Here is a 135,057-nt window from a genome sequence, read left to right as displayed (position 1 = left end):
CCCCTAATTCTTTTGAGCAGTGTATATAGTGTGTGTGTGCGCGTGCGCGATTTGTAATTAATTAATACACTTACAAGGGAGATCTAAGTCTCCCCCTCCGATTTCCATGAAACTTGGCAGGTGTATAGTGGGGCCCAAAGGAAGAAATACGTCTTTTTGTGTTTCAGCTAAAAAAAAAACTTTTAGGGGGCAAAACCCCCTCAAAGGTCAAGATGAAGACAAATTGACGCGGGGATCTGACCCCAGTGTGCCACTCCGATTTCCATGAAACTTGACAGGTGTATGGAGGGGCCCAAAGAAGAAGTACGTGTTTTTGTGTTTCAGCTAAAAAAACTGTTTTAGTGGGCAACCCCCCCCCCCTCAAATGTCAAGATAAGGGGAAATTGAAGTGGGGATCTGACCCCAAAACCACGTAAATATGTCATAGGAAGAAACAAGGGGCATGGGGCCTCTCTATACACCTGCCAAATTTCATGGAAATATGAGGGGAATACAGGGGTCAGATGATCCCTACGTCAATTTGTCCTCATCTTGACATTTGAGGAGATTTTGCACCCTAAAACAGTTTTTAGCTGAAACAGAAAAACACGTATTTCTTCCTTTGGGCCCCTCTATACACCTGCCACCTTTCATGGAAATCGGAGGGGAATACAGGGGTCAGATCCCCACTTTAACCCTCGAGTACTCGCGTGGCATCCCGTAACACGGATACTCGCGCGGGTGACAGTTGTCACCCATAAGGTATTTTATTTATTTCGAAAAGGCTAATTATAGTATGGTGAATTTTTTTTGTTTTGTTATATTTACAATCTATTTTAGTGACACTTAAAGTGTTTTTTGTATTATTTTTGTATCAAACAGGTGTTGTAAAGAAAAAATTACCAAATCGTTCTTTAACAAAATTTTAGATGGAAAAAATATCTTAAACTTTTGGCTACCATAACTTTTTTTTAATGCAGCGTAACATTGTAAATTTCCTTGCTCATCTGAAAGACAGCTTTATTGAGAATCCATAAACATATATATTAACATATTTTGGCCATTTTTACAAGGCAAAAGAAATCGCTAAATCTTACCCTGCATTTTACATATAGAAAGAGCACAGTCACAACAATGTTTGTTGCTCGTAATATTTTTTTACGCATATTGTAGGTTGAAAATTTCAATGTAATGACTAGGCCCATAATGTCCTTATTTTGTTTCACATTTTGGATATCAAGATTAAAATGAATGTTAAACTACAGAAATACATTTGAACATAAGAATACTAAGAAGTGAGCAATATTTTACAGTTGCAATGTTTGTATTACCTTAGTCCCATTCCAAGCATTGAGTACAAACAATTGATGAATGATCATTACAGATATGACGGTCACATTTTTCACAATGTTTTCTGGTCGTTTTGTCTCTCGCCCTCCCACACAGATAGCAGCGACCTCTACTGTTACCTTGTTGTCTGCGCTCAGGCTGAAGAGGTTCTTCGATTACAAGAAGGGTCTTTCCTCTTCTCTTCAGATGTGCAGGGATGAAAGGAAGCTGGATGAGACTCTCAATCAGAGGTTTTATGAGTTCCAACGCCAAACTTTTCAGGAATTCTCGTCTTGCAGGTGGTTTAGCTGCATCATTGTTGAACTTGTAAATGATTGAGGCCTTGGCCACAAAGTTTTGCCCCACAAAGTTCTAGGACTTCTCTGATAGGCGCAAGCCGATCTCTCGGCTAAAATGCTTCTTTACATGGTCAATATAAATGTTGGTTGATGTAGCTATAGTTCCAATAACTTTTAAAAGTACAAAGCAATCAAGTGCACTGCGTGCTTCCCTACCCTGTCCAGTTGGTCCTGGGAGCCGCAAAATAATGTTGTCAGCTCTGGTTCGTACATTTCTGGGCTGAGGGGATAGTTCTTCCACTTCATTACATTTTTAAACTGGTCTCTTACCATGCATAAATTTGCAAATGGGATGTCCTTTTTCATCACTGGATTTTTCTTCCGCATTTGGTGTCAGGTCATTTTTCGACATTTTTCACTTGGTCCTTGAAATAAAACAAAAGCAATACAAATACAAAACACAAATAATGGAACGATTATGCTGTTACGTTTTCCTGTATTTTAGGCACGTCGCATTTATCAGCCAACAGTCAGATATTGCTTTTCGGTCGAATGATACTTCTAATAATCGGAGGTAAATGCAAGCTGAGAATTATAATTTGGTCTCTTATGCACCTGAGTTGAGGATCTAAATTTTTAGATTTTATTTGTAACAATATTTACTACTGCGAGGAATTAAAAAGAAACTTACCGCTAATTTCGGCACTGACTTCCTATTCTGTAATAGTTAAAATTTGTTGTAAGAACATAATACATTAATTTACTTTGTATAAATATTACATTATCCATCGCTTTTCCTAATTAAATCTCATACCATATCCAACACACATATAAAATGTGTTTTACTAATAATACAGTGCGCAATTAGAAAATAAGTCTTGTGAAGGAACACAAATATGGCTTCCCCGATGGCCTAGTGGGGCGGCCCCTGTGGCGGAGTGGTTAGCACATAGCGCTACGACGCCAGGGGTCCCGGGTTCGATTCCCGGCTCGGCCATGGATGTTTGTGATTGTCTGTCCTGAAAAGTCCTGAAATTGAAATATGAATGAAATGATATGAGTGAATGAAGTGTGATGGGGGAAGCTTCCGCATAGGGGCTTTCCTTTTAAAAAAGAAAAAAAAAAAAGTGACAGCGCCGTCGCCTTGTAGTCAAGGGGTCCCGGGTTCGATACCCGGTGTAGGCACATAGTGGTTCGGATCCAACTTTAAACTGTAGGTCCAGTCCCAATTAGCCTTTCTGTGCAAAAAGCGGACTTAAAACGCCAATTCAATCAAGCAACACAAATATGAAATATTAAATCTAGTTTTTTTTATTTGGTTTATTTTACTTCACTTTTCTGCCACTTTTGGCTAATTGCGAAGATGGGGATGAGTCATGATGATGGAATTGATGAATGGACACTCACAAACATCCATACCCAGGCCTGGATTCGAACCTGGGATCCTTGGCGTCGTAGCGCGATGTGCTAACCACTCTGCCACGGATGCCGGCGATTAAATCTCCATGGAAGGAGTTTCTGCAGTATGTTTGAGTTGAGTCAAACAAATTTCATAATGTGTATTCTCGCGGGATGTATTCCAATATCTACTAATACAGGGTTAAGGCCTACCTACCGACTGCCGGCCTCACTTCCACCTGCCGAGGCGGGAGATCATCCAACCTGTTACGAGGTGGCGTGTGGTCAGCACGACGACCTCCCAGTCGTTTTTGTAAGTTTCCATGGCCGGATTACGCTACTCATTCGTAGCTCTCCAATTTCCTCACAATGGTGGGTGGCCACCGGTCCCATACACAGTCCGAAACCTCAGAAGGAAAGTTGTTTCCTTTCCTTTCCCTAGGAGACTCGAACCTGAGCGTTCCGTAGACAGAGCCCAAAGCATGACGTCTTAGACCGAACGGCCAAGGTGTGTGACTAAATATGCACTAAGTTTTAAAAGCAAAGGTACCTTCTCTGCGTTGTAACATGCCGTGAATGTATTGGGATTATGATTCACAATCCCGGCCATTTATGAAGGTAGTGTTAGCATCACGTTCCGGCCCCCAAAATACTATTTTTTTAGACCTCTGGTGAACCTCAAAACAGTTTTCATCCAAGGACGTTGCTGACAAAATCCCCCTCGAGACCAACCACCCTGGGAACAGAAGCCTCGTCTTCAGCGTGACAGTCAGATTATTTACCAACTGAACCAACGAGGCTTTTTAAAGGACATATAAAATAAATTAAAGCCAGCAAAATAGTATTATTTGTACGATATCTTTAAATTATAATATAATAGACGTGCATACAACACATTATATTGATAATACAAAAATCATTGATAAATTTTTCCTTGCTTTGATAAGTATGCTTTATATTGAATAGCTTCTTTGGGCATTATTTACATGACAGCTCTTCTCATTGATTGACGAGAAGATTGAAAGGATGTGCAGGGGAGAAACATCTGTCCTGTAAGTCGTACATTATATTTTCAGAACAATTTCTCAACAAACGCACATAAAGTAAAGTAACACAGTGTAATTGTTAATTAGTGTTGGCTACCTACGAGATGTTCAAAGTATTATTTTCGGGGGTGATGTTTCAACTTCAAAGCTAATAAATCTTATCTTGCACTCAATATTCAATGAAGCAATACTTAGAAACTGAGTTAGGATTGTGTAAAGGTTTTTGAAAGTTGCATACGTGATGATATGGAAGGCGAGTGTGGAAGTAAGGCCAGAGGCGCAACCACGAATTTTGGTCTGGAGGGGGCAAGTGCCAGGATAAACGTACCAATAATAATAATAGTAATAATAAGAACATTAATAATGGCATTATTATTACTAGTGGTAGTGTAGTAGTAGTATCAAAGACGTTATTATCCTCATAAATTACGCAAAAGGGAGGTAGATGTCTGTGCTAAAGCATTTATTTGGAACAAACGATTTGAAATATTTTTCAACACCAGAAATTTTACATTAGCTAATAATTGAAAACAAGCACTCAAACTGTATTTTTGAATGGCAGAAAATGAATGTTAAATGCATGCCGAAGATATTTTTTTTGTACATATAACATGTATAACTTTCATATGTTTTACACCCTACGCAACATGGAGCGACATAAAATAAGAAAATACATATGCAAGATGCTAACACTAAATTATGTACGTATTTAAAGTTTATTCATTACATATATACAAAACATATTATTTAAATACATCACATCAGAGAAAACAATTATATTGCGAGCGAAGCGAGAAAGAAAATTTTTAGATCCAATTTTTGCAATTTAAAACAATATTGATTTTATAGGGAACAAATAATATCACATGGCGCCAAGGCATTCTCTCTTTCACAACTTTTTTTTAAAAATTTAGATTATTTGGCGCCCATGGCCGACTCCCGCCGCCCATTAGCTACGGCTCTGAACTTGACGAGACTGAGAAAAGCAGGCACTGCAAGCCAAGCGAGCAAGAAAATTTTACGAAATATATTTATATTTGTATAAAATTTGAAATAGAAGGGGGCAATTGCTCCTCTGTGCCCCCTGCAGGTGCCTTTGGCCATCAATGTTTGCCCCTCCTAGAATTGACTTCCGTCGAAGGTTGGGGGGCACACCCTGTGGTTGCACCACTGAGTAAGTCCGAAATTTTTAGGAACAAATTGAATCAATTATTATTGCACGTGCCAAGAGCACAAACAGGGTGATTTGTTCTCATTCTACCGGCATTCAAGAAAAGGTGTGTGTAAGTAAATAATCGACCCATTTATCTCAAGCTTCCGTATACGCTAACGAAGTAAGTTCCATTCTGTCCTCTTAATGACGTCATAGCACGCACAGAATCACGGGAAAAAATCTCGAAAGCTCGGGAATGGCATACCTAATAAAGGTACCTTGTGCTGTACCTATAGTACATTAACTTGAAGACAAAGAAACAAAATACGAGTAGCTAAACCTCGTGATTGCGTTCAATGTGATCTAATATCGCATAGTCAAGTTATTACTTACTACATCTTCCAAGTTATAGGTGTTTATTTCTCTAGTAGATGTTATGATAGCTCATAATTTGTACTTTACAACAATAAACTTAGTTTAGACTTTAATCTCAAGTCCTGTTTATAACGAAGGAAAAAATTACACTATGTAATGTGTACTCAATATGGCCTATATAGAAATATATCGTGAAAGACAGGTGCAAATGTGACATTTGTTACTCTTTTGTTTACTTAGTGTGTGCTGAACTCACTAAGGACGTTAAAGAACCTTTAATTTGGTCAAACTGTGATGTGTAATCCATGGTCTTCTGACAACAAATTATAACATGTCACTCCCTTATTTATTGCTTTGTAAACAATGTTATTTCTTTGTGCAAATCTCATATGTCATTATGTAAATAAGATGTTATAATTGATGTACCAATTATTATTTAATATTGTTTTTTTATGTGTTTTTTCCAAAATTTTATTTTTTTGTTTTTTGAGAGAAGACGGCTGTTTCAAAAAACCAGTGTTTTTTTATGAAGCTTTGTATATATTACCGCTTTTACTTCAAGGTGAAAAAACCAGTGTGTTTTATAATAAATTTTTATATTTGTTTTGTCCAAATTTATTTAAATTTGGTTTATATCAATATAAATTCAAGTCTAGATGGAGTTTATTGCGGAATTTTGGGTATTTTAAAATTTAAAAAAAATTCTAATAATACATGTAAATATTATTTACATAAATAAACATACATACCCTAATTAACAAAACTTAGTTCAAACCATAAAACACCCCCTTTTAATTCTTAATCATTGTTATAATGTAAGTGTATCAGTATACTTATCTACCTATAAAAACAACATAATTGTACTTGTAATTGTACAAAATTGTCCAATTTTGATGTGAAAGAACAAAATATATGACTAAGCCATATTGGATATGTACCCAATATGGCCTAAACGTAACTTTTTAATAAAATCTTCCATGCACCCATGTTATTATTTGGAATTGGCTCCAATTTTCAGTAAACGTCCAGAAATGTTCCCTTTCTTTTAATCTTGCCACTAGTTTCAGCATTCCGACATTGTACACCGCTAGAAACAATCGCAAACCTTAGGTAGGCCATATTGGGTTCAGGTGCCTTGTATTTTCATCAATTCACCATTCATCCTCATGAACGCCATTAAATTTCAGAAACAAGAAAGCAAAAACTGCAATACATTAACTTTCGGAGTCTGATAAATTTATATGGTTCTTGAAATGGACGGGAGAATAAAAATCAGAATGAATTCGATTCGATTTATCGATTACTTTCAAGTATTTCTGTTCCGATTTTGCCACAGCCATGGTGAAGTCGTTAGCGTCACAAGCTCCAACGCCATGGGCCAAGGTTCAAATTCTGAATGAAGCTTGGATGACTGGTCGATCATCGTATACGTATGAATGTTCCAGTACTATGGAAGCAGCACGCCTTTAGATGTTGAACGAAATTCATCATGTAGTACCCAGAGTTTCTGTACAGAGTGCGCAACCATCGTTTTGCCATGGCGTAAGCTGTGCTGGCATCTAGTGAGAGTAGCCTAAACTTCTACAGCAATCGGATCAACGCCGACAAATACTTCTACACTCGTAGCCACGATAGGATGATTATTTAGTTTATATCAAGTCGTTTTTCTTCCACTTTTGGGTAATCGTGACGATGGGGATGAATGATGACAGGATGCATCAGTAAGACGCGATAAGAGTGTGTTGACATTTAGGAAAGACCCATACTTTCCCCACAACATGTTAATTAAGTATAGAAATGTGAACTGGTAGTAGGGTAGGTCATTAGCCAAACCGCAGCCTAGTGCAATTAAAGCAAAGACAGAAGACCAACAAATTCAAATTTTCCGTTATATTTTTCATAATATCTCCCTTTTTACCTAAAATTGGACCTGGATTTCTCTGTACGAAGAGAATTTCCCTTCATGTAGAAACATTACCTCTGCCAAGCGCGCTACAGAAAGCAGGAAAGAACAAGCAGAAAGGTGCGATGGAGAACGTAAACCAGCTTATAATTTACTTAAATTCTGGTTTAGAAGCTTGTTATAATACACTAGTGTCCAAAATTAAAGCAACAAACAGAAATCCTTTCCTCGTGTGATTTTTTTTTGTTGATAAATCCTGGCAGGGGTGGCCAGAGGTTTTTTTTTTGTGGGGGATTTTTTTCCCTTCAAATAATATAAAATTCAGCATTTATATCTTTTCCAAAATATATGTAAAAATTTTACACCTCAAATGCTCCCTCCATATTTAATCCATTAGATGAAGAAATAAAAGTGTTTAGGGCATTATCGAAGGGGGAGGTGGTATCAAATTCCTATATATTAGGCCTTAATTTACACATGGGGGTTCTGAGGGGATTCTGAATTAAACTTTGGGGGGGGGGGGGCAGTATCCAACTCTAGGTCTTAGATTATGGCGAGTACTTTAGTTAGAGGGGGATTGAGCATTACATTGAAGGGGATATCCAATTCTTGTGTATTACTATTGTCTTAGACTGTTCCGGAAATTCTGGCGTGGAGACTGAGAATTAATTTTTTGGAGGAGGCAATATCTACTCTTCAATATTAACAGGAAGTCTAAAATTGGCATGGAAATTTTGGTGGTAGGATTGAGTATGAAATTTAAAGGGGGGAGATAGAAAACTCTTGATAAAGTGTTAAATCTTAGATTGTCAAGGGATTTCTGTAGTGGAGAGAGAGTTCGAACACGTTTTCGACCCCGAATGTGCCAAAGGAAAAGCTGGAAAAGGAAAAGACTAAATATCTCGGAATCTTAAGAAAGTATTGACACCCCATTAAATTAATATTCTTCAAAGCCTGCAAAGAAATGGATGTAACAATTTTCTTGCTCGCTTCGCTCGCAATATTTTGTTGCTACGATGTGCATTTGGCGCTTTAATGAGATGCCTATGAAGTTTTTATACTAAAGCTACATTACAAGACAAGCGATATTCTCGATTGATTGATTTGGTTTTTTAAGTCCACTTTATGCACTATAAGGCTAATCGGGACTGAACCTACAGTTTAAAGTGGGATTCATGCGATATTTTTGATTATCATTAACGATTTTAGGGGTGGTCTTGAGTGATGGCACCCCTGTTTAGGGAGGAGGGGCAGATCAAGTATAATGTTTAGTAAAGCTAAGAAAAAAGTTACTTTCGGTAGACACGCTGTCGTAATTAAATATTTTGTGGGTATTACGATATGGTTTAAAGACGCGAATGATATGATTTGGGGGAAACGCATGACATGATTTTGGGGGGGATGGGCACATTAAGGTTAGTTTATTTTCTATCTTAAACCAGTTGTCTATGACATCATAAATATTACTATCATCTGATCGTATTATGTGGTCAAAAGGACACACGGGAAAGAATTTCCATTTGTTGCTTTAATTTTGGACATTAGTATAGTTTGCATAATATATATTGAACAATTACCCAAATGTTAAAGCTAAATGTGAAAAAATATATGAAAAATATGAATAATACGTCACTAATATTTACTGGCGCCAGGCGTCAGAGCCTAGTTGTAGATTTATCGTCGCTCTTCTGCCACATTTGGCTAATCACGACGAACAATGGCGAGGAAATGAAATTGATGAAGAAACAATGTACGTAGCACACAACACAAGACAAAACTCCTGCAGAAGATTGTTCCCGAGTTCGATACCCGGTGGAGGCACATAGTGGTTCGGATCCCACTTTAAACTGCAGGTCCAGTTCCGATCAGCCTTACTGTGCACAAAGTGGACTCAAAACACCAACTCAATCCTGCAGAAGATTATACTGACTAAGTCCAAACGCCAGAGCCTTGTCAGCATGCAAAAATGCAGCCTAGGGTGTAAACACGTGCAAGGCAAGTTGACTTTTTGGGTGCCTTCGCAAAATGGTCACCGCTTACGCCGCTTATATCTCTATATTCAATTTCCTTTCGAGTTCCGGTTAGAGTTAATACTTGGTCGACTATCGATTACGTCACCGAAGTTCACGGTTTCGAGCCTCTTCATAACTTCATCCAATCCTTACAGTCGCGATTAGCCAAAAGTTACACAAAAGTGACGGAACACAACAAAAATACAAACACTTTAATCATAGGCATACACACGCGGGGTGCCAGGGGTGCCTGAGCACCCCCTAATGTATCCTCAAAATACAGGGTGAGCATAAAGTCTTTCCCTGATTACAAACTTTTATTGCTAAAGAACTAGGCTAGATACAGATATGCGGTTTGTTGGAAAAGGTAGCTTAACTCATAATGTTTTGTTATCAGTACACTTCAGTACACTTCGACATGTGCTCCCTTTGTTGCCCTTAGAACGTCTAGGCGATACTCAATTTCTCTCCACGTCTTTGCCAACATCTCTTCCGTCACCGTCTCTGTAGCATCCCGTATTCGTGTCTGAAGAGTTTGCATATCAGGAACTGGTAAACTAAGCACTGTGTCCTTAACGTAACCCCATAAAAAAGGTCAAGAGGGGTTATGTCCGGCGAACGCGGTGGCGCCTCCTATTTTCCACCTATCCTGACTCCCCACCCCCCTAACTTTCTACCCTGGTATCCCTTCTTTTCTCCAATAAAACATGATCATGTTACACATTTACGGTTTCAATGATCAGAAACAGTAGCGGCGAGGGGGCCAGTTCCCCCCCCCCCTCAGTTTTGCTCCCGCACTATTTACTAGGCTGAGCCGATACCCAGTAGCGTACGCAGGATTTCATCAAGGGGGGGGGGTTATATCTAAAACTTTCTCCAAATTCACATTACCATTGTTTTATTATACTTTAATTCAATAATAATTCTCATAATTAATTAATAATACTTATAATTAATTAATTAGTTGAATTACTACTAATAATACTACTAATACCACTACTACTATTAAGTAGTAGAGATCTACATAAATATAGTATTTATGAAAGCAATAAAACGAAATTAATTTCTAGTAATTCGATTTTTAACAAATTCTAGAGCATTTTTTCTTTCTTACGAGATAATTGTGTAACCTTCTCCACTCGCCTGTCTCCTCATCCCTTTTAGGTCCAAATATTTTCCGAAGGATCTTATTTTCAAATACTCTGTGTTTCCTGTTGTGGTGAGTACTGAATGGGGCATGTCGCGAGTGAAACCGGACATGAAACGGGACATCGTGCACAGTTGGTGTACTGAAAAGGGCATTACATACAACCAGCTAGGCAAACGGTATGGAGTTCATCATGCAACTGTGAAATCTCTCATTGAAAAATTTGGTGAACATTATACGTTTGCAGACATGCCGCGAGCAGGGCGAAAAAGGGGGGGCCCAGTAACCCGATATTGGACCACAAAGTGGTGAAGTTGATCGCAGCAAATCCATCGATGTCTGTTTGCAATTTGGCAAAAAAAAAAAAAAAAAAAAAAAAAAAAGCTGGGACGACAATCGGAACGTGTCAAAGCCAGACACAATTTGAAAACCTATAAAAAGCAAAAAGTGCCCAAACAAACGCCGGAGCAGAAGACGAGAGCCAAAACAAGGGTTCGCAAGCTGTATGACCACATTGTGAAGACGCCAGTGCAATGCATTTTGATGGACGATGAAACCTACGTCAAAGAGGACTCGAAAACACTGCCAGGGCCGCAGTATTACTATACAACAGGCAGTGCTGCGACTGTGGGTGACTCCGACAAGTATGTGGAAGTGGACAAATTCGGACATAAGGTGCTGGTATGGCAAGCTATTTGTTCTTGTGGCTTGCGTTCTCCTACGTTTTATACAAAAGGAACCATTAATGCGGAAACGTACAGAAAGGAATGTCTGCAGAAACGCATGCTTCCCTTGTATAAAAGGCATGTTCTCCCCCCACTGTTTTGGCCAGATTTGGCATCTGCCCACTATGCTCGATCCACAGTACAGTGGCTCACTGAACGGAACATCAATATTGTTGGCAAACACATCAACCCACCCAACTGCCCACAGTTCCGTCCCATTGAACGATATTGGGGAATTGTGAAACGAATCTTCTGTCAGAAAGGTCAACCTATTCGCAACATGGCTGAATTCAAGAAATACTGGTCTGCTGCATGTGAACACTGCACCACCGATAGTGTGCGGAAATTGATGGGTGGGGTCCAACGAAAACTGCGTTCATATGTCCGTAATGGATTATAACTGTATTTGCTTCTGTACGTTGTACTCCACACGAGGTGTAGTTTCATAAATACTGCTTTCTCTCATTGTTGTCTTCTTTTTTTTGAGTGTGTTTGCCGTCTCCTTGTTGATAACTACTTTTCGATACACTCCTTATTTAATTTTCTCTTTGTTAACTTCCAAACCTATCTCTTTAGCAGTTTTGAAAAATATTTTAGCATTATTCTTAATTATATTTATATCATCCCCTAATAAGTCTACGTCATCTGCATAAGCTAACAACTGAGTCACACCATTTAAATTTTAGTACTTCTTTAGTTTCTTTTACCTTCCTAACAGCACATTCTAAGGCAAAATTAAAGAGCAATGGAGATAATGCATCTCCTTGTTTTAACCCATCATGAATTGTAAATTTGTCAGACACATTAATACCCACACGAATTTTAATTTCTGTTTCACTGGTGCATACTTTTATCATACTAACAAGCTTCTTAGGTATTCCAAACTCGACTAATATATTATATATAGTGTTGCCCACGGCACGAGACGGGACAGGCTTTTAAAAATTCGAGACGAGACGAGATTGATAATGTGTCCCGAGACAATCGGATATTTTCGAGACGAGACAGCATTTCACAGCATTTCCACGAGACGAGACAGGCCAAAGTCTCGTCTCGTGGGCAACACTAATTATATAATTTATCTCTTTTGGCCGATTCCGCGCTTGCGGAGTTGATTTTCGGTTGGAGAAGCTCTTTACTTGAGTTCCTGGGGTTTGCTGGAGCACCTAGACGTTTACAATATCATGGACTGTGGAAGCGGTGGTAAAAATAGTGAATTTGCTGGTAAGAAAACATATATATATTCAGCAGAAACATATTAAAAGGGAAGAAGAAGAAAATAGCTACATATACTTTCATTTCATGTCATTTATTTTCTGGCAGATTTTTTTTCAAATCAGGGAAGAAAAGAAAATACAAGACAATAAGCAGTATAAGGTGTATTTTCGTACTTTCAAATACATATCGTTGCTTCTATAGTTTTTTGGATTACTCTGACCCAGGTTTCTTACGTTTCATAATGTGTCTATTATAGAAACAGGGCACATAACATGTTTCTTCCAGCACGTAATTATGAACTCGATTTCTAACGTACCGTACCAAGTAAATATACATATACCGTGCGTCCATTTCGATCTGCAGCCGAGAGATCGGGAGAAACGTGGCGGGCGGCGCTGACGGAGGTGCCGACATTTGCGGCCTGTAATGCCCGCATATTTTTATGGACATATGCAGACATTTATATAAATATTGCAAAACGAGCACTAACCTGTGTTATAAGAGTTGTTCAAAGTGATGTCCACCTACACGCCTGGGAATTTCTGTACAAATTGCCTACACACGTCTCGACACGAGTCTGTTTTCACGTAAGTGTCATACATAAAAATTCTTTGTTCTAACGTGAACCTTGCGGCTGGCATTCCAATCGTCTGACTGACACAACACACATACACACTGCAATAACACAAACAAGTAACGGCAAGTAACCAAGAATAACACTCTTACGCACAGTACGAAATTAACACGCTCTTGGTTTACATCTGCCTGCCACTATATTCACAGCTCTGTAGTCGCGAAGGAACAAAAAACTTGAGCTAGGAGATTTCGGATTGCAAGGAAGCTCACGAACACCATTAGCTTTTAACGGTTCGTCTGCAGCGTAATCTTGATACAGTGTTGCACATTCGAAACCTCCAAACGATCCCCATCGACACGAAACTCTTTCAAGGATATAAACTTAAGCAGGACGTTACTGGTCAAAACTATGATTAAAATGTTTTACAGAGTATTATCTGTGGCTCTTAATATAATTTCTAAAGCGTATTTATTTGTGTATATAAGGGTGGAACTTGGAAGAATTACAGAAGAACTTTTGCGTGTTATAACACAGGTTAGTGCTCGTTTTGCAAGATGTCCACAAAAATAAGCGGGCATTACAGGCCTCAAATGTCGGCATCTCCGTCAGCGCCGCCCGCCACGTTTCTCCCGATCTCTCGGCTGCAGATCGAAATGGACGCACTGTATATTCCTTTAGAAGAGACCAAATTTATTTGTCAATTAATTGTTTCCTTCTACTATGCTTGAGTCTCTTTCAGTTCAACAATGAAAATTTTCTCGGCGATTTTCTGAAAATGCCATTTTCTCGTATATACCCTTTTTCCATAGAACGCATCAATTATCGGTATCGATGAGAATCGGTAAGGGCATGGGTATGGGTTGAAAGTGGTATCGGATCAGCCCTAGTATTTACAATGAAGCAGGAAACGTTTCCGATCTGGGGGAATACAAAGTTCAATCTCCATACAAACACATATACACATGAATTATAAGGGCCTCCCCGATGGCGCAGTGTAATCAAGGGGTCCCGGGTTCGATACCCGGTGGGGCACATGATGGTTCGGATCCCACTTTAAACTGTAGGTCCAGTCCCGATCTGCCTTACTGTGCATAAAGTGGACTTAAAACACCAGATCAATCAATCAACATATGAATTATTTGTGCTTTGCGTGCGTGTTTTCTATTGTAAATATATATTCCATTTTACAACATGCTACATATCTTTTAATTTTTGAAGTAAGATTTCAACAATCCGGTACTGCAAATGAAAACAACATTTACAAAATTATTTTGAATTTTGATAATTTTGTAAAAACTTTTATGGCTATTATCAATACTATTTTTGACCAGCTTTTTTTTAGCATCTACAATTTCCGAACAGGTGAGAGTTCTAGGCTTCATTCCATCGTTTTGCACTCATTTCAGACATTCTTCACTTCCTTACAATATTTTTCGAGAGCACAGATCAAGTGAGATAAATAGTATCTCACAGAGTTTACATTTAAGCCCACTTTATGCAGAGAAATGCTAATAGGGACTGGACCTACAGTTTAAAGTGAAATCTGAACCACTACGTACCTGCACTGGGTATCGAACCAGAGATCCCTTGGTTACAAGGCAAAGACATTACCACTACAAGTCATTCGGGAGTTCCCATGCAGCATGAATTTTAAATAAATTCAATTCCGGTCCACGATAGAAAATCAGCAAGCGTAAATGGGTTCTGGACCGTAAGGAACCATTTTTATCTGTAAAGTGTTTAAATACGGTCCAGGGACCTTTTTCGGATAATTTTAAATCCGGTCCAAGTTCCGTATTAAAATGAAGCAATACGCAACTTGGACCGAATTTAAATTGTGCGAGAAAATAAAAGGTTCCGGTTCTATTGCGCAACCCAACAGAACCCATTAGAATTGTATGAGTTATTTGACCTTTAACAACCCTACCTTGTACAGTCAACGGCAAAGATAATGGTAGGTCAATTGTCCACCACTATCTTCACTACTTTTATGTTCTGCATTATGTGTTGTTTTAAGGAATGAAATTATGTTGATTCCAAGCACGTATAGCTTATTGACTTCTTTATTTCAATTCATTATAATCACATTCTGTAATACAGACAGGATGAAAAATTGTGATGGACATTTCGCCTACTCTTACTTTTGCCCTTGGGTGTACGTACCTCACAGATTCACAGTCATAGGCGTGCGCACGGGGGCAAGGAGGGGCAATCTCTCCCCCTAACCAAGGACGTCCGCAGATTTTTTCCACGAAGGGACAAACAGGGTATTTTTCCATGGAGCATATTACACCGATAATAGTGTTGCTCCATCAAAGAACACCACTTGAATTTAAAATTATCGCATTTATATAAATTAAATTATACGTGCGAAATATATACTTTTAGTTTGACATTGCTCCCTCTCCCCTTGCAGACGTCCATGTCCCTCACACATTATTGTATTTTCACCTAGAAATTTAGTGGAGAGGAATCTTATTCCCGTTATTAAACGATTAAGTATTTTCAAGCCGATTAAAGTTCAAGGCAACTACGGCGGAATGGGGTGCAATAGTGCAACCATAGGGAGCAATGGGCATTGCCCCTCCCCAACCTTGGACGGAAATCAATTCTAGGGGGGCAAACATTGAGGTAAAAGAAAGCAAGACTAGTAGAATCTAAGAGTAGCAGGACAAAAGTATGCTTAAGATGGAATTAGTTTTCACTTCTTTGTTGCAGTATTCCTTCCAGACGGCCAAGAGCACCTGCAGGGGGATACAGAGGAGAATTGCCCCTCTCGATATAATTATGCAAATAAAAATTCGGCCCTGGGCGCCGAACGATCTAAATTAAAGAAAATGTAAAAGAGAATGCCATGTCGCCCAATGAAAATTTTTGTGCCATATTAAATCAATATTGTTTTCAGTTTGCAAAAATTTGAATCTAAAAATGTTCTTGCTTTTTTCGCTCGCAATTTTATTGTTTTCTGTAATGCATTTTATATTACCAGAGAGGATGTTATAACTACTAAGTACTTTAGACTCTTGCTGCTAAACAGTTTTGTATAAATGTATGAACACAATTATTGTTTGGAGGAAAAGGAGCGCGGCATATTTCAGAGACAATTTATTTATTCGTTATGCTGTCTATATGTTGCTGCATTATATATATTGCATTATATATATATATATATATATATATATATATATATATATATATATATATATATATATATATATACACACACTAGTACATATACCCATCAATGCACTGAAACTAAAGCGGTGATAAAATTAGGTTTTTCTTTCCCGACTGAAATTTCATCGAGTCTATTGCCACCCTTAATCAGAGGGCCTGCGCGCGCCTATGTTCACAGTGGTTTGAATTATTTTTGATATAGAGAAAATGTACACAAAATAACTTTCTCCGGTTAGCTGCGATATTATATATCATATTATTTGAGAGAGGTACAAGGGGTATAATTCGGATCAAAGGATTTATGGGGGTATTTTGTATCGCTATACTCCTTGTTCCTGTACCATTGTGTATTCAACTTGGAAACGTTGTAGAAATAGGTGTGAAAGTCGAATCACAAGGGGGCGAAGGAAAGAAAGAGTATAAAATTGGCTTGTGCAACCCTTTCCTTGGCCAGACGTAGTTCTTTAGCTTGAAGCTATCGCCGTCGCGGTCAAGGTCAGGTAAAAACTGTTTTACATTTTCCACACGATTCAGATAGCCGCTAAGTGACTGCAGGACATTTTCGGGTATCCTTTTTTTTTTTAACCCGTCTCACAGCCCAAAAACCATCTGTCCGCTTCTTCCTCTTCTTTTAATCTGGAGTGAAGGAGGCCTGGTTGAATCTGGAAAGACCAAAGCGTGGCGCATTAGCTGGAATCGACGAGGTGGTTCTTCGTACGTCGTAGGCTTCCTGGAAGTTGGGAGTCGTGAGGCGATGCAAGGTATGAAGGTCGTTTTCAGGGAAGTCCGTTGTGCACTGTGATCGAAGACTGGTGAGGAAGAGTTGGCTGCTAAAAGTCAATGCACTTCGGGTGAATCATTAACACGCTGCTGCCTGCAGTGATAGCTACTCCCAAGATCTCGAGGTAAGTGAGTACGTTGGTTAGGTTCATTTACCTCATGCGCACGAATGTCAGTTTAAATGTTCCTAAATATCTTGACAGTGTTCTTTTCGCATTACATTTTTTTTGTATGTGTTGCTGTAATAGACGTCAATCTTGTGAATCTTTACCATTTTGATACTTGCCTTCCCACCATATCAGAACTCCGTATCCGTACGAACTGTTTGACAATCGTAGTTTCACTTGAAGTTCGTTTTATCAATTTTGGACGTAGATTAAAGTTTTGTACATGTTGCTCTAATCTTGTGAAACTTAACCAGAACTCCGTAACAATACGAACTGTTTGGCAATCGTAGTTCGTTTTGTCAATTTTGGTCGTAGATAACTTCCGAGAAACTAGTATTTGATGTCTGCAAACTACACCCTTGCCCCACAAGACGAGTAGACTAGGAAGATTGTGCAATCTCCAAGCTGCCAGTGTGGTGCAACCTGATCATATTACTATATTTCAATGTATTTTCAATGCATCTACGCGTGATTATTTCTTAAGAGAATTTAAAAAGCACGATATTATGGGGCATATGCGTTGTCAACACTTCCGAGGAATCCAAGAAAATAATACATACACTTACCAATTATATTAGAAGAGAAAATATTGTATCATAAAATTATGCAATTGTAAAATTATGTAATGTAAAAACAGATTTAACTTATGTATATCTGAAAAGCTAAAACCAAATAAATAACATTTGTACATGTTGCTGTAATAGACGTCAATCTCCTGAATGCTATCATCTTGACCATTTTGAACTTGCCTTCGCTCCGATATAACCATTAGAACTGTTTGGCAATCGTGGTTTCACTACTATTAGTTCATTGTGTCAATTTTGTCCTTGCGCGTAAAAGACGACAGCAAATTGTAGTCAAGGAATGTTTAGGATTACACAAGAATCCGCAATAATCAATAAAAGTAATTATACATTACTAAATGATGAATTACAAATGTACATTGTCAAATATTTTATTTTGACGAGGTTTTAAGTTTGTGATTTTAAATAAAACATTATTGAAACAACTTATATAAATTAGCCTTAACGCAAATTCCCACCTATGTCGAAAAAAAAAGCGATAATCTAATTTACTTTCAATCATTATAAAAGGTTTACTTTTAGTTTCGTTATTGTACTGAACCTTATTTAATTACGTGAACTTGAAAGGAAAAATATTAGTAAAAAACAATATTGTGTAAATACTTAAATGTGCCAAGAGTAGATATATTTAGAAACATTTTTAGGGATATAAAAAGTTTTTTTTAATTTATTTTTTTAGCGTTACCTGCACACTGCTGTGTATATTTTGTAGAAATCTTTTAAGATCTCACGTTGAAAATGTACAATCAACAGTTAACAGTAGGCAAATTATCATTCGCTAATTTCCTTCCGCCAACTTCCGTAACGGAGTGGTTAGCACAGCACGCTACGACGCCAAGGGTCCCGGGTTCGAATCCCGGACTTGGCATGAGTCTTCCTTGTGAATATCCCTTCATCAATTTCATCATATCATCACTCATCCGCTTCGTCGCCTTGCAATCAAATAGATCGCGGGTTCGATACTCGGTGGAGGAACATAGTGATTCGGATCCCGCTTAAGCTGTGTCTGTACCCAAGTATATCGTCGCCGCATACCCTCTGTTTAACCTTGCTACAGTGCGTATACCTTCTGTCGTTTATTTATGTAATTTAACGATTACTCCAGAGAGATTATTGCGGTCAAATACTTATGATTTCACTTGATTGGAAACATAAAATTGAGAAAGCCCCACCCAGTTGATCAGTCTGTTTAAAATTTTAAGTCCACTTTATGCACAGATAGGCTAATCGGGAATGGACCTATAGTTTAAATGGCATCCGAAATACTATGTGTCTCCACCGGGTATCGACCCCGGGATCCCTTGATTACAAGGCGATGACGTTATACCACTACAGCCTCGGGGAAGCCCTAAGTGTCAAAAGAGGTACTTTGTTTACGAGTACCGAAGCCTTTACGTTTATATGCAATGATTAAAATATGCGATTCATATTTTTACTATTTTAAAAATGTCTTCTCTATTGTAATATAACACTTTATGTCAGTTAGGAGTAAATGTTAAACATTAGGGAAAGAAAGGGGAAAAAAGGTTCTGAAAATGTTTTCAGTAAGGTGAAAAAAATATGCTGATAAAATGCCTTTATTCAATGCTCTCTTATTCTGTACCTCCTGTATATAATGCGCGCGGACCGCAGAGAGAACAGTTGTTCTGCCGAATAGGTTTTCTTGAAGTTTGTGTTTTCTTTCGCGAGTTTTGCTACATTATCTTGGGAACTACTGGGGCTGCAATGATTATATTATACCACTTTATAGCTCTCGTTCTGCTCTACAAAATGAGACTATAGGATTTTATGTAGCTGGATAAGAAGAGTGAAAATAATTTATTTTTCTGTCCAATTTTTTTACAAAACATGACAGAAAAGGAAGGAAAAAGTTGCTGAAGCATCAAAGAGGGGTTAAAAAAGGGGGGAAATGTCCTAATCTCACGAAAAGGTGCAACAAAGTGTATTAATTTTACTTGATTCCATGTCCTAAAATACATGTCTCAAACGATCGGTGTGAAAACAGCTATATTTTTGGGAAGGTATTGCACCTTAAAATACGTTCCCTATTAATCATCAATATCCTATAAAGAATTGCAAATTTTTGTACAAATTACATGATATCACCCCTATAAAATGAAAACATGATCCAAAGTTAATGAAAACATGGTCTGCACTTAACATTTCACGAAACTTAGCGTATACCCTACGGAAATTTTGGGACTACGCCACTGGAGATAATAAACATGTTTTATTAGTATATGGAATTACACTAATGATGGCGAAATTGTGGTTAGTAGATTAGTTTCAGGTTTTATGCATCGCGTTGTGTAAAAAAGCGTGAACGAACATTGGGTAACATCGCACCCCCTAGTGTTATATTTTCCATGGTTTATGAAGAGCTTGTACTTTATGAACGTTTTCAGTTATTTTCGGGTCACGGAACCGTGAAGCAGAACAGCTCAAAGGCTTCGCGCAAGTGAATATAGCACCCGACACGACATACGAGGGTAGTTTGAAAAGTAAGGTAAACTAAGCGGAGAGGGCATCACCACAATCGAAATCTATGATCCTTCAAACTTGCCTTGCACAGTTTCAGCGCAGTGTGTTGGGAGGTTGTTTATAAAATGATTTATCCTGGTCTGCAAAATAGCCGTTCACAGCATGAATCACTTCATTATCATCGGAAAATCATTGTCCTCAGAGCCATCTTTGAGGCTAGGGAAGAAAGGAGAAGTCGGAGGGAGCTAGATCGGGCTAATAGTGAGGATAATCCAACAATTCGAACGTAAGTTAATGGAATTTAGCCATAGAAACCATTGACGTGTGAGCAGGTGCATTGTCCTGGTGGTTTTGTCCATTTTTGACAACGCTTGCTCGTTCACCTACTTCGCGTGATCAAACAATAACCTCACAACGCACTGGACTGGAACTCTGCGAGAGCTCGTTTGAAGGATCGAACTTATCGATCGTGCATAGATTTCGATTATGGTGCTGCCATGTCTGCTTCGTTTACCTTAATTTTCGAACTACCCTCGTATCACAACAGCAGATAATATTTTACGTCGTTAGGTTAGTAGTGTTAGGTTTGGGACCGATGATTATTTTCGACGTGTTCTTTCGCAATTTGAGTGTGCATACAGACGCTTTTCACTAATAAAAAGCGGCGAAAGTACTCCGAAATTATAGGTTTTTACTTACACAGACCATACTTTGGGATCAAATATCTCCGTTGTTTGTGTTTTCCGCGCACTGGAACCAATTTTATAATACGTAATACATCGAAATCTGTCTATTAATAAAAATTCAGGTCAACAGCCCTGAACATTGCCTAATAACTAGAGCCCGGAAGTTTGGCAAAATGCCTCTTTTTATCTACTGCATATATTGATAAAATTTTTCCGGATGTATGTTTCTTATGTTGTTTCGAATGTTTTAGAAGCCTTTTCATTTTGCCTATTTGGGACCCCACTGCCTATTTTTAATTATAATGCCTTTTTTAATTAAATTTGACCATTTTTTTAAAAAAAATGTGTATACAAATTATTTTTCTCCCAAAAAACGTTGTTGGCATTTATTTTTCTTCCGTTTATTATGTGAATAATTTTCGCCTTATTTAAGTAATATTGAACTCGTGCATGTTTCAACATTGCTGAAGGAGAAAAGTGTGAGAAAAATGTATTTCATGCTCAGTTAGGATATTGCCTTTCGGTTAACATTTCCTTGTGCATGATTGACTGCTGAAGTGGATAGGTTGATTTCGAACACAAAGAAGACATTTCTCCCTCTCGAACCCGAAAATTTAAGGAAGTTGCATCTGAGCTTTTTTTTATCTCCGCAACCAGTCTTGACCAGATAGGGAACTTGGATATCAGCAGCTATATATTATACTAACAACCTTGAAAAAATTAGTGAGGTGATCGATGCTCTTCCAGAAAATGAAGCTGCTTCAATTCGTGAAGTGAAAAAACTCCTGTGCTATTCAAGTTTATTTTTGCACATTATAGTGCATTGCCAGAGCCAATTACAATTATAGCATCCATGAAAATCTTCGAGGAATCTATGCAGCAGATGATGGAAGTGCCAGGAGAAAAGGAGTCAGCTGTTGCGGAAAAGTGCAGACGGGTAGTAATTGCAAATGAAGACTTGAAACAATTGAAAACAATTTGTGATATTCTAAAAGGTGAAAATGCTGTTACCAAGATGAGTCCAGCTACATTAGCTTGTTTTATGTATGCTCCAATAACTTCTGTCGAAGTAGAAAGATCATTTTCTATTATGAATAACATTCTCTCTCTGACAGACGACTATCAATGAATGTTGAGAACTTAAAAAACACCTTGTAGTTATGTGCAATCAAGACGGAGAAAATTGAAATGCTCTTCCCAATGTAGATTTTAACATGTTGCCAGAAATTATAGATAAAAGTAAGCGACTTCCAAATGTGTCTTTTTTCGGTTTATTTTGCCTTTTTTTCATTTTTAGTGCCTATTTTCCACATTATAAATGCCTTTTTTGCCGATTTTAACGAAAATAAATGCCTGAACTTCCGGGCTCTACTAATAACATTTCTGCATCTACAATAAACATTATAAATTCACAAATAAATGCAAGTGCTCGCCGCAGTGGATAAGAATTTAAAATTCCTTGCTTCCATTACACTTTCTTCTTTTTCTTCGAGTACCGTTTTCTGTGATGTCCCCATGCAGCTGCCTGCGGAATAAATAACGCTGTCCCGAGATCAGAATTAAGATTCAGAAGAGGTATTCTGACACTTCCTGTTTAACGGCAGAAAACGGCTACTCAAACATAGATCTTTTAGCCATGTCATCACCTCGTGGAACTGTCCTCTAGTGTCACAATGCTCCTATTCGAAAGGAAAGGTGATAGTTCCGTGTCGCTGTGCTTTATATTCACCCTTAACGGTGCTCCAATGGGGATGAATAAATGGTAAAAGCAAAATGTCCATCAGAATGTTCACGGATTCATTTTACTTCGCTTTCCTACCACGTTTGGCTAACCGCGAAGATGAGGATGAGTGATGTCCTGATGAGGAAGCACGTGTTCATTCATATTCAATTAAGGCGAGGTTCAAGAATTGAAACTAGATGGCCGAAAAGGCAGTCGATAACTTTATGCCAGAACCAGTAGACTTGTTTTCCTTAAAAACGCTAAATATGTGTAAGAGAAATGAATAAAAATAGAAGACAATCTCCCTGGTACACTCAACGGCAAAAGTAACAGTAGACGAACTGTTCATTCTGATTCAGTGTGTTGTCCACGATGCGATGCTCTTGAAATGAAAATATCAATAAACAGAGCGCATTCGCTTCCCATTACCGGGCATTACCATAGCACCCTTATTGAAACACTGTATGTGTAGACTGGTTTGATTGATTGATTGATTTGGTGTTTGAAGTCCACTTTATGCACAGTAAGGGACTGGACCTACAGTTTAAAGTGGGATCCGAGTCACTGTCCTCCACTGGGTATAGTATGTAGACTGGAAAAGAATGCAAAAACCGATGGACAATTTGACTAGTATTATATTTGCCGTTGGCTGTACAGCAGCTACGATAGTATAAGGCAAATTGTCCATTTCAATTGTCCATGGGCAATAAAATTAAAACATTCTGTCTTTATCTGGCTTTAAATTCAAGTTAAACGTTATATTTTGAATGAATGTCAAATCAGGGGCGTAACATACAGGCCTAAGGGGCTCCAAAAATATTAAAAATTATTTAACGTATTTCTCATGTGAAACATTTACTCAAAAATTCACGGTAACTTGCTTGGACATTTTTACCCATTCATTCTTTTCTTGAATGAAAAGCACTTTGTCTTGTATTGTCATCTTTCTGTTGACCTTGCACGCTCGATTTTAATGTTTTTTCAACTCAAGGAAGGCATAGCTCGTATTAGTGGCTCCTCCTTCCTTTTTATACAACTTCAGATTTCAGCTCCCAGAAAACAGTGAAAAACATGTTGTTGTTGAGTTGGTGTTTTAAGTCCACTTTCTGCACAGTAAGGCTAATCGGGACTGGACCAGAACCACTATGAGCCTCCACCGGGTATCGAACCCAGGACCCCTTGATAACAAGGCGACGACGCTACCATTGCGCCATCTCGGAACCCCACGAGGAAAGATATGTTTAGTGTAAATTAAATTATTATAATAATTTTCTTCAGTAATTTTAATTAGTATTTATTTAAATATGAAAATGTGCTGTCATATCCCTGAAGGAGATTTCAAATTTTAAAAAAAAAAAACTGATGGGGGACCTCGCATTCTAATCTCGCCCAGGGCCTCGCGATATGTTGCTACGCCACTGATCATACCAATCATCCTCATCTTCGTGATTAGCCAAAAGTGGCAGAAATGCGAAGTAAAATAAACCAAATCATTCAATCGAAGTCTGTCCTCTACTTACTACTGTCTTTATTACATTTCTTGAACTTCGCATTGCAGAAAACAAATTGATTAATCATAGTGGTGGACAATTTGCTCATTATGCTAGACATATGTTGCGGCTACCGCTGACATGAAACTGTTCCGAAAGCAACAAAGATTCAGTGACCAGCGATTTTTGGAAAATTGAAACTTGTGGGTATCATCCACATTAGTAGTACCACTGTACCTCCCCAAATCCTTTGGTTCGAATTGTATCCCTTATACTTCCATCTCCTCCGCATAACCACTCAAATTCCAGCAGTTCCGATATCGGTTCATAAGACTCCCCGAACCGCTCCAATCCGCAAAGGAAAATTTCCGTTGTCTGCTTCCTATGAATTCAAATCCTAGTGCTCCATACAGAGCACCTCGCCGAATGACACTGAAGCGGCGTGTGGAATTTCCATGACAGAAGTCCCGAGGTTTGTAGAAAACTTTGTAGTCGTTCGTAAAGTCTCCGAATGTAGTACTCGTGTCGTCGTCTGCCTTCGGGTAGTTTCGCATACCTTCGGGTAGTTTCGCATACCTTCGGGTATTTTCGCATACCTTCGGGTAGTTTCGCATACCTTCGGGTAGTTTCGCATACCTTCGGGTAGTTTCGCATACCTTCGGGTAGTTTCGCATACCTTCGGGTAGTTCCGCATACCTTCGGGTAATTACGTTTACTTTCGTGTCGTTCCGCCTGCGATGGCGAGAGGAACATTTCCGTTGTATGCTTCCTATGACAATGATTTGGTTTATTTTACTTCGCTTGTCTCCCACTTTTGGCAAATCGCGTACATTCGCGTCGTTCCGCCTGCCTTCATGTAATTCCACCATTTATTGCAGAGATAAAAGACGGCCGTTTGGAGCGTCGCGCTATACCTATGTCTATGGCCATACACAAAGTTTCACACATCATTTCGGATCTCCATAGAAGGCGACAAGCTTGCTTGCTCTTCTGATAGTGTCGTAACCTCGTTTTTTGGTGTGCCCACGTGTTACGTCATAGTATTCCGCATAGAATTAGGCCTTACTTATTCGGTTTCACATCGCCACGAAAAGCAAGATTGAGAAGTGCCTTGGGGATACATTTCATACAAATTTGAAATCTAGAAAGAGGTTTTGTAGGTCAACTTTGAAGGTGTCGAAATAGTACACACAAAAAAAGGAAAAAGTGCGAAGCCCACTTTCGTCTAAGATGAGCGTGGCACCAATGATTAAAATGGACAGCTGTGTTTGTGGTTCTTTTGTGTTTTGACGATCCTACTACGCTGATATCCAAGTGTTCAAACACAGGTCGTAAGTAATATTTTAGACTGGGCAAACCCTATTAAGTTAGTACAATTTGTTTTGTGAATTCGAGTTCTTGAAAGGGGTCCCGGGTTCGAATCCTGGCCTGGGCATGGATGTTTGCGAGTGTCCATTTGTCATTTCATCATATCATCACTCATCATCTTCGCAAATTAGCCAAAAGTGGCACAAGAAGCGAAGCAAAATAAAGCAATTCAATCAATTGAGTTCTTGTTTCTCGGCACATTTGTCCTTAAAATCTAGCAATAAATAGCATTTATTATTATTTATATTTACAAATATCAAAGTTTATCAACGTGGCACATTGAAATCGTATTTAATACACACATTAGTTCTCATGTGTTCAAGGGGAATTACGACACAATGTTTAATTCATTAATCTTTATGGCACGTATTAACTCATTTTGATCAATATAATATTTTGATTCATTTAGAATAATTGGACCTAGCCACCGAATTTAACAGGCTCGGCTGTTCTTTCTCTCATTGCCTTCTTTCCCTCCGGCTCTGATGCGGGTCACACCCAGCTTCCACCAAACGCTAAAACTAAATGCTAAGAAGTCTAAACATAGCCCAGGGATGTTACGAGTAATTGATATTGTGCACTCCAATCATGGGAGCACTTATTTAATTCTGACCAGGCCACATTTGCATCATTAGACCTAAGCGGGATTGTACGTTAGGAATTGTTAGTTTTGGAGCGCCAGGTTTAAGGCTCCTTCATACATTGACGAAAACGCGCAGTGCAGACGTTCCGTTTTAAACAGATTTTTCAGTTACGAGCAAAGATAGGATCTCGGGGTTTGTTTTCTATCCTTCAGAAAATATGGCTGCGTAATTCCTACAAAGCAGAAATTTTAAAAAAGACCCTGCTTAATAAGTAAATTGGGCATAAAAATGGGGAAAACCGTAATTTTCACATGCAATTATCTCGTTAACCACACAAGCTTATGGAAAACTGTTTTGTTGGGGCCATGCAATGTTCATTGTACTTGACATTAACATCATCACTCCAGAAGTCAGTTTTCCTATTTTGAGACTGTTTGAGGAAAACGAAACCCTTGCAATACGTAAAAGTGTCCCTGCACTGTGGCGACATCTCGTGCAGATAGTTAGAAGCGTTCTAAACTCCACCCACAGTAGAACGCGGAGGGATACAACAAAATAGCTCGAAGACAAAACACGATCGCGAGAGACAGGGGGAAGTGTGCGTGCGTCAACTGGACGTGTTCAATTGCAAAATATGGGTGACGGCAGCAAGTGTGTTTGACGTAAGATGTGGGCTCCGAGAACAATGAAGTTTCAAGCGCTACAAAATCGCCGGCAAAATAACTACACAGACGTTCACGTATTGTGGAAGGGTTCAGAATGAAATATAAATAATACCTATCCGTTTACTACATCATCAAATGGGGAAGTATTTATCGGTTTCCATTAGACGTTTACATTGTACGTACGTAAACCAGTAACGTTATTTTGAGTAATTCAATTAAACCGGTGTCCTTGGCAAATATTACGCTATAATACGTAGAACAAGTTTGCTGGGGGTCCGGACCCCCCCGAAAGGATTATGAAGTACTAAAATTAAATAATGTAAATATACTCCTTTAGCAATTTTTGCATATTCGATGGATAATTTCCTCTGAACGCGTATTGGAGGGAAGGATTATAGCTATAAATATAATACGGCTTTGAAGTATAGCACCCGAAATACTTATCAAGTACTACTATTTTTACTCTGAATATTTTGGAAGGCAATGATTAGGATTGAGATCATAAGGCTTTGAAAGACATAAAGGATTTATTTAGGGCGTCTGGACCCCCTCCCCCAAACGAAAAGATTACCAAGTAATAAAATAATAACAATACTAGTTTAGCATTTGTTGTATATGATGGTTGTTAGCTTTATCTGAAGAGACTGAACTTATTGGAAAGCAAGGATTATATTGGGATAGCACGGCTTTGAATGATATTACAAAGAAGGTTTATGCATACTACAACTCATAACAATATGTATACAATATCTATCTGAAACTTCACTGTATCTAACATTTATTTCGTTATGCAATTATCGAAATTAAGTGTCCCTTTTCTGTCAAACATGTAACACCTGCACATGCCATCAAGACGAAGAAAGTAACTTTCTGGAAATTTGACGAAGAGCTTAACGCCAAGATCGTGAACACCACACATAATTACTATTACCACGTGTAGGGTAATAGTAATTATTACGCGGAGAAGGTACTGTATCTTTGGTCTGTGGACACAGAAAGGTGTTAAAATAGAATACATCCAGAGAGATGATCAGTTCTGGAAGAAGAATATGGAAACGCAGCTACAACAATTCTATGTTGAGTGTCTACTACCAAAACTTGTCTATCCACGGCACACATGTTCAATGCAGATCCGAAATCCCACGAGAATAATCCAAGCCCAAAATAGAAGGGAAGAAAAAAACACCGGCAAACTGATCAAGAAGAAGAATCTTTCTAAACGAGGTAACCTTTGTAGGTAACGTATGCACTGTTTGTGGCATAGTTGGAAGTAGACATATATTTAGACAGCCCCCCCCACCTTCTCCGATTTGCACCAAAATGGTGCCAAACGTTAGCGCATCGTTTGTGCACGAATGTGCACGCAAAAATTTCGTTTGTGCACAAACGGAAAACACCAAAATTAGCAAGTCAATTTGGGGGGGCTGTCTAAATGTCAGCCCCCCCACCGTCTCTGATTTTCACTAAAATGGTGCCAAACGTTAGTGCATCGTTTGTGCACGAATGTGCATGCAAAAATTTCGTTTGTGCACAAGGGGAAATCCGAGATATTAACACCTTAACTTTTGGGGTCAGCCCCCACACCTTCTCCGATTTGCACCAAAATGGTGCCAAACGTTAGTGCATCGTTTGTGCACGAATGTGCACGCAAAAATTTCGTTTGTGCACAAGGGGAAATCCGAGATATTAACACCTTAACTTTTGGGGTCAGCCCCCACACCTTCTCCGATTTGCACCAAAATGGTGCCAAACGTTAGTGCATCGTTTGTGCACGAATGTGCACGCAAAAATTTCGTTTGTGCACAAGGGGAAATCCGAGATATTAACACCTTAACTTTTGGGGTCAGCCCCCCCACCTTCTCCGATTTGCACCAAAATGGTGCCAAACGTTAGTGCATCGTTTGTGCACGAATGTGCACGCAAAAATTTCGTTTGTGCACAAGGGGAAATCCGAGATATTAACACCTTAACTTTTGGGGTCAGCCCCCCCACCTTCTCCGATTTGCACCAAAATGGTGCCAAACGTTAGTGCATCGTTTGTGCACGAATGTGCACGCAAAAATTTCGTTTGTGCACAAGGGGAAATCCGAGATATTAACACCTTAACTTTTGGGGTCAGCCCCCCCACCTTCTCCGATTTGCACCAAAATAGTGCCAAACGTTAGTGCATCGTTTGTGCACGAATGTGCACGCAAAAATGTCGTTTGTGCACAAGGGGAAATCCGAGATATTAACACCTTAACTTTTGGGGTCAGCCCCCACACCTTCTCCGATTTGCACCAAAATGGTGCCAAACGTTAGTGCATAGTTTGTGCACGAATGTGCACGCAAAAATTTCGTTTGTGCACAAGGGGAAATCCGAGATATTAACACCTTAACTTTTGGGGTCAGCCCCCCCACCTTCTCCGATTTGCACCAAAATGGTGCCAAACGTTAGTGCATCGTTTGTGCACGAATGTGCACGCAAAAATGTCGTTTGTGCACAAGGGGAAATCCGAGATATTAACACCTTAACTTTTGGGGTCAGCCCCCCCACCTTCTCCGATTTGCACCAAAATGGTGCCAAACGTTAGTGCATCGTTTGTGCACGAATGTGCACGCAAAAATTTCGTTTGTGCACAAGGGGAAATCCGAGATATTAACACCTTAACTTTTGGGGTCAGCCCCCCCACCTTCTCCGATTTGCACCAAAAATTGTGCCAAAAGCTAGTGCATCGTTTGTGACTTTGCGTACATCTAATTCTATCTCATGTGTGCGATATGGAATACATGTGCAATGGGATTCATATGTATTACCGTGAAAATTGTCCATCACCATTTTGGTGCAATTTATTCGAGGCAATAAAAGCTTCAAGAAGTTTTAAAAAAAAAAGTCCAAACAAACTGTTGACAACTTCTGCACGAGCACACACAATAATTCATTGCTTAAAATCACATAAGATATAAGATAAAAATTAATGAAGATGTTTATGGACAATTTGCACGGTTATATTCTTGGTACACTGTACCACGATATCTTTTCTCTTACGCCGGGCCCTTTTCCACCTGTTCAAGGGGCTCCGGTGCCCACCCAGCGTCGTGTAAAGTGGAGGGAACTCTGTAGGGTAAAGGAAGCTAGGGGCGTGGTGCTGATGACATCACCCCCACGTTCGACCGTGATCCACACCCCCTATACGTCTTCACGGCGTCGTGAAAAACACAGGAGGGGCACTTTACTTTTATTTCACTTTTTTGCCACGTGCTTTGTCCAGAATATCATATTTATTGCAATATACTGTACTGGCTAAATTAATAATTATTGACAATAAGCACAGGCACTGTAAAAAGTGAGAAATAAACATGTGACACGTGCATCCCCCTCCACTTCCCTCGTACACTAGAAAAGACTAAACACGCACAAGTGATAATATGGGTACACCCGTGATAAATGGCTGACTCCATAAGTGTCTGCTTAATCGCAGAGAAAGACAGACGACAGACAGACGACTAAAAGTTGACGCCACAGACATTCGTAAAATTACAACATGAAACACACTCCACCTTTTCTAATAGCGGTGGTGCAGGGAGGAGGGGTGCAGGATCTGCGCGTGTAACAGTTCAAGTAATCACGTTGTTTAATTTTTAACTTTGCCCATAATAATCGTCACCAATTCTTAATTTATCCAGTACGCTACTGCGACGATGCACGGTATTTCGAACGAAGCATGTGGCAACATGGCATTTTCTGCTTCCATTAAAACTCGTACAAATATACAACCTCCACGGTGAACCAAAGTTGAAAATTCAATCACTTTAGACGAGTGGTGGAGACTGGGTTCCAAAACCGGGGTACAAGATGACAAAACTGGGGGGCAAAGACAGTATATTTCCCTTTTTAGATAAGGTTTAACATAGGTCGGGGGCAAAGGTGGCAAAATGTGGCGGAAGTCAATTGAACCCCTCAACCCCCTAATCGCCGCCACTGCTTTAGACTGAAAACAATATATTTCCGAACGACACGTTTTCCGTCCTTACATTTTTCGCTTTCTGCACCGGACTTTTGAATCACCGTGTGTATGAAGAACTGATACCGTGGTGCGGAGTTATTAGGCATACAGGTGTCTTGCGAAACAGCTGCTTCAGGAGCAAAAGGAACAAGATTTTCCTTTCATCTACTTTGCAAATTATTAAAATAATGCGCAAAAGAAAATCAAGTGGCTCTAAGACAAAGTGATCGACACTATCTTATATAAATTATCTTTTTACTCGGTCTGAGCTCACCTTACATCGACAACCGTTCCATTCGTCCCCTGTAGCTGCAAAACAGATCGCATAGAACAAATAAACAATATAGGTTAACTTACAAATCACAGTTATAAAGAATATTAAAAAGAAGAAAAAAAGGTAAAGTGCCGCCTTGTGCTTAGCACCACGCCATGAAGGCGTAGCTATAGGGGGTGTGGGGGTAACACCTCACTTTCTTGACCGGTCGTGACTAGGGATGATGTGATCAGCATCACGCCCCTGACCGCTATACCCCCAGGGTTTCCCCCTGGTACCTAAGTCATTCGATGCTGGGTGGTCGCCGGGGCCGCTTCCAACGTTAGAAACGTTTCGAGATTTGAACCGACCGGGGATCGAACCCGGGACATTTAGCTTGGTAGAATAAAGAATATTAACCAGGTGGAATTCAAATAAGTCATTCATCCCTCGCCCCCACAAACACAAAGGTGAAGGGGCTGACCCCAAAAGTTAAGGTGTTAATATCTCGGGTTTTCCCTTGTGCACAAACGAAATTTTTGCGTGCACATTCGTGCACAAACGATGCACTAACTTTTGGTACCATTTTAGTGAAAATCGGAGAAGGTGGGGGGGCTGACCCCAAAAGTTAAGGTGTTAATATCTCGGATTTCCCCTTGTGCACAAACGAAATTTTTGCGTGCACATTCGTGCACAAACGATGCACTAACGTTTGGCACCATTTTAGTGAAAATCGGAGAAGGTGGGGGGCTGACCCCAAAAGTTAAGGTGTTAATATCTCGGATTTCCCCTTGTGCACAAACGAAATTTTTGCGTGCACATTCGTGCACAAACGATGCACTAACGTTTGGCACCATTTTAGTGAAAATCGGAGAAGGTGGGGGGGGCTGACCCCAAAAGTTAAGGTGTTAATATCTCGGATTTCCCCTTGTGCACAAACGAAATTTTTGCGTGCACATTCGTGCACAAACGATGCACTAACGTTTGGCACCATTTTAGTGAAAATCGGAGAAGGTGGGGGGGCTGACCCCAAAAGTTAAGGTGTTCATACCTCGGATTTCCCCTTGTGCACAAACGAAATTTTTGCATGCACATTCGTGCACAAACGATGCACTAACGTTTGGCACCATTTTGGTGCAAATCGGAGAAGGTGGGGGGGCTGACCCCAAAAGTTAAGGTGTTAATATCTCGGATTTCCCCTTGTGCACAAACGAAATTTTTGCGTGCACATTCGTGCACAAACGATGCACTAACGTTTGGCACCATTTTGGTGCAAATCGGAGAAGGTGGGGGGGCTGACCCCAAAAGTTAAGGTGTTAATATCTCGGATTTCCCCTTGTGCACAAACGAAATTTTTGCGTGCACATTCGTGCACAAACGATGCACTAACGTTTGGCACCATTTTGGTGCAAATCGGGGAAGGTGGGGGGGCTGACCCCAAAAGTTAAGGTGTTAATATCTCGGATTTCCCCTTGTGCACAAACGAAATTTTTGCGTGCACATTCGTGCACAAACGATGCACTAACGTTTGGCACCATTTTAGTGAAAATCAGAGACGGTTGGGGGGCTGACATTTAGACGGCCCCCCCCAAATTAACTTGTTAATTTTGGTGTTTTCCGTTTGTGCACAAACGAAATTTTTGCGTGCACATTCGTGCACACACGATGCACTAACGTTTGGCACCATTTTGGTGCAAATCGGAGAAGGTGGGGGGGCTGTCTAAATATATGTTGGAAGTAGTTATTTCTGGGAGGCCTACACATAACGTACAGCAACAGATTTTACTATAGTAATTATTTAGAGGCTAATTTCTTCATGAATTTGATCTTATTTATGTATTTCAGTGCACAGGAGGCGTTTTGTATAGCAACAGAGAATATGTTTACCTTTGAGACTGATTTTGTCATATAAATTGTTCGCAAAGTATTATTAGCTTATGCAACGTAATGTACAGAAACACAGGGCGCTTTCCAATTATTGTGAGAATTTCGTTGTCATGCATTTGTTCTTATTGTATTACATAGTGTATCTACGTGCACTGCTGTTCATGAATATTTAAGAAGCTCATTGTTTCTGTCCGTGTATGATTTCTTTATTTTTTGTAGCCCAGTAATTTTTTATCTGTTTGTCAGATTTTTTTTCTTTTCTTGTTATTTGTACTTCAAATAAGCAAAGATTGGAATAGTATACAGGGTGGGCCAGATTCAATTAGGCAGTTTTCGAACATTAGTAACCAATAAATCCAACAGCATACGGAAAAAATTGGAAAGTACATTTTTTGTCAATAGATGGCTGCATCATACGGTATGCTGTGAACGAGGTTGATCGCTGGATTGGCCGTCGAGGGCCTGTGGACTGGCCAGCCCGATCACCCGACATCAACCCACCAGACTTTTTCCATTGGGGTTACCTCAAACACAAGGTGTACGCTAATCCCATTGACAGTGAGCAACATATGCGTGAGGTAATTGTTCAGGAGTTCAAGAATGTTCAGGTTAACATGTGTAGGAAGGCGTGTGAAAATGTTGCTTTGTGTCTACAAGCCTGTGTTGACTTAGATGGTGCCCAGGTCGACCACTATCTTAAAAATCAATGACTTATGTGTGTGTGATTCCATTTTTGTAACAATTTTGTAGCCGTTGGAATTGTTAACATTTGTCAATAAAAATAAAATGAAGAAAAAATAAAAATAACATCTAATCAAAAGCTGCCTAATTGAGTGTGGCCCACTCGGTATATCTACATAAGAAACTGTTACTTAAGCAAGAAAAATAAATGTACCTCGAGAAAAACCAGTCTACTCCGTCCCCTGCAATGTAGATGGCAATGTCTGTTCTCATCATCCCATTCATTACTCTTCACCACGAAATAAACTTTATCTGCAGAAAATAATACAGAAAGCCTACTAATTCAGTAGCGCACAACTTTGCTCTTCCAGTGTGAGCGTTGTTCGTTGTAAAAGCAAAGTTGTAAAACTACAATTTTAGCATACGTGTAGTTAATTGTACATGATCAGAATGATATGTGTATATCTTATGGAACACTGTCCATTCAATGAACCTGTTGTGATCACTGACTGGGCAAACTGAAGAAATGTTTAATTCGTGCTCTGTTTTAAACTAACTAGTGTCACACGAAAATATAAACAGTTCATATTATTAGATTACTATTGTTAATAAATGTTATAATAAAAAGAATGTATTAAATGCAGGTGCATGCGTGTTTTTTTGGGTGACATGTCAATTTCACGTTTATGTGAAAAGGTAAACTTTAATGTAAGCAAAAGCATGTGCGCGTCACAGTTAAAAAAATTCGCATCTACAGAGAAAATCCAAAACGCATTCCCACCTCGCCGGCCTCCGTGACGATGGGGGTTAGAATAGCGCGCTATGACGTCAGAGGACCCAGGTTTGAATCCCGGCCTGGGCATGGATGTTATTTGTGAGTGTATATCAATTTCATCATATCATCACTCATCCTCATCTTCGCGATTAGCCAAAAGTGACAGAAATGCGAAGTAAAATAAATAAAATAAATGAATCAAACACCTTGTGAATCCATCCAATCCAAAATATACCAATAGAACCTGCAGTGAATCTCATTTATGTCGTTCATTCATCTGACTAATGTAATGTACAGTTTGACTTTAGGGTTTAACTTAAAATGGCTTTGTGTTTGTGTTGCATTCGATATCACAATTAGATTATAAGCAATTAATATCCAATTATAAGTATACCCTAATACATAGGTAAAAATAAGTCCCCCTGATAAAGTTGCATCCTGTTTAAATGTCTAGGAAAAATTTAATTTCACCTAGGAGTGATATCGCTATGCGATGAGTCGAGAATTGTCACAGCCTCATCTCATCTCCTGTGTGGTGAGGTCCTTCTCGTTCTTGTTTGTGCTTATTTTTGTTTCGGTTTCCACTCTGAAGTTATTAAAACTTATTCTAGATTCACTTCATGCTCAAATAGGCTAATCGGGACTCTATTTCCAAAAAAATATCTTAAAATATAGGTTTAAGTATAGTTTTCCGTACACCATCTTACAAAGTTATGAAAAATATGGGTGAGGTACAGGAGTACATTGTACCCCCCAAGTTGGTCTGTCGTGTCTCGTCTCGTTTGTGTAAATATTTCGTTTCGAAAAATTACATTTTAAACATTCAAAAGAAAATGAAGTCAGTCATATACTCTTCTGATGAATATTTGTATCTTATCTTCGAATCGACGAGACCACTTCTTTAGCATTCGTCTGCAGCATGATTTTCTGAGAGCAAATATGGTTCCATCGTTCCACACACATTTTAAACAATTTTCATCTCCTTAAGGAGGTTACCAAAAACACAGGTCAATGAACTAACTAGTAGTAAGCACAATGTAGTAGAATAAGTTTGCAATGGATTGAATTTCTGTGGTAAGAAAGATAATGCTCATAAATTATAAACAATATACACTTTTTTATTGGGTGAATTGAAATAGTACCTTCCGTCTGCTGTAGAATTACCAAAAGGGGCTACAACTCGATTTACTAGGGTACAGTACCCCCTTTAAAAATTTGGGGGTACAATGTACCCCTGTAACCCCCCCCCCGTTCCTGCGCCACTGTATGTGAATGTTCATTCATCATATCATCACCACATTAGCCAAAAGTGGCACAAAAGGCGAAGTAAAATAAAGCAAATCAATCAAAAAACAATGTATTGTTATTATTACTATAAATACTAAAATCTTAACAAACTTGAAACACCTCGCGACAAAATTCTGCGTACGCCAATTATAGTTACAAAAATTGTAATTTCTATTTAGGAATTGTAGGTACAAAACAGGAACAGTTTTCGATTTTTCTTTCATTGCTCTTTATGGAAGATTAAAGAGAGAGAGAGAGGGAGAGAGAGAGAGAGAGAGAGAGAGAAAGTGCCTTTTCCCCTCCCTGCCTCTCCCACATAATGATATATCCAAGATTCAAGACATGAAAGCGCGGCTGTGTTTACTATCTTCCATTTCATGAATGTTTGAGAATCTTTTGTCATCAAATTACGGATTTACTATCCATGAAAAATTCGTTACGTGTTAAAAGAACGATAATTCATGTTTGCTTTCTTCGCTCGCCTGCGCGCCAGATGGTCGGTCAACTGCTTCACAACAAACAAATTTTCGTCCTTCCTCCCTTGCAAGCGATTGTGTTTGTTTCTCCTCAGGTACTCCCCCTCCCCAACTGCCCTCCCGTCAGCCGTGAACAGTAAACAGCAAATGCCTATCTTCAACAATCTCATATGAAGATCTGTTTCCATGTGTAGGTGATCTTTTATACTTTTTTAAAATCATTTCGCTGTTTCTTTAACATAACTTGTGTAGGTTCGTTAGGGACTATTTACTGTGTCGGAGCTGTACGAGGAAGTAGAAGCTGAGACCCAAGCAAACTGTGAAGACTGCCAATCTCGTGACGTACTCTGTTACGTCCGAGATACGTTACAGAGTAAGCCACGCAAAAACCAACCCACATGACCCTCCTTTTTTCTTCTTCTTCCACAGATTCGACTTTCGTCAAATGTATGAAGGAGCCTTAAGAGCTCTTAGCATTTAGTTTTGGTGCTCGTTGCAAGCACCAGATCTATTTCCCTCCCTCCTCCTCTTTCCCTCTCTCATTCCCTTCCTTCTCTACCCCTACCCCTTTCTCGGATTCTCTTTACCACATTCTCTTTGAAGCCTCCCTCTCTTTTTCTTCCTTTCCCCATTATTCTTCCCCCTCTTCCTTTCTCCATTTCACTCTATTTGTTTCTGTCTCTTTAATTTTCCTTCTCCATATCCCTCTTACTGTTTCTCTTTCTCCCTTTCCCTCTTTTTCCTTCTCCATCTCCCTCTTTCCCTATCTCATTCTTTCTCTTTTCCCTATCCCTCATTTTTCTTCTCCATCTCCCTGTTTCTCTTTTTCCTTCTCCATTTCACTTTTTCTTTCTCTAAGTCACTTTCTCTTTTCCCTTTCCCTTTCTTCCTTTCTCTAACTCACTTTTTCTTTTTCCTTCTCCATTTCACTATTTTTCTTTCTCTATCTCATTCCTTTTCTTTTCCCTCTTTTTCCTTCTCCATTTCACTCTTTTTCTTTGTCTCATTCTTTATTTTCCCTTTCCCTCTTTTTCCTTCTCCATTTCACTCTTTTTCTTTCTCTCTCACTCTCTCTTTTCTTTCTCTCTCACTCTCTCTTTTTCCTTTTCCCTTCTCCATTTCCCTCTTTTTCTTTCATTTTTCCCTTTTCATCTTTTTCCTTCTCAATCTCCCTCTTTTCCTTTCTTTTTCCCTTTCCCATTTCACTATTTTTCTTTCTCTAACTCACTTTCCCTTTTTCCCTCTTTTTCTTTCCATTTCACTCTTTTTTCTTTCTCTAACTCACTCTTTCCCTTTCACTCTTTTTCTTTCTCTGACTCTTTTTCTTTTTCCCTTTCCCTCTTTTTCCTTCTCCATTTCACTTTTTCTTTCTTTACCTCACTCTTTTCCCTTTCCCTCTTTTCCCTTCTCTATCTCCCTCTTTTTCCTTCTTTTTCCCTTTTCCTCTTTTTCCTTCTCCATCTCCCTCTTTTCCTTTCTCTACCTAACTTTATTTTTCCCTTTCCCTCTTTTCCCTTTTCCATTTCACTCTTTTTCTTTCTCTAACTCACTCTTTCCCTTTCCCTCTTTTTCTTTCTCCATCTCCCTCTTTCCTTAGCTAGCCTCAATCTCATTTTCCAATTTGGAATTGCTGAAATTTTAGTTTGACGCACGAAAGAAAACATGTTGTGTAATGTTTTTCTTCAACTGACCTTCCATACCCCACAAATAGAGGTCATCGTCGATATGCTTGCCCACAATCAACCTCGTAAACAAAGCAGATCCACTCGTGTTCATACATATTCACGTGTGACCAGCAACACTTTTCAATCGATATATAAAGGGGCATTAGAAAACCGGGTCACGATTCCAAGAAAGAAAATCAAGAGACATCAGTGGCGTGTATAAATTCTAATTAGGCAGATAGCGAGTGGCGAGCGAGATTATAAGGTTGACCGATTCCACGAGTGAAAGTTTAGACTGTCGTGTGCGATCGAGGATTTCTGTTTTGTTTCCAAGCAGTGAAACAGTTCGCGTTGAGGACATCCAACAAAGACAGTTGAGCATCGAAAACAATGGAGGCTGTTGAGTAGCCAGCGAACCATAAATACTAAATAAGCTCTTTGTTTTAAAAACTAGCTGCAAAAAAAAGTGGTTGGTGAGAAAACCACGCAGAGGTTCTTACCAGTTTTTGTGTTGTTCAACTTGGTGTCTGTGCCTCGAAATCTGTTCCAAGCTACGAGAGTGCAAGACCTTTCTTCACCGCTGACAAATTTTGTTAGGATCGTCGAATTGTGCACAGATAAATAGGATTAAATATACGCTTCTCTTGTGTTTAGTTGGCCGGTCACCTTCAGGTTCTTACCGCTAGATGTCACCCCTACTTACATAACAAACAATGGGAAGGTAGCGAACACCACACTGTTAATGCGGTAAGTTTTTTTTAAAATGTTATTCTCAATATTAATAACCTTACTTACGCTGTTTGCTACATATGTTCATACTAAATTACAAGAAATTATTACTAATTCTACTCTTAATTGACGTAATACTTTCGCTTGTTACTTTATCAAGTCGCTATATGATGTGACATATACAAATTCAATACTCTTCGTGAATACTGCTTCAGGGCTCTTTAAAATGTCTCCATTGTTCCTTCAATTCTAAAAACGTTCAACATTCTGTTTAGTCCTAACAAGATAAAATCGAAAATTACTCGTAAATATACACGGATCTGATGCGAGGCACATCCAGCTGCTAAGTCTCTAAAACTAATTGCTAAGAGCTCTAAACCTGGGGCCGTCCTAACCTAATCACATATGCATTTGTTTCTAAAGAAAGTTTCCACAGCAAACGCTCGATCTCCTCGACTAACGCTGCATGAGGACTGACGACTTCATACCGCTCTACCCAGTGATGTGTTTTTTCACCACGCTACCTACGGAGATGTTAGTATGACGCCAAATTTAAATCGTCTAATTGATTCTACCCCACACTGTATAATGAACTCATTTACAGCTAGGTATTTAAAGTAATGCTTATATTTCGTGTTAGACATTAACTGTGTGCGTTTCGATGTAGTGACTGTTTTCCCGTGAATTTGGGTTTGTCTGAATGTTGCAACACTGTTATTTCTCTGTACGTTGATAAGTTCACGCGCCACGAACGGTCTGTCCCATGAAAAGTTCTGCTTCACATGAAATCAAATCCCATACGTCCACTACTGTGCGCCTCGCTTGAACGTGAAATTTCAATGTCTGAAATCCGAATTTTTTTAGAGAACTTTTCATTCATTCGTAGCGCCTCAGATTCACGTTCGTGTCATTCCGGCTGCCTTCGGATAGTTCCGGAAGAAACAAAAGGAAAGGATAGAAAAACTACTGAAATTAATAAAAAGAATCAAACTAGTGGTCGTCAATCTTACCCCTTACACTACCCTCTCAGTGTTCTATGGGGCACAGACTAGAGAAGTGCTAGATAATGGAATAGTTACGAAAATAGAAATACGCCCGCACTTAAATAACTCTGTGAAAGCTATATTGTAGCTTTACGTATAGTGATTTATCCGCACCACCAGTGGCGTACCGAAGGGGGGGTTGATGGGGGTTATAACCCCCCTTTGGCCCAGTATTCCTGAAAAAATAACGATAAAGGAAGGAAAATATGACAAAATGAGGGCTGACTACAAAGAAAAAGTATACATAACCCCTCCCTTTCGAAAATCCTGGGCACGCCACTGCGCACCACCACCATAACAGCCCTCGAAAAGTTCAACACTCACTAAAAGTCGTCACAAAGACACAATGATAGTCATTTTGACTACATTTACCCTTATACTCCCGCTGGAAAACCCTGAATAAACTATTCCGCATTATTAAAAGACTCAAACATACAAACATCTTCATTATCGTCTATATTCACTACTAAACGCGCGGCCATGAAGTTAAGCGGGAGGCAGAAGTTCGCGCTGTTGCCACGTCGGAGCGCAACCCCGTGTGTTGGGAGGTTTAAGAGAATGAAAGATCTCGTTGTGGTTGTAGAGTTGGTCTCTGTAATCCATGTGATACAAACTGACAGTGTTTGCTCGAAAGGTCAGGAATGACACAAAAGTGTCCCGAAGAGAGGTCTGTCTGACGCTCGAACTAGGCAACGCAGCCCGGTTGACGTTGCCACATACTGTGCGAGAACCAGCGAATTTTGTCCTGCTCTCTATTTGCTCTTCCCACATGTGGCACCAGTGCAATTCTGCCCAGCAGTCATTTTCATGGTCTGCTACCTCCATTTGGTGCAAGGAGCATAAATCTTAATCTTAAACCTCAGCTAGCATATCAGAGTAGGGTTCTTTGTAGAAAACGAAACCATACAGGATGCCTTCCAATGGCGACGTTTAAACAAATATATTATTTATACACAGGATACAGGGAATCCGAATATTTACATGATAAGTTACGTTCTTCTATAATTGTTATTTACAGTAAATTTTCATTTCAATATTCCTATTATTTCTTTTGTTGATTTGCATATTCTTCTCTCTGGACTTCCTTCGTAAGGTACGATCTGGATCTGGACTTCCTTCTCAATGGACGGTCTGGATTTGGACTTCCTTCTCAATATGGAGGATCTGGATCTTGACTTCCTTCTTAATGAATGTTCTGGATCTTGACTTCCTTCTTAATGAATGTTCTGGATCTTGACTTCCTTCTTAATGGACGTTCTGGATTTGGACTTTCTTGTCTTCTTTGTGAACTTCCCTCTGGATTCGAATTTATTTATGTTTTTGACGATTTAATGAATTCCTTTATCCTTTTCCTTTAAGCTTTGGGAATTATACCAATATCCTCCCTTGCGGCTGCGATTGGAACGCACCAACACTAACTGGGTGCAACAGTGTGTATACTTGGTGCCAAACGACTAACACGCGCATCCAAGTAGGTGCCACGGCTGAAACGCGCAACCAAATGTGCTATGGGGCGTCGATTGGAACGCGCCGCCACTTTTGGGATGGTAGATCAAGTTAAACAGATTCAAGATCTGTTCAAAGGCACAAATTTGTATCAGTGCTTTGACTTCTTTAATTTTCGTATTAACTTACATATGATCACTGGTTTGATTTATTGAATATATACAGTAATTTATTTCTTTAATATTTATTCTTTATCTTCTTATAGTAGAATCTATTGTTTTTCATCTTTCGAATTTGCTTTGTTCTTATTTGTAAAGTTATTCACATATATTATGTTAATTCTTAATCTTGCACGCCTGGTGCTGCCATCTCTGTTCCGCTTTGGCAAACTATTTACATTATTTGGTCCTCTTGGGTACGTAACACGTCGTACGTTTAGAAAAGCCCTTCTCGTGAGGTTGCGTCTTTCCATTTCTAAGTTTCCTTGTAAAATTTCCTCAGAAGTTCAAAAGCTTATGCCGAACAATATGGGTCAATAATTTTTCAATCATTTAATTTTACTGACAGCAAAATTTTGCTTCCAGGGGTGGCATGGGAGGCAGTAACTGCCAGAATTGGTACGTCACAGCGTCAGTACTCACATGAATATTTTACCGCACTGTCCCAGATAAATACTTTGAGAAAGTATCGTGGTGTTTTTGTCCGAGAAAATAGCAGATAAAGTTGTTGCTGTAAGCGGTCGACATGTTTGCCCAGCTGTTATCTAGCTGGTGAAGGAAAAAAACTGGGCTATGGTGGATTTTAAACCTGTTTGTGTTGAGCCTGATCTGGCAGCTCGTGGTGAAAATTTACTTTCGTTGACCAAGGGATTTTGTGGTCTTGAAGATCTCATTTAAAGAAGTGATTACATTATGGTCTTCGGTAAGGTGGAACTCGTAGAGGTGGGACCGTCCTAGATCATGATCATATGCAGGTATGTGATTTTCCAGGCCAGTAGCGAGGGGTAGGCTAGGAGGGCTGAAGCTGAATACAGTTGAACCTTAGTTCCACGTATGTCAAGGTGAAGAAAAAATAATGCGTATAATTGAGATCAGATTTAGATACCATGTCATATTATTATTAAAATACTGTAATTGTATCTATTTTGAGGAACAATACCGGTTATTTCTGTCACAAAGTGGTAAATTAACGAATCTAAATGTTTGATTCTTAAATACATTATTTCGCCCTTTATTAGTGAACACTTTGGTACTGAAATACTACAGTAGACGTTACCGTTTTACTACCCAACTTTTAAAAAATCGTCTAAAATAGCATTTCCTTTACTAATGACTAGACCTCGGATTTTTATGTTCATAAAATAGGTTCTAAAAATCTTGTAGGCTCTAAAAATCCTGAAGTAGGTTCAAAAAACTAAAAATAGTTCAAAATTCATGAAAAATGCTGATTAGGTGTAATCACCGGCAATGAAAATGGGACACCTATATCCTGAAATACGTACTATCTGGCATAACGTTATGTGTGTTGCCTAACCCTACGGCGATGGCAGAACTTACCATTGGAAATTTGCTATTAAAATCCACTCTTCGCCGTATAGTTAGGCAACAATCATGTTTCATGTTATTCAGTCAAACTCCGCAATTTTATCTGTGAGGATCATCTTATATGCTGAAAATAATCTTTCAACAAAAACATAGTCAGTGGTGCAAACTTCAATGCTGAAATGTTAGTTTGTAAGGCGTGAATGTCACTAAGCACCGAAGTGACGCGAAAGTAAGCAAGACTACATTCATCAGACCTTTTTGGATTGTACAGGTAACAGTGGCACCAGACATTTTGCTTTGTTTAGAGCTTTGAAAAATCACCATGTACTTAGAGGAAGGGAAATCGACAGAGAGTACGTTTCAAACACGTTCGTCATTGAATTTTTCGTGACCAAACAAAGCAAATGCCTCTGTGTGACATAAAAATCCTGTAAACCTTTAAAAATATATAAAAACCTAAAAAAAGGGCTTGATTTAGGTGCATAAACCTAAAATAGGTTCTAACAAGCAAAATTGTTTTTTTAGGCAATATAAAACTTCATCAGTTGTTGAGTTTTTTAACGAATCTCTGGCAAAACGTATTATTTCTTAAAAAAAATATGTTAAAAGCCTAAACTCCGAGGTCTACTAATGACTGTGCAAAGTGTGAAATAAGCGATGCCTTAATCTGCAGCTTTTCAGGTTTTTATCTTTTGGTGGATTAGCGTAACACGTTTCAAAAATATTTTGCCGAGGCCTACAAAAATTTACGTATAAACAACTCTCTAATTATGTATGAACAAAATCTTTTATCTATCACATTCTTTCTCTTGAACAATTTTAGCTGTACAGTGATAGCACATTCGTGGAAAAAATTGTGCAATTTTTGCACAAGATGATAAACGTTTAGGCTATGTATAAACAGCACGCACAAGGTCAGCATAGTGGATGGAGTTATTACGTGTGTGATAATGTGAGATCATTGCACTAGAGAGAGAATTGTGCAATTCTTGTACATTGGATTAAGAATCAAGAAGTGGAAATGCAAATCGTGCTGTAAATATTGCCAACATTTTTATCATGCGTTACATGTGATTCATGCATTATACAAGCTTGGCTTCCCAATTTGAAGGTCACTACGTAACTACCCTGTATGGTCGCCACGTTTGTGTTTTACTGCTTCCATACGTACACTCACCGGGAATAAAAATGAGACTTCTAGATCCTGAAATAGTAACCTTCCTGTAAGGCGTTGTGCGTGTTGACTAAATCTACGGTGGTTGTAGAAGTTGCCATTGAAAATTTTCTGTTAAAATCCACTCATCGCCGTAGAGTTACGCAACACACACAACGCCTTGCAGGGAAAAGAGTATTTAAGGATGTAGGTGTCCCGTTTTTATTGCCGGTGAGTGTACATTGCCGACAGTTTTGAAATTATACCTCCAAACATCAAGAATGAAGATATATTTATTCGTCTTGAGTCGTCCTCGACAATATCTCGAACGGGTTAAATTTTCAAGTTGAGGCAAACCTTGTTCTTCCGTTCAACTTTATAATAGTTATGTATCATGACTGAAAGCCTACTATGTTTATTTCCCTTGTTACAGATCTTCTTTCAAAATTTTGTTTTCATATTGAGTCATCTGTGGCCGTAAGGCCGTACTAAAAGTGATGTTGCTGTAATTTTTCGATAACAGATGGCAGCACCGTTTGTCATGGCAAAAGTGCCATGTTGCCAGATCTACGCGCATAATGAAGATAAGTACATATAGGTTGGTCGATCAGGGTATTTACTGATGGAAGATGACGTCACATTGATTAGTGGAATTTAGACAAAAGTATCAATTTACCAACGTTAACCTTTAAATGTCAGAACGTAAACATACCTGCTATGTAATCGCAAAATACTTTTTGATATGGAATTGGTACAATATTGTATGGATTAACTTTATATTATACTCAGAAAACTGTCCCGTCCGAGCGACACGTGCAACTTGAGTCGCTTCAGTACGAAAGATAACCCAAATACAATAAAACGTAATCCAGCATACTTGCCCAGAGAAATGTAAATGAAACTACGATTACACTTCAATAAATATTCCACGTTCATGCAACAAAAATATGTAATAAATCGTATAGACTTCCAACCAGGATTATAAGAAAGAAATCATTAATTTTTAATTATGGTCGTTTTCCTCCAAAGCAAAAAATTATTTATTGAAATTTCCATTCCAGCAGAAGCTATTTTAAACCAGAAAAGACAATAGTACTATAGGGTGGTGAGAAGTAACTAGGCATTGAAGATTTGCTGTAGTTTTTGTAATATTTAATAGCTTTTGTAACAATCTCAATGAAACTTTCTGTACGTATATATTATGGAATAGGATTATATATGTGCATACGAATTTCACAATATGGTAGCCGTAGGTCCATACTTTCTGCATGACACTGACTGGCGAACGCTACCTAACAATGTTGGAAGGGTATGTTTGGCCCATCGTATCTCACTGGTGAGCTTGGTTTCATGCAAGACGGCGCGCCGCCACACTTTGCACTTAACCGTACGGACCTGGTTGGACCACAATTTTCCGGTACGTTGGCTGGGACGACGAGGACCTTGCAAATGGCCTGCCAGAAGTACAGACCTCACACCCTGTGACTTTTTCCTGTTGGGCTTGGCAAAGGAGGAAGTATACAAGAAAAAACCCTGCACTGCAGAACAATTGGTGGTACAGATTCGGGATATAATCACAAACGTTCCGAGAGAATTCGTACAGAAGACTGTGGATTCCATCCACGTTCGTTGAAGGAAACTGGTGGATGGTGTCGGTCCCTACATTGAATTCTGAGCTGACACATCTTATTCATCAATATATATACAGAAAATTTCATTGAGATGGATTAAATATTACAAAAACTAGCAAATTTTCAATGTCTAGTTACTTCTCGCCCACCCTGTAGTGTTATTAAAAAACAAGAGATAACAAGATAAGTTCGACACTCGGTGGAGGCACATAGCGATTCGAATCGCACTTTAAACTGTAGGTCCAGTACCAATAGCCTATCTGTGCATAAAAGTGGACTCAAGTACAAAGATAAGCAGAGCTCAGCTCCACAATAGCATTACTTATGTACATTTGTTGTGGTGAAAAAAGAACCACCCCATGTGTATAAATGAACGAAAAATAAGGGAAGAAAATTACTGCTTTTTTTGGTACTTTTTAATAGCTCATAAAACCACTCGAATGAGCCGGTTGCTCTTCCAGTGACGTAGTGCAAGGGGGGAAAATAGCAAAAGATTAACTCATTCTTGCCTAAAGCACCTTTCCTAAGCCAGGATATAAGGAAGTTGGAAGCCAAGTCAATGACCTTTGGTAGAAGCTAGCGGTTGGAATACGGTCTAAACCAACATTTCGTTATCTTTTCAAAGTAAATTTATTTTAAGTTGTTCGTATACACCAAAGACAATATCCACACATTGTGAAACTTCTTCCCAACTATGAAGCAATGTAAAAACTTTTTACTTCCTATTTGATTTTCGCTGCTTGTGACTTCACGAGTGTGTAATAGTCAACAATTGATTATGCTTTTTCTGTGACGATTGTGTGAAATCCTGTGCTGATGTGCAAGGCAAGTATAGTGCTATACGTTCTGTGTAGTTTAACGCTGGGTGATTGAAGGTGTGCCACTCTAAAGACGACATAGGTGATAAACGTAAAGGTAGGGTTACACCATTCTAAAATCAGGACGCTGAGGTGTAATGGGTGACCTTCGCTGTAGACACTCATGTGTCAAAGTAGTACACACTGGGCTGCATTTCTGCAGGCTGACGAGGTTCTGACGCCTGAATCGCAGCCAAAACCAGTTTGTTCTGTGTCGTCAATGTGTGTTTGCAACTGTCCTCTCATCCTTCTCATCACCAATTCATTCCCATCGTCGCGATTAACCAAAATGGGCACAAAGCGACGTAAAATCAGGACCCTAAATTTAATACTAAATACCTATTTCATATTTAGTTTTCGCAGTCGTATAGTAAGTTAATAGTAGGCAAATTATCAATCACACACCATCCCTTGCATACTGACGTTGTAGTCATGGGCGTCGCCAGAAATTTTTGTAGGGGGGGGGGTTCCGGCCTTTGATAAAAATTTACTAGTAGTAATAATAATTATTATTATCACGGTTATATTTGTTGTTTTACAATCATAAATATTAGAAACTAATAAAAATAACCAATATTATTCCAAAATCATCATCATATATAACTGGGGAGATTTTGCTACACGATCCACCATATGAGAGAATATCCAGCACAACTGACTTCCATTACTTTTTCCATTTCGTACAATTAGTGTATTGTTATACTATTTATTGTATTATGTTATCAACTTTTACACACCTTGTTCAAGAAAAGGATTTATTTTTTTATTTACATAAAGAACCAAACAGGCTGATGCCCAGTTAGAGTTCGTTACAGGTTATCATACATGTTTCGGTGAGCGTAGTGTTTTCATTCAATTATTTTTAAATTGCATATATGGCATACAGAACAAATCAATATTTTTGTTACGCTTTTCTCAGGCATTGTAGAGGACACTCATTCTCCAGATAGGGGATTTCTTGACAATGCTTGTTCGCGCTGTATTAAAAAAAATGTTGGTTGGTTGGGTCGCGTCTTGTTAGGAACTCGTAATTTAAATTTTGAGATCCAATGAGGAGAGGGAAGTTTCGCATTAAATATTTTCCAGAGCAGCAGCAGGTCACGGACTGTCCTTCGATCGTCAAGCCTGTGCATTCGGAGCTCGTGAATTACATTATTGTACGAATCAAATCTGGGATAAGTACCTTCAAGTTTGTACTTCATGTAACGTAACACTTTCGATTGTACTGGCTCTATTTTTTGTAGTCTGTACTATAGGGTCAGTGTTCCATATAACAGACCCGAATTCAAGTTTAGAGCGTACTAAAGAGTAATATAATACCTTAAAAGTTATGGAGAATTTTTACTCATATAGTTCGTTGTGCGACCTCTCACACAACTGTTTTTTTTTCTTAATTTTAGAAACATTGAAATGATTTTTTTGTATTAAATGGTACGATGTGAAAATATAATGTGGTTTCTGAATTTTACAGTATTTTTTTCTATACATTACAGCTTTTTGGTTATTCTGTTCGATTGCTGTCTGAATGCACTTTATTAAAAAATAACAAACTTTCTGCTTGCAACTTCATGAACGATGGCAATTTCCAAGCGGAAGATTGGGAGGAGGGGAGAGGTTGACGGACCATGATGTGGTGTGGATTAACCGCATCCATATATCTTAGCCTATGCTTCCTAACAAAGAGAACGTTAAATGGATTAGAATGACACTATAAAAAGCCTAAGCTCCCTCCTTGCGGTCGATATCATTCTCCTTTTTGCGAAATCTTGGGCAAATGTTCATAACGTTCTGGACAAACTTGAAAAAAAAAAAAAAAAAAAAAGCTCTGATCTTTTTTAAAATTTGTTCGGAGCTCTAGGTGGATCTGTTCTCATCTAACGTAGACACTTATGTTTGCTCAGACAAGTTGAGCTTCTAGTGAAGGCTTTTGAACCTATCCAAGATAAAAATTCCGCTCTAAACTTTGAGCGCAAGGGCAAGTTGCTTGTATTCTCAAGGAGCTCATTCCCTTGAAGTTCTATTCGAAGGTAAGGTGTACGTTCGTTTATTCATTACGAACCACGTTCATTGCTCTTGCTAAATCTAATCTTGTAATGCAAAATAGGTTCCAGTATACATCGAATGTTCTAGTTAAGGTTCGGTTGAGACTTTGGCCAACAAAAGAGAAGTAGTTTTCGAAAATTCTTAATTTCGAAAAACCAATATGATCATCAAATTCTGAAGAATTGCATCTGCTTATAAATCCTTCTAGAGCATAGTTTCTCAACCTATGGGGCGCTGCTGGGTCCCGAGGGGGCGTTTGGTGGCTTGAAAATGTATTTACTGTCTTAAAAACCAATTACATTTAAACTACTAACACATATTGTTTTAACAATTTGAATTCAACCCGTGTTGTACGTAGTCTAAACTCTACTTATTCGCGCTCTAGCATTGATTTTTATCGGCATGATACTAAGACTAGAGTAAATTGGTATTTTAAATTACATATTTACTTTCTTAGAATAAAGTATGTGTAACTTGTTTAAGCAAGCGCAAAATAGGGCTTCTTAATCTACTCGATGTTAGTAAAAAAGCATTATAAACTGGGTGCACACTCCTGCAAGTAATTCTGCCGGCCCCCATGCCTATGGGTCCCGTGCAGTGTAATATCCTTCAAGGTGGGTCCCGGACTGAAAAAGGTTGGGAACCACTTGTATCTTCGTGTGGATTCCCTTCGCTCTTGTCTAGATATTATCAATAGTTTCGTGCCTCCATAAGTCTATTAAACATACAACCATGTTTTCATTTAATTTATTCAATTGTTCTTGCACATTAAATATCCTTATGATCATTAAGTTCCCTTTGGATTTGTTTTGTGTAATACAGGGTTAATCAAAAAGAATGGTACAAAAGTAAAGTTAATTTATTTTTAAGTGAAAAAAGATACAAAAGCAATTCTGGTGGGAAAGTAGAAAGGAAGGTTGTAAATTTACCTGGGCAATTACAAATGTTTGATATGGCCACCCTGGGTGACACGTCAGATGTCAAAACCATAATCCATTTGTTGCCAGACGCGTTCCAACATATCCTCGGTTATCAGCTCCACTGCATGAGAGATGCGCAGCTTTAAATTATCCAGGTTCTGTGGTAATGGAGTAACGTACACAGTATCTTTCACAAAAAAAATGTGTCTGAAGTAACAACTGCCCCTGTTCGTGCAAATTCAATTACGCAATATGCTTGCTCTACCTTAGTTGTTTTCAACATTGCCATTTTAGCTATCAACAAGTAGCGCCTCTAGCGGATTTTACGTCAACTACGACCTTCCTTTCTTCTTTCCCACCTGAATTGCTTTTGTATCTCTTTTCACTTCGATAAATTAACCTTACTTTTGTATCATTCTTTTTTAATAACGCTGTATATCAAGCAGTGTGATGCATTACGTTCTGGAAGCTACAGAGAAAAGTTATAAATCCCTAGATTTATATACAATTCTTTACTCACTTCTACAAAGGGGGATAAAGCATGCGTCAAAAGCAAGGGGAGCAGGGGGCGCTTGCCCTCCTGAGATATCTGGGTCAATGTAATTGGAACGGTGAAATTGTAGCGGTATTTTATTAAAAATAATATTGTTTTCCGTGACTTACAGGCTGCGTGTTGAGCATTATGGCCATGCCCAACAAAATAATGAGATATTGTTTCCACCAGAGCCAAAAAAAGAGGGAAAATTTTTATAATCTCGACATTCGGAAATAAAAGATTCACCATTCCCCGGCCAGACTGGGGAAAATTTGGGACGTAAAACTTTCGAAATTTCCCGGCGGGGTGAAAAGTTCGAATCCCTCACACTGTTTCTCCCTCAAATGGTTGGTTTTGTACTTCTGGAATAAAAACTGTTAATTTCAAGATATTTCAGACACTTATACGGCAGATAATACAAAGAATTTAACCTCTTTTAAAATAAGATACCTTGCAAATTCTCGACTCTTCGGGAACCCGGAAAGTCGGGAAATCATTTCTGAAGTCTGAATCTGACCTTGTAAATTCACGCAACGTCATTACTTTTTGACAGTACCCTTCGGCGCATGAAAACATGACTCGGGAGGTGCAATAAAGTAGAACGGATTAAGTGCTTTCTGTTTGATGTTTATGCATCGTAAAAAAGTACAAAAAGAACTGTGCATCAACAAAGTGATGGATGTTTATGGAAAGAAGCAACGCGAATCGAGTTTCTAATTAAATTGTGCACTCAAGTCTGAACTTGTCAACAGCTCCAATGCATATTCAATTCAATTTCAATTTCTCGATTTATAAAATATAATAATAAAAGCTAAAATATAAGTTTATGTGACTCAAGGGCAAAATATGAAATCTTGCTAACGCTCATCCCCCTATGCTATGACGCCAGGGGTCCCGGGTTGATATCCCGGCCTGGGAATGGGTGTTCTTTGTATGTTCATCAATTTCATCATATCATTACTCATATTCGCGATTAGACAAAAGTGGCGGAAAAGCTAAGCAAAATAAACGAAATCAAAAACAATCTGCCCCTTGAGGAAAAAATTAAATAAATATGCAAAAAGTTAATCATTTTTAAGAGTCCGCATTTTAACTCAAGGAATTTTAACTAATGCACGAGACGATCACATTTCATGATAAAGTATTTCAACATTTTTTCAATATCGATTGAACCAATCCATTTTGTTAATATTAATATCTGTGACATCAAACAAACCACTCTGTTACTTCTTATAATACGGATATAAATGTGCAAGACAAAACATATTTGCACGGTAGTTAAACTGGAATATAGCCCTGTCGCCTTAACGTCAAGGAATTCATGTACAAAGGTTCCATCTGGCGGCGTATTCTGAAATTAACAAATAGCCTTGCAGCGGTTCGCATTTCGTTATTATCACTGCAAAGATTAATGCAGTCAGATTGGCCTAAGCAAAACAAAACATGGTTCATTATAGCATTCTAATTGCATTAGTTGTCTTCTCAAACAGGGACATGTCTAAGGTGTAATTTTAGAAGTAAATATGCACGGAAAATGCATTCATATTTACTCAAAGCAGAATCTAAAACAAAATACAGTTCTTCTTCAGCTAAAACTTTCACTACACACACAAATATTGGATAACATGTGAATAACTGTTGGTTCAATGAACTTCTGCAGTTTTAGGAAATATTCTGTCCTCATGGAAGCCCGGAAGTGGGGGGGGGACAAAAGTATATAAAGTATACAAAAGGGGATAAAAGATTTTTAAGCACCTTCACTAGGGTACTTTTAGTTTTTACTGAATAGTTACCTAAAATTGTAAATTGTTCATCTAAGTAAACCGACTTCCTACACGTATTAAATTACTTGATTCTTATTTCAAAGTGTGATATTCGAAGAAAATAAACTATTAGAATAATACAATAATTCTCTATATAGCCTATGTTCATGAAGTGCATGTTTATTGTTTCTGTTGTTGATGTAGTGTTTTTGTTACTCTTATAAAAATGCATTAAACTGCAAGCAATAAAGGCAGTTCTCGAAGGTATTTCTATTTTCTTTTCAAAAGCTACGTACCTCTACGGCACGCCATCTACTGTCGATATGTGTCTTTTCACGAACATATTTTTAATGTGTAATTCAAGTTCGAAGATTGGCCAAAAGTCAGGTTGAAAGTGAGAGCTTGCTGGGGGAGAACCCCATAGTTCACATATTTTCCGAAGTTTCAGATAACTTGCCGCTACAGTACAGTGGGATCCACTAGTATTGCTCGGCAAATTGTCCATGACTATTTTCATTAATTTTTCCTTTACATCACATGTATTTTTATGTATGCTGGTGCCGAAGTTGTGTGCTTGTTTTGAGTTTTCTTTTAATTCTTCAAGCTCTTATTGGGTTAAATAAAGTTGACGAACATGGTGATGGACAATTTGCACGGTAATACTCGTGAATCCCAAAGCACATCCTTTGAGGCACCCCCCCCCCCTTTAAAAAGAGAAAGTAAGATGAACGTCGGTTTATATCTTCCAACCGAAGGTACTCAATGCTATTTCGAACCGTGGGCAATCATTTAACCAGATATCACCCAAGCCACCACGGCGTCATCATCTCATTCAGTGTGCTCTATTTTCTCTCCCGTCTGACCAAACATGAGCATAATCTCTCTGAACATAACAGACGCCATTCGAGAAGGAAGAAAAACATTGAATGTCACTTGCCGTTCTTCTAAATTCGTGAAGCTTCCTTGAAGGAGAACTAGTCTCCCTTCAGAAAGAAATTAAATTACTTGTTTGTCAAGGTCAGCAGGTTTTCTGTCATAGATTTCCTGAAAAAAAACTGATCTTCCTTTTCCTCACATGCGTTAATGAAGCACACTTTCACTTCGTACTCCGTGATGGACTCATTAAAGTAATACGAAAAGCAACAAACCTGAGTTAACCCACTCTAGGATTCCGTTCAAGCTTAGACTCTTTAAAGAATCTATACTCATACCTTGAAGATAAAATTTTCACCCGGTCGAGGTGCAATTTTGCGGAGTGGTTAGCGCAATACTTGTGCATCCCACTGTACAGAAGCTACCTTTGCCTTTTTTTTGCTAATGTACACTCACCGGAAATTAAAATGGGACACCTAGATCCTGAAATAATCGCTTCCCTGTAATCCGTTTGTGTTGCCTATCTCTACCGTCATAAGTGGATTTCAACAGCAAATTTTAAATGGCAAGTTCTGAAGTGAATATTCCAGGATCTAGGTGTCCTAGTTTTATTGCCGGTGACTGTACACACCACACAGTTACATTAATTAATTTATATGGTAGAACCAAGGACGTATGTAGGGGGATCCAGGAGGTCCGCCCCCCGGATGATTTACGAAATACTAAAATTAAATAGCGAAAATACACTTAACATTTGTTGTTTATGCGATGGTTATTTCCATCGAACTTGGAAGGCAAGGATTATATTGGGATCATAACTTGAATGACAGTACCAAAGAAGATTTATGCACATTACTACTTAGAATAATATGCATAAAATATTAATCATTAACTTTATTTATTTATTTATTTATTCAAAGTTTCAGATACAGCACTTTTAAGGCCATTTTACACTGAAAACTCTAACAAATAACAAGAACAAGTCAAGGTGGTTTAAGGTAAAAACAAGAAAAGTTAAATATAAACATAAGGCATAAACAAGGAAACAAAGATTTACATATTCATTTTTAGGGAAGATCGGAAAATGCTTTCAGGGGCAAAAATGTCTATGTTTATGGGTAAATTATTGTAGAACTGGGGCAGCCTGTGGAATAGAGCGCGCTGTATAAGAGAAAGCCTAGCTGTGGAGGTGTGGAACAATTCAGTGTTTCGGGTCGATCGAGAGGGAACTCTGAAGTTGAATTCTGTAAGAAGAGATTCAGATCTTAATTTCCCATTGATGATTTTATAGAAAAAATTCATATCGGCCATATCGCGTCGGGTCTGCAGTAACTGAATGTTCAAAGTAGTCAGGATGTCAGGTTTCTGAAGATGCCGCAAAGAAGGAATTCTATGACGAACAATGGCGGTAAAGAAGCTGAGGACGGAATCCATGCTAGAAAGATTTGTATTGGAAGCCATGGCCCAGACTGGAGAACAGTATTCGAGAATCGGAGAAATGAATGACTTGAAAAACAGGCTAAGAGAAATTGGAGTATCAATTTCAGTGAATCTGTACAGGAGGCCTAAGAGGCGCATTGCACTTTTAGTTGTAGCTGCGATGTGTTCCTTAAAGTTCAGCTTTTCATCTATGATAACACCTAGATCTTTTTGGGCCGCAACTGTAGTAATATAATTGTTTTCAAGAACATAATGAGAATGTATTTTTTTCTTTTTTAAAGAGACTGTGAGGGAGGAACATTTCTGCGGGTTAAGTTGTAGATTCCACTGGTTACACCATGTGACAAGTTCGGAAAGAGCATTCTGGAGAATCACAGCATCTTGCGTGATTGAGATTTTTTTGAAAAGTTTACAGTCGTCAGCAAACATGAGTAAATTGACAGGAAATGAGGAAAGTCTTTGAGGGAGATCGTCCATGTATAGGATGAACAAGAGAGGGCCCAAGACGCTCCCTTGTGGTACCCCAGACAGGACAGGAAGAAAATCAGAAGAGGCGCCTGAAAGGGTGACACGCTGTGTCCGTGAGTGTAAATAATCCTGGATTAAGGAGAGAAATTTGCCATGTATGTTAAATCTAGTTCGTAATTTGTGAATAAGAAGAGCATGGTTTATTTTGTCAAAGGCTTTTGAAATATCCAAGTATATCACATCTAGCTGGGAATTTTTGGAAATAGCCCTAGTGGCATGTGAAAGGAGAACTGAAAGATTAGTCAAGTAAGAGCTACCTGGAAGAAACCCGTGTTGGGCAGTACTGATATGCGGAGATGTAAATCTGAATAATCTGTCCTTAATGATTTTTTCACAGATTATAGACAGAGGTGACAGTAGTGATATTGGTCTGTATGATGTAGCACTATTTTTGTCTCCAGATTTGTGAATGGGTACAACGTTGGCTTTCTTGAACATCTGAGGAAACACGCCTTCAGAGAAGCACCTATTTAGCAAGAGAGAGAGAGGATGAGCCAAGAAGTCGGCAGTGTTACGGAGGAAAATTGTGGGAATTTCATCTGGTCCTAAAGAGCGGTGTATGGGTAATGAGGCAAGGAGAGATTTAACTTCATGAGAAGAGGTTTTGATAGTTGATAGAGAGTGTGAACAGACCGACTTCACGTCGGGGAGTGGGTTGGTTGAAGCATGCGAGGTGAAGTTTTCGTGAAAGAAACTGTTGAATAAGTGCACTCTTTTATCTCCACAGGCTGATTCCGATTTGTACTTGATTTCCATGGGGACGCGTGGTTTTTGCTTTCTTGAATCTAACAAAGTAAAGAATTTCTTTGGGTTGGTAAAGTACTGTGCTGTTACGTTGTCTACGTAGTCCTTTTCGTCAACTGGATCTAACATTATTTTTTTTGTTAGTGAATAAATATTCAATTCTTTATATAAAGGGTGTTTCATAAAGTGCGCAGGTTTTAAACCGCTTGTTATTATCTTGTTTGAAGGTTGGCAACACTGTTCTTATCATTTTTGTTCTCTTATCATTCAGATTATTAATTGAGCAAATTGTTTTCTTTTTTCAGATGTTCAGTTCAGTTGCCATGGAACGGTTCACTATCGAGCAACGCGTCGTTATTTGCTCAATTAATAATCGGAATGATATGAGATAGCAAAAATAATAAGAACAGTGTTGCCAACCTCCAAACAAAAAAATGACAAGCGATTTAAAACCTGCGCACTTTATGAAACACCCTTTATTTTACATTATTTTTAGCGATCTAAACTATATGCCAACTACATAATGAATACGTGCTGTTATATCTATTCTTATGTCGCCTTTTTCCTACTCGTGTAATAAAAATGCAATATCAATTAATCTACATATTTAATTAATTTCATACAATTATTTTAATTTAATGGTTCGGACCCACCCCGCGAAATATATTTCTAGATACGTGCCTGGTCAGAACTAAGTTTTCAAAATTCAGCGACATTGTGTTCATTCGCAGCATCATTCAATCGTTTAATGTGTAATATTTGCGTTGGTAATAAAAGTGTAATTTCTTTACAGCTTTAATGTGAATCCCATATGGAAGCCAATAAAATTGAAGAGGGTGACCTGATTGAGCACCAACAGAGCTACAAGAAGAGATGGAAGAAGTTCCGAACGGTTGCTCCCCAAGTAAGTCTACAGAATATTATTATATTACTGTTAGCTAGTTTTGGTTTGGAATACATTCACAAGTAACTTTATTTAACTTAGTAGAGTTCTTAAAATATATGGACCTAAAAGTGATGATGAGACAGTTGAGTGGAGAAGGTTGCATAATTTAGAACTATATAATATGTATTCATGTCCAGATATTATTAGAATGATTAAATTAAGACTTATGTGGCACAAATGGGAGAGGAAAGAAAAATTTACAGGATTCTTGTTGGGGAACCTGATGGTAAGAGACCTGTAGGAAAGCCACTGTACTAGGATCGAAAAAAAATCTGTCATGATTCAAATTTCGGGATTTTTTTCTGATCTTTAGGCTTTGTGAAGACCTCCAAGCCTACTACTTCAAAATTCCGGAACACAAACAGGTCCATTCATTCTTTTATTTTCTACCTAACAGCTTTTAAGCCGGTTTTTGTCCATTATAATATGCATATAAAACATACATAGTGGATTTACATAACGAATATGTCTCCCCCCCTATTTCAGACATTCGATTCAAAAAGAAAAACATTACCCTTTACAATTGTATGTTACACTTCCTTAAAAATGTTAACAAACTATTACCAATCCGGATTGACAAATTGGCAAATTTATTGTAAACTGACCCTTTAAATTGTGTAAAGTTATATACATAATTTTGTCTTGGCCATTCCACTATTATATGTTGCGCGTCTGAACTTTCCCAGCCACATTCATATCTCTTATTTTTCGTTATTCCAATGCTGAATAAATGAAGACTAAAATTGGTAAACGCTGTAAGTGCCACATTAATTCAAACACAGTTTTCCACGTTAAACTGTGAAATGTGCCATGCTTTATAATGTGGTAAACGTGAAAATTGGCTGGTAGCCCTCTAAGTAGTTCAAAGGGCGTGTAGAAAGGCACTAGTGTGAACGTTCTTACGGGCTGATGTGCTGAACGATGCGATTTCCCAACACTTTCGCTTTTGGCACTTACAACGTTTACCACTTTTGGTCCTCAAATGTTGCCCAGTACATAAATGACCAGATCTCAACTATATTATTCTACCTTGAGTGACATAAAAACAATGCAATAATGGCTTAATGGAGACCATTGTTTACCTTAAAGGTTTTCACCGCCACAACAATGAACTTCCTGCTCATTGGATACGGCATGGCCCTGGGACTTCCACCATTGGCTATAGCAGAGCTTCAAGCAGGCAGCGGCGACTTCAACATAACGGCGGAGGAGGCCTCGTGGTTTGGTAAGATTATTTTCAATAGATATCTTCTTCCATGCAGTAAATGTCAATCTTAATTTTTGAACACTCTTTATGTACGTAATATGCTAGTCGTGATTGGATCTGAACTTTTAAGTGAGCTTTGATTGATTGATTGAGTTGGTGTATTAAGTCCACTTTATGCACAGTAAGGCTAATCCGGACTGAACCTACAGTTTAAAGTGGAGCCTCCACCGGGAATCAAACCCGGGACCCCTTAACTTTTAAGTGGGATATGACCACATAACACAATACACTATCCTGAGAACAGAGACAGAACTAGTGTCTACACTGGCGTACGCAGGGGGGAACTGATCTGTCTATAGCTCCTACCGAAATTTTGAGACTATCAAAATTTTTAAATGAAATCGGTAAAAATACTCGGGGGGGGGGGGGGACCAAAGTCGTAACTGAAAACCCCCTTAAAATCCCCTCCAATTATCATTTATGTCTTTGAACAACTTTTAAAACTAAAGTTCAAATTGGTAACTATGAAATATTCTATTGTGTAACTATGTAATATCACCTTTACAATTCCAGCCCCCAGAAATAAAATCGTGCCTACGCCAATGGTTGTGTATACCTATGTGTAAAAAAAAACAAAAAAAAAAAACAGTGGAAGTCCAATGAATTCCTCATAATTTAAATAAGGTATATTTTCAAGCTGGCAAAATATTCATAAGCATGCTTATTAATATTCCATCATACGCGGTGGCTCAGTCGGTAACGCGTCTGACTACCATGCTAAAGGTCCCGGGTTCGATCCCCGGCCGGTTCAAATACGGGAACTTTTCTAACGGTGGAAGCGGCCCCGGCGCACACCCAGCGTCGAATAACATGGGTACCTGGGGGAAACCCTGGGGGGTAAAGGCGGTCAGGAGCGTGATGCTGATCACATCACCCCCACTCACGACCGGATCAAGAAAGTGTGGGGCGTTACCCCCACACCCCCTATACGCCTTCATGGCGTGGTGCTATGCACAGGGGAATACTTTACCTTTACCTTTACCATCATTTGTATGAGCGTATAGATAATTGCACACTACATTGCATATGATTTGGAAAGTTGCAAATCCAACGCTGCAGTTAGGCTTGTATCGTGTCCAAGGGACCTGAGCATATTAACTTCCAAAATATAATGTTAGAAACCAAAGACATATCACGATAATCTCTAGTAGACACTTTTGTCTCTACTCTCAGAAAGGTTGGTTCAATAGTTTTAATCGCAAATTTTAATGAAAATTCATCTTGTATTGCACAATGTGTTTAGATCATTAATCCTATTATCTCATTCTATAGCCTATGTGATATTGGTAATGTGGTAAATATTATGTCCAATATATGTCATATTATTTTCTCCCTACATCAAAGATACAATATAGTCTTAAATGCAATTTTCAGTGTTGGTAGATTAACTGCTCACAACACTAAATAAACACATCTGCATTTTTATTTTATATCATCTTCGAAATCTATACAATTTTTAGTTTGCAATAACGCTTCACAGTTTATACATTAGAGCATACTTGTATTCGACTGTCAGCATAAAGGGTCAGTAGGACAGTAGAAAATGTAGACATGTTGACTATTTATGTAAAACAATTATAAGCACACTCTTAAACAAGTAACAAACATTTGAGACGTTGTGGATATTAGGGACGAACTCGACAAAGGTCGATTTTTCTTTTATTGTTGTACTGTAGGAACTCATACAAGCTATGACAAGAGTTTGCCTCGCCTCTAATACTCTGAAATTTGCTTTAGAATAGAACAATGCAGGAGCAACGAAATAGATGTGAATAGTTTTTTAATTGCTGATTCTCGCGAATTGTATTGTGCAAGTTCGCCCCGAAGCAAGCCCTTTGATCGAACTTCAACGAAACTTCCTAGTATTTCCTTTTATCGAAATCTGCTTACAGTTTCATAAATTCAATAAAAACTTGGACGTTACTATTATATATCTCCATATATTAATCACTTATTTATTTACATTCATTTGCTTCTTTTCTTTTGTCATAATCAAAATTTATATAAATTTATACAGCGTGATTTTACATTAGCAATAATGTGATCATAATAATAATACATCATATTCATTCAACACAACATTTTCGCGAAATATAACAAAATGGAAATTAATAATAATAAAATATATTATACACCACGCGTATTAAACACAATTAAATAATAAATAAATAAACATCTGGGGTCAGTGACAACCTTTAATGTCCGTATCTAAAAAAGAGGAACCTAAAATAAACAGTTGCACATCTAGTGCGTTTATAAACTCAGATTCGTTGTTAGAGGCGGTTTCTATATCTTTTGGACAAGCTCTTGCACGATCCTGAAGTAAGAAAGCTGGAAGATTATTCTGAATTCAGGGCTGTGCTAGGGTATAACGTTAGGTTCCAATCAGGTGATAGTATATTGTTTCAGAAATGGTATATTTGTACTTCCAGGTAGCATCAACCTCATCTGCGTGCCGATTGGCTGCCTCATTTGCACATTCTTCGTGGAGCGAATCGGAAGGAAGAAGTCTGCCATCTTCATCAATTTGCCACTCATCGCAGCATGGGCAATCTTCTACAAGGCTTCATCCGTCGTCATGCTGTACTCCAGCGTCACCCTCATAGGACTCTGCGGTGGACTGATGGAGGCACCGGTCCTCACGTACGTCGGGGAGATCACCGATCGCAATGTCAGAGGACCCATGTCCATACTCACGGGCATCTGCGTGTCTGTTGGGATCTTCATTGAATATCTTCTGGGACTGTGGATGCATTGGAGGACTGTGGCTGCTGTGAGCATAGCGTTCCCCATAGTGAACTTGTTCCTGTTGTTCCTGATTCCCGAGAGTCCTCATTGGCTCTTGTCCAAGAACAGAGAGGACGAGGCTAAGAAATCTCTGAGGTGGCTGAGGGGGTGGGTGAAAGAAGAGGAAGTTAAGGAGGAGTTCGTGTCTGTGATATCGTTGGTGAAGTCCGACAGGACTGAATCCTTCAAGGAGAGTGTGATGCTGGTGCTCAGGAGGGAGTTCTTGTGTCCTTTGGGAATAGTCTGTGCCTTCTTTGTCATCCAGGCCGGTTCAGGGATGACACAGATCCGCCCCTTCATCATCAATATACTAAGGACTCTCGGGTCTCCGATAGACGAGTTCGTGGCCAATATGCTGTTTAGCTTTCTGTCGCTCATAAGCGGGTTGGTGTGCTTCACGGTGGTCCCCTATGCGGGAAAACGTATGCTGTATCTAATCTCCTGCGCTCTACTGTCCACGTCCATGTTCGTACTTGCTCTGTTCGCCTATTTTAAGCTGGTGCAGGGGTACGACATGCCATGGATCCCGCTGATGTCACTAGTGGTGTTCGCCTTTGCTGCCAACTTGGGTGTGGCCCCCATACCGTGGTCTCTGGTGAGCGAGGTGTTCCCTCTCGCACTCAGGAGCTTTGGCAGCGGACTGTCGGCCTCTTTCTCCTACCTAATCAGTTTCGTGTTCACGAAGACATACATCAACCTCACCGAAAGCGTGCAGTTGTACGGTGCCTTTTTTATCTACAGCGGTTTTACATTCTTCGGATTCTTCTTCGCCATTTTCCTCATGCCCCAAACGGACGGAAGGAGTCTGGAAGAAGTGCAAGAGTTCTTCAGAGGAAACCGCGACAGAGAATCGATGACAATGCCGGGAGACAAACCTGGCACTATTTTAAACATTTCCCACTTCGAGTCTTACCACAGCACTGAATGCATCATGAAGTATTCATCTGATCATGAAGAAGTCGGACCAGTCGTATTGTGTACAAACGAACGGTAGCCTTTTTTATTATGTGCAACGTTCTTGATAATTGTACCTGAAAACTCTTTATTTTTAAGTATTAAAAGCAAGTGCCAGTATCGTAACTGCTTAGCCGTTTCGAATATTTTATAAATGATTGTTCATAAATATGTCCCTGTGCAATGCGATTCATTTGATCATGTCAGAATCGTGTACAGGGAAGATTTCTATGTGTTGAAATAGCTTGTATCCAGGCCAAATTTTATATATTTTTATTAGCTTAATATCAAAGATAGTGAAATAAATGTGAGTTTTTAGAAATTACAGTATGTCTTTGGTTTATTGTCTCTAATGCTTGTACAACTACACCAGTATAATCTCAACTACATTTGTGCAAAATGAGGCTCTGACGTCCAGATATTCAGTATGATTTTCTGTGGGGCTTGTGTTGGGTTCTGTCCTTGTGTGTTTGTGATTGTTCCTTCATTTTTTTCTAGGTCTTTCTCCCTGGGACAGCTGTCGATCACTGTTGCCAACTTCGCTCTTTTGGAGCCAGATCTGACTCTTTCGTGCATTCGTTACTGTGAACTGTGGCACCCGCCCTCTACCCCACCATGATGCCACCACTGGCTCCGGCTCATAAGGACCAACTTTTGCCACGAGTGTACATTTTGCACGTGACGTGATATTCATATATAGGCTGCGTCACCCACACCCCTCTTTCCTCCCCAGGTATTTTTATATATAGAGCTGTGGCTTAAGGTGAAGATGTCAATATTATTATCCGGGAATCCTTTATTTTCGATTTCATATGAACATCATAAAATCATTGAGATGGGTAATGCCGCCAAATCTAGGCGGTGAAAACTAAGAATACATTTCCATCACTTTAAAGATAACGGTAATAGCAACGCCCCCACCCCTCTGACACCTAAATTACCCTAGGAGACACTTTATGCAGCCTTCGTTAATCTAGCCCTTGAAAGTCATCTTTAGCTCTTGGTGAAATGTAGCTCTTTTATGCACATCAGGTTTGGCAACACTGCCAGGATGGCTGTAGGACGCAAGGAGAAATACATTACGCTTATAGGAGAATTATTTTACTCGTTTTCTTGGAGATATCAAACTTCCGATGGCGGAAAAAATATATGATCGGGTAAAGGATCCATTGAAGATGATATTTGCGCTAGAAATAGTCGAAACTCCCATTTGTTTAGCCGTAACTTCAGTTTGAAGTTCTCTCTCCATAAGGAATACATGGGATTCTGTAAGTACGTATTCATCACATTTTTCAAACATGGTATCTAGCTTAATAATCAACTTTAAAAACCGCTTCCACTTGCAACATGGGGAGAAATTTATACTCTCAAATTATGCGTGGATTTTCTTTAGTAGCAGTGCCAATTCCGACGATATTTAAATAAATGCATGCGAAATTGTCCCTCCTCACCTTAATTTCATAATTCATCTGAATCTTCGGGAATATCAAAAGTAACAGAAAGTAAAATAGACCAATCAATCCGCTTTTAGGATTTCCATTTGTTAAAAATAGAGAGTAGAAAGTGTTGTTCTTCATTTAGCAAGAAAACGTAAAATCCGTAAAAAAGAAAACGTGGCCGCGGTGGCTCAGTCGGTAACGCGTCTGACTACCATGCTCAAGGTCCCGGGTTCGATCCCCGGCCGGTTCAAATCCGGGAACTTTTCTAACGGTGGAAGCGGCCCCGGCGCCCACCCAGCGTCGAATAACATGGGTACCTGGGGGAAACCCTGGGGGGGGGTAAAGGCGGTCAGGGGCGTGATCACATCACCCCCACTCACGACCGGATCAAGAAAGTGTGGGGCGTTACCCCCACACCCCCTATACGCCTTCATTAGGGTGACCAGATATTTGTTGACCAAAAAGAGTATAGTCTACAGGTTGAAGGTGCTCATGCATTCTGCTCTTTCACGGGGTCCGCAAAAATCCAGCGCGACTTCTTGACAGTCTAATTATCCTTGAAATTATGCAAAATTAAAACTTCCTTTTTATTTTACACTAATTTTGCACAAAAAACTATATTTTGTGACTACATAACATCTATTTTAATATTCTGATGCAATTCTTGAATATTCTAAAGCAAATTTCTTGGTATGTTGATGCATATAATTGGAGGAGAATATTTACACACCAATATTGATCAATATTTTGAACAAATTTTAATTATTGCAATTTTCAAGTATCGGTATCGGTAAAATTTTACTATCTAATTCTTTCGTTTCGTCAATTTTTGACATTTGTACTTACGTATCTGCTTCACGGAACATTCCTGAAGGTGTATCAATGTTGTTTTGATGAAATTTTAACTATGTTTCCTAACCTAACAGAACTAACCTAACCACGCGCCAATGGTTCGCAATTATTTCCAATACTTATTACAGTAAGTAGTTTCTTCTGTAAAAATAAATAAATGTGTCCGAAGGATAGTAAACTAGTACCTTCCAATGAATTTGAAATATGTTTTGTTTGTTGTTTGAATATGAAAATGACACTTCAAATTGTTCATAGGAAATTCTTGAGTCAAGGAATAAATACTTCAGTTTGTTGACATCTTGAAGTTTTCCGTTCTGTGGATTTTAAGGCATTTTTGCGCGTAAAATAATGAATGAAATTAAATAGCAAGGAAAAGAGTATATTTGGGAATTTTTGTAAATTGAAAAGAGTATAGAGTATATGAACTTCTACAAGAGTATAATACTCTTAAAAAGAGTATGTCTGGTCACCCTACCTTCATGGCGTGGTGCTATGCACAGGGGAACACTTTACCTTTACCTTTTTACGTAAAATCCACAAGTTTCAAAAATAAATAACGCACACAAGTCAACTTAAAGCTTCATATTTCCCCACTACACCCTATAATACATTCAGCAACAATTACAGTACTAATGAGATGTATGTCTGATAGCTCAATTTCCTTTCACTAACTTCCTTCACTGTCTTGCAAAACAGTTTTTCTATCATATCTCACAAAGTTTTGCAGACAGAAACCCCAGACTGTTTTCTATACATCGACCTTTGAATAAATCTTGGAAGTATCGCATTGGATGACGCGTTAGTTTTGTCATACTCATGCACAACACAGGCAAAAGCTCTAAAATGATTTGTTGCGGGGCCCCGAATGGGATAGTAATTTACTAATTTACAGCGTGTTTCGTGTTTTAACTCCAAAATAATTTTGTCCGGAATGTCCAAATTATGTAAATGTTATGCCCTATCACTTGAAATGTTATACAGTAGACTCCCGATTAACAGAGTCCCGATTAACCGAGGCTCCGGGTTAACCGAGGGAGTGGTTGGAAAACATCGCGCTTCATAACGCACCCCCTGTTTGTTGACTAGTAAGTTGGAGTCAAGTCACCGTCCGCGCTGCACTTGTTAGTTACATTGTCGGTGTATCCGATTGTTACGGTGGTTTAAATCTTTGTATAGGCCTATTCTAAGCCAGTAGTGTAGTATGAGTGGCAAACGGAAAAGGTGTGTCCAAAAAACTATGAAAGACTTTTTGAAAAAGTAATCTTCTCATTATGTTGTACTAGTAATAATTACTATACAGTTTTAAGTGTTAGTTTCGTCATTTACGACCTATTAGCACATTATCTCCGTATTATCAGAGTTTTTCCGTATGCGAGGTAGTCTCGGTCCCAATTAGCTCGGATAATCGCGAGTCTACTGTATGTACTAAAGGTAGAATTATGCATTTTTTTTGTAAAATAAGTCTTCTCAGATTACATTACAATCATATGGTCAACACTCCTTTTCTGTGCTGCTACCGAGTTTAGCAGACTTTCGAAGCAACAGAAAAATATGTTTTTATCTGAAAATCCGCTCCCTATTAGTGAGTTACTCAGTTCATCAGGCCATCAGTAAGTAAATAATAGCGCGTCAGATTTGGGTGTGTATTCGAACTTTTGCCAGCATATCTGGCGTGTCCTAGGTCATGAAATTGGAAAGGTTTTATGTTGTGTTACGTAATCTTTTACAAGTTTTTATTGACGCTCACCACTTGTTTCTCTTCTTTCACCTTGGGATTTTTTTTTGGACAATGCTTCACTGTTCTTGGAATAATTTCCCATTGCTATGTAGGCAAACAATGCTTGCTTACGTCAAAGAACCTTGCCAAAAGGTGACCACGTGCCGTGATAGTGTGCGTTTATGTGGGAAAATCCGAGTGCAAGATCTAATAACTTGATTACTGTACAGTGAAGGTCCATTTCCATTGTTTCAATTGCCTTCCATTTTCTCATTCTTTAAGTGTCTGTCTAGTTGCTGTGGGCAAGAAAAATCATAGTGATGCTATACAATGACTGGTTGAGTGATTGAGTTGGTGCTTTTAAGTTCACTTCATGCACAGTAAGGCTAGTCGGGACTGGATCTACAGTTTAAAGTGAAATCCAAACCACTATGTGCCTAATGTCTAGCGCATAACTGAGACGGGGCGGTGCCGAAGTTGGGGGTTTTGAGCGTTCAGTCCCCCGAAAAACCTTCTGATTGATAAAAAAATTTAAGTATTTAAAAAATTGTTTTTTCTATCATTTGTCGTATAAATATATGGTGAGGCAGACAAACGGGAAAATTTTTAAAAAATCACAAAAAATAGAGGAAGCAAATATTAGTTATTTTTTTTAACATGAATGTACTGTACATGAGTTAAAATTGCACACATTGTCGGAGTCGGAGTAAATCCACCCATGACGTTATGCTGACATATTGGTAACCTTTTTCCTGCCTGTCCTCGATGACTATGACCCATATGGAGAAACACTCTTCCAGCAAGATGGTGCAACTACTGCCAGAGTGTGTATGGATGTGCTTAGACTCGCATTTCATGGTCGTCTCATCAGCACATTCGGCGATATTCCGTGGCCTGCCCGTTCACCCGATTTGCCGGCTCCCGACTTTTTCCTTTGGGGGTTACCTCAAATCCAAAGTATTCAAGGACAACCCTCCAAGAACCAGGGATGATTTGAAGGAGTGAATTCGGCAAGAGATCCACATTCCGTTGGAGATGCTACGAAGCGTCATGGGCGGATTTACTCTGAGACTCCGACAATGTGTGCAACACCTAGGACGCCATCTTACGGACACAATATTAAAAAAAAATGAACTTTTTTCAGATACACTAGTAATTTCAACTCGTGTACATTACATTCATGTTCAAAAATTAACTAATATTTGCTCTATTTTTGCGATTTTTTTAAAATCTTCCCGCTTGACTGCCTCACCCAAATTAGCCAAAAGTGGCACAAAAAGCGAAGTAAAATAAAGCAAATCAAACTAAAAGTGTCAGAAAAGCGATGCTAGATAGCATATGCATGCACAGTTTAAAATCAGACTTGGATTAAAACTAGTCTAATAAATGCCTATAGTGAAATTAAATCGGGTATCTAGATTAAAAAAAAACCAACGGTGCATTCCATTCCCACGGGTGACGCATAGACAACATTTTTTTATATCAAAGTAACTATTTTACTAACAGTTAAGCAACATTTTATTTAGTTTCCGTGCAGTAAATTATAAAACTTAATACTGTTGACTCTCATTAGAATACTTTTCCAGATTTGTAGCTGTAAGTGAACAATTTTGTGTCATGGGTGGGACAGATCACTGACTTTCACTTAATAAGATATTTATTTTAATGTGTGTGAATTGTAATGATGAAAAATAAATCATTTATGACAGAAAAAGTAATGGGCCTCTGGATATTCTAGTGGTTAAAGGGAAAATGTAACATTTAAGGGAGAAATTAATTGTTTTCTGGTGTCAAGGTTGAGCTACAATGCAAAACAAAGGTAAATCAAAAAGTTTAAATAAAGCAACAATATGTAAAATGCCTTAAATCTTCTAACAATTATGTAAAGTACTTGAATTATTATCGAAATGACAATTTTAGATTGTTAACATAGAATAAAGTTGCAGCATTGCATTTAGTTTTAAATATTGAGACGAAATACTTTGACGAATGTCCCCAATATTTCTTTGAATGTGAGTGACAGTCCTTTAAGAGCATGCATGTCCTGAATAACTACCAACTCCCCGGGCATGCTGTCTACATCCCCTCCCCCAAAAAACACACAAGGAATTTCTCAATTACCACACTCACTCACTCACACACCATATATCGGGTGGCCAGAATTAAAGTTACCAAACTCGGAGCCCTTTGTAGCCTGTTTGAGGCATCGTAGAACTCTGAAATTTGGTGGATCAACTATGCAAACCATGGGGAAGAGAATGGCGATAAAAGAAGTTCAATTTTCCTCCACCAGGTTGAAATGTGGCGCTGTAATAATGCGTCGTCATGGGCCCCTTTCGCATTACGATAACCTTGCAGTGCAGCTGAACTATTACTACCGTTCTATAAAACAACTTCACCAGCAATGCACGTTCTTTCTTATTTAATGGCATGGTGATCACTTCCGAACCTTTGTTCAGCACTCACGTTGAGTGTTTTAGCTGAGTTATTACTTAGAAAGACATTTGTTAGTGGCTGGAAGTTGCTGGAAAATAATCTCTCGTTTATTGCAAGATTGCAAGGTAAAGGCAAATCCATAACCAATTGGAGCAGTTTACGTCATTATTACAACCAATCATGGAAGTACAGCGCCACATTTCAACCTGGTGGCGGAAAATTGAACTATTTTTATCGCCATCCTCTTCCCCATGGTCTGCATAGTGGATTCACCAAATTCCAGAGTTCTACGATGCCTCAAACAGGCTACAGAGGGTTCTGAGTTGGGTAACTTTAATTCTGGCCACCCGGTATGTTGCCTTTTTGCGCTTTTATGTATGCAAAAACGTATATATATATATGTAGTAGTCTAATTATACGCGCTGAAATTGGGTTCAAATTTATTAACTAAATTATGGGGGAGGGGGTTAAGGATGGATAACTCAATAAATATTTGAGCAGGCAGGACACCATTTAAGCACCATTACGATATGCCTTTGGCTCATGAACTGGAAAAATGCCAGCCTCTCGAAGCAATTTACTCAGTTGTTACACCTTGCTAAAATTTGGGACAAATTCATCGTACTATTCGCATTTGCCACGGCATTATAAAAGTGACTTTCACAGAAGCCGCTCTGGTGCCCCAATCAAACTACTTACGAATCTGAAACTCTGCATATCTCCATGCGGGATACATGTGCACAACCTGTAGAACTTGAAACCAAAAACTCAATATGCTGACCAAGGCATAAATTAACTTTATTTTAAAACATAAACTAAACGTTACGTTTAAAATAAAATTAAATTCTGCCTTGGTCAGCATATTGAGTTTTGTTTATCATGGAAACATGGCTTAATGGTGTTATCTGTAGAACTTTCATCCAAATTGAAAATGGTCGAGCAGGGGATCCCTAGGCCACTTGACATCGAGTTACGTTAAACATCTGCTACAGAGGTAAACTGTACGTTATGCTGGAATACAGAATTAATTGGTTGTGCGAGAGTAATATGTGATGGAAAGTCAAGTCTATATGAGAATTTTTGTATTATTATTCGCTAATACAAATTGTACCTCGATTCCACAAGGCACTCGTAAGGACCTTCAATATATTCTCTCTTCACGATATTATCCATTCATCGGAAGCATAATGTTGAGCAAATACAAGATTCTTTGGATATACATGTGAGTATATTCAATTAAGATTGTTTGATGGTCTCCATATACATATTAATGTTCTAGCCATCTCGGTGTGTTTCGGATCTTGAAGAGTTGAATCTCAGTCTCTGAGCTTCACGTAGGCATTGATTCAATTGAAAAATCATGTTCATATATTCAAAAATAGTTTTGCTTAGGCAAAGTACATGAGCTGTAAATTTAAAAGTGGCAACACTGTCAGAAAGAGGCGATAACACCGTGCATGTGCTATCAGGCACTCAGCATTATCAGTTTGGATCCTTGTCGATGTGTGGAGTACCAAAAGTGGTCGGTGAAGCGAGTGCTGTTGTGTGTGTGCGCGAGATTGAAATGAACACCATTTTGTTCACTGCCCTAAAACATGCTTGCAAATGTAGAACATCGATTGTGGATCAAAATACAGGTGGCCCGTGCTAAAAATGCACGAGAATATCATCAAGACTTGCATGAAGCCTGTAGCACCATTATCTAGCCGTAGCTCATGGTTGCACAATGGTGATAATATGGGGAACCCAGCATGATGCAATTTTCCTCTGGTTGAGGTTGTTCTCACTGACACATCCCAACCTTCTCAAGAAATGTACTTATCCATTGGCTAGGTATTGTTGATACAGGCTTCATGCAAGTCTTGATGGCATTCTCGTACATTTTTGCCACGTGCCACCTCGATTTTGATCCACAATCGCTGTTCTACATCTGCAAACATGTTTTAGGGCAGTGAACAAAATGGTGTGCATTTCAACCTCGTATACACACAACAGCACTCGCTGCACCGACCACTTTTGGTACTCCACACATCGACAAGGGTCACAACTGACAATGCTCAATGCCTGATAGCACATGCACGTTGTTATCGCCTCCTTCTGACAGTGTTGCCACTTTTAAATTTACAGCCCACGTATGAGGCTTCGAAAGACAGAGATTCTGGAATGATCAGAAATAACCAACACTCACACTGTTCCTCATTAACTCAGCTTGTCACACAGAACCTCAGCACACAATTCTGCACAGTACGGAAGTTTTAGTTGAGTTACTTCTCTGATATGTCTTCATCTGATGAATACGGCACCACCTCATCAAGCACTGATATGGGAGGAGTGTCCTTACAATCCGAACCGAAGTACAACTCGATTTCTTCCAGGCTGTGTCCTTCAGTTTCCACTAGAAAGAAGTAGAGATACCAGATCCCCAAGAAAGAAAGTCCACTGTACACTAGGAATGTACCATGCAGGTTGAGCGAGTCTTGCATGTTCACGAATGTCTTTGTCATGATGAAACTGCCTGCGTACGCCAGGGAAGCAGAGGTACCACTCCCGATCCCCCTCAGTCTCATCGGGAACGCTTCACTCAGGAGCGACCATGGGATGGATCCTATTCCTAGACTTGCGAAGAAGTAAAGTCCCAAGAAAAGTACAAGGGGAATTAGAGGAACGTCTACCTCCATGGCGAGTCGGAAGTAGGAGAACATGCCCAGCGCAAGGGTGCATATCGTTACCGCAACGCAGGAAATTATGGACAATGGCCTTTTCCCGGTAATCTTCACAAGAAGCACGCACAGGAGACCACCACCCAGGTACACCAAATTGAAGAGCATGTTGGAAGTGAACTCATCAAGGGGAGATCCCAACTTATCCAGAATCCCAATGACGTACGGTCTTATGGCAAAGATCCCGGAACCGTTCTGCACCATGAAGAAGAATGCCACCATTGTGAACGGCCTGATGAAATCTTTCTGGCAGGCCATCTTCACGTTGTCGACAAACGTAGCGTTCGTCTGCATGACACTGACAAAGCTTGACATTTGGGATAACTCTAGCTGAATTTCGCCCGGATCCGTCCAGCCCCTCAGCCAACACAATGCCCTTTCAGCTTCAACCTTGCGTCCCTTTGAGAGTAGCCAATAAGGAGACTCGGGAATAAGGAACAGTAGCACCAAGGTGACAATCGGTACAAACATGCACGAGATGGCAATGGTCCTCCACTCCAGGTAGATGCTGAGTATGAACGTCATGAGGACGCCAACTGGCACTGTGATGCTGGAGAGCACCGACAATGGTCCTCTGAGGGATGGTACGCAGATCTCTCCAACGTAGGTGAGTGTAGGAGCTTCCATGAGACCCGCGCTCAGGCCAACCAGAATTGAACAGGTGTAGAGCATCTCTACAGAGGTAGCCACATAGTACAGGATCCACGCCACAGCGAACGGTACACACACGAAGATCATCATTGTCTTTTTCCCTATCCAGTCTAGTAATAGCCCTGAGATAAGGCATCCAAATGGAACGCACATGTAGCTCGAACTAGCTGAAATTGCAAATAGGAGTCAAATTAGTGACGAAACTAGTTTACCGTAAACAATAAACTTTGATAACGCTAGACATATTGTCTGATGATCTCTAAACACTCTCATGTTAAAGCTGTACCACTGGTTGAATTAGGTTATCTCATGTCGCTTTTCTGCCACTTGGTTAATTGCGACGTTGAGGATGAGTGATGATAAGATGAAGGGACACTCGCAAAGAGGATTTGGTCCCGGGTTCGAATCCTGGTCGGGCTTGGTTGTTTGTGAATGTCCATTCATCAATTTCATCATTTCATCACTCATTCCCATCTTCGCAAATTAGCCAAGAGGCACAAAACGCGAAGTAAAATAAACTAAATCAAATCAAAAAAAAATCAAAGCAAAGAGGATTCAGATGTACAGTAGTGGTTCACAACCTTCGTCAGACAGCGGCTCGGTAAATTCTTTTCTAAAAGTCGGTGCCCTGATTCCAACAATTCATCATTTCCTTTCTACTGTTTTAAAATGTACCCTTGAAATTAGTAAATAAATGATGATATAATCATAAAAAATAAGTAGGAAGTAAAACGAACTCTGCAATAACTGAAACAAATTCTTCATCAACTGAAACAAATTCTGCATTAACTGAAACACGCTGAAACATATTCTGCTTCAACTGAAACACACTAAAACAAATTCTCCATCAACTGAAACAAATTCTGCATCAACTGAAACACACTAAAACGTATTCTGCATTAACTGAAATACATTCCGGACAGAATTCCTACGCTGGTAGGTTTCAAAGTGCGCAATACTGACAGCACGAGACACGTCATAACGAAACTCAATTTCAGTCCACACATTATCAATTGCTGGTCTGATTCTTTCATATAGAGGGTCCACATTAAGATTTTTTTTCACTGTAAACCTTGGTCTTGGCCTTCTTGCCGGTCGTGGGATAGATCCGTTTCTTCCAATCCGTATATCTGGTAAGTGAATATCAATCACACGTTACACATGAGACTCAAAGTGAGGCAGTGCCCCATCTTGTTGAAAGATGGTCTGAAAAATCGAGCAGAACTTGAGAGCGTTACTCTGGACACTCTAGCTGGAGAATTTGTTTTAGCGTGTCTCAGTTAATACAGAATTTGTTTCAGTACCTAAATCACTTGTCTGCAAAGTGTAGAAACTTTTAAGAGTTGCTGAACCTAACAAAAGAACTCTGAATCCCTCCAATTATCTGCTCTAAACATTGCAAAATTTGTACTATTGAATATCAAGACATCACAAATATCTACGGAGTAAACTTATTGTTATTCCCTTTCGAGGATAAGTAACTTACCATACCAAGAAGCTTGTTCGTTTGTGATTTGGAAGTCGCTGCTGTTTGATTGGAGGGCTGGAATGACGATAGTAACCTGGGCAAGAGCCATTCCATACGTGATCATGATGAGGTTCAGCACACACGTAGCAAAAATCTGAGAAGATGCAAGAAAAATCTGGAGTTACATAAAAGTTGTCTCAAAGCTAACTTGAGAGGCACCATAGCCTCATGGAAGTGTATGAGTTTTGTCATTCCATCATTTTACACGGTATCTTGGAGATCTTGCATAAGAATAGGAGTTTTGAGGAAAAGTGAGAGAAATTTTGAGTATGAAAACTTGAGGGGAGTCCGCGCTGAAAAGTTTAGCGAATCTGCAGAATTTTAAACAGCAACTTATAATAAACTGGCACTGTCAACATTTATTTTCCAAAGTACCTAAAACATATTTAAAACCTTAATAGGGCGTTTGACTGCCACGCGGGAGACCCGGGTTCGATTCCCGAGGTTTCTCAAATCAGTGGGTACCTGGGAGGTAAAGCGGCCGGAGCGTGGCGCTGATCACATCACCTCCAAAGTGGTCGCAGCCCCTAAATGTGCCGTCATGGCACTGTACTATATGCACAGGGAACTTTACCATTTACTTTACCAGTTAGCACATGCATGGTCGTGAGCAACGTAGACCGACTGCTTCAAATACAGCTGCCAATTAAATAGTAATATGGATTCATGGCTGAGGTGAAGCAGTCGAATCCTATTGATGGAACAAAACTTAATGCATATGCTGTGAGGCACAAAGGAGCTTACAAAAGTTAGGGTCCGATATGCTAATATAGCTGCTACTGACACCAATTTTTATCTCTGGTTCCTTCAGCCCTAGCGTGTATTCCAGACACGTAAATATACTTGGCCTGAAGATGCTATCATCAGAGTAAACATTTCTTTAACCGTGTGGTTCCTTTAAGTTGGCTGAAATATAGCTACGTATGGTGCTTAGGAAAACCGAAGATCTGGTTTGCACCCTATCATATAATACTGGAATGTCTAAAATACGTATAATATGGAAAGAATTACATTATACAAAACTTTACATAATTTAAAAGTTCAATTTGTTATAAATTTGACTTGTTGGTCAATCCAGATGTTCGACTGGGATTTAACATTCTTAAGAAAATGTAACATACAATTGTAAAGGGGAATGATTTTATTGTTGTTCTAAATAGTCTTAATATAACTTCTGTAAAATAATCGGGAGGGAAGATATAACGAAAATATAAAGCAATTATGTACTCACGGGCAAGAAACTGTTTAAAAGCTCTTAGGTCCAAAATAAAAGATTGATTGGGTAACATATAGCATAGGGGTGACGGATTTCTTCAAATTTACAGGAGAAAGTACTTACGGAAATCATTTTCTGTAGCGTTGTGGAAGTTCGTGAATGTAGTTTTCATCCATTTTAATGTGAATGCATGTTGTTTTCTGCGAAAATCTCTGTCCGACACGCTGTTTCTGCTGCCGCCATTTGCTTTCTGCACGAGAGCACAATGTTCCCCGTAGTCAGTGTTTCAAACTCGCCGTGTTTTCACTAGAACATGACGTATCGAGATTTTTTTTTTTAACTATGCTTGCCTAACCTAACTTAACCTTACGGAAAATAGTTTTGTGGGTAACGTGAATGGTTTGTGAGGCTAACGTCAATGGTTTGCGAGGTATTAGCATAATTTCAAATCCGGGTATTTTCCGGTGAACGAGGTTGCAACACTGCATAAATCGACAAAACACTCGCACAACGCACCCTGAACCAGTACGCTATCGCCCGCCATAATGTGTTCCGGAATCGAAATAACAAGTAACAGTAAGTACTCGTAAATGTTAGAAATATACATTATCTTAGTTAGAAATGCATTATTTCACCTTAGGAAATGTAAATGTTCCGCATTCCAAAATAGTACGTTAGCAATGTAAAAAAGTGCGAAATGTATGATTTATAGGTGTCACCCCCATACTATAATAGTAGCGATTGATTGATTACATCCCATTGATAATTATGAGAGATAAATAATAAATTGCTTAGAGTCAGTGGCGGCGATTAAGAGGAGTGTGGGGATCCAGTTGCCCCCACTTTCTGCCCTAACACTACCCCCTCTTAATGCTAAGCCTTGTCTACCCAAAGAAAGCGAACTGTTCTTGCCCCCAGTTTTGGCACCCAATCGTCGCTACTACTTAGCACTGAAGCAACAATGATAACTATCATAGTGTAATTTGAGTTTCATCTACTACAGGCCTATAATTTCAGACTGGAAACGATGTGCTTTTGTTTGAAGTCGCGCATCTTCGCTCGCGCATAGCCCGGAGGGGAAGAAATATGGCGGAGATGCACAATCTGATTTGAGCCTGCAGAATGAACGACTGTGAGTTTCAACACGAGAAGTGCGCTTCATAACACCGAAAGTAGGAATAACACTATACATTCTGTAGCAATAAAATAAAATAACGTATAGTTCCAATATATGGATAATTGTCCAAAGATTGATGCATAAATTTTGGCTTCGTGTTTAATGTATGTACAAAATATTTTTTGTACTTAAATGGGATATTGATTGCGATGGTACAGTCACGGACACTGCTTGGTTGTAATAATTCCATACAAAGCCAATGCATTCATTACAACCCAGAACTGTCCGTGACTGTACAAGGTTCGGCGAACCATGGCGAATAATTTATACAATAATCGTTTTACTTTGTTCTTTTGCAAACATAAGATCATTCCAAATAAAAACATTTAGAAATAGCTACGAAGAATTAACTGTAGCTACCATACGTATAATAAGTTGCTGTAGGCTGATGTTCTCCATTCTACAGGGTGGCTCAATAAGTCACTTAACACCCCCGGTACAAGGCCACTGCAGCGCGCAACATGGAAATGGTGATGACCAATCGTTATCAGGCCAAGGGGGAACCACATTGACGACACCCGCAGGGTCGGCTGCCATCTTGATGTACGCCATCTTGAATTAAACTTCAGAATTTTAAATGGGAAGGGGGTCGTATGACATATCAAAATGGGCTAGAATTTCACGAGAAATGCAATGGTGAAGGTTTTTTTGACGTATCTTTAACCAGTAAAAAGTTATGACTGAATTCTTGTACCAATTAGCTCCTTTTCGAGGTGTTAGAAAAATGCCTTAAAATTTGTTTAGCGCATCGGTAATGCATCGAGATCAAAGTGACGTCTATGGAGAGACGTTCGCATGCCATTGCACATTATTTTAATCGGATACATCCATGAAGAGCTGCTCATTATGAATGGTTGTCGCGAACAATTACCAGCGTGACGCTTCCATTGAATTAAAAGTCCTTCACAGTGACAAGGCTAATGTTTATGTTCAGAAGGAAGTTTATAAACAGAATATTCGATGCTTTTTATCTGATAACCAATTTTTGACAGATCAAAGCTGAATGGTTAGTGTTGGTAAGTTAATGGTGTGACGTGCTGTGTGGAACACGATTGGTTAGTCAATTTTCCATCAACGGAACCTTAAATGCTTAGGGTTACTTGGATTTGTTAAATAAACAGGTTTTTTCATCCTTGCTTATGGAAGAAGGTACTTTTTACAGTGTTTTTTCAATAGGGAAGAACACCAGAACACTTATGGGAACGTTATGAACCAGTTTTTGTCCAAAGTTAGTTATCAGATGACAAGGGTTGCATATTCTGTTTATCAACTTCCTTCTGAACATAAACATTAGCCTTGTCACTGTGAAGGACTTTTAATTCAATGGAAGCGTCACACTGGTAATTGTTCGCGACAACCATTCATAATGCACAGCTCTTCATGGATGTATCCGATTAAAATAATGTGCAATGGCATGCGAACGTCTCTCCATAGACGTCACTTTGATCTCGATGCATTACCGATGCGCTAAACAAATTTTAAGGCATTTTTCTAACACCTCGAAAAGGAGCTAATTGGTACAAGAATTCAGTCATAACTTTTTTACTGGTTAAAGATACGTCGAAAAAACCTTCACAATTGCATTTCTCGTGAAATTCTAGCCCATTTTGATATGTCGCACGACCCCCTTCCCATTTAAAATTCTGAAGTTGAATTCAAGATGGCGGACATCAAGATGGCCGCCGACCGTGTGGGTGACGTCAATGTGGTTCCCCCTTGGCCAGCCAATGATTGGTCATCGCCAATTTCAAATTCCATGCCGCAGTGGCCTTGTACTGAGGGTGTTAAGTGACTTATTGAGCCACCCTGTATATTAAATAATAAAACTTCTCTCTCGATTTAGTTAGAATATTATTTGTCCTTATTGCAATCTTTAATGTACACTCACCTCAATTAGTAGTCCGGCAATTTGTTTCTTTATACACCATATTTGCAGAAGATTCAACTTACAAGTATATCAATATACGCTGTACAAAACAGACCTCATTACTAACTTCGTTGACCCTGTACGTATTACGCTCGTATAACTGCATGAACATTCACTTGCACAATTAGAAACACATAGTACATTTACGCGTGTTTAGTCGGTAAAGGAAGGTGTGAAATATGCTTGATATTGTTTTCATTTTTATGAAGTAATTATTATTTGTACTCACTTGTGGAGTGAAATATGTAGAGTTATATCCTTCTAAGTAAACTTAAAAATTGCAATCTTGTGTAGCGTAGTAACTCACAATCTTCAAAATAGTTGTTACAACTGAAAATATACAGTTATGCTCACCGTCATGATAGCACCTCCCGGCTTCGAATTTTTTTTCTTCAAGTTGGCCCATGTTAGAAGCATAGCTTCGGTCTGGTACCTGAAGGTCTGTGACTATACCTATGTGATATGTTACAACGTTATGTTTCCTTTTTAGAGCAGCCAATACGTTCTCCTTGGCTCAATAAACAAGTTTTACTGGCAAGTAGATAAGAAACACGTTTCTTTCTTGCATAATATTCTTACTAGTCTGTAGAGACTGTTGGGAATTAGAAAGGTTGTTGTGATGCCTAATGTAAAATATGTGTAACTTCATTCGATTTTGACTCAATATTTGTTGATCTGAAATTGATGTGGTTTGGAAATGAAAGAAATGCATAAAAGTTAATGTTTAGAGCCCGGATCTTTAGGTGCAAACTTTTGGCCGTTTAGGTGGAAAAAAAAGGTGCTAAAAAATAAATTAAACTAGGGGGAATAATGTACCACGGAATGGATGCGAGACTCCATTATAGAAGCGCCCAACATTATTTTTTTGTAGATGTAGCACCTAAAGATCCAGGCTTATATCTTCGTTCAACAAGATCTATTACATGTTGCCGGGTGAATACTATGTTATTGTATGTCAATATGCACTAAATTTTCAGGAGAACCATTTTAACATATGCGGATTTTGAATTCACTACGAGATCTGAGTACAGCGCCTTGAATAACGTAGTGTGGAAAACGGCACAGTTCTGCGCGCTCTGGCTGGTTCCACTCGAAAATGATCCGCTAGAGGCGCTGGTGTTGAACCCGGTGCTTGGTATTCGTCTGCTTATAATGGAAGTAAATGGAGTTTTCGCTGCAACGTCTGATTCTTTTACATTAAGCATTTCTATGAATGTGATAATTGCTATGATATTTGGTACAGTGGTCGCGAAGATATTAACGAACATTCTAGACAGTCGACCACGTCCTGTTATCGTCATACTTTCGTTAATAATACGGGAGAAAAAATACGCGTGGAATGCTCTTGGCAACTAAATTTTTGTGTATGAATTAGGTTCATTATTATTATCATCATTATCAATTCTTTGGTATACCATTTCTTTTAAAGATATACACACTGAAGCATTTGTATTTTGGATATTTACTGTCTCTTTTCTTCCGCTTTAAACTAATCGCGGCGATGATGATAATGATGATTGCATGAAACGACAAGGGGAACCCCACAAAACTTTCCTAGTGCCATCGACATGAGTGTAAGGAAACTTTCAAACCAATGGGACAAGCGACACGCGATGTTCACACTGTCACACTAGTGACACACACTTCCAGACTGTAAAATAGCATTCATTGCACATGAGGGTCCAAACAGCAAACGACACGTTCATATGGCGTATTCGCGTGCTACTTGTTACTTCGGTCCGAAAGCTCCTTAAAGGAAGGGTGCTCAGACCGAAGCGACGATCTACAGGGGAAGTTCCCTACTAAGTGACAAGCGACATGGTGCCTTCAGTCTATTGGCAAGCGTTCGCTGCTAATTGTGCGAACAACAGATAGGCGACACGAAAAACCGCACATTACAACAACAGATATAGGCGACACGATAAACCACACGTGTCGCTTTGTCGCTTCTGCGTCGCTCAAACTGGGCCATTTCCTCAATAGCTTGCAACATGTTGCCGTGGTTTGTTGTTCGCGCATGCGCGATGCAATGAGTGTCTTGCTTTAGGGAGATTGTGCACCAAAGCGACAAGGGGCACGCGACACTTATCGCTTGAGGATTTCACCAACCGAACGCTGGCCTGTGCTTCCCGTCATGCCGCTACGATGTGAAATGTTGCTCTTGATTGGCTCGTTTCCAAGCAACATGTGTCGCTTCGGTGTGAAAGTTGCCTTGGACCGAAGGACCCGTGTCGATTTGGTGTGAAATCCTCGTATCGTTTGTCGCGTGTCGCTTTGGTGTAAAATCTCCTTGAGGAAACGGTGCAGTCAGAGCTTGTGTCCCTACGGTTCGAAAGGCTGTATTGATTTCAGACTGCTCGCTTTCGGTATGAAATATCTCTCAGGATACTATTTATATTCTAATAACATAGAAAAATAAAACTCTAGTACACAATCCAACACCTGACGTCCGGAATCACTTTGCGATGTTTCTTCTTGTGTTACGCATGCTATTTATTTATTAATATTATCTTACTTCTCTTTCCAAATTAATGTCATTTCGTGACTGCAAATCACTCCACAAATATAACTGTTTCCATCAATTCACGTACCGCCTTTCAAGACAAACAAATCTACATAATATATTCCAAAAACTAACAAAGCCGCATTACTTTCATAAGAAAATTAGCACCGAGATTGATCGCACTGCCATCTATGTTTCTCATCCGTCTGGGGAACCAGTTTCTTGGGTCGTTTTCCACACTACGTTATTCAAGGCGCTGTAATCTGAGTAAACATGTTATTATTGTTGATAATTCACACTACTTGACATCCAGATACGTTGATTCGGAACGTGAAGCTTCAACATGCACGGAACACGATAACATCATCAACTCATTTCCGACGAAACGTGGAGATAAGACAAAGCAGCATTCCGCCGGCGATATTTACATTTCTGAGTAAGTGATTAAGGATTGATTGGAAAAGTGAATCTACGTTTGTAGGGTAAAAGAGTTTCTAAACGTCGTGTGTGCAGTTTCAAACTGGACATGCTTATTTTACTAACACACAGAATCAAGTTCAGGTATATTAACATAATGTAAAATATTCACCTTTCTAGGAAATTAATTTACTCGTCAAACTAGTAGTTTCCGATAAATTTAAATTTTATTTTCGGTAGATTATATAAATTAATAAAAAATGTATAAAAAGTGATTCTAAAATCAGACAAAACAAGCCTTTAAAGTTGTATTTTTGACACAAAACGTTCTCAAATTGACTGTTTCGTTCCAATCTTTTGACAAGTATTACCGGTGTTGACTTCCACAAAACGTATCGCGCGAAAAGCGTGGCTTATTTCACGTATCCAAAAACCGAAAGCTTGTGCAAGGGGTTCACTCAAATCCCTCACAGACTTCGCAATGTTATACAAGAGAATCAGGACTGGCTGGATAATGCCATTGAAACATACTGCCAACAGTGGTTTGACGAAATAGTCAGCTACCAGTTGAATAACACTGGCAGTGTACGGACGAATAACGCTCGCTAAAATGAATTTCAGCAACTGAAGCACAAAGGATGTCACAAAACTGAGCGCAACTGCAAGAATCCCGAACACTTCAGCCCAAAATTTAGTTGAGTAGTCGTCTGCACGCTCCATTAACTCGTCTGTCAAAGCTGCTGGTGGGTTGTCTGTGACTCCATAATATGCTGAGTTGCCGTGATCGAAGTAGTACACCTCAAGTCTTTTGCTTGTGTACCTAGGAGGCAATTCTTCATTAGATCCATCAGGAGGCAGTGCTTGGTCAGCATTCTTAGCAATCGTGCTAAAAGCAGGATGATGATAGCCATTTGGTACACACGTGTATGTAGTTGCTCCATTTCTAGCGATTCCATTTTGTCCACCGTCCCCCTTACCAAGGAATGCAGAACAAGTGAACGCTGTGTCTCCGCCGACAACGCCATCTGTCCCTTGGATGTTCTTATCGACCAAGTCAAAAACAAGCTTACGAGGAACCAAACCTTCCACTTGTTCTGCTACTCTCATCCTGTAGAATTTGCTAGTGTTTTCTTGACTGTCTGACTTACTAGTAGCCTCTTTAGCCTCATTCCTGGCATGGGTTTGCAAGCTACTAACACGTTTAATGAAGGATATGTGAGGCGATTTGTAAATTTCGCTATCGCTGTCAGATTTACGTGCTGGAACAACATTAATCCCAACTTTAGTTTCACCGTCTCGAGGTCTGTCTTCAGCACACGAAGAATCTTGATCATACTGAACTATATCGTTTGCTTTTACACACGCACATATGTGCGTAGGCTGTTTCTGCGGTCGGTGGGGACAAGGCACTATTATTGGTTGAGTACATGGAGCAGCTGTAGCAGATCTAGTCCTTGATCTACAAATTCTGTCTGAAATCTTTCTTCTTGTCTTCACATTTCTCTTATCATCTGCACACCTATGGGGCTCTGGTTGTTTGCTTACATTAATTTCAAAATCAAGAAGTTTTCTGTCATGACAGTCACAATGTTTCATTGTACTGCGAGGCAAATCTTTTTCTCCTCTAGCAGTAGTCTTTCTTAGTGGTGGTGAAATGGTGCCAACGTCAGCATTTGATTTGTACTGATCATTTCCCTGTCCAAGTGAACTTCTGTGCTTCTCTTCCTCACGATTGCTTTCGTCTGGAAGATTTTGGTTTATCAATGTACTACCACCGTTATGAGCAGCTGAGCTTTGATGTCTAATGTTGGTGAGGATCTGCAGCTGTCTTTTGTAAAAGGAAGTTGTACGTGGGACAGATTCAGTGGTGTCATCTGGCCTGTTCCTAGTATGAAGAAGCACCTCACCATTCTGCGGAACCAGTCTGTGCACAGTCGGAAGTTCCTGTCTTTCTGGGTTTTCTTGTGATTTATGCGAATTATTATTCTGGAAAGATTCTATCCTATTTCCGTTCAAATAGCTGAGATCTAAAGTTTCATTCTTGTGTAACGCCCCACTGTCCTTTGGCATCTGTTTTGGATTCGCAACTGTATTACTTTCAGCGTCCTCCACAAAATTACTCAATAGCTTTCTGAAAGAGGATACTGAATGAGGTGGCAACTGAAGTGCTTCGTCTGAAGTACTGCTTAAAGGTAATGGATAAGATGCACTGCTTTCATCTTCATCTCCCCTCTTCATCGTCCAACTTCTGCTTTGAACCGGGTTTTAACGCAATCCTGTATGGATCTCAGCCTTCCTTCAGCAAAAAAAAAATATTGATTCCTAACTGAACAGTCACGGTGGATATTTATCACTAGCTGTTGCAGCTACAGACATACACGTTCAAACCATCACGTAACATCCACAAGAGTCCTGTTTTGTGCTATATATACACCAAAAAAGACCAAACTCTTGTTGATGTTGAAAGGTACATCGTTGGTAAGAGAAACATCCCCTGATATTCAAATCTGTTTCGTCCTCCCCTGGCAGACGCGAATAATAACTCTTTCTTCAAAGCCAATTACCTACTCAATTGGCAGTTTCAGCCCAAAATTAATACATGGAAATTATTGCTTGTCCTCAAGTCGTCTATATTCAGGTAGGTTAATTAGATGGATTAATCAAGTATTGGTTGATGACAAATTACATCAAATAAAGTCATAGTTCTAATAATTCTTGAGAATAATTAATAGTACATTACTACTAGACTGCTATCTACAAGCTAAACAGAAGGCAAGAAAGAAAAATCAAAGTAAACACACAGTACGAATTAAATGCGGTTAAATTAATAAAATCTAGTACAAAGTACAAGGTAGCCAGCCTATTATTACTTTGCTCTAGGTCTTGAAAATATATTTGATACTTCCATATTATTCGATATGTTTTATGTCCATCTGACATTATCATAAATAAAATTAATATTGATTCTCATTAACTGACTAACATTATTTTAGTTCAAAAGTCTATCCAAATTAACAAACGCTTATAAAGTTAAAAAAAAGTGCTCCCCTGTGCATAGCACCACGCCATGGAGGCGTATATCTTTATTGATCCGGTCATGAGTGGGGGTGATGTGATCAGCATCACGCCCCTGACCGCCTTTACCCCCCAGGGTTTTCCCCAGGTACCCATGTTATTCGACGCTGGGTGGGCGCCGGGGCCGCTTCCATCGTTAGAAAAGTTCCCGGATTTGAACCAGCCGGGGATCGAAGCCGGGACCTTTAGCATGGTAGTCAGACGCGTTACCGACTGAGCCACCGCGGCCACCGCAACAAACGCTTATAATGAAACAGTATTTTTCTATTTTATTACTTTTTAATGTTTTTAAGTTCATGCACATATATGCTAATCGTGACTGAACCTACAGTTTAAACTGGGATCGTAACAACTGTGTGCCTCCACCGTGTATCGAACGCAGGGTTTCTTGCTTACAAGGCGACTACGTTACCAGTATCAATACGCCATCGGGGATGTCCTCAGTATTTTATTCGAAACGTACCATAGAGTACAGCAAATTATATATATAAAACTAAACCCATAGCGCTACAGCCCGTGAGAGCCTTGGCTTACCTACCGACTGCTGGTCTCCCTCCCACACTGTTTCTCCGTCACCTGTTATAGCGTGGAGATCTTAGACCAGTATTGGGGTGACGGGTGGTCAGCCCGACGAACCCCCAGCCGTTGTTGTAGGTCTTCTCGACCGGGTTACCGCTCACTCATTCGGAGCTCCCCAATTTCCTCACGATGGTGGGTTGCCACCGGCCCTATACTTAGGCCGAGTAAATTCCGACCAGAGCCGGATTCGAACCTACGCCGTCCCGCAGCGAACGATCTCAAGACGAGTGAACGCCTTAACCCGCTCGACTACGGAGGAGGACATAATAATATACTAATATATTATATTATTCAATATTATTTATTATTATAATATTAAACTTTTTCGAATGAACACTTTTCTATGAATTCCTAAGAAACATCCTACTCTGAGAAAATTTCCAGGAAACTGATTAGTCGACTAGTATCATATTATAGGGGAGTAGCTATTGCTAAACTTATTACCTGTTTATTTTCACCTGATCTTGCCCAGCGTCAATGGCAAATAATAGAAAGTGAACTCCACAATAGTTAGGATGTAACGCAACTAATATAAGTGTAAGAATTTCATAGTAAACCACTTAGAACATTTTATAGGACAATTTAAAAACTGTTATTGTCACACGCTTTCCATTACTTGTAGAAAATAAGAAAATAATAAATGTCTATCTTAATCACAGTATCATTACAAATTACTTTAAAAATATAATTATACTTTTACCTGTGGTATAATACCACTAGCTCTACTGATTGGCTTCGTCTCCAATTCTTCTTCGGATAAATTCGTTTCTGCATTGTCCTCTTCGTTAATTGTGCCAAAAACTTGAAGTTCTACGCCAGATTTCTCATCCTTTGCGTTGCTAGGAGATAAAAAGTTTATATTTAATACTCGCGTACTTTCGACGTGGCCCTTGGCCACGTCTTGTACGCTCACATGCGTGACCTTCGGCCACGTTGTGGGCGCAATCATGTTATAGATGGGGTTCTTCATAGATCTTAATGACTGAAAATGTCTGCATGTTGTATTGGATGATGGGGAACATGTGTACAAGTTTGAAAAGTTTAGAAAGTAACTTTATGTGTGTATGGGCTCTAATAAATTACAAATATTCAAACTATTATTGTCTATTTTCTTAATAATAATAATCTGAGTAAGTAATAACCGTTTCAAGATAAGTAGTTGGATGTTTTGCATAAACGAATTGAATAGCGACTAAATTGAAAATGCAATATTTACGTATTTTGTTATTTTCACATTTTTGAACGTAATTGGATAATAACTGTTTTCCGTCATTCCCCTCAAATTCCTACATTGCCTCAAATGCTCGCATTTTGAAATTCGAAAAGCCTAGCATAATTCCCTTACAGTAGTTTCCGGGGTGAAAATAAACTTTCTTTAAGTTCCCTAGCAACGTCCGTTTCCATGGACAACAACAAGCACCGTATAAACTCTAAATAATTGTTTGTCATTATACCCCCTAAACATTTAGTTAAAAGAACCACGATGTAGATAATATTTTCGCATTGAGTTTACCAATATATACGTAAGTAATTGATTCTGGGCTGAAACTCCTTATTATGAAGATGTCACCCCTGTTTGAGCCACCTTTTCAAAGCCAGGAGTTGATTCATCTGTGTGTTGTAGATCTGTGAGAAATATAATGTATCTCGACAATTAAGAATTGAAGAAAACAATGTGTGCTGCAAAAAATGCCCGTGGCAACGGTTGCTAAGGACGTGAAAAAAGGGCATTTTCACCCTTAAGGAAGGGCCGATTGAGCGATTTCTTAATTTTCTCGGCCTTTTGGGACGATTTCATGGGGGGTCGTAATTGGGCGTTTTTCGCCTCCGGGGCTTCCTTCATGGAGAACATTTATGTCAGTGAGTGAGTGAGTGGTGGGATTGGGGCTTTATATATATTGGATTTTCGGGCATGGACGATATGGACAATGATAATGAACGAACGTGCAATATCATGTAATACCAACAGAATACAACAAGAAGAAAGCATGCACAATATCCAAATTGAAATTGATATTTCTAAACCAACAAATATGAAGCAGTTAATATTTAACACTAATAATAAAATAAACAATAAAATGGTATACTTGTAATGAGAATTATAATTATTTAAAAATAATTCTAATTTACCGAATTGTACCACAACGCAAATTATGTAACAAAAAATTATAATAATATGTCATAATGAAATATACACTTTCTATGATATGAGACTTCAATGTATCAATATCAAAATGAGCAAAGATAAATTACTTCGCGAAAGATATGAGTAGAATGACAGCATTTCATTCCTACGCGTCAGCAAAAATTTGATGCGGCTGGTGTTATGTTACATCCGGTTGTAGCGGGCCACGAGCGGTTTTAGTGTTGAGTCAGCAGAACGTGTCTGATCACCTTGAAGACACCGGAAGCGGGTGGGGGAGGGGGATCAATGGATTTGTCACGTTGTTTTTTGATGTATGCTAACCTAACACGTGCGTATGTTTGTGTGTGTGAGTGTGTGTGTGTGTGTGTGGAGGAAATGCGCGCGCAACCATTGCGTATGATGCAAACACATGAAGAAATGATTTAAAGATGGCGCCGAAGGTGCTGTACCCCCCGAAAGTTTAGCGGCTAAGGTTATTGCTTTGTAAAACAAGAGGCGTCGAGGGTTCGATTCCTGGTAGAGTCAATATTGAATGATTGATAGATTGAGTTCGTTTTTTTAAGTCCGTTTTATGCACGGTAAAACTAATCAGAATTGGACCTACAGTTGAAAAGTGGTGACTCGGACCACTATGTGCCTCCACCGATTATCGAACCTGGGACCCTTTGATTACAAGTCGACGATGTCAATATTGAATGGTCTCGATTAGCCTGTGTGTAAATAAAGACAACAAAATGGTTGAGTTCAAAAATCGAGTTGGGTTAGTGGTTAATGTTGTCACCTGGCAATGAAGAGGTCGCGGGTTCGATTCTCTAGGTAGTTAAATTAGGCCAATTGTTTAATCCCGCCATTATAGGTCGCGATTAGTCCATCTGTGCATAAATAGTGATTGAATAAAATCAATATGGCGGCTTTGGGGGTAGTGGTTAACGTTGTCGCCTGGTAATGAAGAGGTCGCGGGTTCGATTCTCTAGGTAGTTAAATGAGGCCAATTGTTTTGTCCCGCCATTATAGGTCCCGATTAGTCCATTTGTGCATAAATAATATTTGAATAAAATCAATATGGCGGCCCGCGTTTTGTGTTTAGCGGCGGCGGCGGCCGGGGCGCGGCGCGGCGCGGCGCGGGGCGGAGCGGGGCGGAGCGGGGCGGAGCGGGGCGGAGCGGGGCGGAGCGGTGCGGCGCGGCGCGGGCGCGGGGGGGGTGTTTTTTATTCCGCGAGATGTTTCAACCAAGTGGTTGAGGGTTCGATTCCCAATGTTGGTGAAAATTGGATATTCAATTGTATTTGTTTAAAAGTTCCGATTAGATTTTTGTGCACAAAGAGAAAATGAACTAATTGGAAATAGGATGTTTATGCTGTAATGAAAAGGTCCCGGGTTCGATTCACAATGTCAAATTGGCTGATAATGATGTTTTTTGTTTTTTTAAAAAAAAAGAAGTGTGTTGAGTCCCCATTAGTATTTAGGCAGGAACAGATATTAAAAATCAAAACAAAATGCCTTTTGATTACAACGCAAAAACTTTACCGCTAATAAAGATAAATTAGAATCTGTTGTTTTGCCGTGTGGGGCCCCAGTACCGATTAGCTTAAATGCATAAAGAGTAGGTAAAATAAGCAAGATGGCCGTCACTATTGTTTTGTGATCAAAGAGGAGTCACAGTTTCGATTCAATCAAAGGAGGCAAGATTCTATGTTTCAATTTCATGTAAAAGTCTAAAGTTATGTTTCGATTAACCTCAATGCATAAAGAGGAATTAAACAAAAACAAGCAAAATGGCGACAGATGTGATAAAAGAAAAATTGAATTAGTTTTTTATAGTGACAAGAAAAAATAGCGAATCATTGTTAGAAATAGAATGAAAATAAAGATACTTGCCTTTGCGTGTCCAGCGCTGTGCAGAAAAGCTCTCATGCTTTATCTCCGACAAGTCCACAATACACATTTTTTTTTATTGTATAGTTAATTATTAATGTTGTTATTAACACAGATTCTTACCAGTGTGAAGAAAAGCTCTCATGCTTTATCTCCGACAAATCCACAATACACACTTTTTCATTATATAGTTAATTATTAATGTTGTTATTAACACCGAGTTTTACCAGTGTGAAGAAAAGCTCTCATGCTTTATCTTCGACAAGTCCACAATACACATTTTTTGATTATATAGTTAATTATTAATGTTGTTATTAACGATTGTTACCAGTAAAAATATAAACCATGAGGATATTTAAAGGGGTGATAAGTGAAAAAAAGCCAAGACATATATTTTATCCCTGTTTATTACCAATATTTACAAAATTCAAAAGAGCCGCCCGCACACACACACACACACATACATATGTAAAATGTTTATATTGTGTCACCAGTTTATCAGCATGTTATTTAACAAGTTTTTATTCTTCAAGTTTGTTCACTCACCCACATAAGGAATTGTGTCACTATCATATTCATTTTCTGCTGCAACCACTGAATTAAAATGTTTCACTATTTTTTCCACAAGCATGTTCTCGCAAAAAACAAACACTTCTTTGGAAAGTCTTTTTCCGTCGATGTTTTGTATAGACAAAGGCTCAGGTTTTGTACATCCATGTAGATGGGAAAGCACAAACTTCTCCTTATTACATGCATGGACAGGGGAAATATCTGTGCAACCGAAACATTGTTCGCGAAGGTCGAGAATGCAAGATTCCACACAGTTTCCAAAATATGATTTCAGATACGGCGACACTGTTTCACACATAACTTTCGCATGCTCGATGCACACAAATATCTTCATAAAGTTCCGCCACGAACTTTCTGCGATGAACACTATCTCCAGGGAACCGTAAGCTGGTTTCTTCCTTATAATGATCTGACGGCGATTGTACAGTGTGGTTATCAGCAATTCATGTTGCTCACTTAGTGGGTAGGAAACACGAGGCTGCTCACCTGGAATAGCGATGTAATTGTCGATTACTGGAAACAATTCCTGAAGAGCGTGCCACTCCTGCAACTGTAGTTCAACACCGGCCGCCCCGCTTCTGTGTAGCCTGACCACAGGTTGGAAATCCAGATGAGAGGAAAGTCCGATTGAGATAACTTTTGTTTTCGAAGCATTCAAATAGTAGACGTGATCAAATAATATCGACTGGCGTATAAGACTAGTTACTTGTTTTTGTTCTTCAGGTAAATGCTGATCGCTCTCTTTCTGAAGAACCCCCTTGAAATTAGTGTACGGTTGAAATCTTTTTTTCAGCGGCATCGAAATAGAGGATTCCATGACTAACAACTGCGAGATACTGCATGTCGCAGCGTGCAGGTATACATTTGAAGAAATGCGTGGGTGTGTTTTTGAGACGCATGCGCGCGTAGCAAACCAAGCATGTGCTGGACAAAAAAGGTGGAGGGGGGCGGGGCATTACAAAGATCAATTTTGAGAGAAAAATCAGCAGAATATCATAAACGTCATATTGAGGAAATATTGGATAACAAATATTAATTAATTTAATTAAAGCATCAACCGCATTGTCGATCTGAAATTATGTTTATAGACAGGGGGCAGAATGGAAAATATCGACGATGTTCTAGTATTGGATTGTTTCTGTATTTCCATCGGTATAATCCTCCACCACATTTGAAGCATACTGTTTTATCCTCTTTTTGAATGTAAAATAATCCTGCTTCGGACAGAGCTTCTACAAACTGGAATTCTTTTGATTGCCAGTTTCTGAAAGAGGACAATCTAGCATTGAAAGATCCCATCTCTGGATATTGCGTCATTGTTCTGTAAAGACACAAAACAAGATAAATATTATAAGTAAGCTGTTGTAAACTGTAACGCTACAAAATTATTAATATACTATTAGGACTATATGTAATTTGTATAAAATTTCAAACAGTATTTACTGTCAATACTTTCTAGTATACGTACCGAGTATTATAAATTTAATTTACGAGTCAGCAAATAAGTTGTTATAATATTGTCGTTTTTTATCGGTACTGGGAATAAAATTTGAAATTTATGCATGGGTTTACCAGAGGCTCTATGGAATAAATACAGAAAACAGTAATGCCCACAGTACACAGACCCGTAACTTTGTATCTGATGAGTGTTGTACGTATAGAATTTAGAGTTATTTTCCAAAAATCGCAAATGGTTATGCACATGTGGAGGTTTTCCGTAACTATCAAAAAATTCCCCCCGGGAGTTACTGTCTATGTAAATTGCTACCCAGTGCTTCCCGGGGCTATCTTTGGGATCTGTATTTACAATCAACGCTGCTGGTAGTTCCACATGTACAGGTAATTCATTAGCTGCGAAAACCCCAACATGATGATTGTCAAAGGCTCTATTTGATATTAACCCGTGAAGCAAATTTAAAGTCGACAGCATTGCTGGACACTAAATAGTAATATTGTGCAACTCACCTTGTTATACAATTAATCCAGATGAATATCTCTTTGATTATTAATTTCCATGAGAGCGTCAAATTCAGAGTAGATAACACAAGTCACAGTAGATTCCAAAGCCGATTTGAAGTGGACTTCCAAGCTAACAGCCCCTTGCCGTTGAAGACTGCAGTGGGATATGGCACTTGCAGCTGCGTCTGGTGTTATATCGAAAACAAGTAATGCGTATCCCTGGGGGTATTCCTCACGCGATATATTGTTTCCTTCATCCATATAGTGTATCCCTGTTCCAGAGAATAATGTGTGATATGCTGTTATGTACTTGTTGTTTTCAAAGTCTGGTTGAAGTGGTTTGCCGGGAATTTGGACTCTATCAACATATAAAGTAAAGAAGTTGTAATTGAAATGTTGAAAATTGAATGGGTTTGTAGACAGAGTGCCGTTGAATGCATCGTTGGTAACAAACCCCACAACTAATCGTTTCGGAAGACGTCCAAGTATCACATTGTCAATTGTTTTTGAAACAATATCTTTTGGAATAGTTACAGCTTTAAGTTGTACTCTTGTTAGAGGGTATTTTGCTGTATGTTTTTGCAATATGCGATTGTGACTAAGTTTGATGGATGAACTGACCGATACTTTTCTCACATATAGTGTAGCATCCAGAATTTCCACTTTGCCTTCACTGTCATCTAATCCCATCAAGCAGAAAGTGTTTTTCGAAGGAATCAGTTTTATTCGCATTTCCACTCCATTGATCAAAAATTTCTCTTGATTGAAAATATCAGAATGCAAGTAACCAAACATATCAAATGTTTTACTCTGTTTTGTTAGTTGGTTACGTTTTGTAAAGCCTTTGTTGTCTTCCGAAACGTTATCAAAAGCGCCTGCTGTATCTTTGTACCACAATGCACTTTGGAGATGAGATGATTTTGCAGATATGTCATAGTTCAGTGCTTTTTCAAAATAAGACCTGTATGGGTGCATGTGAGATGGAAACGAGATGAGTTTGTTATTTAAGTAGATTTGTACTTCGCTGAACATTGCATTGAGAAAATCATTGACAGGTCCAATTGTTTTATCTGTGGGTAGCAATAACTGACCATTCGCTTTTACAATTCTGGCATCTATATTCAACATTGTGTGTGCTAAATCCATATAATCATCACCATGTCCAGGTATTACAAACTCGGTGGGAGCATTATCAGCCAGAGAACTAACAGGTTTGTATCCGATGGTGTGGTGTTCTAAGATGCTTGTCTGAGTAGGTTTTACCGAGAAAATATCCAATTCACTTTTAAAACACTCACATGATTTCTCCCTAATTAGCGCCATATCTAATCAAAAATATCTGATGTTATTTGAATTTTCTTACGGTTGCGTTTGGTTGTTTTCTTGGTGTTTGTATTGGCACTGGATCTCTTCTTTCTCTGAGCGATCCTTCCAGTTCGCTGTCCCGAAGCAGAGTGATTCCTTTTGAAATGTTTATGCCCCTGATAACCTGAACCAATCATTTCCTTTAGCTTTGTTTCAGCTTTTCTTTTAAGATTTGATCTGGCATCCGAAATTCTGGATTGTAGTGACTGTTTTAGGGGTGTTTTGTCTACAACATCACCTAACACATTTACCCCTGTTTTTAACATTTCTTTCCCTACAGCTTTCGCTCCTTTTTTGATAAGAGGCAAAGCTGACCGAAAAAGTCCTCCAAGAAAACTTCCAATGCCATGTCCTTTTTGATAGGCAGCACCGTAATATATGTTACCCACACCAGATCCAGCTTGTTGATGGTAGTATTGAAAATATGGGTCATTCATAATCAGAGCTTTTCACCACAACGTCTAAAATGAAGTTTCAAACACACTAGTCCGAAGGAGAATGGGATGTGTGCACCAGTGCTATCCCTTAAGTCAATTTCTATTTGTTCGAAATTATGTTTCTGCACTGGGATGTAATGTGGTGAATCGAAAATTTGCACACCATCACTTCCAAAAGTATGTTCCATAGGATTAATGTTTATAATACGTAATAGAGGGGCGACAGCATCTCCCACCATATGTGATTCCGCAATATCTGTGTAAATATACATCTGGGAAGGAATTTCTCTCACAACATTTGGAGGCGAGCGTCCAATTTTTACTTCTGATAGATCATCGGTCGGTTTAAAACCTAATATCCGTGCCAGTTAAGGTGACAATCGTACATTTATGTTTCTCTGCTTGGTAGATATATCAACAGTCACATGTTTGTACGCAGGATGATTTCGGAGACTAAAATTTAATGTTTCAGAATATTTATTGATTTCTGCAACAATGCTGTTTATAGATGCGTAATAGCCTTCGGATATTCGAAGTTCGTTCCATTTGACATCATCCATAGATTTATATTGAATATAGTTGTTAAATCTTGTAATGTTTAGTATTGAATAAGGATAATGCACTTCTACCAATGCCATCTCCCATTTGTTGGTGTCCAACTCCACACGGTTCTGAAGCTTTGTGGTGTAATTAGTTAGAGTATTACTTGGGAAATATTTCATGGAACTGTTACTAGGCAAAGTAAGGTAGAAAGCGTTTGCTTTTCTCATGATGTGTTATGAAGGTTATTTGTACCACTGATGAGAATACCTACAAAAATTTATGCCTCTCTCTCTCTTTTTTTGACTCCAAAAACGATGCGCTAATCCAACTGTCAAATAATCTGGAGTAACCTTTCCAATGAACTAACAACTTTTTACTGGCTCCTTTACCTTTGGTCGCAAGGATTTTATCAATTTCATGCATATCCGGTAAGCGGACCAATTGCAACTCTTCCGTATAAAATGTTCCATCGATTTTCTGTCCTTGTAGATCTTTTAATTCATACACTTGAGGATTTCTTTTCAAAATACGTTCCACCACAAATATTTCTCTTGTCCAATTTTCCATGTAACCTTTGTCAAAGCGTTTTTTGGTTTTTGTTATTCTCACTGTATCTCCTATTTTGAATGGCATCTTCAATGACAATAGTGGAGATGAATCAGATTTGAGTTTTTTGTCATACATATTGTGCCATACTTTCAAAACCTTCTCAGGAGTAACATCTGCTGGTGCCATTTTAATACTCGAGTGAATTTTATGATTATAAGCTTTCAAAAGCTTTGGGAGTACATTAACGTAACAGCTGGTTCTTTGCTTAGTAAAATACTTCCACATGCGTTCCTTTAAAGTTCTGTTGAATCTTTCAACAATACTAGCTTTAATATCAGGATTCTTTGTTGTAAAATAAATTACATTTTGTTTTTTGAGATATTCCTGCACAATACTGTTGGTAAACTCACGGCCTTTGTCAGTTTGTAATTTCAAAGGTTTTCTTTTGCTTTGTTTGAAAATTTCCTGGAAAGCCTTTTTTATACATACACCAGTTTTATTTTTTACAGGGACAGCCCAAGCATGCCTGCTAAAAATATCGATAACTGTGAGTATATATCTGTACCCTTTGTTGTGATTCCGCAAACTCTGCATGTCATTCAAGTCAGCCTGCCATTGGTCATCGATATTATGCACAAAATAAAAGTTTCTCGGAAATCGACGCTTTACAGGTCTATGCAAAGTGTATGCAGTTTGCTTTGTCAACCAATGTTTGATTGTTGACAATGGTATGGATTTTTTTACAACTTTCCATAGTGTTGAAGCTGTAGAATAGGATGCTGGATGAGATGGATTGTACCAGATATTCTCTAATATTTTTTCGCTCATGGTTTGTATCTTGACCAAACTGGAACAGTACGTTTACGTTTGTGCCCTGGAAATGATGATACAAAAGAAATTGGTTCCTTTTCTTCTTCTTCTTCTTCTGTTAATTCTTGTGCCTCTTCTTGGTTAGCTCCGGACAGCGGAACATGGCGTCCGGGGTTGCCAAAAACAATCTGTTGAATAAACTCCTGTCTCCGGGGGTTTCCAATATATTCTTGAGGAATATTAGATAACGCCAGAGCTCTATTGAATAGTTGCCACCCAACAGGATTGCTTGTTTTTCGTGGTCGAATTATATCCGATACTAGATCGACAATATTTGAGCCTTCAATTTTATTATTGTTAATAAAAACTGTCCCATATTTATCCCAATCAATATTACTATTATGTAAAAGACGTTCATACAACAGTTCGGCTTTTCTACGATACATGCTAGGTGTAGCAGCTAGAATTTCTTCTTTCATATCAGTCAACTTCTCAGTAGATTCTGTAATCGGTAGCGACACAGGTTCTCTTTGTTTTCGAGTAATAGACAGAAATTTTTGGAGCACAATACTGTAACGATTCCATTTTTCATCATCCGAAAGACCTTTGAGATTCAAAATTACTTGCATATCCTGATCCAATTGCGATAAGGATGTAGACGGTGCAGACATAACAGGATGTCTCATGTTATCCATAAATTCTTGAGGTATTATAACCATTTTTTTGGCATGCTCCATGTTCAGATTTTTTTTTTCACTTAAATAAACTTGATAACACACCTCCTATTAAAGGAGCTAATAACGCAGGTAGAAATCCTCCGTGTTGCACTAGTATCTGTTTCTTCTGCTTTGTAGAGTGTCCTTTGGCAGAGAGATTACGTATCACCTTCTTGTACCGGCTCAATCTTGTTTTCTGAGGTGTTGAAAGAGGAACATTCCCTTTTAGAACATTGTAACAACACTCACAGATTGAATTAACTAAGGAAGAATCAGCAGCTTGTAATATCGCTGTGCGAAGAGCTGGTTTAGCATCCGACAAAACTTGGAGCACTTTAGCGTGTTTCACTCTTGGAGCCATGATGACAGAATAAACGACTAGTGATTATGCTTGCTTTTTTTGTAGGAATATATACATAATTGATATCATCGTCGGGAAATATCCGCGACCGAAAACGTACTTCTTCCGGAGTGTTCTGCTTCAGATCAAACAGCAAATATCCATGGGGTTCAGCGGTGGCATTGTAATATGCATCTTTTATAAAATTTGGATTCTCCGGGTATACTTGTCTAGATAAATAATTAATTTGGGCTCTGTCTCTTGGATTTTTGAAGCATACAATATAATGACTATTTAAAGATATATCCCTATTCCCTTTTCCCTGATGGAATAGATTTTGAGTGATAAAGAAAAGACTAATATCACGATGATGACACCCTTTTGTAAATAAATCTGTGACTCTTTGATCGCATTCCCTCATCTGATCATCGATAATAATAAGATGAGGTCCAGAATTTGGCACAAATTGGTCAATATTAGGCATTCCTTCCCGAAATTGTACAAAACCAGGGAAATCATTGTATGCAGATTGCCATTCCCCGTAGCACACCAAAATATTGTTGAATTTTACATTTACCATTTGGGGTAAACACTGGAGAAAATGCTTCACAAAATATGTCTTTCCACATCCTGATGGACCAGCCAATATTGCAGAGAACGGGTGCTTCCACAAGCACTCCATTTCTCAAACTGTGAAGAATGTTTTAAATTACATATAATATAAAAGTCGAATGTTATGAATATTTTTCTAGTTGTTAGATTTTACTGATATGTTGTATCTTCAAATTACATATATATATTATATTGTATTGTATTATATATATATATATATCATATAATACAATACATCTCATCTCCAAAGTGCATTGTGGTACAAAGATACAGCAGGCGCTTTTGATAACGTTTCGGAAGACAACAAAGGCTTTACAAAACGTAACCAACTAACAAAACAGAGTAAAACATTTGATATGTTTGGTTACTTGCATTCTGATATTTTCAATCAAGAGAAATTTTTGATCAATGGAGTGGAAATGCGAATAAAACTGATTCCTTCGAAAAACACTTTCTGCTTGATGGGATTAGATGACAGTGAAGGCAAAGTGGAAATTCTGGATGCTACACTATATGTGAGAAAAGTATCGGTCAGTTCATCCATCAAACTTAGTCACAATCGCATATTGCAAAAACATACAGCAAAATACCCTCTAACAAGAGTACAACTTAAAGCTGTAACTATTCCAAAAGATATTGTTTCAAAAACAATTGACAATGTGATACTTGGACGTCTTCCGAAACGATTAGTTGTGGGGTTTGTTACCAACGATGCATTCAACGGCACTCTGTCTACAAACCCATTCAATTTTCAACATTTCAATTACAACTTCTTTACTTTATATGTTGATGGAGTCCAAATTCCCGGCAAACCACTTCAACCAGACTTTGAAAACAACAAGTACATAACAGCATATCACACATTATTCTCTGGAACAGGGATACACTATATGGATGAAGGAAACAATATATCGCGTGAGGAATACCCCCAGGGATACGCATTACTTGTTTTCGATATAACACCAGACGCAGCTGCAAGTGCCATATCCCACTGCAGTCTTCAACGGCAAGGGGCTGTTAGCTTGGAAGTCCACTTCAAATCGGCTTTGGAATCTACTGTGACTTGTGTTATCTACTCTGAATTTGACGCTCTCATGGAAATTAATAATCAAAGAGATATTCATCTGGATTAATTGTATAACAAGGTGAGTTGCACAATATTACTATTTAGTGTCCAGCAATGCTGTCGACTTTAAATTTGCTTCACGGGTTAATATCAAATAGAGCCTTTGACAATCATCATGTTGGGGTTTTCGCAGCTAATGAATTACCTGTACATGTGGAACTACCAGCAGCGTTGATTGTAAATACAGATCCCAAAGATAGCCCCGGGAAGCACTGGGTAGCAATTTACATAGACAGTAACTCCCGGGGGGAATTTTTTGATAGTTACGGAAAACCTCCACATGTGCATAACCATTTGCGATTTTTGGAAAATAACTCTAAATTCTATACGTACAACACTCATCAGATACAAAGTTACGGGTCTGTGTACTGTGGGCATTACTGTTTTCTGTATTTATTCCATAGAGCCTCTGGTAAACCCATGCATAAATTTCAAATTTTATTCCCAGTACCGATAAAAAACGACAATATTATAACAACTTATTTGCTGACTCGTAAATTAAATTTATAATACTCGGTACGTATACTAGAAAATATTGACAGTAAATACTGTTTGAAATTTTATACAAATTACATATAGTCCTAATAGTATATTAATAATTTTGTAGCGTTACAGTTTACAACAGCTTACTTATAATATTTATCTTGTTTTGTGTCTTTACAGAACAATGACGCAATATCCAGAGATGGGATCTTTCAATGCTAGATTGTCCTCTTTCAGAAACTGGCAATCAAAAGAATTCCAGTTTGTAGAAGCTCTGTCCGAAGCAGGATTATTTTACATTCAAAAAGAGGATAAAACAGTATGCTTCAAATGTGGTGGAGGATTATACCGATGGAAATACAGAAACAATCCAATACTAGAACATCGTCGATATTTTCCATTCTGCCCCCTGTCTATAAACATAATTTCAGATCGACAATGCGGTTGATGCTTTAATTAAATTAATTAATATTTGTTATCCAATATTTCCTCAATATGACGTTTATGATATTCTGCTGATTTTTCTCTCAAAATTGATCTTTGTAATGCCCCGCCCCCCTCCACCTTTTTTGTCCAGCACATGCTTGGTTTGCTACGCGCGCATGCGTCTCAAAAACACACCCACGCATTTCTTCAAATGTATACCTGCACGCTGCGACATGCAGTATCTCGCAGTTGTTAGTCATGGAATCCTCTATTTCGATGCCGCTGAAAAAAAGATTTCAACCGTACACTAATTTCAAGGGGGTTCTTCAGAAAGAGAGCGATCAGCATTTACCTGAAGAACAAAAACAAGTAACTAGTCTTATACGCCAGTCGATATTATTTGATCACGTCTACTATTTGAATGCTTCGAAAACAAAAGTTATCTCAATCGGACTTTCCTCTCATCTGGATTTCCAACCTGTGGTCAGGCTACACAGAAGCGGGGCGGCCGGTGTTGAACTACAGTTGCAGGAGTGGCACGCTCTTCAGGAATTGTTTCCAGTAATCGACAATTACATCGCTATTCCAGGTGAGCAGCCTCGTGTTTCCTACCCACTAAGTGAGCAACATGAATTGCTGATAACCACACTGTACAATCGCCGTCAGATCATTATAAGGAAGAAACCAGCTTACGGTTCCCTGGAGATAGTGTTCATCGCAGAAAGTTCGTGGCGGAACTTTATGAAGATATTTGTGTGCATCGAGCATGCGAAAGTTATGTGTGAAACAGTGTCGCCGTATCTGAAATCATATTTTGGAAACTGTGTGGAATCTTGCATTCTCGACCTTCGCGAACAATGTTTCGGTTGCACAGATATTTCCCCTGTCCATGCATGTAATAAGGAGAAGTTTGTGCTTTCCCATCTACATGGATGTACAAAACCTGAGCCTTTGTCTATACAAAACATCGACGGAAAAAGACTTTCCAAAGAAGTGTTTGTTTTTTGCGAGAACATGCTTGTGGAAAAAATAGTGAAACATTTTAATTCAGTGGTTGCAGCAGAAAATGAATATGATAGTGACACAATTCCTTATGTGGGTGAGTGAACAAACTTGAAGAATAAAAACTTGTTAAATAACATGCTGATAAACTGGTGACACAATATAAACATTTTACATATGTATGTGTGTGTGTGTGTGTGCGGGCGGCTCTTTTGAATTTTGTAAATATTGGTAATAAACAGGGATAAAATATATGTCTTGGCTTTTTTTCACTTATCACCCCTTTAAATATCCTCATGGTTTATATTTTTACTGGTAACAATCGTTAATAACAACATTAATAATTAACTATATAATCAAAAAATGTGTATTGTGGACTTGTCGAAGATAAAGCATGAGAGCTTTTCTTCACACTGGTAAAACTCGGTGTTAATAACAACATTAATAATTAACTATATAATGAAAAAGTGTGTATTGTGGATTTGTCGGAGATAAAGCATGAGAGCTTTTCTTCACACTGGTAAGAATCTGTGTTAATAACAACATTAATAATTAACTATACAATAAAAAAAATGTGTATTGTGGACTTGTCGGAGATAAAGCATGAGAGCTTTTCTGCACAGCGCTGGACACGCAAAGGCAAGTATCTTTATTTTCATTCTATTTCTAACAATGATTCGCTATTTTTTCTTGTCACTATAAAAAACTAATTCAATTTTTCTTTTATCACATCTGTCGCCATTTTGCTTGTTTTTGTTTAATTCCTCTTTATGCATTGAGGTTAATCGAAACATAACTTTAGACTTTTACATGAAATTGAAACATAGAATCTTGCCTCCTTTGATTGAATCGAAACTGTGACTCCTCTTTGATCACAAAACAATAGTGACGGCCATCTTGCTTATTTTACCTACTCTTTATGCATTTAAGCTAATCGGTACTGGGGCCCCACACGGCAAAACAACAGATTCTAATTTATCTTTATTAGCGGTAAAGTTTTTGCGTTGTAATCAAAAGGCATTTTGTTTTGATTTTTAATATCTGTTCCTGCCTAAATACTAATGGGGACTCAACACACTTCTTTTTTTTAAAAAAAACAAAAAACATCATTATCAGCCAATTTGACATTGTGAATCGAACCCGGGACCTTTTCATTACAGCATAAACATCCTATTTCCAATTAGTTCATTTTCTCTTTGTGCACAAAAATCTAATCGGAACTTTTAAACAAATACAATTGAATATCCAATTTTCACCAACATTGGGAATCGAACCCTCAACCACTTGGTTGAAACATCTCGCGGAATAAAAAACACCCCCCCGCGCCCGCGCCGCGCCCGCGCCGCGCCGCCCCGCTCCGCCCCGCGCCGCGCCCCGGCCGCCGTCGCCGCTAAACACAAAACGCGGGCCGCCATATTGATTTTATTCAAATATTATTTATGCACAAATGGACTAATCGGGACCTATAATGGCGGGACAAAACAATTGGCCTCATTTAACTACCTAGAGAATCGAACCCGCGACCTCTTCATTACCAGGCGACAACATTAACCACTACCCCCAAAGCCGCCATATTGATTTTATTCAATCACTATTTATGCACAGATGGACTAATCGCGACCTATAATGGCGGGATTAAACAATTGGCCTAATTTAACTACCTAGAGAATCGAACCCGCGACCTCTTCATTGCCAGGTGACAACATTAACCACTAACCCAACTCGATTTTTGAACTCAACCATTTTGTTGTCTTTATTTACACACAGGCTAATCGAGACCATTCAATATTGACATCGTCGACTTGTAATCAAAGGGTCCCAGGTTCGATAATCGGTGGAGGCACATAGTGGTCCGAGTCACCACTTTTCAACTGTAGGTCCAATTCTGATTAGTTTTACCGTGCATAAAACGGACTTAAAAAAACGAACTCAATCTATCAATCATTCAATATTGACTCTACCAGGAATCGAACCCTCGACGCCTCTTGTTTTACAAAGCAATAACCTTAGCCGCTAAACTTTCGGGGGGTACAGCACCTTCGGCGCCATCTTTAAATCATTTCTTCATGTGTTTGCATCATACGCAATGGTTGCGCGCGCATTTCCTCCACACACACACACACACACTCACACACACAAACATACGCACGTGTTAGGTTAGCATACATCAAAAAACAACGTGACAAATCCATTGATCCCCCTCCCCCACCCGCTTCCGGTGTCTTCAAGGTGATCAGACACGTTCTGCTGACTCAACACTAAAACCGCTCGTGGCCCGCTACAACCGGATGTAACATAACACCAGCCGCATCAAATTTTTGCTGACGCGTAGGAATGAAATGCTGTCATTCTACTATATGATATTTTCTTAGTCTTAGGCGACGTTTCACTAAGTGTTAGCCTGTAGTATATTCCAAATGTTGTAATTGGTAATTCCCTTTCTTCTAAAAAAACAACTGAATAATTTAATATGGTCTGTCAATTTCAAATTGAATAAATTATTTAGTAATGAAACTATCATCGTTGATTTTAGAAACAAAGGATATTTTCTATTAATATTTATTAGTACTGTAGTTCTGATATGAATTGTTATCTTAGCACAATAGTCGATTTGTGTTGAATGGATGATCTTCAGCGAACAACTTCCCCCACAATTCATTGCGTGAAATCACGCTCTGCCGTTATATTTCGGGCAAACAGATTAAATCCTGCATTGCATACAAACATGCCGGGTAAGCATTCTGCGTATGATCTTTGCCGAAACGATTCAAGGTATGATCATCATGATCACATGAGGAATGTGTACGCATACAATATCGCAAATTTCTTGCTGTAAGAAGGCTTCTCATACACTTTCCTTAACACGTGTGAATCTGTTTTCCTGACTTCCTGCTATTTCTTCCCAAAGTGCACTGCGTGATGACGTCAAGTTGAATCTCGTCCATTATTTCCACTTGAGAGAGATGTTAGAGCTGCGTTTTCATCTCCTGGTGTATATTTAGAAATCGCTTGGTGAATTCCTGTAGTGGACGTGAACTTAAGAAGACATGCTCTCTACAACCCAAACACATAACAATATTTTATACACTAATTTTCGCTAATCTTAAAAATGTATATCACTGTACCTTACACCGTCCAAAATAGTTGTCATTGCCATTCTTTCGTCGTCGTGTACAAGTTATTCGAATACTTTCACTTTTTATACTTCCAATGTAGAAACGATATAGATTCACATGTTATAGAAAAGTGCATTTGCCGGCTCTGGGAATATATCTGAGCCTCGTTCTTGCTTCACGGACTGAAAATTATCAACAAATGCGGAAACTAGGTCAAAGTTTATCTGTTTTATCTTTTGCCGCTGCTAATTGTGATTCTTTCCTTTAAACCTAAAGAAATACTACCATCATCCTCAAAACCTTAATTTATAAGCAGTTATCTGGATCATTTTTACATGTGGCTATTAACACGCATACTTCCAGTACCCTATCCTTCTTCCAAGGGTCAACTTGAAGCCGAAAGAAACTGTAAGTTGGCTGATGCGCTAAACATGGCCGAACAGAGAAGTAATCTGTGCAAGTTTCCATCTGGTAAACTGTGGCTTCCATCACACATCCATGGCTTCCTGCATTGATTCCGTATTTGAACCGACGCCATATTTGAGTCATTCATCTAGAGCAGGGGTATCCAACTGGCGGTCCGCGGGCCGCATGCGGTCCGCGATGCCTTTTTTTGCGGCCCGCGAATCCAGTTTGCAAAATACATTAATTTTATGTATTTTTATTAAAATACGTTCTATTTTTACTGAAGTAACAGTTTCCGAGTATGAACTTCCTTAAACAACTGGCGTTTCTAACAGATATCACAGGTCATCTGAACGCCTGAACTTGAAACTGCAGGGAAGAAACCAACTGGTGTCATATTTAATGGGAAACATAAATGGGTTTCGTAATAAACTGAAGATTTTCAACGTTACTTTGGAGAGGAATAACCTGGTCCATTTTCAAGCTGTCGGCGGCTAGCAGAAGATGAAGAAACACTGGACTGAATTCAGTGCAAATGTTAAAGAAATAATGGATGTGTTTGACTCCAGATTTAAATATTTTGAAGAACTTAAAAGCAGCATCCAGCTATTTAGCAATCCTCTTGGCGTTAACATCGAAGAACAAGAAACTTCTCTCCAACTTGAATTGTGTGATTTGCAAGGCGATTTCCTTCAAACTAGGCAAGAAAAGGGGCCAGAGTTTTTCAAATACCTTTCAAAATAACGCATTCCATACCTTCTTAGTTTTGGACAAAGGATGACATCGATGTTCGGCAGCACATACGCGTGTGAAAGTGTTTTTTCTTCAATGAAGTTCATCAAGAACCGCTACAGAAGTCGATTGGTAGATTCTTCACTGCTTCACCTTCTGAGACTTTCGAATACAGAAATTGAAGTGGACATTCCAACTTTAATAAAAGAATCAGATCGGCCAAAAAAAGATGCGGCCCGCCAATCAATTGCTGGATATAATTTTGGCCCTCGGACCTTTTGAAGTTGGAAACCACTGATCTAGAGCAGTGTTTCTCGACAGCCAGGCCCTGTCATCAATTATACCGGGCTGCGAGAAGTTTGCGACTTGCTGACCAAGTTGGCAACTACCTGGAAAGATGGATTTTCCTTCGGGGAAATCCTTTTTCGCCAGTGCTGGTGAGAGTAAAGTGGGCTGTCACCCGTGCAGACCCCACACTTGAATTGGGTCTTTCTCCAGTTAGAGCCTGAAGGGTTAAGCTACTTGCAGTCCGAGCTGGCAACCACCTAGAAAGATGGTTTTTCCTTCTGGTTTGAGTTCGACTCCGATTCAAATCGTATTGCGACAGTGGCGGTGAGCGATCAAACGATTTAACCGGGGGGCGGCTTAATTCCCGCCTCCAAATTTGAAAGTTGACGAGCGGGAACCACGGTGAATTTAGTTATCGCGGTAATTTTCATTAATATATTGAAGTGGAAATATTCTGATTAATTGAAATTTTTCGGTGTCAGAAATGGAACATGCTAATGAAAATCAGCACTTACAAAATTAACTGAATGATATTGGCCAGTGGAAACTGAAAGGTTCCTTTAGATCCCGTCGTTGTCAAATAATTTAAACCAAATTTTATATTTGACAACAAGCCTAAACGTAATCGAACTAAACATAATTATTTATTAAAATAAAATGTATCTAGGATTCCAAAGACGTTTAGGAAAGGCACTTACCTCATGAGCAACGGAAACCGTAGCTCTTGCTCCATTGCGACACAGGATTGGTGTTACAGGAGGCCAATGGCAGACATCAAACTGGATGGAAGCATGTCAGAACGGGACACATCTGTAAAGAATGAAAATATGTGTGAATGGTGAATAGGGACAAGTGGTAATGTCTGCTAAGAGCACACTAAGAGAACTAAATGCATCATATCGATTGATGCACCAGAATGCATCGATTGATGCATTAAAGTGTGTTTTATGGTTTTTTCAAAGAATCAGATTCACATTTGATGCATTTGGGTGCATTTTTGTATGTCGTAAAAGAAACTCAAAAGTACATCATTTGATTCAAGTGAGGACTTATTACAGTCGAGATGCACTTCAATGCATTAGTTGATGCGTTTTGATGCACCTTGATGCATTTTTATGCACAGAATACATCTTTTTCGATGATGCACCAGAATGCATCTTTTTCGATGATGCACTTAAACGTTTCGTCTGAGCTACATAAACTCTGTAGCTCAGACCAAACGTTTAAGTGCATCATCCAAAAAGATGCAGGAAGGTGCATTAAGGAACATCAACTGATGCATTGAAGTGCATCTCGACTGAAAGAAATCCTCACTTGAATCACATGATGCACTTTGGTGTTTCTTTCACGACATACAAAAATGCATCAAATGTGAATCTGATTCTTTGAAGAAGCCATAAAACACACTTTAGTGCATCAATCGATGCATTCTGGTGCATCAATCGATATGATGCATTTAGTTTTCTGTGTGCACTAACTTCAAATGGCCTAAACCAGAGGTTCCCAAACTTATTCGTTTCAGGGCGCCCTTAGTGTTTCAAGATTTTTCCGTGGTGCCCAAATAAGAATGTAGGCCTATTTAACACTTGCAACGCTCAGTTAGTGTGGTTAGGTTGCTTACCTTAAGTTAAAAAATAAACACATATTTCAAATTCAGAAATATTTTATGTGTAAAAAGTACTAAATAAGCACATACTTGGCACAATCATATAACTGACCAACAAGTAAATGTCATTTCAGTGAAAATATTGCAACATTTTGCAGCGCCCCTGTAAGCCAGCCATGGCGCAACCTATTAACACGCGATTCTAATCGGGGGCAAGGGGGGTCGTGCCAAAAATTAAATAGTTGAAATAATAACAACAGTAATAAAGAAGATAAAAAATTAAAAATATAATTGCTATTACACAATGATAAATATTATAAACTATTAAAAATAAACCAATTTTATTCCGAATTATTATTATTATTCTAGTTTTTGGACTTTTAACCACTGTTATTATTTTTTTTTTTTAAAGAGATTAACCTACGTTTCGGAGGCTGAATCTGCCTCCGTCTTCAGGGTAGCGTGTATAAATGATTGCATTGGAGGATTATTCTTGGTGGCCGAGGCTCCACCGCGTCTGTCGGTCACAAGGACCTCTATATACAAAAAGTTGCCTGAAGACGGAGGCTGATTAAGCCTCCGAAACGTAGGTTAATCTAAAAAAAAAAAAAAAAAAAAGAAAGTGGTTAAAAGTCCAAAAACTAGAATGAATAAATCACCACTGATTATTATTATTATTATTATTATTATATTTATGTAAACGGGGAGACTTTAGTACTCGATCCAGCACATGAGTGAATATCCAGTGCAACTGTTATTTCATTTCTGTGATTTCATGCCGTTAGTGTACTGAAATTCACTGTCATTGTATTTTGTTATACTAACTTTTGCATACCTCATTCAAGAAAAGACTGTAAAAGTTTGGGGGAGATTTCACTCATAAGATTTATGTTGTGTCACCAAAAACTAATATAATATTTGGAATTTTGGATTAAATGATAGAATATGGCAACTTGGTTCCTGTACTTTTTATTCATTTATTTCGATGTCATGCAGATTCTACTTTGGTTATTCTGTTAGAATACTAACTAAATTAACTTCATTTCTGTTATTAACAATAAAAATAACAAGCTTTCTGCTTCTTTGTAACTTGAAATGAACGATGCCGATTCCCAGGAGGGTTGACGGCTCAGTTCGAAGCCCCCTCCCGACGGTCATGTTAATTCTGTCCACTAGTCATCTTCGGGGGAAGGGTGTGTCTCGATAGCTGTCAAGGATCTCAGTTGCGCTGCTATTAGATGCCTACCCTGGATAGGTTAGGCAGGTCAGATTTGGTACTGTTAGCATATATAACCAAGTTCCTATAGCCGTCGCTAGCCGCTCCTTGAATGAGGCTGTTCGTAGCCAAAGTTTTCCGATGCGGCGCCAGAATAGTTGTGTCCAAAGAGAAAATTTGAAAATCACTCGGGAAAAAAAAATCCAGATAATTGTTTAAAACAGGTGGTTATAATTAAAGTGACGGTATTCAGAGTGGTACAGCACGGGCTGCAATGAGAGTAGCAGTCTGAAACTTCGTAGATATGCTAATGAAGCAATGCGCTCGCGAATTATGCAAAAACAAAAATTAGTTCCAATTCTCGCCACCAGGGGAAAAAAATGGCGCTGTAAGCAGTCAAAACGTGGAATTTTCCGTAACTCTGACGTCAAAGTCGTTGACATTGCCTAACCATTGTGTGAGCTCCCTGGTTGTGGTTGGTGACGCTTGTTGCTTTTTCCTTTAGTAATGTTCTTGTAATTCGAATAGCGAAATTGTAGCGATATTTTATTACAAAGAGTATTGTTTTCTGCGATTTATAGTGTTTTTCCTGTAACTATACCATGTTTTGACTGCTTACAGCGCTATTTTTACCCTGGTGGCGAGAATGGGAACTATTTTTTTTTTGCATAATTCTCGAGCGCATTGCTTCATTAGCATATCTACGAAGTTTCAGACTGCTACTCTCATTACAGCCCGTGCTGTACCACTCTGAACACCGTCACTTTAATTATAACCACCTGGTATAAAAGAAATGGATGGTAATAAACATTTTGCTCCTTTGTCAACACCAAGCCTGCATTTATTTCAATATTGTCTGAATGGGCACTGCTACTTTAAAAAAAAACAACAGGAAAGCGGAAAAAAATAGGTTCTGATAATGTTTCTAAAAAGGTGCAAAAAAAAAAATATGCTGATAAAATGTCTTTATTCAATGCTCTCTTTTTTCTACACCTTTTCTATGCGCGGACCGCATAGAGAACTGTGCTTCTGCGGAATAGGTTTTGTTAAAGTTTGTGTTTTCTCTCGCGGGTTTTGCTATATTCTCTTGGGAACTATTTGGGCTGCAATGATTATATTATACCATTTCATATCCCTCGCTCTGCTCTACAAAATGAGACTATAGGATTTTATATAGCTGCTCAATAAGAGTGAAAATAATTTATTTTTCTGTTCAATTGTTTAACAAAACATGAAAGAAAAGGAAGGGAAAAGGTGCTGAAGCATCAAAGAGGGGTTAAAAAGGGAATAAATGTGCTAATCTCAGGAAGAGGTGCAACAAAGTGTGATTGATTTCAAGTCCTAAAATACATAACTCAGACGATCGGTATGAAAACAGCTATATTTTTAAAAAAGTGCTGTACCTTAAAATCCGTTCCCTATTGATTGGGTGTTTGAAAAATATGACGAATAAGAATTTTCAACATCCCAAAACGAAACAACTTCAAGTTACGGTTAATCAAAGGAAGTTTCGACTTTTCAGCCTGCCAATCAAATATTTAACCTGTCCTCTTTCCGTTCATGTATTTTACTGTGCCATTCGAAGTTTGATATTCCCAAGAGAACAAGTAAAATAATATTCCCATAAGCGTAATGCTCAGTTCTCTCCTCCTACTACTGTACGACCATCCAGCGCACCGACCTCTGTTTCCACAACTCGTCGCCTGGGAAGGTCGGTTGCAGTGGCGCAACTACAGGGGGGCTGGACGGGCATTGGCCCATCCAACCTTGTACTGAAATGAGTTCTAGGGGGTGCAAGGCGGGGGGGGGGGGCAAACATCGACGGCCAAGTGTACCTGCAGGGGGCAATTACCGCTGCAAATAAAAATATTCTTCGCAAAATTTGCCTGTTTTTCTTACTCTTATCAAGTTCAGAGCCGTAGCTAGAGAGCCGGACCTGGGCGCCGAACGATGTAAATGAAAGTAAGTTGTAAGATTGATTTTTCGTTTTAAGTCCACTTTACGCACTGAAAGGCTAATCGGGACTGGGCCTACAGTTTAAAGTGGGATCCGAACCACTGTGCCATGTGCCTCCACTGGGTATCAAACCCGGGACCCCGTCGCTAAAAGGCGACGATCTTACCACTACACCATCGGCGAGGCACAAAAGTTGTAAAAGAGTGAATCCATTGGCGTCTCGTGAAATTATTTGCGCCCCATTAAATCAATATTGATGGCAGCCTGCAAAGAAATTGGATCCAAAAATTTTCTTGCTCGCTTTGCTCGCAATTTATCATTCTTCTCTGTAATGCACTCTAAATTTCCATGTTGCATATATGTGAAACACATATCGTGCATGAAAGTTATACATGTTAATGTAAAAAAGAATTATATTTGGAATGCATTTATCAAGCATTTTCTGTCTTTCAAAAATAGTTTGCGTGCGTGTTTTCCATTATTAATGTGAAATTAAACGTGTTGAAAAAATAATTCTAATTCTTTGTTCGAAAACAAATGATTTAGCACCAACTTCTACCCCCTTTTTGCATAAGTTACGAGGGTAATAGCGTCTTTGATACTACCGCTGCTACTACTACTAATAATAATGTTGGTCCCGGGTTCGAATCCCGGCTTGAGCATGGATGTTTGTGAGTGTCCATTCATCATCACTCATTCCCATCCTCGCAAATTAGACAAAAGTGGCACAAGAAGAGAAGCAAAATAAAGCAAATCAATAATAGTAATGTTATAATAATAACATTATTATTAGTAGTAGTAAATTTTCTGTTATCATAATTACTACTACTACTATTATTATTATTATTATTCGTGGTATGTTTATCCTTGTACTCCTCCCTCCCCAGACAAAAATTCGTGGTTGCGCCTCTGGTCGGTTGGAGAGGAGCAGTTTAGTGTACTCGCGTCTAGCGACACACAAACTGTTCATTCTGCCCTTAAGTTCGGGGTCAGGAAACGCCACTGTAAATAAATAGAAATTCCGTGCCTTACCTAGGATTCCAACCTAAGACCTCTGTGGTACGTAACATGACCTCATAAATATGCCCGAATAAAAATAAAAGCCTCCCCCTCCTTCGAAATGACTCGTACATACGCCACTGACTTCAAACAACCCACTGTATAAAATTAAAATTTCCGTTTGACGTAACCCTTGCATGGGTTCAAAAAAACACATTTTTTTATGAATACCTTGATGAAATAGCCTAATTATGTATTTCACGATTAATTACATAACTTCCTCTGGCATTTCCCTTTGCTGTCAATAACGTTGCTAGTAAAAAGTACATGAGACTCGCGATTAAACGAGTCCCGATTAACCGAGGCTCCGGTTTAACCGAGGGAGTGGTTGGAAAACATCGCGCTTCATAACGCACCCCCTGTTTGTTTACTATAAGTTGGAGTCAAGCCACCTTCCGCGCTGCACATGTTCGTTACATTGTCGGTGTATGCGATTGTTACGGTGGTGTTTAAATCTGTGTATAGGCCTATTCTAAGCCAATAATGTACCCTTGAGTAATGTAGTATGAGTGGCAAACGGAAAAGGTGTGTCCAAAAAACTATGAAAGGCTTTTTGAAAAAGTAATCTTCTTATTTATGTTGTACTAGTAATAAATAATTACTATACAGTTTTAAGTGTTGTTTCGTCATTTACGACCTATTAGCACATTATCTCCGTATTATCCGAGGTAGTCTCGGTCCCAATTAGCTCGGATAATCGCGAGTCTACTGGAGAAGGAAATAATATTTTGTAGGGAGCTCAGTCACAAATACTACTTCATACAAATATTTGAAATTCAGGTAATTTCTTTATTTTAATTGTGATGGTTTCTTGTCTACTTGAGGGGATAAAATAGTGGCGATGCCAGAAGGGTGAACGCCCCCCGATCGACTAATCCGGCCCCCGTTTTATATATTTTTTAAAAAAATCATTAAAAGCCTGTAAATAGACCTAGAATGGTCTGAAATTCAAAACCTAACAGCCAAAAGGGATAAAGTTCCCCGTGCATATAGCACCCTGCCGTGAAGGCACATTTAGGTGATGTAGGGGTAGGAACATTTTTCTTGGAGGTGATGTGATCAGCACCACGCTCCAGCCGCCTTTACACACCAGGGTTGCTCGCACGTACCCATTTATTTGAGACTGGGTGAGTCCTAGAGCCCCTTTATGCGGGAACAAGGCCGGAAAAATGCCGACCTTAGATCACCCACCCCGGGAATCGAACCCGGGTCTCCCGCGTAGCAGTCAGACGCCCTACCGACTAGATCATCGCGGCTAATAATACTTCAATAACATTAACAATCCCAATATTGTAGTTAAGAGTAATTGGGACTAGTCCTGCAGTTTAAAGCTGGATCCAAAGTATGTAAGACTTAGGTGGGCAGGACACGTGGCACGAATGGGAGAGGAAAGAAGAGTTTCCATGATTCTTGTTGGGAAACCTGATGGTAAGAGACCTGTAGGAAGGCCAAGACGAAGATGGAGGGATAACGCTGAGATGGACCTAAAGGAAATCGGTAAGGATGGAAAGGATTGGATTGATCTTGCCCCGGATAGGGACAGATGGAAGGCTTGTGTTGTTGCAGCCATAAACCTTCGGATTTTAGAAAGCTAGAGAGTTAGTGTTCTTGAATAGAACAGCATTTCATGATCTGAAATTGTAAGACATCATTGCCCATATTGTTTGCTAGGGCTACTGAGCATTAATGGCCCAAATGGCCTCTTCTCATACCTCCAAGATCGAGAGTGTTCTCAGCCTTTTCCTCTCCATCGTTGGATATAGAGTGGCAGCCCTGAGACACCTACCTAAGAGAGATCTGCTTGTAAACTTAAACATAAATACTTCAGAATCACGTAGATACGTTGCAGACTACATAAGATCATTCATGGAAACCTAAGATGCAGCATCCCACTCCACGAACTCTCCCTCAGAGTGCCCAGACATAAAACACTGAGCAAGGAAACTTTCCAGACTCTCACTCAACCGATATATTCAGATCATATCCATCTTTTATCACCAACATAGAAAAAATTGTATATAAGTAATGCTTTTGTGAAACACATTTGTTTACCTTGGAAATGTCTTGACTTGTTTATGTTTCTATTTATATTTTGTTTATTTTATTTTATCTTGTTTCGTGCGTTCATTTTAACACTAGTGTACTGTTTTACTGTTGTTTCTTTCCGGTTTAAAAAATGGCTTCTGCGTACTGGAAATTTCAATAAATAAATAAATAAAATTAAATGCAATGCTGTAACTTTATCCTATCTTGTGAATGAACAATCTAAAATTGTATTTTGGATAAAAATTAAAGTATTATACATAATTAAGTTAGAAAGTAGAAGGTATTTTACATATTACTCGTTTATTTTAACGATTTGATATAGGGGAAAGTCTTACAGTACCGACCGGCTTACAGATTTCACTTCCGCTGATAGATTTCAGGGTACTACAGTGACACGTGGAGGGATCCTGTATTCATACCTCACATAGTTCGGGCGCGATGTCTTTTGTTAAGTAGTGAGAAAACTGCGAGGCGTTGAATAAGTTTCATGATATTTTGAGTGAGAAAAGTTATCTTTATGACACCAATGCTTCTTTCTAAGGTAAGTCCATCATGTGTTTTGCAATGCCTGTGAAAGGTACATGTGTTAGGTTAATGTTATGTAATATATTCACTACATAGTGTGCCATCACCTGCAAGGTAACAACAAGTGTGTCGTCCAGTACCGACCACCCCCATCGTCGTCCACTACCGACAAATATTAACTGTAGAAGAAAATGTGGTCTAATTTGAAGATAGTGGTCAGATCCTTTTTTTATCATTACAGAGGAAAATGGCAACACCGAAGGAGAGGAAAATAGGAAATTGAGCGGAAGCAGTTATGAAGGCGGCTGTAGATGAAGGAATTCTTAAAATTCGCATATGATTTGGCAGAGCATCTAAGGGAGAATTCACACCGAAGAAACACACAACATGCAACATGCAACACGCGACACGAGTGTTTCACACCGAGGAGACAAGATGCACGCGGAAAGCAACACTGGTTTCTTTGCTCAGTTTGCATGATGGTACCGATATAATTGCATTAATCAGTTTATTAGTCATCCGAAAATAACGTAACAAGAGACATTGTTACATGTAAACTTCGTTGTAAAATTTGTACAAGTTATTGAAACTTGGGAGAGGCATGTTGTGCACGAGAAAACTGAGAAATAATATGCACTGACCTCAAACTGTATACGCTAGACTTTTCAGCCTGAACAAAGCGAATACCTAAACACTAGAGAAATGGTTCTCAACCTTCGTGAAACCATGTCACGGTAATTTTTTTTAAGTCAATGCCCTTAGTCCAAGAATTTTCCTCGTAAATCTTTACAGTATTGAAGATTTTATGCATGAATTAACATGCACCTACCCATGAAATTAAATATTGGTAAATAAATTCTAGCATAATCACAAGAGTAATAATAGTTTGATTACGTGTGTAGGATTGTTGACAAATATAAAAATATGGAAGAAAAATTGGTAACGTCGTCTCCTTGTAATTAAGTGATCCCGGGTTCGATAACCGGGGAGGCACCGGGCAGATCCAGTTCTGATTAGTCTATTTGTGCATAAAATGGACCTAAAAAACGAAAACTCACAACTCAAATATGATATTGGGATTATGATAGTTGTCAACCAGTTTCAGCAGAACATTTTACAGCTCAGTATAGTTGATACGAGGGCACGGTATCGGGTCGCGGCCCGGCGGTTGAAAAACAATGCACTAGAGTACTTTACCATGATGACTAATATATTTTGGACTAAAGTGCCTCTATAAGCTGACTTTTTCAAATAAAAGCAGTCAGGTAAATGGCCAAAACACGGCCTCTTTTCACGATGTTGAAGGCAAATTATAGCCGATAGATAACTGCATCAAAAAATTTGATAAAGCGAAATGAACGTTGTGTTTAAATCCTAAAACACTGTTAAAACATTGTACATATCGATACTTTATTATATCAACAAATTAGAGGATCAAACATGATGCCGGTTGGTCTCTCTTCTAGAGTCTAAATACAGCTCGTTGGAATGAAGCATTCGCTGCGCATGCGCGAACAACAAACTGAAGCAACACGATGCACGGTATTGAGAAAACGGCACAGTTCAAGAGGCACGTAAGCGACACGTATAAACAGAATATTCGATGCTTTTTACCTGATAACCCATTCTTGACAGATCAAAACTGAATGGTTAGTGTTGGTAAGTTAATGGTGTGACGTGCTGTGTGGAACACGATTGGTTAGTCAATTTTCCATCAACGGAACCTTAAATGCTTAGGGCTACTTGGATTTGTTAAATAAACAGGTTTTTTCATCCTTGGTTATGGAATTAGGTACTTTTACAGAGTTTTTTTCAATAGGGAAGAACACCAGAACACTTATGGGAACGCTATGAACCAGTTTTTGTCCAAAGTTAGTTATCAGATGACAAGGGTCACATATTCTGTTTATGAACTTCCTTCTGAACATAAACATTAGCCTTGTCACTGTGAAGGACTTTTAATTCAATGGAAGCGTCACACTGTAAATTGTTCGCGATAACCATTCATAATGAGCAGCTCTTCATGGATGTATCCGATTAAAATCTTGTGCAATGGCATGCGAACGTCTCTCCCTAGACGTCACTTTGATCTCGATGCATTACCGATGCGCTAAACAAATTTTAAGGCATTTTTCTAACACCTCGAAAAGGAGCTAATTGGTACAAGAATTCAGTCATAACTTTTTACTGGTTAAAGATACGTCGAAAAAACCTTCACCATTGCATTTCTCGTGAAATTCTAGCCCATTTTGATATGTCGCACGACCCCCTTCCCATTTAAATTTCTGAAGTTGAATTCAAGATGGCGGACATCAAGATGGCCGCCGACCGTGTGGGTGGCGTCAACGTGGTTCCCCCTTGGCCAGGCAATGATTGGTCAACGCCAATTTCAAATTCCATGCCGCAGTGGCCTTGTACTGAGGGTGTTAAGTGACTTATTGAGCCACCCTGTACGTATAATATAAAAAGGTAAAGTGTTCCCCTGTGCATAGCACCACGCCATGAAGGCGTATAGGGGGTGTGGGGGTAACGCCCCACACTTTCTTGATCCGGTAGTGAGTGAGGGTGATGTGATCAGCATCACGCCCCTGACCGCCTTTACCCCCCAGGGTTTCCCCCAGGTACCCATGTTATTCGACGCTGGGTTGGCGCCGGGGCCGCTTCCACCGTTAGAAAAGTTCCCGGATTTGAACCGGCCGGGGATCGAACCCGGGACCTTGAGCATGGTAGTCAGACGCGTTACCAACTGAGCCACCGCGGCCCTCAATTGTCAAATGTTAGCAACCGAAGCGGAGGAATTCCCTCTCATTTTTTTTTATCATCCTCCACTTCAAATACCTCCTTGCATGAATCATATAAAAATATAATTTTATATCGTTTATTATTTATTATGTTATCAAAGAATTATATTTGTGCCTCCAAAAATTTACTATTACGCAGCGTACGTATTTTTTTCGGAGGGGCTGGAATTGAAAACGTGGATATTAAGCTGCGAATGAGACAAGGGCGCCCGCATGGAGGGACCGGGTGGGGCACTTGCCCACCCTGAGATTTCTGGAAACAGATAATGTAATTCGAATTGTGAAATTGTAGCGATATTTTATAACAAAAAGGTGTTGTTTTCTGTGCCGTAAGTTACAGCAGCAATTATTATTATTATTATTATTATTATTATTATTATTATTATTATTATTATCTGAAGTAGGGTTACATTTAAGCTCACAGTCTATTTTACACTGATTATCTTACTATAAAAAACAGCTTCTTGTCAATATACATTTATGAAAATTGTACGTATATACAGAGCATTCCCTGACATTCGCTACGAGACTCGACGGCAAGCGGCCTGGCGTCAGAACTTGTCTTTCCCGGCGAACGGGGTCTGCGACAGTCGGTAGAGTCGGCTATTAAAATTACAGTTTTCATATTGTGTACTAACCTTGACTACAGAAGGTGTTGAAAATGATGTCCCTCTGCTGCAACATATTCCTGGCATCTCCGAAGGAAATTGGCATTTACACGTGCAAGTTCGTCTACTGTAATTCTCCCGATTTCTCGTACAATACTCTCTTTTAACTCACGGATGGTGTGCGGATTGTCTTTGTATACTTTAGTTTTTAGGTTTCCCCATAAATAAAAATCGCAGGCAGCAAACACCCGTTTCTTGTGAGAGGCGGCTGATAGATTTCCGAGGAGACTGTTCTAACCTTTGTCCTACCTCATCGAGTTTTTCCTCAGTAAGTACACGTGGGTTTATCTTTCCACTTTTATTCAGAACTGACCCTGTTACTCTAAACTTTTTCACGAGGCTTTATATAGTGGTCCTATGTGGAACGGGAACACCAGGAAATCTCGTCTCATTTCTCCACAATTCTTCTTTCCGAAGTAACACTCGACAAGATAAATCCATTCTTGTAAAGTAAACTTCTGTAGTGCCATATTAAGCCACAATCTTCAACACACCGACACGACACAATAAACAACTTCCAAGGGAGGATTATACTGGCGTCAGTCTGCAACGTCAACAGAAAGGGAAAGAGAGCGAAAAAAACAGACTGTAGTGTGCGACTGTCGCGGACCCGTTCACCGGGAACTACAAGCGCTGACGCCGGGCCGCTTGCCGCCGAGTCTCGTAGCGAATGTCGGGGAACGCTCTCTAGATACACAGAATATGGAAATAACAAATGTATGTATTTTTTTAAAAAAAATAATTAGTAGTAGTAGTAATAATAATAACAAAAATAAGAGCAACAATAAAAGCAGTATTAATAGCAATAATAATAATACTTAAAGTTTCTAAATTTCTGAGATAAAATCCTGCGGCGCCTTTGGTGCTGGGGGTGGGGATTGCACACTATAAAACATTCCACCATTATAATTTTTCAACCTTCGTTTTTAAAAGTTGTTGGAAGGACAAAAATTGTGATCGGGGTTATGTTAAGGTGAATTAGCATTTATCACTTCGTTTTCTTCTATGCTCATATATGCAAATTTTGTTTTGGTACCAGTTTCGTATGGGCACAACACCTCTCACTCCTTTATGTTGTAATTTTTAACATTCGTACTTACGTATTCTGCATTGCGAAAAATTCTTCAAGATGGAATTATGCTTTTTTCACGAAAATCATTTCAATTTTTCACATTACGAGTAATTATTGTTCTTCCTTTGCGTAACACACAATATGGCGGGCACAGCTTGACTAGCGTTGTGAATCATCAGTGGGTATGCAGTGCTTTCAACCTTCTTAACCGAAAAATGCCCCACAAATCATTGACGCATAGCCCCACAAACCATTCACGGTAAGGTTAGGTTAGGTTAGGCAAACGGTTAAAATTTGGGGTCGTAGTAATATCAGGAATGTATATTTGGTTTTTACGCATTCTCGCGAAACAACGGCTTGGTTGGAAACACTGACAGGGGGTTACATCCGGTTCACGTAGAGGAAGGAGATGAAAGCAACGGCAATTGTGCGTCAGAGAGATATTTCTCTTGAAAAATACATGAATTCACGGTGAAATTAATTCCAAGATGAAAGAAAATACCTGCATGGACTTTGAAAATGCTACAGAAACTCATTTCCGTAAGTAGTTTCTTCTGTAAAAATGAAGAAATACGTTGCGCCGATATGAAGCTGTTACCTTTGTTCTTTCTCAAAAAATTCTGGAGGGGATGTAGCCCTCTGTGTACGCCAGTGCTCCTCTGTGCACACTACTGGCTTCTATCTTGCTTTGTCACAAATGTCACTTTCACTCACCTTGAACAGAATATAGCTGTCCTTTTCTTAATACAGTCTTCATATTGACATTGCAATAAATACTCCATTGTGCAATGACAACAAGCATGCGCTGACAGAATACCCGTATTGGCACAACACTCACATGTGCACTTGATACCACTCATAACTTTCCCCCGAAACTTCTCACATAACAACCACAAGAACAAAACGCTGAGTTTCATGACTAAGGTATTAAGTAAACAAGAGAACGTACCTTACTAACTGCATAATGGCACTGTTCGTAGCCATATACGTCAACACAGACTGTCCATTGTTTCACTGTACAATCAAGTTCACCTTCAGTATCACCGGAGGTGGTAGAAACACTGCGATTGTGTTTTTCCTTCCTTCTTTAAGTTTTTTTCCCCCCCACGGAAAGCTGTTCCTGTGACCTTGTGCCACCATGACTCTTCTGTGATAGGTGCAATCGAGATCCTCAGGGTACAATGAGAAAACCTTCACCTTCTAACTCGTCGATTTTTGTCGTGTGAAGTCTGCTTGCGAATAAATTAGCTACGGACTTGCCTCCGAAAGGCATTTTACGACACTCCTAACTGGTAATGTGCACGAAAAGTGTGTTTGCGGTAGTTTTTCCTCGATTTTGTGTGCTGTAACTTGAAGTCAATAATTGTTGTTACTCGGATGTTTGCAAGCACACGTGCGGCTTTCTTCCACGAACTTGTTCACAAAGTTGAAAACACATCAGTGGCAGTTGCATAACAAAATAAATTACAAGACAATGGCGCCGAAAATATATATATGTACCATAGGCGTAGCTACGGGGTGTGCCGGGTGTGCCTAGGTACACCCTAATGGGCTGCTTTATCAAAGAGAATTAAAGACAGATATTTCAATAAGAAAGAAAATAAGCGGCAGTTTGTAAGAAGTTAAAATTGTCATTACTTGGTACAAACGTGTGCATTATCGCTGATGAAACGAGTGTCTATAGTTTTTCGATTTTTTGATGTCATTGGAGAAAGAATATTTACTGCATTCTACTCTGTACTCTAGCGCCTTCCTTCTATACCTGTCACAAGCTGCACGTGTGAGAGAGCTTTCTCCAAGCTTACCCAAGTTAAAACTAAATGAAGAGCAACTCAGAAGCAGGATAGATTGGAAACCCGCTTTTGCTATTTGTGGAACAGGAAAAAGCTTAGTCTATTGATGTAAATGAAGTTATTGATGAGTTTAAGAACATTGTACCTTTTGACAGACGTCTCTTGTTATAGATGACGTGTATTTTGATGTATTTGTTTGTAACATTTATGAACATTTTGTGTATGTGTAATTTCTATGCAATTTGATTTTTCCTACTACATATATTCAGAAATTTTCAACACTGTCATTTAGTGAATTTATATTCCTTTACAAACATCAATGCAGATATATAGCCAAGTGATTGTGTTGCAAAATATGCTATTAAAAAGGAACAAGATCTCATTTTTTTCTTTGTGCACACCCAAATATAAAGTTCTAGCTACGCCTATGATATGTACCTAGGTATTGGTTTGTTATTTCAATTGTCACAAACGTCACTTTCACCTTGAACAGAATGTAGGTGCCCTTAATACAGACATTTATTGACATTGTCATAAATAGGGTGTGGATTTATAAGCACTAAAAACCTCTCAAATAGGCACCAAAAAATGAAAAATAGGCACTTAAAGAGCGACATTTGAAATTTCCAAAGATCTGACATCCTTTGCGACCCTCAAATCTGGCGAATATCATCAGATTTCGGTCAGTTCAACATAAACAAAGGCTTACCTTCTTAGCGCTCTCGTCTTTACTGCGAGTGGTCCCGAGTTCGATACCCGGTGGGAGCCTTAATACGAGGGTTGTTCAATAAACAATGATTATTATTTTTTTCTTTAAAACACAGTTTTCATGGTCGTTCTGAAAGTAGTCCCACGACGCTAGCGGTCATGGGTTCGAATCCCGACCTGGGCATCGATGTTTGTGAATGTCCATTCATCAATTTCATCACTCATCCCCATCCTCGCGAATTAGTCAAAAGTTGCACAAAAAGCGAAGTAAAATAAATCAAATCAATCAATCAAAGTAGTCCCCATTGGATGCGATGCACTTGTCCCAATATTTTGCCATCTTCAAAGACTTGATGGTAGCCATTTCTTGATAGGTCCTTCAGCATCATCTCCACAGTCTTCACTACTGCTTCTCATGATGGAAAATGCTTCCCGCGAAGACTTTGCTGTTTGCTCTCCGGATCAAAATGACGTAGCCAAGTTTCATCTGCAGTGATTACCTTTGAAGGAAACTCCTCGTCTTCCTGTAACACCACCTTCAACTGTGAGAAAACTTGCACGCGACCGGGTTGTTTTTTCGGGTATGAGAAGTGTTGGAACCCTCCAAATACACACACACGTCTCATGTGGGCCTCCCCGATGGCGCAGTTGTTGCGTCGTCGCCTTGTAATCAAGCGGTCCCGGATTCAATACCCGGTGGAGGCACATAGTGGTTCGGATCCCATTTTAAACTTTAGGTCCAGTCCCGATTAGCCTTACTGTGCATAAAGTGGACTTAAAAACAGCAAATCAACGTGCCTCGTGTGTATTTTTTCTCTTACCTAGGTGTGGTGGCACCCAATGAATTTTTCAGTATTTCTGATAGTACCATGGGCGTCCGGAAGGAGGAAGGGGGCAAGGGGGGCCGTGGCCCCACCTGAAAAATGAAAGTCAACCAAAAATCATGTATTTCACACATGTAATTTCATTTTAGCCACAATAATATGTGTTAATTATTGCATTAACACCATAAATTCAAATTTAAGCAATGTTTTTTTTAGGGAACTACACTCTTTTGGGGGAAAATGTGACTTGTTTGCCCCCTCTTGGTAAAAATACCTTCATTGCCCCTCCCTGGAAAAAATCCTGCGGACGTCCATGGATAGTACTCTTCAAATATTCGACGATCTTCTCTCACACTGGCAGCAGTGGTTTGATGTTTTCTTCCGTTAAGAGGAATGATCGTAGCTCCGGAACCAACTTCTTTTGAAATTGAATGTCACCCCTCTTTAAACATTTTAAACCACCTTCTAGCTGTGCTATAAAGAAGAATAGTCTCTCCATATGCTTCCTGTAGCATTTCATATACCTCAGCTAACGATTTGTTCAGACGAAAGCAAAAATGCAACGCAGCGTATTGTTCGTCCAGTGTGTTGCCTCCATTATTCCCGTAGGCGGAACTAAACATGTCTCAACATGTACGGCGTCACAGGAATACAAGTGCTGAAGCCAAAACAATGAAACTAGTGCCAAGTGTGCATTACACATTAACCTAACAATGTAACATAAAATTAAATTTTTGCGCGAGAAATTATGTGAATAAAAAAATAATGATCATTATTTATTGAACAACCCACGTACATAAGTATTGAGTTTTGCCGCTTCGGTGTGAAATCTCCCATAGAGAAAACGTCCCAGACGAAGCGGCAAGTGACACGTGCAGTCAATTCTTCTATATGTAATGGTGCAAAAATCTACTTTCTATGATTTCAACTTCCCTTTGTTTTTCAGGTCCGAAAGTAACCACTCATTTGCAGCATTAGTTGTCTCCTGAATACTTAAAATCGTTGTCCCTTTAGGTGTTATTTCAGATGGGGGAACAGATGATAGTCAAATAGGGCCAGGTCAGGCGAATAGGGTGAATGGGGCAACACTTGAAAGCCTAAGGAGGTCAGTGTCACCATTGTTTCACCTGCAGTGTGTGGCGAGGCATTTCATGCAAAAGGATAACGCCTTTGTAGAGCTTTCCCGATCTTTTCTGGACGTGCTGCCATTTTCAATTTGAACCTGAAAAACAAAGGGTATTTAAAATCATTGAAAGTCGATTTTTGCACCATTACACATGGAAGAATTGACCAGTACACCCTGCAAATTTCAGCCACCTAACTATTTTTTTTCTGGGTAAGGCTCAATACTTATCAGCCTCCCCTCGTACACTGTTTCATAGACTACTGCACGCGCAGATGTCTTCACAGTAGAAGGTGAAGGTGAATCAATTTGATACTAATTGTATTTTCTCTCTCCTCGTTCCACTTCGAACATAACACAAAGGAAAATCAAGGGAAGAAATCTTCGAGTATCTCCCACGGCACGTTTCAGAAAACCTCGAGTTTAAATGCCTTTTGACGTCATAAATGACGTCGTTCCGTGATTTCTGACGTAGGTAATTGCAATTAGAGCATGCGAAGCAAAATTGTTTGCACTTACGCGTGTAACTCCATTACAACTTCCACTTCACATGTGTGATTCATCTTGGCGTGGGCGTTCGAGTCACTTCACACGGGATCAACAGTAGATGCAGTGGTTTACAGATGCGCCACTCGATGGAGCCACCTCTGCGTGTATAGTCTGCCTGCAGGTTAGTCAAATGACAGACGCTGGGCGGTCATTCGTAGACGAAATGATGTCACTTTGCGAACATGTGGTTATTTTCCGAGTTGAATTCATGGATTGATTTGCTTTATTTTACTTCGCTTTTGTGCCACTTGTGACTAATTTGCAAAGATGGGAATGAGTGATGAAATTAATGAATGGAAAGTCACAAGCATCCACGCCCAGGACGGGATTCGAACCCGGGACGTCGAAGAAAGAGTTGAATTGATGACCAGTACCTTGTGTAGTAAAAATCTTGTCGATTTTCGATATTTTACGTCGCTTTTCTACCTCTTGGATAATCGCGACGATGAGGATCAATCATGATCTAGTGAAATAGGAGATGGGACAATACACAACCATTCCTTGCCCAATGTTCGTACTTCAGACATCTGGTTTCGTATCGAGTGATCACACGCCACAGAGCAATAATTAGAGACCGGATTTTAAAGAGAAGTTCTTTTTTATTTTTCAACACGGATCATGGACTTAAAAACAGTGTTGATAATTATCTTCCACCAAGATTACATGGTTTTGACTTCCCTTTTTATTCCTCTTTCAGCCCAAATTCCCTTTTTTCCCCTTTTTTCAAGTATTTTCCTTCCTGATCCCTTTATTGACTATATTCCGTACGACTGTTTTTTCCCTGAACAAAACATTCAACAATTGCCTATTTGGTGCAGTTTAGAGGAAAGAAAGAACAAGCGCCATACCTTACCTTCCCTACATGAGTGTTGGGAGTGCGTTGCAGCGATTGTTGAAACACTGCGATCTGGGCTTATGCAGCAACAAACACATTGTAAGCGGCACGTTTGTTGGGTTGAAAGTGTACTTATCTGATAGATTTAGACTTTTATTGTAAAGTTTTCTAAGAATAGTTTTAACTTAGAGTCGAATTACTTTCGGAACATCTCCAGCGGACTACACGAGTCTGTCTAGCGAGCCTAGTGGGCGTGTAGAGCCTGAGCAGGGGGCTTAGCGATAGGTTCTGTGTTGAGATTACGTCAGCGGCTCGCTTCGTTGATTGTCTGCTTCGAGAGTTGTGACTCGTTCCGAAGCTTCAAATGCATAACAGCCAAAGATGTTATGGAAATAATATCCCTCTAACTGTGTGACAGTGACCACAGTACTATAGTTTATTTTTGCACTCCACTAAAAATATTATTTTAAATTAAAGCACAATATATACCATTCATATATAAAATGTGATGCATTAATAGCCCACGAAATCTAATGTATCCCCTTTATATATTTCACTTTCTAGCGTAGTCGTCTTGTCATCAAGGGGTCCCGGGTTTGAACCCGGTGGAGGCACATAGTGGTTCGGATCCCACTTTAGACTGTAGGTCCAGTCCCGATTAGCCTTACTGTGCATGACTTAAAACACCAAATCAATCAATATATTGCGCTTTCATTTAAAATAGTATTTTTAGTGGAGTGAAAAAACATTGGTCCTTTTTCTCCCCTCTTTTTGTACTTTTTACAGGAAAATTCTTCCCTTTACAATCCGGTCTCTAATAATATACAATAAATATGACGCCTATCCGATGGCGTAGTGGTAACGTCATCGCATTGCAATCAGGTGGTCCGACGTTCGGCACATAGTGGGTTCGGATCCCATCTTAAACAGTAGGTGCAGTCTCGATAAGAATTTCTGTGTAAAAAATGGAATTTCAAAGAGACAATAGTATGATGTTTAATAAATATTTGTTCCATTTATATACAGCGTGTCCACAAAACATTCCGTGATTATAAACGACCACAAAATTTTAATTATGTATATTACGAAATATATACCGATACCATTCGAAAGAACAGCTCAAAGAATTTTAGCAAAAGGTGTAATTGTTGGCGTTAACTACAACAATAGATGGCATAACAATAAAAGAATGAAAAAGGAAAAAATAGCCAAAAGTAGCAGAAAACACATTTTAGGAGGTAAGAGAAAAATTAATGAAAATAGTCATGGACAATTTGCACGGTAATACTCATGGATCCCACTGTACAATGCTGTAGAGTGCCACACACGTAAATTTGCCGTTGCGTAGAAACGTATTTTCGTTTCGTCTCCCTCTCTCTTAGCATCACGTGTTCTACCCTGCTCGAAAACCTTCGCTATTGTTGCCATATTGTCATTCCATTCCTGGACACACTCGCGCAAACTTCATTGAAAACAATTGAACAGCGCTCCAGCTTGCGGTTCCCACCGGTCAGCAGGGACGGCAATGTGGCAATATAGCACGGCGTAGTCGTTGCTTCTTTTATGCAGTGCATGTTCATTGGCTAGCTAGTAACTAGTGTTGCCAACTGTAATAATGAAGCACTATTTCTGTCACGGAAGGGGAAAGCAGGTAAAGTGGCGGTGAGTTTTGTTGGATTGGAAGCACCATATTTTTATTTTATACTAAGTATTTGACCGGTTTGACGTTGTGTGCGTGTATTGCGTGTGTTTATGTAAAAGTGTGTGTTTGCTAATGAACGTTAAATTCCATAATGCCTCCAGTTCTGTCGAAGTTGAAATCAAAAACCTTGCATAGCCAAGCTCGGGAAATTCTAAGCAACGTGCACGAGTTCATGAAGTAGGAAGCCAGTCATGGTGTTAGCATCCCAATAAAGCATTTTGGCAAGAGAGCAGCGAACAGCAGCAACAAATTGTTCATATTTCATAATTTTGGAATTATTCAAAATAAATAAATTATGTGGCTCCAACATCATTTCAACTCTGGCTCCGGCACGTGTTCTTGTAGAAATTGCATAGAGGAGGCTGTCATTTTTGCTGCTTAATGCGATACATATTGTTTTCTGTGTTAAAATTGCCATGCTTTGATGGGTGACCAAGTTCATAGCAGGGCCGGCGGAAGGGGAGGGCGAACCGTCCCATCGCCCAGAGCGGCAAAATTTGAAGAGAAGAAAAAAATAAGCCTATTGAAAACTGTGATCGAGCGAGATATTCTTTTGCGCTGAATAGTATTGAAATAGCATAAGAAGTCTCATTATTTATTTTATATTTTGATGTTTTAGTTAGGAATATATTGATTTTCAATTTTCCGTTGCTGCGTAATGACCGGGGGGGTCGAAATAGAGCGGCATCTGCCGCCACCTCCCAGGGAGGCAAAATGACTAGCGCCGGCCCTGGTTCATAACAAAAGAAAAAGCCGCGCAGCTTATCGTCTAGTGGCAGTATATGTACTTGTTATTGTTGTGGAAGCCGGCATCCTTTGTAAATGTACAACAAAGGCAACCGACTGTCGCCGATCTCAGAGAGGAAATAATAATACTGCTTCAGGAGGAGTGTTATGGTGCAATTGTAGCGGTTTAACACGTTGGCATGTTATTATCTGCCGTTGCAGTTCCATACCAGTGTATACGGGTTTTGGGAGTGAAAAGTTAGAACGCCACCAGTGCATTAATGCAATGAAAAATAATATATATATTTTTTTATTTTGTTTGAAATCACTCAAATAAGGAATCGTATGAAGAAGTCTTCTTTGCAGCATTTTTGGTAATTTTACTTATGTGTTAGTTCATATTTTGCGAATTTTTAGTCCATATGTATGTAGCTACATACATAGTCACTTGTTAGTACATATTAATCCTAGTCCTGGTATAATGCATGACGTTTAAAACTCAACGTTAGATAGACCTGAATTCTCTAATTTTATTGTTGTACGTAACAGCTGTGCATCGGCGCACCGCAGCGATTTTTCTATCTGCTCCATTAGCAACACTGCTTCTTTAGTTCTGTCGCGCATTGCACGGCAGAATTATCTGCGCTGGACTCTATGAATGAGTGTTGCAAAGAAACTTCAAATAATAATAATAATAAGCAGAAGAAATGTAATGGTTGACAAGAGAGAACATACCGAAAGATCTTTCGATTGTTAATGTCTTATTGTAAATGACATTCTTGTTTGAAGCAAATTGTGTTACTGTTGATGTTTACTGGATGTTAAGGTTAGTACAGCGGGATCCAAGAGTATTACCGTGCAAATTGTCTGTTTCATTAATTTTATCTTGCATCCTAAAATGTGTTTTTCTGCTACTCTTGGATATTTTTTTCCCATTCTTTTATTGTTATGCCATCTATTGTTGTAGTTAACGCCAACAATTACACATCCGCTAAAATTATTTGAGCTGTTCTTTGGAATGGTATTGGTGTAAATTTCGTAATATACATAATTAAAATTTTAATTTTAATAAACAAGGCACAGCATCAGGGGTGCAATTGCACCCCTCGCCTCCTTGACCATCGCCACTGATGTACAGGGTGAGCCAAAAGTACCATTACCCCGTAGATATGTGAGTGTGTGCTGTGGTAGTGGTTCGTAGTGATACTTAGTGGTTGTAGTTCTAAGTGGGAGCAGTAGTTGTGTGCAGATAGTGATGTACCTCTCACGATTTGTCTTTCATTGTGTCATTACAGATAGTATGAACCATGGCTGATGAGTCAACGTACAGCACATGTGCGACCTCACACAGGAAAATCAATGAAAGACATCCAAAGGGATTTTGTTGCAAGATTTAACAAGCCGACCCCACCAAAGCAAAATATATTGCGATGGGAGAGAAAACTTTTCGAAACCGGTTCCATCAAAGACAGACCCCGCTCCGGACGCCCATTGACGAGAGTAGAAACGTGTGCTGAGGCTGCTGCATCCGTTGAAAGGTCACCAATACAATCAGTCCGCAAGCGATCATAAGAATTGGGAGTTCCATACACAACATTACGCAGGTACATGAAACAAGATTTACGATTGAAACCATTCAAACCATATTTAGTCAATGAATTAAGTGATGAAAATACATAGGGGATAATGGGACTTTTGGGTCACCCTGTATAATGTCGTAAAATATAGGCTGATGAACTTCTCTGTAACGGACATCGAAAGGGATCGTAAAAATGTCCACTACTGAAAAGAGGTTTAATATGCTATAAGAACTCTGTTTGTGCTATAAAATGTTATGATGTGTTTAAATGTTTATTTAATGAGATCTTTACGTAACACATGAAATGGCTGTTACGAACATGAAAGTGAATTTCTTCGAAGTTTAACGGGCAAAATTTATTACGCATGTAACTTTTACTTATTTCTTCCGAAAGTAGTTACAATTTTACAAAATCTTTATTTTATTGCATTCTTTATTGATAGCGCAGTTTTCATTCTCATTTCGTTCTTCAAAATATAACTGACCTGTGTCTTCCAACAGTAAACAGTGTGACCATGTCTCACATAAGTTTCTCTTTATCGTGAACATTTCTTATTTTCGATTTATCATTTAAACTTAATTGCCATCGTAGCCAGGGTCGGCAAGGTAATTTACTCGTTATGTTTTTTTTTACGTAAATTACGCGTAATTTACTAGTAGTTTACTTTGCGTAGAAAACCAGTTTTTTTTACCCAGATCGAAAAAACTAATTTTCTTTCGTAAATTAGTAATATAAAAACTACTTTAATTATGTTACATTTTATTAAGCTTAAATTTTCTTACATATTTCAGCACAAAATCATCATTTTCTGATGATTGTTTATACAGTCACCTCACACGTTCACCCTCATTAACAGATTCTTTAAAAAGAACTATTCCTTCACATATTTCTAAAAATTGAGAAACCTGTTGATATGTACGTCTTGCACTAGTACTTGTATTTACAACATATCATTACGATTAACGACAATTTATTTGAATTGGATTCCAAAGTTTTAGTAAGAGCTTCAAATTCCTTTTTCATATGTATTATACACTCGCACAGGCTAATTATGATGTGAATGTGAATATCGGAATTTGTAAAATTTCAATATAAAAGCACATACATATTCAGAAGGAAAGTTTCTTCAAATACTTTTTTTGTCTTCTGCCCCCCTGCCAACTGCCATACATAACAATAACCATCGCAAAAACTGTTTTTTTTATGTCTTATTCTAGTTTCTTATGTACTTTACGTTTTATACGCTATGTTATGTGATTTTAAACGTAATTTTCGTGCCATGTACAGTGGGATCCATTAGTATTACCGTGCAAATTGTCCACGACTATTTTCATTAATTTTTCTCTTACATCCTATGTGTTTTTAAGCGATAGATTTTCATGTATGCTGGTGCAGAAGTTGTCAACAGCTTGCTTTGAGTTTTCTTTTAATTCTTCAAGCTCTTATTGGGTCAAATAAAGTACACGAACATGGTGATGGACAGTTTGCACGGTAATACTCATGGATCCCACTGTACGTGTAATTGCACAACTCTGATCATAACACACATGCAACAAACTTCAAAGTATTTCAAAACAAGAAGTACACAACACTAGATGCCACCAAAAAATAACTGATGCTGTGACAATAGACAGTATTTTCTCCATTGCAATAATGCTACCTCTGCCGGGTGTGTTGCGAAGCACATCCAGCTTGCAACAAAAGCTAAAACTAAATGCTAAGAGCTCTAAACATGGCCCTCCTAATCACTGTGCGAATTAAGCTTTTTGCTTTGGGGGCGGGGGTGATGCCCACAGGAGCGTATATTCGAGGGTAACTAGCCTATCTGCGAAGCCTGAAGTCTAGAAAGTGAAATACTAAAGATAAATCTCTTACAAACTGTGTGAATTAAGCTGATTTGAAAAGAAGTAATGGCGATTCTGAAGTTGGCAACTTGAATTCTTAGTAGTTGGCAACCTGAATTCTTAGGAGTTGGCAACCTGAATTCTTAGTAGTTGGCAACCTGAATTTTTAGGAGTTGGCAACCTGAATTCTTAGTAGTTGGCAACCTGAATTCTTAGGAGTTGGCAACCTGAATTCTTAGGAGTTGGCAACTTGAATTCTTCGTAGTTGGCAACCTGAATTTTTAGGAGTTGGCAACCTGAATTCTTAGTAGTTGGCAACCTGAATTCTTAAGAGTTGGCAACCTGAATTCTTAGGAGTTGGCAACTTGAATTCTTAAAAGTTGGCAACCTGACTACCGTTGGGATGGCAACGTGGCTTCCTTGAAGACGTCAAGAATGAGTCTAGTCTTCTCCCTTCCTCCATAGCCTAGGACCAGGTGTCATAGTGAGATAGCATACGCCACTGGATGCCCATTCAGTGGCGTATTTGTGATTTCCGTTTGAGGGGTAGGTTTCTTTCGGGGGGGATATGCAAATGTTACCAGTGAGTAAACAAAACTATTGCCTCGCGACCTTACAACATTGGTTCTAACGTAAGTCATTAAATCTTATGATAACATTTACATGTAATTTGGAAACACTTATTTATATTCTAAGTACACAAAAAGAGCTATCGAATTACACTCTGTAAAGAAAAAATAGCGACACTTGCTCGGATATGGTTCTCACAAGATTCAATAACCAACACCCCCAGTTATTTTCTATTTTCATATATTTTTTTTTGTGTTTCTGGTGCTACTCTGTTTCATGGAGGCCGATGAGTGCTTCGTGCGATGCGAACTTCCCGCCTGCACAATGCACCTCAAAAGCAAGAGAGTAGCACCAGAGAGAGCCTCTTGCATTGAATCATAAAAAAAAAAAAAATGAAAATAGAAAAGAACTGGGGGTGTTGGATAAATGTCATGGTTTTCGCAAAACCACCTCCCGTTTCTTCTGCGATGAGGAGGGAGTGAGAGAGGCATCACATGACAAGAGGTTTTCCATCGAACGAACACGACCAACGATGCCTCCTGCCTCTCTCACTCCCTCCTATCCGCTCCCTTGCAACGCTTCAGCACCCCTGCTCGTTCTACAGTTTACCAATGCATTCGAGAACGCTCCTTCACAATCACGGCTGGTGCACAAATCCAGATTTTCTTTTTGTTTCAATTCACTTCATAATCTTGTGAAAACCATATCCGAGCAAGTGTGCTATTTTTTCTTTACAGAGTGTAGTAGCACAGAAAACCTGACCAAATTTCTATTGCCAAGTTCAAACTTACTGTCCATCTAACCTGCCTACAAGTTTCATCTGAACAATTTAAGACATGTGAAATATCAGTTAAAGAATGGTGTCCTTCTTTTTAATCCATAAAGCTGAATGTTTATTAGCAGGGAAATCTTTAAAGCCTGGACCATTAATGGACACGAATGATGCTTCAATTGCGTTTGTTACATAGTTAAGAAATGTTATACAGTAAAACCTCGTTAATCCGGACTAATGGGGGGAAGTTGGCCGGTTTAACGAAAGTCCAGATTAACTGAAATAACCTAAAAGAACAGTAGAAAGTGCATTAAAACTCCGTTTATAGCAACAAAACACGTTTATTATGGTGCATTTAAAGGGCACAGGCCTAAATACACTATACAGTACAGTCAAATGTAAAGCAATACTGTACATACAATGCAGTATGAGGGTATTCCTGTGTCAATGCGGCTTCTTCCGAAAGCATTCTGCCTTTTGCCTGTCCGGATTAAGCGAAGTCCGGCTTATCGGGGTCAGTATTAACGAGGTTTTACTGTACTACATGCTATCAATTCCATTTTCTTGCGGGGATGAAAACATCCCTGGCAAGGATAACAATAATTTTATTTTGCCGGGGATAAAATTTTTGATTGGGGGAAATCCTCCCCCCCCCCCCCCCCGTTAATTCGCTCACTGCTCTTAACCTAACAATTCCTGACTTACAATTCCGCTTAGGTCTAATAATGCATACGTGGTTAGGATTGCGACTTTAAACAATACTTTCTTTAATCCTTCTTGTGCTTACGTCACAGGCTCCGATATAACGATATAAAAGGCCTTCTCTGTCTATAGGGTCGCGGTTCAGTTAAACCAGAAGCACAATTCATATTATGTTACGTCAATTAATTTTTCCTAGAAATGATAAAAGTACTCAACAAGTTTTCTGTACTTTATACCGTAAACAGATTATCTCAAAATAGCAACTACACTAGATAATACCAGTCATAAAAAAATATACGAAGCAATGTTTCGCATAACAACATGATAAGTCGTTATGTATTCGAGGTAAATTACAAGTAAGTCAATATTGACCTTTTTGATTACGTTTTCATGATTCTCTGAACAGTGTTATCAATCAACTCTTGAAACACAATAAATAAAATCTCACAAATCCAAGAAAATGTATTTTTGAGAGCGACTCTTGAATTAGTAGGCAGTAGCAAGCATTATCTATTACAGGATGGGACACTGAGCATATTCTCCATTGACTTGTGCGAACACTTTTCTAAGGCCTTATAAACCACAGACTATACATACCCAGTACAAGTAGAGCCATCTGGCAGTTATAGATAATCCTTGGCAGTAGTCTGTGTTCTTCGCATTGCTAGTACAGTAAGTCAAGATTGAAGGCTATAAAATGTGCAGAGTGGTTCAAATGTCTTGTCACATCTTAAGTTTCAGTAAAGTTGTGTATTTCACCCTCCATTTCACGAAAACGATGGTGCTCATACTGACATTATGGATGCGTAAACATCCGTCCTGGTGACAGTGAATCCATCAAATGTGTTTGTTAGAATACCTATGCTGTATTGCATTATTGTGTTATTACATAGTTGTGTAGGGGTGACAAGACATTTGGAGCACTCTGTACATCATAATTTGTTTCATTGTTATTTCAAAATTAATGCAGACATAGGGCCTACAGTGGGATGTACAGTGTCTCTCAATAGTTTTAGGACAACGACATTTTAAACTAGGCAACCCAATTTACACAAAGCGTTGGTGGGTTGCGTGTAGAGTTAGGCTCAATTTCAGGGTTGCCACATGCACATTAGGTATTTATAAAATACGCGAAAGAAAGATATCCAAATATTATTGCATAAAACTAGAAAAAATCAGTATTACATATGTTGCAATACTCTCAGAAAGAAACAACGTCGATTTTCTAGTATTTCATTGTTCATGAGTCTACACAAAGGAAAAGTGGAGAGAAGAAACGAAAGGGATCAAAGGAGAGGAGAAAAGAGAAAGCAATAGGAGAAGAGGAAAAGTAAAGAAGGGAAGAAAATAGAGGACAGAGGAAGTGGATAGGAGAAGTAATGAGGAGAAAGGAAAAAGATGGGAGGAGAGATGAGGCATATGGAGCAAAAAGGAGAGAGGAGCAAAGAGGAGAGAAGAGAGGAAGGAATGCGAGGTGATAGAAGAAAAGGAAAGGAGTTTGGAGAGGAGAGGAGGAGACGAGAAGAGGGGAGTGGATAGTAGAGTAAAAGAGAGAAAGAGAGAAGAACGAAAAGATGAGGAGAACAGTGCCGTGGAGTCGGAAATCTAAGACAGGAGAGGAGATAAGAGGAGTGGAAAAGAGTGGGATGGAGACAAGAGGCGAGAAAAGTAGGGAAGGCAGTATGAGATAAAAATAGAGGAGAAGGACGGGAGAGAAGAAGGAGAAGTTAAGAACAGAAGGGACTGGAGACGAGAGGAGAGAAGGGGTAGTTGCAGAAAATACGTCTCGGCGTCAAGAACTGATGCATTGATAAAATTATCGACATGAAACATTCATTAACATTTTATAATGTATTGGAGAATGTATTAGATCGGTGCGAAATTCCTTTTGGCCGAGTTCAGAGCAAGATAAAATCTCCCACGTAAGATCTTTGATTTTACCTGCGATTATACCACTAAAATCATGAATGAAATTTTCATATTTATAAGAATTATCCAATTTTTCTCCTCTTCTCGGTTCGTTGAAATTGAGATTTTGTTATTTAACATTTCCCCTACCCCATCGTTAATTCCAAACTGAATCATTCCGTTTCATACGGCGTGGACAATGAACGCAATGGGATATGTCTAAAACCTACGAAAAGTTTCTGCCACCGTAGGGGTTTGAACCTACGACCATCAAATTATCAATCCTTAACGGTAACCACTACCCCACAAGCTTTCGCTCCTGATCGCAGGTAGAAGGAGCTGAACAATATGAAATGCAGATCCAACCCCCCTCCTACATGTCATGTGCAAAGAATACTTGTTTTTTAACAAAGAAAACGAAAACAATACGACTGGGCGTAAATATTTAATGGAGAATTGCACATGATGGAAACTTTTCAGTTGATACTTGTGGAGGTATCTTTGCATTGAACTCGAGTGGAAAAAGGGGTAATATTAGTGTGTCCTAAATTGCCACAAATATAAATGGTTATTTCATTAATATTTGTCAATGTCTTTGAAGCAGAACACAATTATCGTTAGAATATCATAATTCAAGATCTGATACGTGAAAATATCCCTTTGAACGTGTGTCAATTCATTTATTTGTTTATTTTTTTTAGTAAATTCCAGTTTTAGGACAATCTAGCCACTATACACTATTATTACAAATAATGTTGCCATGCTCTTGTTGAATAGAAGGAGAAATATTTTTAAAAAGAAAAAGAAAGAACATCTCGTATGGAGGATCGAACCTCGGACCGCTTAAAATGCTCTCAAGAACTCTAACCAATACACTACGTCCTTAATTATTCTTTCGCCTGAATAATGTAAATGTTATCCTGCAAAAAAAAAGTTCAATACTCTCATATTGCGCTGTTCTTCTAAAATTACTTTATACACATGCATTTGAAATATTACTCTGAATTTCTTTCTTCATGTTAGTTAGTATATCTAAGGTTGTGAATATATTTTATTTGTAATTTTATAACGGTTACATGAACATCTACGAAATAGTTCCTTATAACTTGGTATCTGTAAAGAAATACATTCAAGTTTTCAAATGATTTTAAACCACTAGATTTTGGCAAGGGATTATGTGTGATCCGTGTCCAGTCATCATTGCTGAAACAAACGTTTGAAAACTCTGTGGAATTTTCATTCTGAGGTAAGTTGTCTTACTTGCTACATGTATGCGAACTACACTCTGTCCCACTTATCTCTGAAGCAGGTGAACACAAGTATCTGAGCAGCGATGAACAAGTGAGAGGAACGGGATTGCGTGAAGAGAGGAAAGCCACAGCAGTTACCAACCTTCTAAATCAACGTGTACGGTTTCGCTCTGTCCACTTGATCCCTCCCTTTCCCCCCTCTCCTTCTCTTCCACTATGCGCGGCTTTGCTCCAGAGAGGCTGGGTCAGGGTACAGTTAATTGATTTCGCAAAAAGTATCTCTGTGTGCCACACATTTAATTGTTACTCACATGAAAAAAAATTTGTCAATTTGCATTGAGGGGGTAGTTTCACAGTTACAAACTATTTTGGCCTTGATAAGAAGTTTACAGTAAATAGTAATTTTGTTTATATCTTTTTTTTAAAACAAATTAGATCTATGGTTGAAATCCTCATATTTATGGCTTGAACTCGTCACCTAAGAGGTTGAAGACCCGCCCTGTTCTTTGTGCGTGACCTTCTTTTTATTTTTCTATTCATTATTCATCATCATCCTCGCGATTAGCCAAAAGAAAAATAAGAAAAGTCCTCCTCCGTGATCGTGCGGTCTAAGGCGCTGTGCTTTGGACTCCGACTGCGGGACGGCATGGGTTCGAGTCCGCCTGGGTTCAGTCTCTGGATTCTCGGCCTGTGTATAGGGCAGGTGGCAACCCACCATCGTGAGGAAATTGGGGAGCTACGAGTGAGTAGCGTAACCCGGTCTCAGAAATCTCCTATGAGGGATGTTCCTGGGTAAACAAAAAATAGTCGATCAGACAATTCGATTATCGAAGGCTATAAAAGAACTTGCGGTTTGCCCAAGTTTCCAATATAAGCTAGCGGAATACAGATTGTCTTTTAGCTTACTTTGTTAAAAAGGAGCGGATACAAAATGGATACTTGAAATTTTTAAGTGACAGAGAATTAAAGATACCTCGAAGAAATTGACCAGTTCCCGAATCCATTGGATGAAGATTTATGGAACAATATAAATCTTTACTGAGACAATGTTGATCCTCTACCAATGGTTTCGTTTTTTGTTTTTTTTGAGTTGATGTTTTAAGTTCACTTTGTGCACAGTAAGGCTAATCGGGACTGGATCTACAGTTTAAAGTGGAATCCGAACCACTATGTGCCTCCACCGGGTATCGAACCCAATGGTTTCGTTGGTATATACATTAAACAAGAAAGTTCATTCGCTTATAAATTATGCTACAGATTTTTTATATTAAAAAAGGAGTAAAAAGTAATAAATTCTTAAAGGTAAAAGGAAGATTAAATACACCGATGAAAAACAAAGATATTCTACTTAGCCTAACAGTTATAAAGTGCACATTTTATTTCTCATTAATAAAACCACAGATCAATTTTTACATAAACGTGTATTTTAAGTTGGTTCTAATTTATGTTTGGCTACCTCTCATTCTTTATAATTATCATTCTAATTAATCATTAACATATATAGCTATGCCAGTTGATTTTTAATTCCACGAAAACTAAAAAAAAACAGGCAATTCCACACATGATACGAATATGCAGGAAGTTGGAGGATTCGGCAGGTTGAAATAAAGCTTACATTATTTATAAACATTCAAATACTTCGAAGCCTCCCGATGGCGTAGCTGTAACGTCGCTGCCGTGTAATCAAGATGTCCCAGGATTCGATATCTGGTGGAGGCACAATGTGGCTTAAACTCTAGGTTGAGTCCCGAATAGCCTTACTGTGCATAAAGTGTACTTAAAACAAAAAAAAAACTGAAATGTACTCTGATTATATCAGAATGGATAATTTTTCGACATTGTGTATCTACTAGAACACAGCTCTCTTAATTGTTCTTTCTTTCACAGATAATAACATGCATGGTTGTAAAAATTTACATCTTTTAAATTTGTTATGCCAACATATGCGCGTTAGAAAATTATAATTTAAAAACACTTAAATATTTCATTGGGTTTATTTAACGGCGATGAAGTGACGTGTCTAGGGCCTACTTTCTCATGTCGCGGTTCGAAGTCTTTTTGCATTACTGCCTGAATCCACTAAGTTTTCGTATCTGGTCTGTCGAAAAATGATTCACAGATACTTGAGAAAAATTATTCGTTCTGGACCTCATATTGCAACCAACAGCCACGCAATGATTGTCGTCTTTTCTGCAAGACATTACCCTTACATCTTTATAATCCATGTTACTCTTTCAAAACCAGAAGTAGGTCCCGACCGTGCCGAATTGGAACGAAAATGTAAAGATCAGGCGAATAACCACCATAATGGTTGAGGGTTCGACGTGCTGATCCCACGTCACCCCATCTGGTTGAAGATCACTAGGAAGGATTGTGGGAGGGAGACTGGCAGTCGGAAGATTGGCCA

General features: G+C 38.9%; 3 protein-coding genes across 6 annotated transcripts; 1 reads left to right on the top strand and 2 right to left on the bottom strand.

Annotated features, from left to right (window-relative positions):
• The first annotated feature begins 16,995 nt into the window (after positions 1-16,995).
• LOC145996158 (facilitated trehalose transporter Tret1-like) lies at positions 16,996-61,406 on the top strand. 2 transcript variants are annotated; one of them, XM_083132505.1, is made up of 4 exons: positions 16,996-17,243; positions 55,918-56,028; positions 57,160-57,295; positions 59,770-61,406. In XM_083132505.1, exons 2-4 carry the CDS (start codon positions 55,936-55,938, stop codon positions 61,116-61,118), a joined length of 1,578 nt encoding a protein of 525 aa, XP_082988631.1. In that variant the 5' UTR covers positions 16,996-17,243; positions 55,918-55,935; the 3' UTR covers positions 61,119-61,406. The 2 variants fall into 2 exon arrangements, with proteins under 2 accessions (XP_082988631.1, XP_082988632.1); XM_083132506.1 differs by lacking the exon at positions 16,996-17,243 and adding an exon at positions 38,403-38,622.
• Positions 61,407-68,595: 7,189 nt separating this feature from the next.
• On the bottom strand, positions 68,596-116,925 carry LOC145996157 (facilitated trehalose transporter Tret1-like). 3 transcript variants are annotated; one of them, XM_083132501.1, is made up of 5 exons: positions 116,714-116,925; positions 103,514-103,625; positions 84,016-84,154; positions 72,380-72,515; positions 68,596-71,060 (listed from the first exon to the last, which is right to left on the bottom strand). In XM_083132501.1, the coding sequence occupies exons 2-5, from the start codon at positions 103,546-103,548 to the stop codon at positions 69,787-69,789; spliced, it is 1,584 nt and encodes a 527-aa protein (XP_082988627.1). In that variant the 5' UTR covers positions 103,549-103,625; positions 116,714-116,925; the 3' UTR covers positions 68,596-69,786. The 3 variants fall into 3 exon arrangements, with proteins under 3 accessions (XP_082988627.1, XP_082988628.1, XP_082988629.1); XM_083132502.1 differs by lacking the exon at positions 116,714-116,925 and adding an exon at positions 116,479-116,634; XM_083132503.1 differs by lacking the exons at positions 103,514-103,625; positions 116,714-116,925 and adding an exon at positions 101,400-101,530.
• LOC145996511 (uncharacterized) lies at positions 79,887-82,198 on the bottom strand. Its single transcript, XM_083133014.1, has one exon. The coding sequence runs from the start codon at positions 81,897-81,899 to the stop codon at positions 79,992-79,994; it is 1,908 nt and encodes a 635-aa protein (XP_082989140.1). The 5' UTR covers positions 81,900-82,198; the 3' UTR covers positions 79,887-79,991.
• Positions 116,926-135,057: the final 18,132 nt, after the last annotated feature.

Source organism: Lepisma saccharinum, chromosome 12 (assembly GCF_977018435.1).
Source record: "Lepisma saccharinum chromosome 12, izLepSacc3.1, whole genome shotgun sequence".
NCBI lineage: Eukaryota > Metazoa > Arthropoda > Insecta > Zygentoma > Lepismatidae > Lepisma > Lepisma saccharinum.
This window is presented reverse-complemented; position numbering and strand designations above follow the sequence as displayed.

Coding starts and splice junctions, on each gene's coding strand:
- LOC145996158 (XM_083132505.1), top strand. CDS start 55,936: ATGGAAGCCAATAAAATTGAAGAGGGTGACCTGATTGAGCACCAACAG. Junction 56,029..57,159: donor TCCGAACGGTTGCTCCCCAA/GTAAGTCTACAG, acceptor TTTACCTTAAAG/GTTTTCACCGCCACAACAAT. Junction 57,296..59,769: donor GGAGGAGGCCTCGTGGTTTG/GTAAGATTATTT, acceptor TTGTACTTCCAG/GTAGCATCAACCTCATCTGC.
- LOC145996511 (XM_083133014.1), bottom strand. CDS start 81,899: ATGAAGAGGGGAGATGAAGATGAAAGCAGTGCATCTTATCCATTACCT.
- LOC145996157 (XM_083132501.1), bottom strand. CDS start 103,548: ATGGAGCAAGAGCTACGGTTTCCGTTGCTCATGAG. Junction 84,155..103,513: donor CGGTTTCCGTTGCTCATGAG/GTAAGTGCCTTT, acceptor TTTATCTCCTAG/CAACGCAAAGGATGAGAAAT. Junction 71,061..72,379: donor CGAACAAGCTTCTTGGTATG/GTAAGTTACTTA, acceptor TTGCAATTTCAG/CTAGTTCGAGCTACATGTGC.